Source organism: Gastrolobium bilobum, unplaced genomic scaffold (genome assembly GCF_033153095.1).
Source record: "Gastrolobium bilobum isolate Gb01-03AN ecotype WA unplaced genomic scaffold, APGP_CSIRO_Gbil_v1 utg909, whole genome shotgun sequence".
Lineage (NCBI taxonomy): Eukaryota > Viridiplantae > Streptophyta > Magnoliopsida > Fabales > Fabaceae > Gastrolobium > Gastrolobium bilobum.
In genome coordinates, this window is record NW_026895707.1 from 600866 (window position 1) to 745044 (window position 144179).

General features: G+C 33.1%; 7 protein-coding genes and 1 pseudogene across 10 annotated transcripts in view; 5 read left to right on the forward strand and 3 right to left on the reverse strand.

The window, feature by feature from the left end:
* Window positions 1–46196: 46196 nt before the first annotated feature.
* Window positions 46197–48859, forward strand: LOC133293111 (KH domain-containing protein SPIN1-like). Its single transcript, XM_061491649.1, has 6 exons — window positions 46197–46543; window positions 46652–46740; window positions 47464–47582; window positions 47679–47795; window positions 47959–48102; window positions 48597–48859. Exons 1-6 carry the CDS (start codon window positions 46452–46454, stop codon window positions 48741–48743), a joined length of 708 nt encoding a protein of 235 aa, XP_061347633.1. The 5' UTR covers window positions 46197–46451; the 3' UTR covers window positions 48744–48859.
* Window positions 48860–50536: 1677 nt separating this feature from the next.
* On the forward strand, window positions 50537–51128 carry LOC133292353 (uncharacterized). The gene is made up of 2 exons (XM_061490763.1): window positions 50537–50648; window positions 50741–51128. Exons 1-2 carry the CDS (start codon window positions 50630–50632, stop codon window positions 51088–51090), a joined length of 369 nt encoding a protein of 122 aa, XP_061346747.1. The 5' UTR covers window positions 50537–50629; the 3' UTR covers window positions 51091–51128.
* Window positions 51129–63036: 11908 nt separating this feature from the next.
* Window positions 63037–65523, forward strand: LOC133293210 (cytochrome b-c1 complex subunit 8). The gene is made up of 2 exons (XM_061491750.1): window positions 63037–63305; window positions 65429–65523. Exons 1-2 carry the CDS (start codon window positions 63136–63138, stop codon window positions 65475–65477), a joined length of 219 nt encoding a protein of 72 aa, XP_061347734.1. The 5' UTR covers window positions 63037–63135; the 3' UTR covers window positions 65478–65523.
* A 12313-nt stretch (window positions 65524–77836) lies between these two features.
* LOC133292769 (protein FAR1-RELATED SEQUENCE 5-like) lies at window positions 77837–80075 on the forward strand. The gene is made up of 2 exons (XM_061491229.1): window positions 77837–78934; window positions 79176–80075. The coding sequence occupies exons 1-2, from the start codon at window positions 77837–77839 to the stop codon at window positions 80073–80075; spliced, it is 1998 nt and encodes a 665-aa protein (XP_061347213.1).
* Window positions 80076–80831: 756 nt separating this feature from the next.
* LOC133293531 (putative E3 ubiquitin-protein ligase LIN) lies at window positions 80832–82320 on the reverse strand. 2 transcript variants are annotated; one of them, XM_061492113.1, is made up of 5 exons: window positions 81981–82320; window positions 81549–81662; window positions 81281–81391; window positions 81142–81208; window positions 80832–81069 (listed from the first exon to the last, which is right to left on the reverse strand). In XM_061492113.1, the coding sequence occupies exons 1-5, from the start codon at window positions 81981–81983 to the stop codon at window positions 81065–81067; spliced, it is 300 nt and encodes a 99-aa protein (XP_061348097.1). In that variant the 5' UTR covers window positions 81984–82320; the 3' UTR covers window positions 80832–81064. The 2 variants fall into 2 exon arrangements, with proteins under 2 accessions (XP_061348097.1, XP_061348089.1); XM_061492105.1 differs by having other exon boundaries at window positions 80832–81208.
* Window positions 82321–82634: 314 nt separating this feature from the next.
* LOC133292778 (putative B3 domain-containing protein At5g58280) lies at window positions 82635–90055 on the forward strand (annotated as a pseudogene).
* A 9636-nt stretch (window positions 90056–99691) lies between these two features.
* On the reverse strand, window positions 99692–114446 carry LOC133292368 (probable LRR receptor-like serine/threonine-protein kinase At1g06840). 2 transcript variants are annotated; one of them, XM_061490785.1, is made up of 21 exons: window positions 114326–114446; window positions 114050–114215; window positions 113504–113654; window positions 112802–112873; window positions 112537–112608; window positions 112114–112257; window positions 111898–111969; window positions 111700–111771; window positions 109222–109296; window positions 108532–108600; window positions 108289–108357; window positions 108010–108081; window positions 107717–107800; window positions 107364–107432; window positions 106674–107158; window positions 105815–105973; window positions 104790–105073; window positions 103604–103655; window positions 103119–103369; window positions 100398–100532; window positions 99692–100195 (listed from the first exon to the last, which is right to left on the reverse strand). In XM_061490785.1, exons 2-21 carry the CDS (start codon window positions 114144–114146, stop codon window positions 99851–99853), a joined length of 2829 nt encoding a protein of 942 aa, XP_061346769.1. In that variant the 5' UTR covers window positions 114147–114215; window positions 114326–114446; the 3' UTR covers window positions 99692–99850. The 2 variants fall into 2 exon arrangements, with proteins under 2 accessions (XP_061346769.1, XP_061346762.1); XM_061490778.1 differs by having other exon boundaries at window positions 107322–107432.
* Window positions 114447–131344: 16898 nt separating this feature from the next.
* Window positions 131345–144179, reverse strand: part of LOC133292553 (kinesin-like protein KIN-UB) — a 22771-nt gene continuing 9936 nt past the window's right edge. The window contains exons 11-19 of one of the 2 annotated variants that reach the window (XM_061490976.1): window positions 143975–144109; window positions 143754–143885; window positions 135152–135290; window positions 134993–135085; window positions 134504–134629; window positions 134217–134342; window positions 132339–132482; window positions 131935–132063; window positions 131345–131853 (exon numbers count right to left, since the gene is read on the reverse strand). In XM_061490976.1, coding sequence (XP_061346960.1) covers window positions 131693–131853; window positions 131935–132063; window positions 132339–132482; window positions 134217–134342; window positions 134504–134629; window positions 134993–135085; window positions 135152–135290; window positions 143754–143885; window positions 143975–144109 — 1185 coding nt within the window. In that variant the 3' untranslated portion in view covers window positions 131345–131692. Of the gene's footprint in view, window positions 131854–131934; window positions 132064–132338; window positions 132483–134216; window positions 134343–134503; window positions 134630–134992; window positions 135086–135151; window positions 135291–143753; window positions 143886–143974; window positions 144125–144179 lie in introns of both variants that reach the window. The other variant, XM_061490982.1, reaches the window with a different exon arrangement.

Below are 144179 nucleotides of genomic sequence, written 5' to 3' on the forward strand. Positions count from 1 at the left end.
TCTACCCTTGGCTCAAATCGCTAAGGGATTGTCGACTTCTTCCTCATCGTCAAATGCTTATTAAGATTCCATCTCATCTTTGGTTTGAACCGGCAAATGCGATCTCCCAAATTGTTGTTCAAGTTCCTCGACTCATCGTCATAGCTCTTTGTCTTTTATGTCGTGTAGGTCTCTTTGTACAGTTGTTCATCTTCAATCTCTAGGAAAATTCCATGTCCTTTGCCACCGCAAACCCACCATTGACGACAACCATAATATTTTCAGCCATTAGTGAAAGCCAACCAAGCTCTGATTACTAATTAATGTCGAAACATATAGAAAAGAGGTTAAATAAACGAATTTGGGATCGATAAGGAGAGAACCCTTGTTCTTAAAAATGATCATCTTTATTCAAAATTCAACAAATTTCAAATGGAATATTGTTAACTCTCCCATTGAGAGTTAATTTTGTCTTACTTTTGATGATTTGGTGCCTATTATTGTTGGTCTTACTTTTGATGATTTGGTGCTTACTATTGTACATAATTCCCTTAGACTATTGATAGTTGCATTAATCTTGTCTTTTTATATTTTGAATGAGAAATATGCTAAGTGTTTACATTTGAGTTATTTCGAGTACTAAAGTTATTCACTGTCTTTGAAGTTTCTTTTTGCATATCAGAGTCCCAACAAAGCTATAGCAATCGTGCGTTTAACGAAATAATGCATTCAAGGCCATAACATAATAGATAAGAGGTTAAGCATTTGAATTCGAAATTCAAACATGAAGATAAGACGCTACAACACTGGATAAGGATAAGAAGGCTGCGAAAATTTAGGTATAAGTATATATCCTATCAAATCCTAAAATTCAGTTATCAAGAGGAGAAATCTAAGCTTAATGATAAATCCTAGTTATATTAGGATGCTACTCTTGAGGGAATTTGATTCAAAAGATACTTGGCACCCAAATTAGTATTTTTCTATAAATAAATAGGCTCATTCACAATCAAATGAATGTTTGGAGGACACAATTGATTGAAGACTTTGAAGACCTTAGTTGAGAGGAATCCAACGGGTCAATGGGTGAAGCTAGGGTCCAATAGAGGAATTATTGGATCAAGATGATCCCTACACCTCTCTAGAAGCTTAGAGATGGTGGAGAGTGGCAGCATGTGAAGTTGTTGCAGGAGTAGAGCTATAAAAATGCTACTATTTATTTTATCTTAGTTCTATGTAGTTTTCTTCTTTCTTCTGTGAGTATTGTAACACCCCGTATATATCCGGTAATATTATCATACTATCGTATTAAGCTGCGCTTAATTAAAGATGTGAAATATCTTTTTCTTTTCAATTATGATGTCATTATCATTACCAGCTTACTTATTGAATTGATTAATAAAATATTGCCTGTATGTAGATTGCAAAAGACAGCTAACTGAAATACCTCATAACATAAATAATATAAGTATGTCTCTAGACACGGAACTACAACACGTAGACCGGTCCAACTAGCAGTTTATACAACTCCAACTATAAGTACTAACATCAGTGACATGGACAATCCCCATGCTCACACAAATAAGGCAACGAAGCCCACATCGCCTCAACAACAGCAACATAATAAAAGTAAGCTAATACATCAAATCAGCAGATATAACCAGCATCCAACATGTCAGCATAAATAACAGCAATATCATCAACTAAGCTCTGGCCTTCTGTCGCTAGAGACATCATCCCCCAAATTACCTGAACCTGAAATAAGCGCCCCAAACGTGGGGTGAGATCTCTAAACAAGAAATCTCAGTAAGACAAAGGGTTCTCAAGGATCTTCCACCCCAAGCTCACTTACATGTGCAATATAAGTTCAAAAGCAGTTCATCAATATCATTTCTAAAACAGTGCAATGCAGCAGATAATCATGTCATGTGTGTCAATACTATTATACTGGCCAGAGAAATGCAGGATTTATATACGCCAAATACCCACACATAGTGCAAGACGCCACTTGCATCCACCCCGGATCACCGTTTTGTATGGCGCCACATACTCAAGCTTACCGTTAAGATGGAACAACACATGCATATTAAAAGCCATTACACATAAAGCTCAACAACATTCCAAATATATCAAAGCATGTAACACAACATGCATATAACCATTCTCCCATGAGGCACGGTGGAACTACTCAATGGCTAAACCGAGGACACGAAACCTTACCTTGCAAGCTAACACTCCAAGCCAAGAGTCCAACCAATCCTCAAAGTCTAAACACAACAGAATCACAATCTGATATGGACCAATAATAAATCAATAAACATGCACTACAAGCATACATCATAAAGACAACACCTTTCTTATACGTTTTACGTCTTGAGGCTTCACTCAAAGTCATAAGCCCTTAATCACTTGATTCTGACGTAGTCCAATTAATACAGAAGTTCAACTTCCTCAATCTAGGGTCCACAAACCCCCAAACATCAGTTCAGGATGAACAGTAAGCTACTGTTCCTCGCAAACCCAGAATATCCGGATATATGTCGGGGGCATATCCGGATATCAATATTCGGATATCTCACTGGCAATATCCGGATATCCAGATCCCCATATCCGGATATCCATATCCGGATATCCATATCCGGATATTTCACGATCAAATATCCGAATATTTCGCGACAGAATGCAGTTTCTGCATTTCACGAAAATATCCTTCCAAGGTTCCATTTTTACTGATTACAGAAGCCTAAACATGCATTTCTAGGTGTGTTTAACCTTACCCACCCTTAAGTTGTCAACTTAGCTCATTACATGCATCAAGGTTCCATTTTTAAGCATTAAACTCATGATCAAAGGTTGGTACACATACCCAAGCTTCAAACTCAGAACAAAAGGCTCTTGGAGCTCACTTAACACTCCCAAGGTTCAGACTTCCACTGCACACGAAAATGCTACCAAAGCTTGGCCCTTTCCTCACAAAGGAAGCTTCTTGGAGCCTCCACACACAAGACAAAGGCCCCAACCTCACAACTCAGAAGACTCAACACCTTAACCTCACAAGACATCTCACTCTACTCAGAAAAGAAGGCTTAACATTCACCCCAAGACTCAACCACACTCAACCAAGGTGTTTAGATGAAGAAATCATGAAGAAAGGTGATGTCTTTGGAGGTTTCTAAGTAAAAACGAAAATGTCCAAGAGAGGGGAAGGTGGCAGCAGCCAACTCACGCATACAAGGCTGGAGGATCATCCTAGGGTTGTGTGCAACCCTCTATATATAGCCACTTAAGCAATAAACACACAATTTTAACATTAATAGCTACGCTTAGCATTTTAATTCCAAACTCAGGATCCTTAACCTACTCAATTTTACAAGAATTAACATTGTTTTCTTATATTTTTCGGAGCACCTTTTCGGTACGCGCTTTTCCATAGCCAGTATTAATTCTGGCACCAGTTCTTATTATTTTAACTTGAAACTCGTTTTACAAGTCCTATATATTATTCTAAGAATATTCATGTACTTATTATAATTTTCCGAGATACTGTGCCGATACGCACTTATACTGACTAGCAGAACCGGTATTTGCACTTTTCGTCAGAAAAACGACTTTCAGCATCATTACTCACTTACTATAATTATTAGAGCCTCATAATAATTATTATGGTCAATTATGGAATTATCTCATTAAACTCATAATTAACTGATTAATTTCCTTAATTAACGGTGTGGGTTCTTACAAGTATGAGCTAAATAGTTTAAGAATGGGTGATAGAGTACCTGTATTATGATATAACCATGGTTGCCTAAACTTTGCTATGTTATTTTCCTATTAGTTGTTTAATGAAGTATTTCATTCTTAATCTTATCGACTTATTGGGAAGGAGCTGAAAGTATTTTAGGATTTGGGCTATAGGAATATAGGTGAACCCGAAATCTTATTAAACAATCTAGATAAATTATGTTAATTAAATCTAGTTAAGTTGTGGGTATAAGGATGGTTCATACCATATAGCCATAGAGAACTTGATCTTAATGAATTCAATAATTAGTTTTGCATAGGGATATATGAATCAGTTATTGGGTATATATGTAAGGTTGGTAGAAGCTCCTATATACAAGCACGTGTTTTGGTTACTGTAAGAACCCGCACCGTTAATTAAGGAAATTAATTAATTAATTATGCAAAATTAGGAAATAATTCCATAATTGACCCTAATAATTATTATGAGGCTCTAATAATTATAGTAAGTGAGTAAGAATGCTGAAAGTCGCTTTTCGGAAGAAAAGTGCAGATACCGATTCTGCTAGTCGGTATAAAAGTGTACCAAAAAAGTATTCCGGAAAATTATAATAAGTGCATGATAATTACTATAATAATATGTAGGACTTGTAAAACGAGTTTCAAGTCAAAATAATGAGAACTGGTGCCAGAAACTGGTACTGGCTATGAAAAGCATGTACCGGAAAGGTGCTCCGAAAATTATAAGAAAAATATGATAATTCTTGTAAAATTGAGTAGGTTAAGAATTCAAAGTTTGGGATTAAAATGCTAAGTGTAGCAATTAAAGTTAATACTGGGTGTTTATGGCTTAAGTGAGCCTATATAAGGCCATGACACACATTTCTAAGTCAGAAATGGTGCCTCCTACGTGACATTTTGAGAGTTTGGTTGCTGCCACCCTTCTCCTTGGTCACCTTTTCATGAAACACCTTCAAGCCACCCCTTTTCTTGGATTTCTTCACACTTTCTCCTTGTAAACACCTTGGGTGGGTGGGAAATACTATGGTGAGGGTGTTGTGAGCTCCATTTCTGAGTTGGTGGGTTGTCTTGAGTGCTTTTGGTTGCTGACTTGGGAGGTTGAGGTTGTCGAGCCATTGTTGTGGCATTTTGAGCTTCAAGAAGCCTTCTTTGTGAAGAAAGGGCCAAGCTTTGGTAGCATTTTCGTGCACCCTTGAAGTCAGTACCTTGGAGCTGTTGTGTGAGCTCCAAGAGCAGCCCTTTGCCTCTGTTTTGAACCTTGGTGAGTTGTACCAACCTTGGTCTTGAGTTTTGTGCTTAAAGATGAAGTCTTGGCATGTTAAAGAGTTAAATAAGTAACCAACTGTCATATGAACCTCAATGAACCTTAAGATGCATGTTTAAGCTTCTGGAAGTGTTAAAAATGGAACCTATGAAGAATATCTTTGCGAAATGCAGAAACTGCATTCTGTCGCGAAATATCCGGATATTCGCCGTGGAATATCCAGATATTGATATCCGGATATGGGAATCTGGGTATCCGGATATTGCCATAGTGATATCCGAATATTGGATATCCGGATATCGCCTGTGAAATATCCGGATATTGCATATCCGGATATGTCCCTGAGGAATATCCGGATATTCTGGGTTTGCGAGGAACAGTAGCGTACTGTTCATCCAGAACTGATCTATGGGTTTGTGGACCCTAGTTTGAGGAAGTTGAACTTCTGTAATTAATTAATGTAAGTCAGAATCATGTGATTAAGGGCTTATGGCTTGTGTGAAGCCTTAAGACGAAAAACGTAATGGAAAGGCGTTGTCTTAATATTGTATGCTTGCGGTGCATGTTTATTGATATATTATTGGTCCATAACAGATTGTGAATCTGCTGTGTTTGGACTTTGAGCTGTGGACTCTTGGCTTTGGGTGTTAGCTTGCAAGGTAAGCTTTCGTGTCCTCGGTTTAGCCATGGTGTGGTTCCACCATGTCCCATGGGGGTATGGTTATATGCATGCTGTGTTACATGTTTTGGATATTTTGAAATGCTTTTGAGCTGGTATGTGTTAATGGCTTTTAATATGCATGTGTTGTTCCATCTTGACGGAAAGCCTGAGTATGTGGCGTCATACAAGATGGTGATCTAGGGTGGATGCAAGTAGCATCTTGCACTATGTGTGGGTATTTGGCGTATATAAATCCTGCATTTCTCTGGCCAGTAGAATAGAATTGACACACATGACATGATTATCTGCTGCATTGCACTATTTTAAAACTGATGATGATAAACTGCTTTTAAACTTATATTGCACATGTAAGTGAGCTTGGGGTGGAAGATCCTTGAGGACCCCTTGTCTTACTGAGATTTTTTGTTTAGAGATCTCACCCCACGTTTGGGGAATGCTTATTTCAGGTTCAGGTAGTAAGGTGACTGATGCCTCTGGCGGCAGGAGGCCAGAGCCCAGCTGATTATGATATTTATGTTGTATTGCTGCCATGACTGGACTGAATGCTGTTTATGTTTTCCGCATTATTATTATGTTGTTGATGTTGAGACTTATGTTGGGCATTGTTGCCTTATTTGGGTGAGCATGGGAGTTGTCCATGCCACTATGTTGTTAGTACTTTTGAGTCGAGTTGTATAAACTGTTAGTTGGTCCGGTCTACGTTGTAGTTCCGTGACTAGAGCCATACATTATGTTATTTTATATCATGAGGTATTTCAGTTAGTTGTCTTATTGCAATTGCATACAGTCTATGTTTTATTAATTGATTAATAAGCAAGTTGGTAATGATAATGACTTCATAATTGAAAAGAAAAATACATTCCGCAATTTTAATTAAGCGCAGCTTAATATGATAGTATGATAACATTTCTAGATATATATGGGGTGTTACAGTTACTAGTGGAGGATTTCTATAGTATTATTCTAGCAATCTTGTGAAGTTACAATATTAGGAAAATTGATCAAAATTTACCTTTTAATAGTTGAAACTTAATCTTTTTACTGCGTTCTTATGCTTAGTTAGTAGCCTTAGGTTAGTTTATTAAGTGGTTATTAGTTTAATTAATTTATATCTTAGTTTAGTTCTTAATCATTATTATTGTCACTCTTATTGCTTCTCTTAGGCCATAGCTTTATAATAATCTCCGTGAGAACGATATTAGAACTTGCACATCCTATATTACTTGTTGACAACGTACACTTACGTTACTATATGATTATTATTTTAAGATTGAAAAATACAAAACAAATATCAAATACTCTTTTATAAGATTTCAAATAACCCTAACATGTAATTAAATACGCATAAAAATGAAAGTTCAAATATAGTTGATTATTATTCAATCAACACTACAAACATAAAATTAGAACAAATTAGTATTTAACCAAGATTTCTGTGGAACCATTGCAGAAAATAAAGATTCTAGGATTTTGATGATAATAAACAAAGCATGAAAGGAAGGCTACAAGTTACAACAATAAAAAAGAAACAAACAATCAACATTCATCAAGTCCTTCAAGATTCAAACTTCAAAAGAAGAATCTAAGTCCAAGAAATCTCAAGTAATATTCTTTAGGACTTAGAAATTAATTGTGAGGGCAATTGTCTTCTTGCATGAGTAAGCTCAAACATACTTCTGTTCAAATACATGCATTAAATCATCATTTGATTACACAAAGGATTTATAACATCATGTATTTATAAAAACATGTTTTCAAGATTCAATCAAGCAATTAAACATGTTTGAAAGGGATTTAAAATAAAAAAGAATGCTTATAAACGTATTTCTTACCTTTCCAAAAGGTAGGGAATCGATTCCTTATCAGCAGGAATCGATTCTCACTCTCTGGAAAAGTTGGGAATCGATTCTCACTCATTGGAAATCGATTCCCTCTTGTACCATAGGACGAAAATAACGGCTATAAATGGCTAGTTTTGCGAAAATGGCTGTATAAAGGCTCATGGGGGCCCTCTATAAATAGAGACTATTGTTCCATTGATTGGACAACTCTTCTTGATTATAATTCTTGATTTAATTCATATCATTTGCTTATTTTCAATCATCTTGATCATAAATACTCTTTGAGCTTTATTTTTATGAGAGTGTCAACACTCATAGTTCTTCAACTTGTATAATTTGTACTTTGAGAGTACTTAGCCATTGTTAAATACCTCCATTCGATTTCTTGAATAATTAGGAGAGTGAACCCTTTACACTTGAGAGGTCACCAAATTCCTAAGAAAATTTGGAATGAAATATTGTAAGGCATCAAGAGCCCGAAGTCTTGAAAAGTTGTAGTGGTTTGTCAAGCATCCTCAAGCTTGATAATTAGTGAAAAAGATTGATCGAGCAGCTTCAGTCAGGACGTAGGTCATAGTGGAGGTGACCGAACCAGGATACATCTAGTTTGCAATTTCTCTAATCTTAAAGTTCTTATTTTAGTATTGAAATTGCATTTTTAGGTTACGTTATCTATTTGCTTGCTTACTTTATTGATCACACATTTAGATTTTTTCTTGTTAAATTATTTTATTGAAGAAACACTCTCTAAAATATCAAAGGAGACACTTTGCGAAATTTTTTTGTAAAGCTCAATTCACTCTCCCTCTTAAGTATTGAAGCCATTTGTCCAACAATTTCAAACTTTCAATACTTTTGTTTCACAATGACTTATCCAAATTTAGCACACTTCGTTATAGTAAAGCCCATAGAGACTAGAGGTGGTAATTCAAATTGGTGGGTTGTGTTTAGTTCATTACAAAATTGACATGAACATGAGTACCTTAAGCCCAAACACAACACGAATATTTATTTGTGTCAAAACCCTCAACACTAATATGTCTAATTTACTACATGAGATGACACATCAAAACACAAATAGCTTAACAATTTTACTTTTTGAATGAAAGCACATAAATAACCCCAAATTAATAAACGAGTACGGGGTAGGTGGGGGTAAATATATAATTATATATCTACTTAACTTAAATGAGTCAATTGTAGGTCGACAAGAATAGGAGTATCATCGACACAAACACGATACAATTTTTAATTATTATATTATAATTGGGTTCGTTTTTTCTGCAGTTACTGCAGATAAGTTATCTGCAGTAAGTCAATACGACGTCGTTGGGGACAAAAATCATGGTGTTTTTGTAATTTTAATTTATTTTAGGGTTATAATAGTCTTTATATTTATAATTTTTTAAGATTTCAATACCAAAACGACGTCGTTTTGGGAATAAATGCAGATAACTTCTCTGCATTAACTGCGAAAATATTTTTCCCATTATAATTTGTGTAGATTAATCTAGTAGTTTTGTCGTATCGATAAGGACACCAACAAACTCATTATGATTATGCGAAATGCGGGTAACCTTTTACATATAACCTAATTTGGAACATTTTGAAATTTTTAAATGAATAATTTATTTCTTAAATAGTTATAAAATTTACGTTTCGCGTTACATTGAACCTATCCCGATAATCATATCTGGCATTTCATTTTAAATTCTGAGAAATCACTCTTTTTTGTTCCATCACTGAGAAATTTTAGGTTAAAATGTGGTAAATTTACATTACTTTGAGCCACAAAAATTGAGTATTGAAAGATTTTGTGCATTCGGAAGAAGTGGTATCATCTACAATTCTTTTGACTGGTAGATTTGATAAATATTTTACTCTCCTTTACTTAACTTGTTCAACTGTTTATCCAGGTTGATCTTGCGTACTTGTCATGGGTATGTATATCTTCACCAACATCTTTTTAGATTCTTTTTTATTTTTCGCGTGTGCTTCTTTTTGTGTGTAATCTCACAACTTGTAATTTTTAATTAATTGAAAACTACCCTTCCCTCCAAACTTCAATTCACCCTCTCTCTTAAAGTTTCTCTTTTTTAACCTTTTTCTTTGATCTACAAGATCTAATTGTTTTTAACCTCTTCAAAAGAAATTGATTATTTTTATTTTATAGCATCTCGCTTTATTTATTGCAGGGCTTTTTTTTAAAAAAAAAAAATTATGCACTATTTCTTTTGACACTAGACCTTATTGGGTTTAGGGGAAGCCCACCATTAGTACGAGACTTAAGAAATTGTCATTAGGAATCGAAAGAAAGAGAGATGAAAAAAAAAATCTTTAGGGTGTTGAATCGTTTATGAAACTACACAACTCTATTTTATTTGGATGTTTTTCTTCCATTTTTTTTTTTGTTTTTTTTTTAAATCTATTCATTTTTATGATTTCATTTGATATTTTAAGGGAATATTTTTCTTATGTTGTAGGAAAATAGTTACATCATGTTGTAGAAATAAAATTACAAGTGGGACCCACAAGTAAGAGGAGAGAAAAAAAATGGTGGGATCCAACTCTTTTTTGTGTCTGTAGGAAATTTATTTATCTCATGTAAAATAAGATAAACATAACTTATATTTTAAAAGTGGTTTAGAAGTTAATGTTTCTTTGTTAGAGATATAATATAATTGTATTTGTGTGTTTTCATCTAATAGATTAAATTTTTGAGAGAGTTGGCTTATTATATGTTATCAAAGCCTTTATGATCAAGTGGTGCAGAGTGTGCATTGTTCATACTTCAAATTCAAAAAATTCTCGTATGAAGGAACATATTAAAAATGAAGAGAAGCGATAGAGATTTAATATAAAATCATTTCTCTGGCTCCACTTAATAAATTAAATTTTTAGGAAAGTTGATTCGTAACAGTTCTATTATTGAAAATTTTGATTGTAAATTTTTCTCTGTTTGAATTTGAGTCCCCCTTTCCCTAACTTTTTTTAAAAATTTAATTCAATTAAATTTTTATCCTTCTCTTTTTTTATAAACAAAATGAAAATAATTACTTTATTTAGCATTTTTACATTTTTAGAAAATGTTTCCGTTTATTTTTCAATTTTTTCTATGCATTTTAAAGTTTATACGAAATAAATCAAATATAATATTAATAAATTAAAGGTAATACTTTTTTCTATTTTAAAAGGTAGATTTCAGTGTTTTAAAACTCCACTCCGCCTCCGAGTTGACCCGGGTCAACCCTGACCCCTCCCCTCTGAGGGTTGAGGTCACAAGTTGGATCCTATATGCACATCGACCCCTTCGACCCCAAAACCCGGCCGGATTTCAGTGACTCCCGGGTCAGAAGGGTCAAAGGGGGTCACTACATGTTTTTTTTCTAAAGAAAATTTCATAAAACAACGTCGTTTTATTAAAAAAAATAAAATAAAAATACTTGCAAACCTAAATCTAATCGTTCTCTTCTCTCCCAGCGACCTAGACTCGTGGTATCTTGATACTTTGGTATCATTAGAATATGAGTTTTGTAGTTTGGTATCTTTATACTTTAATTAGGTTGTGTAATATTGACTTGTGGTTGTAATTGGTGAATTATAATAACTATATTTTGAATCTTTGATGATTCGTGATTTCTTTTTTAATATTTTCATATAAGATATATATATTTATATTTTTTTAATATATAAAACTGGATCAGCGTAGTGACCTCGTAACCCCTAACCTCGGCCGGGTTGATGACTGGGCCGGGTTGATGACTGAGCCGGGTTTTTAAACACCGGTAGATTTTGGTCTTTATAATTGTTTCCGATTTGAGTTTTGGTTTATAAATTTTTTAGTGTTGATTTTATTGTTTCAAATAATTAAGGTTTTGGTTACTCATAATTTTTTTTAAAAAAATTTGTAGGGACCAAAACTCAAATTAATAAGAATTTTGAGAGTACAATTTATTTTAAACTTTGCAAAATATGTGTGTTTCTATCTTAGCCTTTTATATTAGCTATAGCAGCGTGTGTAAATTCATATGCACATGTATAGTAGTGAATCTTGGTGTAAATTGATTATTATCATGATCCAAGTATAATTTTGAGCATATTTTTATGCATTATTTTACAATGTAATAAATGAAATATTTACATTAAGCTAAAGTGACATTTCTTTTAATCTAATGATAGATTTAGAATGATAATACTGAAGTTGTTAATTAAGGCATGTCTTGATATGCATATATATATATATATATATATATATATATATATATATACATACAGGGTCTGGAAGGAAAAGAAAAAATGTGTTTCAAGATGAATCACAGCAGACAGAGAGGAGGAGGAGTAGCAGAATCCTTGCTTTGGAAGAAAAAAGAGAAAGCGAAAAGGAAAAGGAAAGGAAGAACGAGTTAGCCAATGATCATGACAATACAGACAAAGGAAAAGGAAAGGAAATCACCCTTTTATGTGATCATTTCATATCTGATTATGAGCAAAATTCTCCAACCAACAACAAGGGAAAGTGCGAAGCAGTTGGTCAACTGATCCCTTCAACTCAGGTTTTATGTTTCTCATTCTTGGCATGCTCTTAGGAAAAAAAAAACAAAAAACAACTTTAGTACTCTCAGCTACGTTAACCAAAAAAGGAAACAAAAGCAGGTCATTATTGGCTGGTTACGTATCTACATAATGATATATGTCACTTGTTGTGTGTCAAACATATATATGTATTATTCTTTAATTATACTGATTCTTTCATTGAATTTCTCTAGCATTTAGTATATCCATTGTTCTTTTCTAACAAATATTAGTTCAATATTTTTCACTCTTTAATTTTCCTAACACATGCATGTTGAAATATTGAGCTTAAGATCGCTGAAGTTAAAAATTTAGTACTATCTACTAAAACAAAGAAGAAGAAAAATTAGTACTGCGGTTGCACCCTTCTCATGACAAGCTTGGAGTCTTAATTATATCTGTTTTACTAGTGAATAATGGGTACAAATACAACCACTTGCTCTCTGTATTTTATTTGTTTATTCACTTGCTATTCCATTTCAAAGCCTGTACAGGAAGGACAACTCCCTGAGAATGGAAGTAGTTCAAAAACAAACGGTAAGCTTGTTAATTACCTCACACTTGTAGAATCCGTTCCCTGCCATTTCTTCTGGTTAGCCATATTATAGGACATTTTCCCTAACTAGTTACTAATTTATATAACTATATTAATTTTGTACCGTTCAGGTTCATCTCTTAATGGTATGCCACAAAAAGGAGTACTTGAGTTTGTCCTTGATGTCCTGCAGAGGTGAAAATGGGTTATTTTATCATTTGACAACATTTAAACCTCGAAGGATATATTCTTCCCATAAATGATTAGTAAGTGGTTTAAATGTGCAGGAACGACCCGGAGGAGTTATTTGCGGAGCCAGTTAATCCTAATGTGGTTTGATTTTGCCATTTGAAGATCCATGTTATTTCTTGTTATTTGATTATTATATATTAAGCTTTATGCTAAAGTTGGATTAATTGTTGGTTTTAAAGGTAGGGGATTACTATAGAATTGTCAAGCAGCCAATGGATTTTGGTACCATGAGGGCCAAACTTCAGGAGGGCATGTATACAAGCTTGGAACAGTTCAAGGTTTAAAAATCATCATATTTAATTTGCAATTCCATCCCCTTCCCTTTCCTATTTCTTTCCCCTTTCTTCTTCATACGTACTTATAAATGTTTTAGGAAAAATATTATTGTGCATCTTATTATTATTCCAATAATAAGATGGACAATATTCTTAGCTCAGTCAGGCTAGAGATTCAATACTATTCAGGAATAACGTTGAATTTATACCAAATAAGAGATCATCTGAGTCTTTCAATTGAGAAAGCTTATCAATTAGGTTTTGTTGTGTTTTCTTTTTCTATGAAGAAAGGAGTGATGTACAGTCAGAGGCACAACTTTTGCAATTTACTTATTTTATTTATCTTAGGTCAGGCTATCGTATTAATATTGCTGTGATATCAGATTCTTGGGTACTATCCTGACTAAGAAGCTCTCAACAATTTGAACTGGAGTATTATATTTTGGAAAAAAGAAAACAAATCTATTATTCTGGCTCTCATGATTTTTCTTTTGTCATTATTTAAAAGCAGCTGTATATATCATTAGTTATTTTCTTTTTCTCACATAATTGGAAACATTATCTATATTCAGTTTCATGCACCCTTATCAAAAACTTCTTAATAAACTCATTGTATATAATAAGTTTTACCCATTCCGATAGATTGTGTTTCTGTCGTGGTTGACGAAAAAATGATACAAAAATGATAAAATTTGAATTTTCAAGACTTTAAATGATTTATAAGAGTGAATAATTTATTCAGGCACATTAATCAGGGAGGTTTTAGTTATCTGAGAAAAAGGGGAGATTTTTTATTTTATTTTATTTTACTTTGAAAATGTTTCTGTATTGTTTGGACTTTGTTGCTCCTCATCACTTACACATTCTAATACATTTCAAATTCATTTGGACATTTCTGATAATATGTTTTACCTATTTATTTAATATAATTTGTGAAACACTTCCAACTGATATATATTTCATCTATTTCAATGATCTACAGCGGGACGTGTATCTAATGTGCATCAATGCTATGAATATTAATCCCGCAAACTCAAGACGTTACCTAGTGGTATGACAAAATGAATTAGCAAGCCTTACTCTGAGAATTGTAGTTTGCTGTCTAACTAATTAAGCTATAGAATAATATTGTATACTTGTATTAAGTTTCTAAATATAAGTTTTGTTCAACATAATTTCTTGCAGGCCGAAAGCATACTTGGTCTTGCCAAAAAGGTTATTGAGGACATAAGTGGTGTTGACCCTAAACATTTTGTGGTGCAATCTTCCACCAACAAGAATCCCCCAGCAGTCTCAGGTGGAAAGCCAAGAGGTGGACTACCCAAAACCACAGGGCATGCAAGATTTCGTCTTAATTCTGCCGGTAAGGAACATTGCTCCTCACTTATTCATGTTGTGTGGCTCCATCTTGTAATAAAAAAATACTTACTGAATTGATAACAGAGTTGCTTGTTCTAGAAAGAAATACAAAAGGTCCTCCTTTTACTAGAGAATATGATATTGGACATATTTTATGGGAGGAGAATTCAGTGGTACCAATTTCCAATTGGCAGCATTTTATACTGTTAAATTATCATTGAAGCAAAATTTCATAGTCAATAATGTAAAGAATCAATTTAACCCAATGATGCTTCCAGAAAAAGTAGGAGATAATGAGGATCAAACTCGTGACACCTAAGCTCTGATACCATATAAAGAATCAATTCAATCCAGAAAACTTAAGCCGGTAGATAAAGACTTTTTATTGGTTTATATTATTCTCTAACAAGTAATTTAAGAGAAGTACCTTAAGGAGGGGTACCATAAAAATCATCTAATTAATTGCAACTTATTATGTCAATGCTATAATGCATACATTAATTGTTGAGGGCGATTGCGTATAGTATATATATGACTCGTTGTTGTTTATAGTCTTGGAGTTGGATGGTTCTTGAGCCCGGTGAAGACTGTTAAGAGAAAAGGAAAAAGTATCTCTTAAAAACCAACCATTGAAATCTATTTAAAGGGTCGACATTGTATAGTACATATCTATGACAACCAATCAATGATACATCGCCTACATTGTTGAGGGCGATTGTTCTTAAGTCAGGTCAAGACAAGACATAAATAAATTAGATCATACTCCTTTACGTGAGAAGAAAAAAGAGCCTCTCTAGAACAACCAACCATTGAAATCCATGTAAAAAGACATGTGTTGGAACACAAATTAACAAGGAAACTTAACCAGACTTGACCTACTAATTGAAACTCTTTATTCAAGACCTTGTAGTGTTTGCTGCACTCATTTTGCTCTTACAGTTCTTGCTAAATTCTAACAATTTCTTATTGATTAAAGCAAAACTTGCAGGAGTATACAGTTAATCGAAACCCGTTTTAATTAAACAGTTGTCGTTTTGATTGGATGTTCAAGTTGGAGCAATTAATTGTATTTTTCATCCTTCCTTGACACAGGGAGAAACGTTGATACTCATTGTAAGGCACTTGAAATAGAGAAGAGGGACAAGTATTGGCCTCCAAATGACAAGTCACTGTGTTCAGAAGTCCTACATGCTCTCGAACCAAACCTTCAAGTAAGTTTTTTCTTCTTCTTTTTTCCCTCCCAAACAACATTCAAGCGCGTCATCTATATATGTATGTTGAGATATATGTGTGAATGTTTTTGGACCACTCAAATCTGTATGTAGTACACCAAATTGAAAACTTGTTACAATTCTATTGAAATTGGCGCGACAAATTTGTGAAAACATCATTCCTACTCACAAACCTCACTGTGCTACCCACATTTTGAGAGGGATATTTAAAGAAGAAAAAAATCCCTTCATCCCATACACAAGCTTACTACTACGTAAGTCTAGTTTTCACCTCCCCATGGCACTTCCACTAAATATTATATCCATGTAATTGCGTGTTATATATATTTCTTTACCATTTTACTAAAATCCCATTTTCAGATTTTTAACTATAAAGACCAGACCACCATCACTCTTCCTTACATGGGGTGTGTTGGCTTTGCAGTTGAACAAAAACGCTGGCAACTACAGAGAGAGCCTTCTGCGCTACACTGAAGGTCTTGGACCAACGGCTCAAGCCGTAGCAGCCAAAAAACTAGAAGAACTCAAATTTAAACAACTTCTCAACTTGTCAAACCTTGGCAATGTCGTAGACACTCAGACAACTGAAGCAAAAGCTGAAAAAGAAGCAGCCAAAAGGCTAGAAGCTGTAAACTTGTTTAAGCAAAATTTGAATTATGAAAGTCCAACGCTTAACCTCTTAGGAAATGTTTCAGAAGCACAGATCAGTCCACAAGTGGAAGCAAGAGCTCTAACTGCAGAGGCAGCGAGATCAAGACTGGAAAATGAACAATATGCGCTGCTGTTGAACAGTACTGCAAGTACTCAAGCGCCAAACCACCTCCTTCACAAAAATATTAATGGTTTTGGTGGTTCAACTTCAAAGGTGAAAGTGCGGCCAACGCAGGTTATCTCACCGGAGCGGAAGCCTTACATTCCTCCCATGTTTGAGCGATTAATTTGGCCACAGACGAATCCCTCCATGTACTCAACCATTCCTATTTTGCAGTCCAGAATGAGAAACAACCTCTCATCCTTATCCTCAGCCTCAGCCTCAGCCTCAGCCTCAGCCTCAGGGATATCTGTTTCGCCTTCACAAGTTGCAAACTTTTCCAGATGGGCTAATCCAAACAACACATGTTTGTATCAGGGTGGGGACATGCAAAACTTGTTGCGTCCAACAACTCACTTCAACCCTTCACACATGGCCCCAATATTTCCTCAGCAAGAACCAAGTTCTTCATCATTATTATTTCCTCAGCAAGAACAAGAACCAAGTTCTTCATCATTATTATTTCCTCAGCAAGGACCAAGGTCTTCATCATTATTATTTCCTCAGCAAGAACCAAGGCGGTCATCATTATTATTTCCTCAGCAAGAAGCAAAGCCATCACCAATATTTCCTCAGCAAGAAGCAAGGCCATCATCATCGGCTCTTCAACTGATGCCCTTAGGCAGTGAACTTTCCAAGTGGGAGGAAAGACAGCAACACCAGCCACAACACAAACAGCAACTTCTGCCGGAAGATGAAGATGAAGATGATAAAGAGCTAAATTTGGCTCTTCAACTCTGACTTAATTTGCTACATGACTCCCCTATTGATATTTGATTAATGGCACCCTCAAACTCTAATGACTTTTATTAAACTTGTTTTTGCATTTCATCATACAGTCCGTTAATTTAAGCTGGAAATATTCCTGTTTACCCTTGTTAAATTTTGATCTCTCTCTTTTTGTTAGATAAACTTTGATCCCCTCTTTAAAGTGATAATTTTTTATACAATTCAATCAAATGTTAGTTTATTATTCAAAAAGAGTTAAACCTTTTAAACTTGTATAATTAATTTCATGATATAATAACACGTTTTTGATAAATAAATAAAAATATCAAATACTGTTGGGAAGAAGCAATAATAGATTTATATCTTTTTTTAAGGAATAGGTTATTCTTCCTACCATTTGTTCTGACTACCTTTGCCTACCACTCTAAAACACCATTAAATCATAATCTTAACTAACATTTATCTTTCTCTCTCTTCTTAAGATTCTGATCTAACATTGTTGGAGGGTGGTAGACAAAGGTAGGTAGAAAAAATGGTAGGTAGAATAACTTATCCCATTTTTTAATTCAAGATGTACCCAACATCTTAATCACGCTAAAATTTTTCAAACATACTTTTACTTGTTTACTTTAAAAATAATCTCACTTTAGAAGAATGTGTTGTATTTAATCATCATAATTTTGAATAGGCACAACTAATAGTAACATGGAAAATAATTCTCGGCTTTATGAATGCACACAACCCCCGGTGAACGATTTAAGCTGTTCCAAACTAATCCAATCCCAGATTCTACCCCTTGATTATTTAAGTTCCCATAATAAAACCGATGACTTTTTATTGGTGGATAATCAACGAAGAAAGCGCCATTAAGATGTTAGGATGCACACCAGACAGAAAGTATAATAGTTCCACGATAAAATCAAAAGCGATGTTCCATTTGTATATAACACTTATATAAGGGAAAATGATGTATAATATCACTGTATATAAAATTTGGTGTGATCAAAAAATTATAATTATATATTATGGATAATACATAATATATTTCATAAATTAACTATATATTGGATAATACATGATTTTTTTTCTCTCTTAAAAAATCATATACTACCCATAATACAAAGTTAATTTTTGAAATACACTATATATTACCCGTAGTACATAGTATAACTCAATCCTTACGTAAGTCACTGTTCATCCGCTATACCTATATATAAATGATCCATTTATGTATAATAGTTAACATATAAAATATAAGAAAAATGTGTATCATTTTAAAAGATACAAAGGTTATATCATTTTAAGTGAAAGAAATAGATAAATCATGAAAGACAGAGTAAGAAATTTTTGTTTAAAAATGTGAATCTCACCTCTTTGTACGAATGAAAAAATATAAAAATGTCATTTAAAATAACACAATTTTTTCCCATAAAATATAACAAACACCCTGTAAATGTATAATTAATTACTGTATCCCTCTTTTAATGATATCTACATATCACTGATTGCCCAACTAGCCATCCCATTCACATGGACCACACTGCCATAGTACCACAGGTAAAACCCAGCACTTTTGTATTTAATGTAGTGCACTTCGACTTAGTCCAAGTCACCATCCTCCAAGTTTCTTAGTGAAAAAAGAGATCCGGACCATTTTAGATTCATGGCAAAGACAAATTAAATCTTCAGAAAACAAGATGTTGAAAGATTATTATCAGTAAATATGTATGAATGATCAGGCAGAAAACATGTGACTCGAGAGAAAGAGAACAAGTAGTTTTTTCTTTAACTCATTCTGACTAGCACTGTAAACCCTGTGCTAATAACGAGAGAATGGTTCCAATGAAGTGTTTGACTAAAGGACAAAACACAAGCACGCACACATGGATAATCACTTAAAAGGGAGGAGAGGTGAGATCATATGCAGTGTCATTTTCTAAATCTAACAGTTATACAGCTCAACAGTTGTGTTACCAAGCTCTCCATTGGCTAGACTCCTTACAAACCCACAAGAGCTCAATTGGCAGCAACAAAAGTCGCTACTGTCCAAGGCACGTGCAGTGTCCTCCATAATGAACTTTCTTTTTTAATTATTTGTTACTCTATATTATTAATTGCTTCCATTTGTCCTTGTTCCCAGAGTGCTTACCCTACGAAATGCAACACCATCCACCAACCTTGTTGAATCGTCCTTCAAATTCAGCTTTCTCAGATAAATCTAAGTTATTGCAATAACTTTGAGACCAACTCCAGTACACCCCACTTGCATATGTAGCAGCAACATTATTTCGTCATCTCTCTTTCAGAAATTCAGCATGCCCATACCACCATGCATATGTATGTCAAGATTCAGCACCCGAATGTATAATTTTACATTCACTTTGGACCATCATTGACGAAGAGCTGAGCAGATTTAATATATACACAAGCCATACTACAGTTAAAGTCTATAAAAAAAAGTGTCATTTTTGCATTAACATCAAAATTCAAAGCAAACTTCTTCCAAGAAAATGATTTTGCAAATAGTTTTTCAACACGTGCCATGCAGTGAATTATAAAAATGAAAAATTAAATACGGAACCAAAAGGGTTAGTGGTCCTACATTAGAATACCATTAACATTGAATAATATAACTTAAATAATAATAATACCAGGTTCTAGTAGACTGAGAGAAATCCACTTCAGATTTACGAGAACTTTATGATTTTATACATACAAGGCCTAATCACATGCTCATTTGTCGAAATATACAGTATTAAATAAGTAGATAAAAAGTGATATCTAGTATTAATTAAATAGATAAAAAGTGAGAGATCAATTTCAACTGTACTTGCATCTTGAACTCCTCAAGTAACTGGCCTAGTTTTAGTTCAGTCACACACATGCAAACGTATATCGTATATTATAATAATAGCATGCCCTTTTGGAAGTATAAAGAAAGATGATAACGCTCTCACCATAGACTTCCACAAACCCATAAATTGTCATAAGGTGATATGGAACTCCAACATATGCAGGGGTTCAATTATGATCACATGATATTATGCATTACATATCTTCAAAAAAATCTAAACTAACAAAAAATATGAAAATGCAACACTGATTAATGCACATAAAATTAACTTAGAAATGTGCATATATTGTGCACACATACATTATATACATACGAATGTACATGCACACATACATTATATGCATACAAATGTACATGCATACATAACATACATCATATATGCATCGCCTACATCATATATGTACATGTATTTTTTTTTGTCAACAAAAAATCAATTTCAAAGTTTTATATTTTTATTATAATTCCATTTACTTTTGTTTTAATTGTGTTTGGCATTAATAACGTATTGGACAATATTATATAAGAATATCACTAGCCCAAATTGTTTAAATATTTTAAAAAATAAGTTCAAAATAACAGTTGAATATTACTCGAGATTTTAAGGAGAAAATGGAAGAATAAAAGTATATAATAATAAATTAATAATAAATGTCACAAACGTCAAATAAACTATAACGTTATAGCTCCAAGTTCCAACATCTAGCTAGACCCAGCATAGTGATGCACAAAAGGAAGTGGTACCAATTTCACGGCAAATATTTAATTGGATGGTCAGAGTCCAGAAGATTGATCAGCTATGTAATAATTACAACATCGTCACTTCAAGAAAAAAAATAAGAACATGACACAAATGACAATTGCCAGTCTACAAACAGCTATTCCTATTCCTCTTTATCTCACACAGCCCGATTCACAAGTATTCCAATAAAAATATAATAATAATTTAAATTACCATATATTATTATCCATAGCTCAGTGTTTCAAAAGCTGTTTTTCCTTCATCTCTTCTGATATTACTCTGGCAGCAATACATACCTGAGACGTGTTGCAATCACCATTCACTAGCCAACATGACGATATTTGTATCTGGTTAAGCTATTCCTCTGTCTAAGAAGATGTGTGTGCACTGGTGCTTGTATCTGACCACAGTTTGTTTTATTTTGTTATGAAACAAAGTGACCGACGCACACTACAATCAATCTTGGCATATATCAAAGGTAACTACGAATTCAGAGGCAGCAAGACACCCAATATGAATACCTCATAGGAGCGCTTCTAAAACTATGTCCAACTCATGTATGTTAGTTTATAATTGTCTCTTATTTAATTATATTTTTAATACTATAAGCAAAGTGGTACACATTAAATGATATGAAAAAAATCTGCAAAAACACCAAGGATTTTGTCTAACTCATAGAATATATATAGCATGCCAAAAATAAAATAAAAAAAGAGTGAGTACAATGTTAAGATGTTTCAAAAGCAAAAAAATAATTTCCCAATGAACATTATCCCATACCACCTTGTATACCATCCGAAATGAATTCCTCAGACCAATACCACATGAATAAGTTTTAACTAACTTATCAAAGAGGTCAATTTAGCAAATACTCACATGAATTCCCCGTACATGTAAAAGTACATCATTTAACCAGACAAATAGGTCTACTTTTACCATTACAAGTAAAAGAATATTTTTCACACCCAAAATCCACATGATAGACACACTAGCCAGAGATATACCCCACATGAACACAAAGGTTTGGTAAAATCTCAAAATAGAACACTGGTTGTTATTCCCAAATTTTCTGACTCAACAAGGCAAAACTACGTTTGCTAGATTTTTGGGTATCGTTCTGTCAGTTTAAAAATTATATCTAACTAGTTACCCCTGCCAGAAAAATGAGCATTGAATTTGCAAGTACCCATACCAAATTGCAATTTGTACTAACCATACCAAAAACAAACTCAGTCAGAAGAATCATAAATATGACCACCAAAATCATTGTCAAACTGGCATTCCATCAACACGAGAAGATGACAATGATCGGGCAAAAACATCACTAATTTTTTCAATGTTAGACTATTACACTTTTAGCTAATGCTTAGGGGGAACCTGTACAAATTGTGGGGATCTAACTCAAATAGACAACTCAAAACAAAGAAGCTATGACATTTGGGACAATGATAAATTCATCAAATGCATGCATTGAGACAAACAAAAAACACATTACAAAATTAGCTCTCCACCAATAATTTGCTGGAAAAGATAAGACTATGTAAAATCACATAACAACTAAATGATTATTCTGGTAAACCATTAGGTTCAGAATGAAATTGAATAGTACTTCCAGAGCAAAAAGCAGGTAGGTTAAATGGAGAATTCACTGAAATGAAGGTATGTTGATCAAAAATTTCAGCATGAAGGTAAAAAAGAAAAAGAGTAACCAGAATAAGGTAAGAAGATAATATTATAAACTGTAAAAGGGAGCTCCCTTCAGTCCAAGCACAGACAAGAAAAGGAAGAAATTTACCTCCCGCATCATTCACACATTCACAATATAGCATATCATGATGCCTGATCTATTGTGTTTGAATGAATGAGTCAGCAGCTAATTCAAACCCTTACCCCACCAATGAGTGGACTGAAGGAAGCTCTCTTAAACTATTCCTGACAATACATCCTAAACATTAATCGAAACCCAAAATTCTTGCATCGCATTGGAAAGGAACTTTGATAACAAGAACATTATAATATTTCAACAGATCTAAGATCTAACAAAAAAAAATCAAAATGAGACAATATTCAAAGATAATAGCAAAATATATTTAGACTTCAAAAAACCAAGGATACTGTGTCTGGATATTTAATAAGTAAAATTACTCAAAATTCCTACCCATGCAAAATAGAATTAGACTTTAAAACATTAAGAACAGTGTTTTTGAAAAAATTAATAACTGTCTCCCAAAAAAAAAAAAAAACTAAGAGAATTTCCTGATAATTGCCGCAAGTAATTGGTTTAACTAAATAAAATTTTCTCATCAGTAAGTACTACGTACATGGAATCTTTACACAACTCATGCTTCAAGATAGCTTCCCATTCATATTACTACTAATATACGGGGAACAATTCAGATATATTTCAATTGTAGTTCTGGCATGTGAAACTTATTCTCCGGTAAGACCAAACTTAATTACAGCGGAGAAGGAATTATATTTTGCAATGAATTGAAAACCTTCCCATTTTAAAAATCATTGATAAATTAGGATTTACAAGTTTACTGCACTCTAGTATGCCAAGGAAAGTAATATGTTTTGGCCAAAATGGTATCAATTCTTTAACTACAATGTAATTGGCTTTCCAAATATTGGAAAAGTATTCTAAAAAGAACCCTAACTAACAACCCTAAGACTTAACTACAAAAGAACACAATTGGAGGTAAGACTAGATTTTCTCAGGAATATTTTCCTTCATAAGAGTAAAATGGTGTGCCCTTGTTTCTAACCCTCTGGTCGTCATGCGCAATTGATAAACAATGCATACATCTATTCCCTGCATATTATGAACGTGACTAAGCCAAAACCAGAGATGCTTTCTGCTATTTGAAGATGCGTGCAATGCGACATTTAGTCACTCATGTGATATATATAATGCAAATAACAAGCATATAAATCAAATTAACTACATCTTAAAGTTACAGGTTTACCATTCTCATAAAGTCACATCCCGAATCCGAAGCTTCGACTAAAGGACGAGATCAGAAGCAGTGCTGAGAGAAATGAGAACCAATATAGACAAAGAAAGGGGTGAAGAAAATATGAAAAAGATCGAAGACCGAATGACTTGGATAAGTAAATATGTTAAATGAAAGAAGTAACAGTCAAAAAATCATGAATTAGATAAATGGAAAGGAAATGAAGAGAGTTCAAGGGTCAGAGGCAGAAATCAGGGAAGAGAAGAAGTGTTAAAAGTTAAAACAGTGGCAGAGGGAGAGGGAGAGAAAGAGAAAGAGAGATAGAAAGAAAGAATGGAAGTGTCACTGTCTTCGTAAGAGTCAGAGAAAGGAAAGCGATTGAAGATCTCATAACCACACAAATCTGGCAAAGCACTGTTTCCAAAAGAAATCAAAAACAAAGGTAAGCCAAGATCATCTTTTTCATTTACCAGCAAGGGAATTCTTTAGGAGGAGACTTTTGCAACTTATAATAATAAGATATGGAGAAGCAAAACTAGAGTGTGTTTTTCTTTCTTGTTTCTTCTTCCATTGGATAACAACGCCATCAACCTCCTCCTTTCTCCCTTGCACACGCTCTCTCTTCTCTCCCTGGAACTCATGAAAGAGACCCATGACACCACACCCACATAAAATCCAACCTACCTGCACTGTTTAAGTACTGTAAAGAAAGAGAGAGAAAAGAGAGAGAGAGGAGAGTGGTATGAATATGAAAGGTGGGGTTCTCTCCTTGCCCCTTTAATTCATTCTCTCTCATCTTTTGTGCCAGTTGCTTCACTCAACTGTAGTACACTATTTTCTATTAAACTCTACAGTCACTACCTGTCAGTGTCTATATTGGGTTTTCTATTTATTAATACGTTGATATTTTATTATAAAAAAGTACAAAATATATATTTATTTATTTTTTGGATCCAAAATATATTTAACGAACACTACACAAACGATGATAAAACTTATTATATATTTTTCTTTTATTTCATATCTCTCCTTTTATAGTCTACTGCAATTATTTTCGGTCTCAAATCTTTATACATACAAAGTGTTTGTACGTACAAAGTGCTGCACATTGGTGCCTGTAGCCGTACATATAGGGTTTGAGGTCACTGATTAGTCTAGCGGAGAAAATCATGGACCAGGGTACTTGTAATTACACAATTTAAAAGAAGATGATTCTTCCACCAATATGGGAATAAATATTTTCATATTAAAAACTTATTAACAAAATTATATAAAAAATTTCCATCCATTTAAAATTTAAACATGAAAGAAATCTTTCTTCCTTTGCCACTGTATATGTACTCTTCCCCTTGCCAAACAACACTTCTCAATAAGAAAGGCAAGCTTTTCTTCAGATTTTCAAGGATTAAATTTATACTACAGTCAGAATTATAGGTTATTTGACCATTTTGTCTCTTATTAATTAATTAATAATCATTTTGTTCCTGATTTAAAATTATCTATAAATCTGCCCTTCTTTAATCGACTAAATGGTTGTTGGGAGATTTAATCGACTAAATCTCCCTACTTAATCGATTACAAATTATACTGACTTGCATGTCTGTTGGGAGGTTTAATCGATTAAATAGGGAGATTTAGTCGATTAAATCTTCCAACAGTAATTTTTGTCTGTTTTGATCATTTAATCGACTAAAAATGCAAGGTTGTTAATTAAATAGGGACGGATTGGTAGATAGTTTCGAATCAAGAGCAAAATAATTATTAATTAATTAATAAGGAGCAAAAATGATGAAAAAGCCCAGAATTCTAATTGTAATATAATTCACCTGTAGTTTTTCATTCAGATTGATCTTCTTTAGGTGGGTTTCATTTTATCTAAGTTTTAGAAAGATATATTATATATTTCAAGATTATATTATTAATGACTAAATTCTCAATTTGGCTTTTAAAAAAAACTTTTGAAAATGTAATAATCTAACTCTTGTATTAAATCTCGTGTCATAATTGATTTATAGTACATTTCAATTATTTATTTTAAATTTTTTTGCCATAATTTAAGAAAAATTATTAAAATAATTTGTTCTCAAACATCCACAATGTATTGCAATGAAAATACAATACAATTTGTTCATTTAATTTTATTTCTCTTATTGAAGAATAAATTCCCATAATATTTTTTAACACGGATTTTAAACAGATTTCCGTTCATCTAAATTATAATAATTTTAAAACTATGTATAAATATGTCGTTTCATTCTTTTACTTTTAAAAAATTAGCTAATAAGAGAAAATTCTCATCACATTTTTCTTCACTTTTTTTATTTTTCCCTTAAGTCCTTGATTTGTTGTACATTTGTGTAAAACTTTAAAAATAAAAATAAAAATCTTCCTGCTCTTCTTATGATTTCTCCTTCAGTTATTTTCTCCTTTCACTTATCTTTTTAAAATAAGTTTTAAATTCTTTGTATTACACAAATATGTGTTTTTGTTTTTTTTTTTTTTTTTTTCATAACTAAAAAACCTATTTGAAACTTCAATATAAGTTCCTTCCAAGGGTTGGGCTGTTCGCCCATTAAAGCGGTACGTGAGCTGGGTTCAGAACGTCGTGAGATGAGTTCAGTAAGCATGCTTTGAAAAAAAGTAATTGACTTTTAATTTTAATTGAAAGAATATCTTTTTTGAAGCTATTATGTATTTTATAATTCTTATAATATTTACATCCAGTTTTTTGTCAGTTTTAAAAAAATGGACGCTTGAGTTTTCGATTTAAGGATTGACTTGGTTTTAGCCATATGTTGTTTTCAATAAATTTTAAATCTCGAGACTGTCAAGAATACTTTTTTTCCCCTATTTGATGCAAAATTCAGTTTTTTTATTGAATTAATATAAACTTTAAACTAAATTTTTTTATCAAAAATAATGAAGCGAAATTCATAGGGGTTACATGTGTTCAAAATACACATGGAAGATGTGTTCAAATTGCATATAAATGAATTAGCAAATGAGTGTGCGTGTTTAAGTTACGCATGTAATGAAATGAGTGTCTGTTTAAATTACGTATGTAATGAATATGCAATTTAAACTATTTAAACATTCATTGCAGTACACGTTATGTGACAAACATTCATTCACCCATTCATAAATCATACATACTCCCATATGCAACTTGAACATGCATGTCCATTTTTTATTTTATTTTTATTTTATATTAATTCGATAAAAAAAAATCGTATTATTATGATCAAAAGCCCCTAAATATTAAATAAAATAATTATTAAAAAAATTACTAGATTTTAGTGTCATTCAAAAAAAAAAATATTATTTTTGTCTTTTGGCTTTGTTCTTATTTAAGGGTAAATCAAATATAATGTTACATGATGTAACATAATATTCATACACACACAATTGTACTTGGGTTCTATCTCCTGTATTTTTCTCTTTTCTCTCCTCTCTTTTCTCAATTACGTGTATTAGAATATCACGTTACATCATATAACATAATACTTGATTTACCCCTTATTTTAACCTAGAAACTGAAGAAGACTTTTTCAAATTCTCGGATTGTGTTTTTTGTTTTTAAAGGTAGTGTTTGGTAGGAGATATCTGAGGAGATGGATAGGCATTTGAGTTTGGAAATCTAGTTATACCATATTTGGTTAGGGAGATTATACTATTTTTCTTTCAATGTTATTCCCCCATCCATCCATGTTTGCATATAAAATTGCAACAATTAGACTCCCCCACAATACCACTTTGGACGTCGTATTTCAACTTATCCGGCTAAATGCCACAAAAAGCAACAACTTGCTGACGATGGTACCCTTGTAACATAAAGCAACAATTCAAATTCAAAAAATTTATAAGAGTTGTTTTGGTAATTATAACTCATTTTCCAATCAATATTTTACTTCAACCAAACATAGATTTGTAAAATTTTATCCAATCTTTCTGGTAAATTTTTTCCAACCAAATAACATTTTTTACATTTCCCTACCAAACTTACTTTCCCACCATATCCTTAGTAATTATATTTTCCTAGTATTCAAAAATTTTCTCTTCAACCGAACGTCCCCTAAAAGAAATTTCCGTTTTTCCACTTGGGATTTCCTTTATATATAGGATTAATATTTAAAAATGTCTACCTGTTGTTCTCTTTGTATGTATTTAATATTTCTAGTTCTTACTTTTATAATTTAGGTTAACTGATATTATGGATTTAATTTGTGTAATGTGATTTTATTAATAATTATAATTTTAGCTTGTGAAAGATAGTTATATAAAGTGTTTTTTAATTCTATTGAAAATAATTAATTACTGTTTATTTTTACCTTTTTATATGTGTTATAATATTTTTGAAAAATTAAAATCATACTTTTTATAGTTTTCATTTCTCTTTTTATTGTTCGAGATTGATTATATAATTATTTTTATTTTTTTAGATTATTTCACTCGACTAATTTAGTCGAGTTAGGCAAGATCACAAAAACACATTTAATACAACTATAAAAAGCACATTTAGATGATTTCTGATTAAGTTTTTAATACAACTATACACTTAAGATTTGAACTCAAAACCATTATTTAAACTAAAATAACTCGTGTTAGGTGATCCACATGATTGGTGGTTATTATTTTTACCTTAAGCTTGACCATAAGATGTTTTTTGTATTAATAACTCATTTGAATTATAATTTTTTTTTTCCATATTTTTAGTTCTTTTCAAATAAGATGTTTTATGATAAATTTCGTTGTATACTTAAGTATTACAAAACACAAATAATCTAAAGTTCTTGAAAATTAAGCCGTATGAAATCTTCATAATCTAAAATATAGTATCGTATAGAAAAGTATAAATAGTAATATTGTTTAATTTTTAATGGTTAGATTAAGAACTATATATGTTAAACGCCACTTCAAGTGTGGATATGGCATGTGCTTATTTTTGGTCTACCTTATGTTGTAGAGGCCTATTTTTTTGTTTATCTTGTACTTTTCTTAATTTCATCTGAAAGTTAAAGACTATAATGATCGAACTCATGACCATTTGGTCATTCTAACCTACTTCAATAAAAAATCTTAAGGCATTAGACAAGGTAGTTAAAAATGATATTTTATGCAAAAATAGAAGGGAGATAAAAAATCGTAAAATGTAAAATCATAACGTAAAATAAATCATAAAAATGATTGGAATATTGATAAAAATATTTTGATAGTAAAATATTGTAAAAACATAAAAAATGCAATGATAAATAAAGACTTTAACTATCATAACATTAGATGAAGATATATTAATTATTTTGTATATTTTGTATCTCTGTAACAATATACACCTCCTTACGGTTTCCAAAATTGCAAGATGCTATTCCATTTTAGTGTACGTCTACCCGTTCACTTACAAATAATTATGACTTTTAAAATTTTAATTATACTTGGGAAAAACATGTGAAAATGTCTGTGTCTACTGGTGACTGGTCATTGTTTTACCCGGAATAAATTCATTCAGAATATGTAAGCTGATAGAGGTGGGAAGAAGCCAGCAATTATTTTATGCAGAAAAAAAACCAAATAATGCAACTGGAAGGGGAAAAGGTTTGTTGCTTTCAAGTAATATTTTTATTTCAGAATAATTGTTGTTTTAAATTAACTATTCTATAACTAAGAAAAAAGTTAAATATGTTAAATTTAAAAAAAATAATTATTTTATAAATTTTCAAGTAATAAATAAAAGCAAGTAAAGTTTCAACTCATGATTAATATTTTAAAATGGATAAAGAAATTTTAATATTATTTTTCAAATCATTTCATATTAAATTACTAAATTCTGATCGAATGATTATATTTTTAGAAAATAAATAGTGAATTACCCGTGCGATACTCGGCGAAAAAAGAAAGAAATCGTTGTCGCCGTCGTTGGTTAATCATCGCACCGATAAATCAACACCTTCATCTTGTTATCAAGCTCTGAACGATACTATGGTGGAGGTATAAACATGAAGGAACAACAAATAAAAAAGCAAACTAGTTATCTTGCTATTTTGTGCTATTTTTGAACTTTAAAAGGCTACATCATTCACACGGAACTTATAAATATCAACCACAAACAAATCTGAAACTCATGGACATTGATTGTTATGTAAAACAAATATAGTTATGTACTCAATAATTCATTCTTTAAATATAACCACTAATGAACCTTCTCCTTTGTATTATTATTCAATATGATCCCGTCTTATTGTTTCAACCATACACAAAAATTGCTACAAAATGAAATCAATTAATATACATGAAGAAGAAAAAAAATTAAATTGTATGTTGATTGTTCATTTTGTTTAGATGCACTTTTATTTATCACAATATGATTGTTCATTTTATTTAGATGTTTGTTTCTGAAATATTTACAGCAGTAAATCTAATTATCTTAACCATACAAAGACGGGTTTGTTAGACAGTAGATATAAGGGGGAAAACGTGTTCGCGCGCGGGGTGGTCTGGCCCTTCAGGCCGAGCTCATTTTGCCACCTCTAATTGTCAACATTTTCTATCAACTTATAATAGGTTTTCGTATTTATCCATATAAAAAAATTCTTATACTTATGTCTAGATTACTATGTATCTATTTTTCTGAAGTTGTACCATATTTATTAGATGAAAAGTTCAAAAATATTTGAGTTAGTACGTTTAATATTATAGCAAACATTTTATAGTTGAAGTTAAATGTGGTAATATCAAAAGACCATTAATTTTCTTAATTACATAAGTATGAATAATTGTTCACAATATATATATATATATAGGAAATATATTTCTGCAGTTAATGCAGATAAGTTATCTGCATTTATTACCAAAATGACGTTATTTTGGTATTGAAATCTTAAAAAATTATAAATATAAGACTATTATAACCCTGAAATAAATTAAAATTATAAAAATACCATGATTTTCATCTTAAAACGACGTCGTATTTGGCTTACTGCAGATAACTTATCTGCAGTAACTGCAGAAAAAACGAACCCTATATATATATATATATATATATATATATATAAACATATATTTAATGCATCATATTTAATTTGAATAGGGTTAGTTTAGATGTTTGTTTTTGAAATATTTACAACAATAAATCCAATGATCAGCCACCAAAAAATAGATTTGTTAGACAGTAAATATAAAAAAAAAGTGTTGATGGACGAACTCTACTATTTGGCGGGCAGGGTGGGCTGGCCCTCCAGGTCCCATTTTACTATCTCTAATTATCAACATTTTATATCAGCATGTAATAGACTTTTATATTTAAAAATAATAAGCTATGTCCAATTTATATTTTAAAGTCACATATAATTTAAAAAATAAAATAAAGATAAGTGTAATTTTACTTTGATTTTAAGTATATATATATATATATATATATATATATATATATATATATATATTCAATTCATTTGTTTTACTTTCCAAAGAATTGGTTGGTATTACTCTACAATTCAATATCATGACTAATTTTGTTGATTGTAAGTTTAATAATAACATCGGCTAAAAACAAAACTTCTTCCATTTGTTTTGGACAAAAATTAAAATAATCATTAAATATTTTTAATTTTTAAAAAACATCAATAGTACAAAAATTAAAAAAAGGAATATAAATTTAATTATAAAAGAGGAAGGGAGAAATTTTAATTTAATTATAAAAAAAAAGTTGGCAGGCCGGTCCTCTAGACTGAATTCAGTTTGCAACCTCTAATTGTCAGCATTATATACCAGCAAGTAATAAGTTTTATATTTATCCACATAAAAAAATTCTTATAGTTGCATCAAAGTTTTTATATTTTATCTCAGAGATGGATATTCATTTATAACAATCAGAATTACAATTTAAAGTTTAAATTTGAAATGGTTTGAGTCAAATTTATATGAAATGTTTTAGTTGATAAATAAGTTTGCTGAAAATGTAGTGAAGAAAAAGGATGTGAAATAAGTTTGACTCACTATAAATTGTTAACATTAGGTCTTTCCAAAAAAATGTGGTATAAGTTGTTAAGAATTATATGGCTATATTTTCTGACAATGATTTATTTTTTTCTTTGCCATAATGAGGAAGATAATCTATAGTGAGTCAAATTTAAAGTTTAAATTAGTTAGTTTTTGTTTGAGTTAAATTTAGAATTTAAATTTTAAAAATACAAATCAAGCATTCAAAAAATAGTAAATTTTTTGTTTTTAAATTAGACGCTCGAAATCCTTTTATCTTTTTTAAACAGATACTAAAATTTAAAGTTTAAATTAGTTCGTTTTTGTTTGAGTCAAATTTAGAATTTAAAAAAAAAATTGGAGATAAAAAAAAATTTAATTCTAAGTTTGATTCAAACAAAAACTAACTAATACGTATTTAAATTTAGAATTTAAATTTGAATAATACAAACCAAGCATACAAAACAGATTAGAAATTTGAATAATACTAACTAATGTGTTTTTGTTCAATGCATTATAATGCGTATTTTTTTTTATAAATTGATAATATTAGGTCTTTCGAATTTTGAGATGCATCAACAGATTAGAAATTCTTTTACCCTTTTGTATTATTATTATGTTTTTCAAAAAAAATTTAAAAAAAATTCTGGAATATTCACTTTTTTTGAAGGATATTGATTTATAGGCTAATTATGATAAGTTTAATTAGAAGATAAAAAGCTTCATATGCCTATATTGTATTTTGAAATTGAAGAGATATCAATTTCTCTTCTAGTTCATATTCTCAACATGAGCATACAAAACAGAGCTTTTCAATGCCTAATTAAATTGAATTAAGCTAGGCACTTATACAATAGGCACAAACAAAATTAAAAAAAGTAGAAGGATAAATTAATAGTGATAATTAAAGCAAAAATTTCCTTAAAGAAAAATTGCTTTGAAACTATATTGCTGGATTGCACTGGTCTAGCATCTGACACATTTCAACATTCTTTGAAGAAATAGAAAATGGGTCAAAGTAGTATCATTCTTATCCAACTCATCACTCCCATCGTCACGGTAAGCATATCTGTCAAGAACAGACATAAATTAAAAAACATCAACAACAATGCGAAACAAATTATGTATGGAGAGGAAGAATAGATGGGAAGGCTCATCTTGCTCTTGCAGACATTAAAGATAGAAAATAGAAGAACTTTAAGATAAAGGAAATTTTTTTACCGTGTTGAATTTTGAGATGGTGCTCAAAAAGCACAAATAACACACATAAGAGAAAAAGACAGAACTTGTCAAAAAGCTGGGATGATCCACGCATTATGCCATTGCTCGTTGTATACTTTAAAGTTAAGACATTTTATTATATAATTTCATTCATTCATGATATTAGATTATGGAGAAAATACTTGTAGAAGAAAAGCAAATAGAGAAGAATGTCATGCCTTCCTCTGAGGAAGTACAAAAGCAATATTCCAGTGATTCCAAATCATTCCGTCAGTTTTGTTCTACAACAAAGCTACAAAAAAAAAAGCAAAAATATTACATGTTCATGTGATAGAACAACAATCTAAGAAGATGAAGAAGATAAACACATAGATAAGAGAAGACATATATGCACAGAAGTTAATTATCAAATGAAAAAACCAATAACACATATCCTATTTATACACAAAATATTTTCATTTTTTTAATGATTATTTTTAACAAAAAAGTAATGGGATAATAAATGAGCTGTCTGCCACCAACAATTGTTCAAATGTTTTCCCACCCTTTAAAATTCAAATTCAAAATTAAAAATTCAAATTAAAAATTGAAAATCAAGATTTCAGAAAGTAGTGGAACATTAAATGAGTTGTCTGCCACCAACAATTGTTAACATATTTTTTCAATTGAATTTAAATACAAATTCAATTTTATTTAATATATTTTTATTTTTATTCTTTTTTACCAAAGAAGGAAAGGTTTTAAATATTTTGTAGTGTGAACACAAAGCTGAAAGTGAAGGATAAACCGACACGTCAGCAAACTGGCCAAAGAATGAGTTTCCTTTAGAATATTAGATTGGTAGTATTTGTATTGTTAAGTTTTTTATTGAATGTATATGAAAGATTGTGAATCTTTCATTCTTAAAAGGAAAAAATAAAACCCGGGAGAGTTAAAATAAGTCACTTAATAAATATTTTAATTTTAGTTTATTAGACAATAATTCTTAGAAAATATATTAATAATGTACACATATCATTTCAAGAATTAATAAAATATAATGTTTATAAATATAGAAGTAATAATATATAAATAAATTTCATGTGATAGTTATTATTTCAGTTTTACTTTTATTCATTTTGTGGAGATGACCAGATTAGAATTGATCTTTTAATGAATTCACTGATTTTTTATTTTACTTTTTTTGGTTAATCCATTGCGAAAGGGGACCTATAGAGAAAAATACATAGAGGAAGAAAATAGATTAAAAAGGGGGTAAACTGATATGTTAATTTGAACTTGACTGCTTTTGTATTGCTCTAGTAATTAAATTGTCTGAAAGTTTAAGTCTCTTTAATTTCTATATATTAAAGTCCAATAACACCAATACGTGTTCCCTCATTCAATGTCATTCACTACTAAAAAATGCAATTATTTCGACCAAAAAATTTCATCAAAACTGGTGAAAATTTCATCGAAAATGGAATTATCGACGAAATTCAAATCAATGAATATCTCTTCGCTGGAAATTTCTTTTTTTAACGAAATTAGATTTTCCGTTGAAAATTTTGATGGAATTATTTTTTCATCAAAAAGTTTCACAAAAATAATTTCTTTAACAAATTATTTTTTTCAAAAGTTTTCGACGAATCTCTTTTTCTGTTGAAGATTATTGACAAAATATATTTTTCATCGAAGATTTTCGACAGAATCTATTTTCCGTAGAAAATTTCACAAAAAGGATTTTTTTAACAATTTATTTTTTCAAAAGTTTTCGACATAATACTTTTTTTTTTTAAGAATATATTTTTTGTCGAAAATATTTGACACAATTCTTTTTTTTCTTTGTCGAAGATTTTAACGAAATCTATTTTTCTTCAAAAAATTCGTCTCTATTTTTGACGAAATTTATTTCCGTTTTTATTTTCGACGGAATATGTTTTGGATTAAAAATTCCATCAATAATTTTGACGGAATTTTTTTCATCGATAAATTTCATCAATAATTGAGACTTTTCTAGTAGTGATTGTAAAGACTAGGGATTGCATCTTTCAAGGGTATACATGTTGTTACCATTTGTCCTTGGCAAGATTGAGAATGGAAGAACTTTTTTTATCATTCCAAGAGGTCCGTTATATTATTTATGTAAAGAAATATATATAAGACGAAAAGTTGATGAATATACATCCAAAACAGGCCAACGATAATTTCAGAAAATGAAATCCAGTGGCATAGATAGTTCAATTAATTTATAAGCATCTGAACTCATGGCTAGAGAAACTTTTCCTTGAAAAGAGATATGCATAGTCAGTCTTTGTGACATACTCATTCAATTGTCCCAAAACTTTGCAATACTTGTGCTTTTAATTAAAGATTTATTTGTCTATGCCTTTTTCTTTTTCAACTTTAGCAAACTCAAAAGTGTATGGGAGCCTGGGAAACCTCCTTCCTGGATTCCTTATCCATGCATGTGATTGTATAGTATATTGGTTCATGAACCTTGCCAATCATTTTTTTCTAAAGAGCAACACATCATGTGTCTCATTGTCGTTCTGTGGTTACACTTGCACATGCCAACAACACAAGTCCATGTTTGTTCAAATTACGAATAATTAATTTAAGGGAGTATATATTCCTTATGGGAAACTCACAAAAAATGGTTATTATATGTTAACCATTTTATTTTTTTTACCAGTACTATATCAGACCACAACTGACTATGGCCAAAGTTACCTTCATTACAAATTTACAATATGTCACCGTCCGTAGCGCTATACATGGCAGGAAACATATTTTGACAAGTTGTTCTAAACAAAAACAGATACGTTCTTGAATATTTATGGGTCACTGATTAACTACTCTCAAATGTTTATTATGAATAAAACATTATTTTAATAGTTAATAAATGAATCACAATTTTGTATAGTTTAAAACAAAATCTACACTTGGTTCCTTAAGTATGTTGACAAGAATTTGATCTATGGATGTGTATGGAAAAAGTTTTATTGAGAGAGATTTATCCATTTAATGTCATCTCTCTCCTTTAAAGGATTAATCTTCGACTATCGGCCGGAGGATACTTAGGAAAAAAAATAAAAATTTACTACTTATAAATTCTATTATTTATAGTTTTTAGAGTAAAGTTTAAGGGGGGGAAATATCTAATGTTACTTTAGACAATTTTGTCTAATGTTCACCAAAATGACGTCGTTTTGAGGTTGAAAAATTAAAAAATTAGAATAATAAAGATTATTATAACCCTGAAATAAATTAAAATTACAAATACACCATTATTTTCGTCCCAAAATGACGTCGTTTCAACGAACGTTAAATAAAGTTGTTAAAGTAACTTTAGAAAAAACGAACTCAAAATTTAAATATTCTTTGTGTTCTATTATAAAATCACTTATGTCTTATTTTTTTATCACTTGCTTTTGATGAAAAAAAAATTGTATCTAAATTCTGATTTATAAATTAGAATATATTAAAAGTATCATTCGATCTTAGCATATAATTCAACTATTTTTGGAAAGGCGATAAAATGAATAATTTATACAATTGTACATGGCATTAAACTTGATTTGAACGGAATAAAATTACACAAAAATTAAATAATAAAAAAATTAGGAAAATAAATAGTTTCAGAATAAACCCAATGTATATTGAAACGTTATCCTAATTTTTTAAAGGGTTCAAGTCTCTCCTGACAAGAGAGACTTTGGGTCTCCAACAGAAAAAAATTGTGGGGCTATTATTTAAAAAAAAAAAAAATAATCCGTTTACAAATTTATGATTGGTTATACATTCTTGATTAAAGTATGACTGATCATACTTAATGTAGTTTGTTAGAGTTTGTAAACAAAAAAATTTATAAATATAATCTTCTCCTTAAAAAAAACTAATATTGTTTTTGATGTGTGTAGAGATCTAGAAGACAATTAATTTCTCCGAGAAACTAATTGCCCTTTGTTAAATTATATTTTTATATATCTTTTTAGACATGATTATAAGCAGTTATTTTTTATCTGTAAATGATTGAAATTCTTAATAAATATATCAATAAAATGTACATGCACAAGAACCATTAACTTTTAAAATATTTAGGATCCTTTTTTTTTCATGTTACACCAATTTTTATAATCATTTTTAACTATATATTCCTGAAAGTACATAATTAAAAAAAAATCAGCAACAATTTTTTAACTATGTATTTCTGAGAGTACATAATTAAAAAAAACTATATACTCCCAAAAGTACATAATTAAAAAATTATTATTAATTTTCTTTTAATTATGTACTTCGAAAGTATATTGTTAAAAAATAATTGTAGAAATTCCTGGATAAACACATTTTCCGATGATTTAACGTGTTATTGTTTTTATTTATGTGTGATTATTGTTAAGTAGCGAGATTAGGGGTTGGTGGCTGCTAGTGCCGTGAGAGGTGACCGTACGGGTTGGCTTGTCGGGAAAGGAGGTTGGCAACGCCGACTATATCTACCTACAAGGCAACAACTACTTTTTTTTTTTTTTTTTGGGTACAATTACCAACAACCACTTTCATTTTGGGATTTTGCACATAAAGGTAGTGTAGACACAATCTCATATATTTGTACTGAAATGCTGTTCGGCTGTTGTCGGCGGGTTGTGTTTTGCCATTTGATGTGGGGTTTCAAGTTGATAACAAAAAAGGAACATAGTTGAATGGTCAATTAGCCTTTATAATCAAGTAGATAGATTTTAAGCTTTGGAGCATGTTGATTACTGATGATGTCCGTTTGAATATTTGAATTGTGTTGAGCAGAAAGCTATGAAAAATAAAAACAAAAGAGAGAGAAGGAGATGGCATAAAGGGACGTTGAATTGAAGTATAAAGAAACCAGAGCTCGAGAAGGAAGCGGACAAGGGCAAAAAAAAAGTAGTGAAGAATACAAGCCAGTCATTTTAGTTTTTATTTGTTAAACTTCAATTTCTAAGAGACTAAAATTTATAGAGATCAAAGTCTTATTTGAATATTTTTAAATACATAATATATTTTGTGGGTGAATATAATTATAATTTTATACTACGTACATATCATTTTTAAGAAAGTACAATCACGATAACTTTTTGTGCATTTTGGTTTTTGCCTCTATATATAGTTTATTTTTGAAATATTGATCGTTATGTTTTCTCTCATTTCGGTGTTGATTCTTATTAATGAGGTATTATTGTATTAGTTTTTATAATTTCAACTCATTAAAGTTTTAACTCAATTTATGTAACATGTTGGTATCAAAAGGACCAAAGTTTAAATGAGTGAAATTAGAAAGCATATTATCCAAAAAACTAAATCATAAGGACCAAAATTTAAATTGTAAAAATTATATGCACCAAAATCTTACTTAAATCTATCTCACCTAAATAATACATTTTTTGGATTGTGGGTGAATATATATAATCATAATTTTTTACTACTATATAATTTTTGAAAAAAATACGATCTCAATTTATAATTTTACTAGCTTAGTTACACTCTTTTTTTTTGTATAAGAGCTTAATTACACTCTAATTAATCGCATGTAATATTTTGCGTAAACATAATTTTTTGTTCATTGTCAACCTCAAATTCTTCCCTTATTGAAGTTTTTTATACTTTCGTTATTAACTTACGTCATATCTGTCTTTACTATATAGTTTTGCAATTATTAATTTATTTGATTCGGAATTAGCTTAAGTAAGATAAAATATTCTGGAATATTGTAAAATACAATTTTTCACTTCTATATTTAACTTATATCAAACTCACATTAAAAGAATGCAATGAAGAAAATGTCTTCAAATAATACTTCTGTCTGTATTTGTCTTCTGATAACTTGTGTGTGTATTTGTCTTCTGATATGCTATTTTTCCTTTGTGATGGCTGTTAGCTATAAATTATGATTATTTTAATGGCTTTATTTTTACAATATTTGAGTTGAAGGCTGGATATAAGTGCATGGTAATGGGCCAAATGAGTACCAAACAACCCAATAAGGTAAAAGAGAGAGAAAGAGATAATTTGATAATTTACTATTCTCTTTTACTATTTTTACTGCAGTTAGAGAGCCATATGATCAACTCTTTGAAAGTGAGATCAAATCTGAACCATTGGATGGACAAAAATATGGATGGACAGCAATGCAATTTCTTGGAGCTCTTTAGTTTCTAGCTAAATAGGAGTCTGAGTCATGAGGGCCACATATAGAGAACTTTCGTTTTTTTTAGTTTTCAGTTTTATGTTTTGAATCTTTTGTAATCTTTTTCTTTGAATCTGAGTGTTGAGAAATTCCTTGAAAGCTGAATGCTTGTTCTTCAATTCTTGTACTCGAAGTGCATTGACAACGCACCTTCAAGGAAAGGAATCACGGATCTGCATGCGAGCTATTGTTTTCATACTACTGCAAGTTTTCTTCCTAGCTCTAGTTTAGGAACTTTGACTCTTGAAGAACCGGTTTGTAAACTTTTACTTTGAGTTTTCTTTACTGAATATTTTGTAATGCATGTTTCTTTACTTTTTAGATTTGCAATATTTCTGAATATGATATTTTAAGTTTCTTTTTCTGGATTTCACGATGATTGGGTGATCTTTAATTTTCTGAATACTGTGATGGTTTGCTTTAGTTTCATTTGATTAACAAGATTTTGATTTTAAGTCCAAGAACACCATGGGAATGGGTCTTGAATAATTTTAGCATATCTATGATTGGGAAATCAGGTTATGTCCCTTGTTAATTGAACCCTTGAGGTTATGGATAACCCAAGGAGGTCTTTGATACAATTTTTGAAGATTTAGAAGACTTTGGGAAAAGATCCTTCTAAAGATTAAAATCTGGAACTGGGAAGTTTCAGATAAAATAGCCATAGTAATTCGAATTCTGATACTAAAGTGCCGTAGCAGTTATAAAACGCAGGAATGCGAAATTTCTCCTTCATCCATGATTCAAAGAATTCCAGAACCTTATAATTGATACATTTGTGAATAGATATTCCTCTGTTAAATTTTGTTTAATGCAAGTCTGATAAACACCTCGTTTCATTTAGAATTTTCTTAGTTTTAAAAGATTGATTACTTAATTTCAAGAAATTAGAAATTGGAATTAAAAAGGAAAACTAAACAACATGTTCCCTGAGAACGATAACTCTTTTTCTTTCGAAAAATTACTACCCAACAATGGCACCTACAGTTTTTTTTTTTTTTGGGGGGTGGGGTTTAAATTGAAATGAAAGATCACACAATTCACCAAGAAAAGATTGAAAGAAAATATGTCGTAAGAAAAAGAAAAGGTGAAATGGCAATAAAGTTTACGAATGATCGACTGTTCAGAATATTTATCTAGACGTATTCATTTTCCTTGAAGAAGACAATTTGAGAGTTAACAATAACAATCCTTGTCTTTAGCTATCAACTCTTTTAAGAAGAACGTACAAATTTGAAAGATGAGCTGAACTTCAGGCATATTTGATATCGGTAGTCCATTTCATATAATCAATGAATCATATTCTACATTATTATGAATCAATTGATCTTTCAAAAAAAAAAAAATGAATCAATAATTGAGAATGAGATCACCTAACGTCATATCGTGCTCTGATTTCATTATGTTAATTTCGATAATAGAATCTTCTGGTGAAACAATTAATATTTGTCCTTCCGGAACTTAATGTTTGCTATTGACATTTTAACTGCTATTCTTAGAATACTATATCTTTTCTATCATTAAAAAAAAAAAATTTGATTTCATGTTCTTCAACATCAATTTCATCGTACTTTGGTTTCTTTTGAACAGGCCATCAAAACTGGTCAAATTTATCCGGCTTGACCTGTTTAATTATATTATAATTTATCACAAAAATATTATCTGTATTTACTCTCAAAATAACGTCGTTTTGGGATTGAAATATTAAAAATTTATAATTATAAAGACTATGATAACTCAAAAATAAATTAAAATTATAAAAACACCATAATTTCCGTCCCAAAATAACGTCATATTGAACTTAGTGCAAATAACTTATATGAAATAACACCAGGAAAAACGAACCTAGTTATAATTACGAATATATGTATCTTAGTTGAATTTGAAAACTTCTAGATTTTATCTGTCTTATTGAGAAAAACACACTTTTTGTAATACAAATAAAAACAAGTTTGGCTAGTGCCTACTTTGACATACAAGTCATTAGAGCTGAATTTGAAAATAAGAAGAAAAAAAAAACATCGTGGGCTGTCCGTTTAGGCCCGCGAGGTAATATTATACGACTCCAGTTGGTTTTTTGGAAATTTATTTAAATGCAATATTAGATTTGTTCTCACCACATAACAAAAATTAACTAGCAGTTTTTATCATCAATAGTTTGAGTATTAGCCTTGCCAATTTCAAGGGAGATGAGATGGAATAACGATTCAGCTTGGTTGATGTCCATTTCTAATATTTCAAAGAGAAATACGTTATAGGTAATTCAACAAATTTTCTCTTAATTTACAAAAAGTAATATTTCAATCCTGGTTAGACATTTTTGTTGAATGAGAAACTAATCTTTAATTTGTTTGTTTTGGGCCAAATGTTTACTCATATACTATGCGTCTTGTTAACTTACACTACCTTTGGTGGAGTGGGGTTGAAGGTCATTGAGCTCTTGGCTAGCAGGCCGGAATCCGGAGAAGTGCCGTTGGGTTGGTTGGTCGGGCTTCCACTGGGAATGACCAATAGAGCATGCCTGGCCCAGAAAGTAAAAATAGATATCATAATTGATTTGCATTTCTTAAGGGTTGGTGTGGATGGTTCCGTATCAGAGGGAAGAGATGGGACATAGGAGACATCAAGATTATGTACCAACAATTTTTTTCTTTTAAATTTTAAATATAAAATCAAGGCATATCCTTCAAAAAGAAATAAAAAAATCAAACCAACAATTCAATTAAATTTGACCACTTTTTTTCTTTCTCTAAATAAAATGAGATGATCTAATTATTTTAGCTTAATTTTCATCTAGTGTCGTTAAGGAATTATTTCATGACCTGTTTTTTTGTTTGTTGGATATGGTATATCCTGGTTAGTTATTAAGCATATGCTATGAACTTTAGATATTTTACTGTACTAAATAATCCTTAATAAACGTTTCCCAAATCATCAAAAGTGTATGCTTATATTAACTACGAAAAAATAGTACATGAATGAGTAGTGCTGAACGGGTTTGAACAATTTGGATGAAGTAATAAATTCGAAGTTCAGTGGTACCATTATATATATATATATATATATATATATATATATATATATATATATATATATATATATATATATATATATATATATAATTATATATATATAATTGAGAAAAATATTGTCAAAATATTTCAATTTTAGGTGCAAATAAATTTAATAATTTAACTTTGGATTTGATGTTTGTCATTTTAAATGACATAAATTATGTCATTTTAAGAGAGAGATAGACACAAGGAATGAAAATCATGGGGGAGAAAGTGAGTAGCTTTTTTTTAATTTAAATTTTAAATATATAAAAAATTGTGTCTATCTCTCTCTTAAAATGTCATAACTTTATGTCATTTAAAATGACAAACACTTTTCCCTTTAACTTTTGATTGTTCTAATTATGGATCTTAATATGTTTAATTCAATTTACAATATTTAGTTGTGATCGGAGAATGGCAAGTAAACACTAGGAAACAATGACAAAATTAATGAAGGATTATTATATTTTAAATATTTATAAATATTTAATTCAAATTAAGACAATATTCTTTAAAATAATTTTATAATCTAAATAAAAATTTAAAGAATTTATTTATACTAATTATTATTTGAAAATTCCAATTATAAAATAGGAATGGATGTTAACTATTCTCACATTTGAATGCAACACAATTAGGGATGTAAATAAATTCGACCAAGTGAGACTTCAACCTAAATGGGCCTATGTAAATTATTTTAAGACTTACTAGATTTGTTAGTATGATACAAGCTAAATGACTCGACTTTTTTAAAAATTACAAGGCTTGACTCGACCTATCATGTCTTCAAAAACGACATATTGCTCTCCGTAAAATATAGATTATGATTATTTTGTTCATTTTGTATATTTAATTTGATAAAAAGTCAAAATAGTACAATAATTGAAGTCACACCTGACACCACAACCTTGAAAATTGACAATTTAACTATGTTGCTGGAAATAAAAAATAAAAAATGGCAAGGATGTAAAATGCTTAATTATTTAAAAAAATAAATATATCCACTCACTCATGTATTATATAATTTCACTCAACAAAAAGAAAAATCGTGATTATTACAAAAGCCAAAAGTTAAAACAATAAATCGTTTAACAACATCATCAAAACTTCATTAAGAAATTTAGGTGGATGGATAATTTAAAAGGGATGAGAAGTTGAGAAGGGAGCAAAAGAGTAGCAAAATTTGACGGAGTAGAGAAAATCAACAGCAGCAAAGAAATTTAGGATTAAGAAAATATGTGTTTGGCAAGTGAGAAGAGAGAAAATTGCGAAAAACTAAAAAATTGTAAGATATTATTTATTGAAAAATAACAAGATAGATAATAATATACTATTTTATCAAAAAATAGCAAGACACTATTTTATTTAAAATAAAATAGAATATTATTTCTGCTAAACTAGCCTTGTGACTTGATTTACGAAGAACTTTTTAACGAGTACAAGTATATATTATTATTAAAATAGGTCAAGTCAAACCAAATCAAAACAGATCAAATTGTAAACCCTTAACAGTCTGGCAGATTTATACTCTTAAATACAATCTTATTTCAGCGGGTCATAGGTTATTTTATTATTTTTCCCACTATATCCCTCCCTATACATGAACCCAGCACCTTAATATCTACTCCGGTAATGCACCCGTCGTATGGTCCGCCGAAAACGATGCTACCATGAACATGGATCTGGCCCAGATTCTCATGCTTCTTCTACATCCTTGTTAAACTCTCAATTTCTTGAGCGTCTCTGTTGCGTTGTCGTTTTTGTCATTAGAACTACAACCACACCCAAATTAAGTGGGGTTCTTTGCAGGGTTTAGACTGGACGAGGTGGGTGATATTTTCACAAGTCCTAGTCCTAATACTCTTTCTCTCACACACACAAATACACAAGGAGTTCTCTAAATATACTTTTCTATTGTATTGCTGATTCTGTCAAGCCACTTTACGAGAGTTACAACGTGCTTTTTATAAACAACAACAAATGATTAAGTATAATAATGACTAACATAAGAAATCTAAACATATTAATTATCCACTGCCTAGGGACACACCATAAACCAAAACAAAACCCTTCATATTTCTATTTTCTTTTATTTAAATTAAAGATTAATTTAACAGTGGCCAGTATCATTTCAATCTTTTATCACGCAATGGATAATATAATTATTAAATTGAAGCCTTGGTCCTTGTCAAGAAGATTCAATTTTTGATCAGCAAAACAGGAATTGTGGTAAGATATTTGATGGGGTTACGTCTATCACTACTTAAAACCTAACAATAATCACCATGCTTCTTAAAACCTAACAATTACTGCAATTCGCCATATTGTGGTTATGCATGCACAGTCATCACTACAAGCAATAAGGCATGTGTTAGAGGAATAATATGAGAAGTTATGATGTTGAACCAGGGATTTTGACCACTATGCCCTTTATTAATTATCAAATAACCAATTTACCCCTAGTTCAAACCATTTCACTCTTTTGCCCCAGTTTAATCGATTACAACAAGTACATAATCGATTACACGTTCAAAACCAACGTTGACTGTTGACCCATGATGTAATCGATTACATCACGACTTGTAATCAATTACAAAATTTAAAAATATTGACGTTAACCACGTGATGTAACCGATTACATCATGCATTGTAATCGATTACATCGATTATTCTTACACCAATGTAAGAATATCTTGTCCATATATATATATATATATATATATATATATATATATATATATATATATATATATATATATATATTTCGAGAGAGAATATATCTTTAGCAAGCACAAAAATAAGTGTGGGACCCACGTGAAAGATAAAAGAGAAAAAAACACATATGTCTCACACCTATTTTTGTGTTTGCTTGTTATATATATTCTTTCTTTTGTAAAAGGAGAAAAAGATATTTATTCTTAAAGTAATATATATATATATATATATATATATATATATAAATATAATCTTAGGCTGATTTCCTGGTAATGAAGTCTACAAATTTGAATAAAAAAGAATTGTATTGATAGGCCATGAGAATATCTTCGGTGCATCTTCTACTCAAAATGTAATATGTGTTTTATTTTTGTCAAATTATTAATAAATAATTTATTTTAAAAATTAGATGATAGAATAATTTGATAAAAAATAATATACATATCAAATTATGAGTAAAAAATACACTTAAAACTCAGTACATACCTACCACGAAATAAATTTTCCATTAGGTTGATTTGAGTAAGACAAGCATGGGGTGACAGGTGGTATAAAAAACAAATGGCATAACATTAATAGGTGCAATATTTCAAGCAAATGGAAGCAAGTTGATTTTAGTGATCAATAATAGCGGCCATTAAGCTGTGATGATTAATAGTAATCCAAGTAACCATAACTTACTTTTTCCTCCCTTTTATTTGATATTTTTGATTTGCTACGGACACAGGAGGGGATTAAGCTGGAGTTAGCTTGTTGGGAAGATATTTTCTTGCTTGCTGGTTGTTGTAAATTACATTGAGAGAGATGAAGAGAAGGGATTTGATTTAAATTCATCATTTATGCTATATTATGTACTTGAATTTTAATTACCATTCATGATTGCTTTAGCATTTTAATTACCATTCTCTAGCTGAGAAGTCTCATAGTCACATCGCTGAAGGAGAGGCCTCTTTACCTTCTGCTCTTGAATTGAAATGAAGATTTGAAGAGCTTTCTTTTCTTTCTTTTACTACCCTCTGCCCTCTCTCTCTCTCTAATACATAGTACATTGGAAAATTATTTATTGAAAAAAAAAAAAAAAAAAAAACTATCCATAGAGACATCTGTTTGTTAAGGAAAAGACACATGCAAATATGCAATGATACAACCTGCATAAGCAACAGAAGTCAACAAACCAACAACTGAGAGAGATAGGTACATAGAGTGACACCCTTTAAGGCTTGCCTTTACTCCTGAGCTACACAGGATGGTCCTCCATCCATTTTCAAGTTTTGTACCTTTCCTTCCTTCCCTACCATATTCTCTTTTTTTCTTGCAAACATAGATATGAGGTGATTCTGTGTTTTTTTAAGGATCTTTGAGGCCAGACCCCATCTCAAGCAACCATTTCTTCTCTCTTACTCCCTTTGAATTTTCTCGTGTTTCTGGGTAACCCTTATTCTTCTAGAATTGATGTCTGGTTTGTACAATCAGATTTCCTCACCTGCAACAGCAAGGGCCAATTCACCAAATATAAACATGAGAAGCAGTTTTCATATTGATAGGTACATGTGGGGTGATTCTTCTTCTGCTATTTATGTGTATACGTATATGTATGGCGTCAGGACTTCAATTAACTTCAAGGTGCATATTATTATTTATGTTTCTTATAGTCAGTACTTAACGGAGCTGCTGGCAGAACATCAGAAGCTTGGACCTTTCATGCAAGTCCTACCCTTGTGTACCAGGCTCTTAAATCAAGGTCGGTTATTCTAAATCTTTATATTCAAGGTTTCTGTTGTTGAGGATTCCCTCCTTTTATTTTTCTATTCGATTCAACTGATCTCACTTCTCATTTCACATGAATTGGACTTGGTCATAAACTCAGTTTTCTGGTTACTTGGACTAGTATCTCATTAGGATTATTATCTCCTTTAAAATGCACTGAATTGTCAAGTTATGTCTTCTCGCCGGGTTGAAATATAGTAGGATTTCATTTCAGTTTACTGGTTAATGCATAACTCCGTCATCGCTACAATTGCTAAAGGAATTAGAAATCTATATTGCTAAATAAAATACTAAGTGACCGGATTAGTCTCCTATATACGTGGCAAAAGCAAACTTCCACATGTTTCTCCACCACTCTCCAATAGCTAGTTCCTTCTTTTTCTTGTTTTAATGTTGATCTATAAACCATTCATGTATTGACGTAAAAAATGTGATTCTTAGCCCATCAAGTTCAGCTGTTCGGGCACTTTGATTATCTGTTTTCCACTGTGTCAAGGGCGGCAATCTTGTCTATATTTGTGAAATTTGCATCGGCTCCCTTAGTATGTTTATTTTGAACCAGCGCATACAACTTGATTTCTTTCTACCATATATACCAGTATTTGTCATTTATTTCTTTTTCATATTTTCACTTCTTTTCTCTGTTTATCCGTTAGTCATTTCATTTGCTAAGAGGCTATGACCAATTTTACATCAGAGGATAGCTGGAGTACAGGGACTAAACGTGGATTGGCAAACAGCACCAGTAGTCTCAGGTTCTCTCACATTGTGAAGAGGATATTGCGTTTGGATATTCCTAATGATAGCTGTCCAAATGTAAGATATGTGAAATATTTCAATGCATTTTGCTGTAACTTATATAATTTTATGTTGTACTGACCTTTGAGTCACTAATTTGATCTCAAATTTCAGTTCAATTTTGTTGGACTGCTTCTTGGCCCTAGGGGTAATTCACTAAAGCGAGTGGAGGCTACCACTGGTTGCCGTGTATATGTCAGAGGGAATGGTTCAATAAAAGACCTAGATAAGGTATCATCTCTTCCTCAGTGTATTATCTTGCAACTCCTATGAACCTAATTTAATGTCATAGTTGCTCTTCCTTTCAATTTATTGACGCAGTTTTTTTTTTTCCACAACATATATTGTTTGTAATTGTAACTGTTAACTTTTTTCTCCCTTTTATATTATCAAGGAAGAGTTGTTAAGGGGAAGGCCGGGCTATGAGTACCTGAATGAACCGCTGCACGTTTTGATTGAGGCTGAGCTACCTGTCAATGTTGTTGATATAAGGCTGAGGCAAGCACAAGAAATCATAGAACAGCTAATTAAACCCGTGGTATCTCTTTTTAACTCTGTTTCTGATCTCTGACTCAGAATATTACCATAGAGATTTTTTGTTCCTTTTTTCCCTTGACACATGGCCTTTTAATATATAGCATTTTATGCAAAGTGTTGTCAATTGTTTTCCTTTTCTTAAGTTAACAGGAATCCTATTACCGTAAAACTCCCAACTGTTTTGGTATTCTGGCAAGTACCCGAGTTAAAAAAAAAAGAAAAAAAGTCAGTTTATGAGCATAACTTATTTTTTCCCCACTCTTCTGGTGTTTCCTTACTATTCTGTTCAGTATATCACTTAAGGTAATTAATCCACTATTTAGTATTTACTTTCTTCAACATTATAGGAAATAGCTGCACCTCAACAGAGAGACGTGTAGAAAGCAAGTTTTCTTTTAAGCCAAATGTTCCATAAGTGCTTGGCAAAACAATATTGAAGGTAAATTCTTGTGTTGTATAGAAATACTTTTGATTTTCCTCCATTTTCATGTGCAGGATGAATCACAGGACGTCTACAAAAGGCAACAACTAAGAGAACTTGCCATGCTCAATTCCAGTTTTAGAGAAGAGAGCCCTCAACTGAGCGGTAGTCTCTCTCCATTCACCTCTAATGAAATAAAACGGGCCAAAACTGACCAATAGTGTACCTATATCCAGTATTGTTGCATTTGATGTTATTTCCGGTTGATCAGTATTTGTATAACTGTAATGTGAATAAATATGACACTGCTGGGGCCTTGAAACTGTTTATTGATGATTCATGATAGTATGGAAAAGATATATTTCATATCAGATATTGTACTTTACTGAGCACACTAACATCATGCTTTATTATGATTTATGATGCCCATGTCTCAGGGTAGGCTTTTTGACCCTTATAATCCTTAATTAATAACTAATTACCAAATTGCCCTTCATTCAAAACTATTTTGAAAATTTACCCTCCCCAACAAACATAACACCAATCTGCCCCTGTTTGACCGTTGACCACGAAGCCTACCCGGGTACACCATTACCTACCCGGGTAAATTTTGAAACTTTTTATCTACCCGAGTATGTAGGGGTGTACCCGGGTAGAGTTCTTGAATCTGGGAAAATGTTTGAATTATTTACCCGGGTAAGGAGCAGTGTACCCGGGTAAACATCGACGGTAGGGTTTTAAAATACCCCAGCAGCCCCATTTCGAAAACCCACAAAAGGGGTACCCGAGTAGAGCTGCTGGAGGAGTGTCTTCTTGAGCGATTTCAGGCATAATCTTGCACCAATTCGTCTTGTTTCTGATCATCATTCGCGGACCTTGCAACCTCTCTGCCTTCTACCGATTGAAATCGATCAAAGGTGCATTTTTTTTTCAGTTTTTTCAATTATGTTATGATTCCTGTTCTGATTCATTGTATTTTCGTTTATATCATTTGATTCTGTCCGAATTATTTTATCAATTTGTATGTCATACGCTTACCCTAACCCTAACCCTAACCCTGAATCTAACCCTAACCCTAACCCTAACATGTATCTAATTTCTGATTTTGGTTATTTTTTCAGTTTAATAGCGTGACACAATGACCTCTCGACGCGTTTCAAAGCTGCCAGTGACACATTCCGAGAGAAGAACCAAGAGTCGTCACGATGGGTCGTCATCCTCTCAGCCCCAGGCTGCTTCGAGTCAGGCTCCAGACTTGACGTTCGGATATTTGTTTGAGGATGACATACCTTCACACGAGAAGTTCGTGAAGTTTTTCATGACCCGGAAGATCTGCGAACCGAAATCACTGGATTCGGCATTCTTCAACCTAGAGCGTTTTGACATTGTGCCGCTTCTTGAGCAGACACATTTACTTCACCTGGCGGAGATGCGGTGCCCATACTCGGAGGTTATGGTAAGAGCCTTCTACCAGAACCTTGGCTACTCGCAAGGCGAGCTGACTTCCCGTGTCTGCGGGATTGATGTCATCATGACTGCTCCTATCTGGACGGAGCTACTGGGGTTCGATTTTGATGGTGTCACAGGAGCAGCACTATATGATGGAGACAGCCATCATATATTTGGTGATTATAACCGGGAGACCATTGTTACAGAGACTAGGAGGGCAGACGCTGAGCCCGGTCATTTTGCTCATTATCCTGTTAGCAACTTGTCAGTTTCTGCTCGCATTCTTCATTATGTGGTGACACATATTATTTTCCAGCGCCCGCATAATCACTCAAAGGTGCTGGAAGGGGACTTTGTCATCCTGTGGGCCCTCCTTCACAGTCAGCAGGTGAACTGGAGGCATTACATATGCATACTGATGTGGAAGGCAGCCAAGTCAAAGAAGGCTGAATTGCCTTTTGCATTTCTGGTGCAGAAGATTCTGCATAGATTTGGAGTGCCTATGGCAACAGAGACCTTGAAGACCGCCAGAGACTGGAATGCTATATTTGGTGAGAGGCTCCTGAAGCAGTGTGGGATCCTACCGAACAGAGCGGGTATCTGGACGTGGAAGAAGGCACCAGAACCACCTGAGATCCCATTCCACCACGATGCTGAGATGGAGGATGCACCTGCAGGTGATGTGTTGGTCTTTATGAGTTTATGCAATTTTGTGTTGTTTAATTTTTAATGTGGTATTGAAGTTTGTTTTTCATGGTTTATGATGTAGGCCTTGATGATGATGACGATGATGATGGCGTTGCTGAGGTTGATGTCAGACCGACACGTCCCACCCGCAGTCGGCGACCACCAGCTCCTCCTGAGGGTGGATGGACACTTGATCATGTCATGGCATCCATATATGATCTGACTACTGACTTTAGAGGATATAGACAGAGCACGAGCAAGTGGCGAAACCAGATGGACACAAGGGTTGCACGGTTGGACACAAGGGTTTCACGCTTGGAGGGTTTAATTGGCGAGGGTGCCCATACTCAGGAGGAGGAGGAGGAGGATGATGACAATGGGGATGACACACAATCGGATGAAGAGAATGGGGAGGACACGCCATCGGATTAGTGTGTCCATAGGGTTTCATATCATTGATTTAGTTTGATGTAATGTAGTCATTTTGGTACATTTAGGAACTTTACCTACATTGCATGGATGTTTTTGTACTGGATGTTCAAAATTGGAATGAATGAAATTTTCGTTTTGCGCACGTTCAGACTTGTTGGTTCTATGCATTAGTATGGGACCTTGCATTAATATTGTCATAGTTAATTTGGAAATCAATTCAACCCAAAGTACTTTAATATTCATGTTCAACTTTCATTGGCGCACATCTTGATTACTGCATCCTAGTTCTACGAAATCAATCCACCCCCAAGTCATACCGTATGTAGGTATTGCACAACAATTACCAAAATGCAAAAAAAATTGCCAAAACAGCATCTGCAACAACATCTGCAACTGGTCTACCCGGGTACCACAAACTGGTCTACCCGGGTACCCCCATTATGGGTTTTGGCAGAAAGATAGAGAGGATTGTGGTGGCTGGGGACATGATGGCCCCGTGGTGGAGAAAAGAAATCTAAAATAGCCTTATTTTACACAGACAATCATTAATAAGTCAAGCCAAAAGAAGCTTAGCTTGTCTCAGTAGAGTTACGGATAATGATGCTCTCCGGCAAGTATACCGATCGCACAAGTAATATAATGAGTAAGCGGAGTATCGTCTCCACAGGGATTGTAAATCAAGTACTACAATAACCAGTCCCCTTAAGTTGGAAAACTCGGTTTGTTGTTTGGAAAAATTGCGAAATGATTTTAGTAACAATATGAAATAAAAATAAAGACTTGTTTTTATATTTTTATTTAAGAGAAATAAAACAATAACAATGAGATTTGATTTTAAAGATATGAGAAAAATATTGTAGCTAGAGCGCACTCACCTTATGATTCCCACTTCTTACTTTGGATTGATTCACAATATTTATTCATATAATTACTTGAATAAATTATTATCTAAAAATATTTATTAGTTAACCCTCAATTCCTTGCAAGGTTAACCCTTTAATCCCCAATTGGAACCCCAATTCCTTGCAATGTTCCTCATGGTATTAAGGAATGAACGCAATAATTTAAGCATCCGCAATTAAATACACATCTATTTCTAGCATGCATACCAATTGTTGTTTTACCCCCTTTCAAGATCAAAACCCCAATATTCCTATCTAGGGTTCTAACCCTCAAACTATTCCCAATTATCAGATTGATCAGTTCTAATGAGGAAAATAGAAAATACGCACAAGGTAGAAACAAAGATAATTATATAAATGAATAAAACTAAATCAATCCATCGTAACAAGGGTTCACATATGGCTCGTGACCCTAACTACAATAAAAGAAAACTAGCCAAGCATAATCATGGCTAAAAATAATTCAATATTCAAAAGCATAAAATTACAGAGAAATAGATGAAGAAGAAGAACAGTGGAAGAATCCTTCTGAGCTCTGCCGTCGGCCTCCTCTTGAATGGAATGAGATGATCTAGGTCTAGCACAAGGATCCTATTTATAAACTTATGTTTTCCTTCTTCCAAAAATACCCCCGCGGAAAGACGGTGTTATTTTCTCGCAACCCGGCGCCAGTTGGCGCTGGTTTGGCGCACGTTTGCGCCAACTTGCTGCCTCGAATACGAAAAGTCGGAACCGATTGCGTGGACCGGCGCCACCTCCTTGTTGTTGGGCGCCACTTGGCGCCATTTACTTACTTTTGGGCGCCTAGTGGCGCCATAATGTTGGTGCTTAATATGTGTGGCGCTAGTTTGCGCCAATCGGCGCTAACTAGCGCCAATTCTCTGGTATTTGGCCTGCGCAGCACCCGGGTGAAATTTCCTATGTGTGGAGTCGCGTCAACAGGCTTTTTGTAATTTGTAATTTTCACTCCTCTTTTTCCTGTAAAAACACAACCAAAAGGTAAATATTATTGATATAGAAAGAATCAATATAAATAGCAAATATGCATTTAAATTGCTCTCTTATGACCCAATTCTTATCAATTTTAACATGGAAAAACCACACTTCTTGCCAGAGGCACATCAGACAACAACATCCACCTCTACATTAACCTCAAAGGCCCTACCATTAGAAATTACCCTGAGACATGGGCATCATAAATCATAATAAAGCAGGATGTTAATGTGCTCAGTAAAGTACAATATTTGATATGAAATATATCTTTTCCATACTATCGTAATAGTAAAGTACAATCGTTGATTCGCGAAAATCAAAAATTAAGATATGATTATAAGAGTTTGTAAACTATTTGAGTTGTAAATATAATCCCTCCCATAGTTATTATATTGTTTATTAGGTAGAAAAATATTTAATATTTAAAATTTAAAATTTTCAAATTTAAATTTTGAACTTGATGGGTGGAAAATAGTTCTTCATTTAATGTTTTTGTAGTAAAAATAAGATATATATAATAAATTATACTTAATATAATATTATAAATTAAATGAAAAATATTTAAAATTATAAAATATATGTATAGTTGATAAAAAATAATTTAAATGAAAAAAAAAGAAATGACACATTTATATTTTAAAAGAAACTAAATCAAAAGTTTAACTTAAAAGAATAATACAAAAAGAAAAAAATTAGTACAAGTATTTTTTTTAAACAAAATTTAACATAAAAGTTTTAAATATATATGTATAAGCAATATAAAAAATATAAAAATTATAAATTAAAAGATAAAAATAATTTTTTTTCAAAAAATATGTATAATCAATACAAAAGAGTTTAAATAAGAAAAATGACATCTATCATTTTGTAAAAAATAAATTATAAAGATGAATGACCATTCAGTAACCATCTAACTCTTACATTGTAAAAATTTGTTTCCCCTTAAGTATTTTACATACTATTTTAAATTTTTCCCACTACTTTCTGCGTGACAAATTGTTAAGCCTATTAATAATATTTATTGGGTGGAAAAATATTTAATATTTAAATTTTTTTAATTTGAATTTTGAACTTTAAGGTTGAAAAAATAGTTTAGCATTTAATGTTTCGGTGGAAAAAAAGATATATAATAAATATAAATTAATATGAATTTATAGATTAAACGAAAAATATATTTAAAATTATAAAAATATATGTATAGTTGATAAAAAATAATTTAAATTTGAAATTTAAATGCAAACATATTTATACTTTAAAAGAAAATAAATTAAAATTTTAATTTAAAAAAATAATACAAAAAGAGAACATTTTTTTGTACAAGTATTTTTTTTTAAATTTTTTAACATAAACGTTTTAAATGTACAAGTATTTTTTTAAAATTTTTTTGACATAAACATTTTAAATATATATGAATAATCAATTTAAACAAATATAAAAATTATAAATAAGTATAACCAAAGAAGTGAATATATATACTTATTTTACTTATAATTATATTTAATTTTTTTAAATTATATGTGACTTTAAAATATAAATAAGGCATAGCTTATTATTTTTAAGCGTTCATTTTTTCTGCACTGACTGTAGATAATATATTTGTATTAAGACCAAAATGACGTAATTTTGGACTAGAAATTAAGGTATTTTTGTAATTTTAATTTATTTTAGGGTTATAATAGTCTTTATCATTATAATTTTTTAATCTTTTAAGCTAGAACAATGTCGTGTTGGGAGTGAATGCAGATAACTTATTTACAATCACTATAGCTAAGTGTTTATTAGAATATTAAACGTAATAACTCAAATATTTGTCAACTCTTCATCTAATATATATGTCACAAAGACACACACTTTAGAAAGTCGATTTAGAGACAATTATAGAAAACATAGATAGATAATAATATAGATGCAATTATAAGAACTTTTTTTGTTGATAAATATAAAAACTTATTACATGCTGATATAAAATGCTGACAGTTAGAAATGGCAAAATGGGCTCAACCCAGAGGGCCGAACCACCCCACCCATTTAACACGTTTTTTTTCTTCTTCTTATATTTATTGTCTAACAAACTCGTCCTTGTATGACTAAGATCATTGGATTTAATGTTATAAATATTTCAGAAACAAACATCTAAAAAAATGAACAATTATATTATGATAAATAAAAGTCCATCTCTAAGAAATACTAAAAGAAGTCGAGTCAAACTACGTAATTTTTTAATGACTACGGGACAAGCTAATACAATGGCATTTGCATTTTATATCAAATGATCAAAAAAGATGCATTTGCAAAGTTTGGTGAACCGTAAGTAATCACTAAGCCCACTGTAACGCCCCGTCTGTAGCCGGTTAATTAGCATTCATATGATTTTTATTGCAGCAAATTTTTAACTTAATAAATGTGGAAGCTAATTGGTTAACTATTTCTTTTTCCTTCTTGTATTGCAAATTTTACACATCATTGGCCAAAACGAAACGGACATCATTTCGTCAATTTGCTAATGATCGAGTGACATTGCTTCTTCGGCTTTGTATTTTGGACCTCTGGGATATTACCCATCGTAAAATTTGCACTTGATTAACATGTCAAATAAACCTCAAGCCTAACACAACATAGATAAACATAATGCCCAACTATCCATGGCTTAGACTATCTCATAATCATACTATCCCAAAATAATGTCCATGATGTTACTTATATAATTACATCAAATAAACAAAAGAGATGCAATTAAACAAGTAACATAGACCTGAGCATGCATCACTAACAACACAGACTATCGACATGACATAGACACTCCCTATGCTTTCCAAAAGAATAACATGATATATATATATATATATATATATATATATATATATATATATATCCAAAATAGGACCCTGTCAAGTACATATCAAAATAACAAGCTAATCCTGACTATCAGGTCAGGTAATATCTCTCGTCTGGCCTTTTGCCACCCGATGCCTCAGCATCATAAGCTCCTGTACCTAGAATGGTAATCTCCATAACGCGGGGTGAGATAATATAATTACTTCAGTAAGCTAGGGATCCTTGGAGGGCTCATCCATCCCTAAGCTCACTTATGGTATAACCACAAGTATAAAATTCATGCATGCATCAGAATATGTATGACAATGCAGTGTGCAAATAATCTGGCCAGAAAATATATCAAGTATGCATTAAGTAAGGAAACACCGTCTTGCAATATACCGTATGAGGAAACACCATGTGGCACATAAATATACATACATATAAATGCAACATATAACAACTTACATCCACATACCATATTAAAGAACCACCTTCATTTGGAGTTTGGTGGAATAAATGGGGGATTAACCCCAAGGACCAAAAGCTTACCTGTCAAGCAACATCCTCCAATATACTGCTAGTATCTAAGAAATCACAATACTTTCTCAATATCACAGCTTATTCCAGAAATATGAAGACAATCAATATATAGACTAGTCCATTGCATTCTAAGATTTTACTATATTAAATCATACTTCTCAAACTTTCCAACGACATATTATATGTCTCAATTGGAGTTGTATAAATCACATTATGTCTTTTGCAGCCGACTGATGCAAACTGCATTTTCAAAGACTAGGCAGTGACTTTAAAATTAAACTATGATTGATACACTTTATATATTGGCTCTTAAATTTTATAAGGTGATAGCCTTATGTGTTAGCTTCACATAGGTTCAAACCGAGCTCAATTTGGAGTTTTGTGGCCCAAGATATGGTCATTTTCCTGAACCATGTTTTTCCTCGCGAAAAATATTCAAATACTTTCTGGGCAGAAGCTACAAATACTCTGTTTTATTGCATAATGGGGTACCAAACCTTTCCACAAGTCCATGGCATCACCAAATTGACATTTGTACATATTTCATTTTATTCTTAGCCATGTGTACATATCCTCAACTTATATGTTATTCAAAATCCCAATTTATACACCCCAATCTCATGCATATTCTCCAAAAATACAAGAGGGAAGTTGGGTAATTACCTAGGGAGCTTCAATCAACCAAGTAGAAGACAATCCAAGCCCCTAATCACAAAAATATACTCCCTCCCAAGCTCAGGTTTGAAAATGGTGTTATGTGGTCTTTCTTTCTTTTTTTCAAATCCAACTACCAAGTGGAAGGAACGAGGGAGATGAAATGGAGATGCGTTTTGGGTGTAATGTCCCTTGTTTCTAAAGGATGAAAGTGAAACACAGTGAAAGGAATAAGAGGAAGCACTCCTTTGGCTGAGAGAGATAATGAGAGGAAAAGAAAGTGTTTTGTTGTTTTAAATGAGTTTCACTATTCAAATGGGTATACACTTATCTATCATACTCACTTAACTATCAATCTAATTTAACACTTTAGTTTACACTATTTTTGCAGTAACATTTTCACATTTACTTTTTACTTTCGGGTAACTATGCCTACCCACATTTTTACCCCTTAACTGTCATCTTAACTTCTTTTTCACCAAATGTGATTTTTTTTTTCTTATACTTTTCCCTCTAATTATTCTTCAATATTGTGATAAAGTCATTAATCCATAATTAAATCCACAATTGCATGTGAAGGTTATTATACTCACAGGTATAGAACTTTATATATGGAGTAGGGTTTCGTTTGAACTAACAAAATTTTTTAATTCTTATTGATTACTCAATTAATAATTATGCAATTTAGCTAATGAATAGTATTTTGAATTATCACATTCAACTTCAACTATGAAGTGTTTGTTATAATATTAAACATAATAACTCAAATATTTTCAACTTTAAATGTACAAAACGTTGGAGTTAGGTACCTAATAGTGTTGATTTAAATAAAATGCAGAGATATACTTTTACGATTTGTGTTCACTTTTATGATACAGACAAATCGATTTCTTTTTTCTTTTTTTCGTGCATCGCACGGGTAATAGATTAGATTTTGATTACTAAAATCGACTTGCTTCCATTTGTTTGAAATATCGCACCTATTAATGTTATGCCATTTGTTTTTTATACCACCTGTCACCCGATGCTTGTCTTACTCGAACCAATCTAATGGAAAATTTATTTAGTGCTACGTATGCACCGAGTTTTCAGTGCATTTTTCACTCATAATGTGATACATATCTTACTTTTTATCAAATCACTCTCTCATTTGATTTTAAAATAAATTATTTATTAATAATTTGACAAAAATAAAACACATATTACATTATGAGTGGAAGATACATCAAAGATATTCTCAACCTAATGGCCTATCAATACAATTCTTTTTTGGCTTTAATATTTCTAATGTGAACGTAGATAAGTTATATACATTCGCTCCCAAAACGACGTCGTTTTGCGTTAAAAAATTAAAGAAATTATACCGAAAAAGACTATTATAACCCTGAAATAAATTATAATTACAAAAATACCTTGATTTTCACCTTAAAACTACGTCGTTTTGAGATCAATATAGATAAATTATCTATATTGACTGTAAAAAAAATGAACCCTTCTTTTTTATTGAAATTTGTAGGCTTCGTTATCGGGGAATCGTCATATATATATACAGAGAAAGAAAAATATTTCTCAAGTTGCTTGAGATATATTTATCTCCGGCCAACTCAAAACTACGTCGTTTTGTTTATTTATTTCCTTATATTTATTGATTCACCTTTGAATGGTTATGATTTCCTTTTTCTTTCTCTTTCTTTATCACCATTCATCTATTTTTGTACGGTTATGATTTAGTGGCCGGAGATAAAATTATCTCAAGCAGCTTGAGAAACGGTAAGCCCATATATTCTTTATCACCATTCATCTATTTTTGTACGGTTATGATTTAGTGGCTGGTGATAAAGCTATCTCAAGCAACTTGAGAAACGTTAAACCCATATATATATATGGGCTTACCGTTTCTCAAGCTGCTTGAGATAATTTTATCTCCGGCTACTAAATCATGATCGTACAAAGATGGATCAAAGGTGATAAAGGAAGAGAGAAAAAAAGGGAATCATAACTATTTCAAGGTGAATCAATAAATATAAGAAAATAAATAATCAAAACGACGTAGTTTTGGGGTGGCCGGAGATAAATTTATAATCAAAGGATCCTACCTATATTTAGGGAAAAACATTTCTCAAGCAGCTTGAGATAAGTTTATCTCCGGCCACCCCAAAACTACGTCGTTTTGATTATTTATTTTCTTATATTTATTGATTCACTTTTAAATGGTTATGATTCTCTTTTTCTCTCTCTTCCTTTATCACCATTTATCCATCTTTGTACGGTCATGATTTAGTAGCCGGAGATAAAATTATCTCCGGCAGCTTGAGAAATGATAAGTATATATATATATATATATATATATATATATATATTTATATATTTATATATATATACACTACCTTAATTATAACCTATCCCTGTATATATAGGAATGTCTTTTTCTCCTTCTATAGAAGAAAGAATATATATCAAGCAAACACAAATACATGTGTGAGACCCATATGTGTTTTTTCTCTTTCATCTTACCCGTGGGTTCCACACTTATTTTTGTGCTTGCTAAAGATATATTCTCTCTCTAAATATATATATGAGGTAGGATCCTTTGACACAAATGTCAAATTTGAAATTTGACACCTCATTTGATAGCAGTTAGATCAAAAAAAGATCAACGACTCTGATTTGTAAGCATGTGACACCATTGATCTTTTTTTATCTAACGGCTACCAGATAAGGTGTCAAATTTCAAATTTGACACTGGTGTCAAAGGATTATATATATATATATATATATATATATGAAATATGATATTGTTACTATCAATTAGTGTTATTACCAATGTCACTCTCAGTTTGTTTCACCGTTAATTTTCGCAAATCAATGGTTATCATTTTTTCGCAGAAATCAACCGTTGATTGGCGAAAATCAACGGTGAGGATTTGGTATATATATATATATATATATATATATATATATATATAGGTTTACATTTCTGCAGCTGTTGTACGTGCAGCAATCAAATACTTGCCATATATATGTGAAAGTATTAAATGCGGGTAATAATAATCATACAAAAGACGAAAGCATTAAATGTGGACAATCATAACCATACACCTGTCGTTGCTGTACGTAAAGCGGCTACAGAAATGATTTTACCTATATATATATATATATATATAGGGCTTATCATTTCTCAAGGTGCATGAGATAAAGTTATCTCCGGCTACTAAATCATAACCGTATAAAGATAGATCAATGGTGATAAAGGAAGAGAGAGAAAAAGGGAATCATAAGCATTCAAAGGTGAATCAATTAATATAAGGAAATAAATAAATAAAATGACGTAGTTTTGAAATGGCCGGAGATAAACTTATCTCAAGTTGTCGGAGAAATGTTTTTCCCATATATATATATATATATATATATATATAAGAAATGATATTACAACAACCAATTAGTGTTACTACCAATGTTACAACCGATCAATTTCACCGTTAGATCGATTATGTGGATCAGCGGTTATATTTATTTTCATCTTTTTTTTTTGTAAATATATTTATTTTCATCTTTATAATATTATGATTTTTCATATTTATATTTATTTTCACCTTTGTATGGTTATGATTTTCCATATTTAATGCGTTCACATTAAATATAGGGAATCATAGCCATAAAAAGATGGAAATAAATATAATCGTTGGATCAATATAATTGATCTAGTGGTGAAATTGATTGGTAGTAATATTAATTGGTTGTTACAATATCCTATCCATATATATATATATATATATATATATATATATATATATATATAATTACCAGTAATATAAGTCTCTAATTAATTAATTATTAAGCAGAAGTATAAATATGATAACTCTCATATTAAAACCTACGGTGTTTCGGAAAGTTAAATTCTGGAATCTAATTAAGATGTACTATCAACTCTTTTATTAAATTTTGTCTTTGTTTTATTCATTATACTATGAGCTTGGTGTTTGTCATTTTAAATGACATAAGTTATGTCATTTTAGGAAAGAGATAGACACAGAAAATAAAAATCACAGGAGAAAGAAAATGAGTGTTTTTTTTAAAGTTTAAATAAAAAATTTATTCTGTGTCTATCTCTCTTAAAATGACATAACTTTATGTCATTTAAAATGACAAACACTTTTTCCTTATCCTATTGGTTAATAATCTATTAAAATATTATTAAAAAAATTAACTTATTAAAATTTTTTGCGGACGGTTATACTTACCACCAGGTAAGTTTACCACCTTTACAACGAATCTCATCACCGTTAGATTAGAATTAAATCTAACGGTCTATAATTATCTCATATAATCCTAATTTTTTTTCTCTCAATCCCTATTTGTCTTTCTCTCTCTAGGTTTCCATACCCTCTCTATCTCTATCTCTATCTAAGTTTGGAAATCACCTCTCCCGTCCTCTCTTCAAGCGTTGTGTGCTTTTGACATGGATTCACTGTAACAATTTTGATTTTAACTCGCTCCAGATCGATTTAACCAACCGATAAAATAAAAGACGCTTGTTATTTTCTTCTTCTTTAATTTGGATTTAGAATCAGATTTTATTCAATAACAATCGTGCCTTGTTTTGTTTTCTGTTCAAAAACGAGTGCCTATTCTCAATGGTTTAGTGTATTGCATTACTGTATGTTTAGGTTTGGATTTTGTAGGTGTATCTTCTGAGTTTTCGAAACTCACTGTAAATCGTAACTTTTCATATATTGAACATTGATATTTATATAAGCTAATAAATCGTAATTTAATTTTATTATGAGACCAGGTACACAAAAAACCACTATAGGGTTGAAGGAAAGTTTTGTAAAACTATCTGTCTCATGTGTAATATTATGTGTCAGGTGGTTTAATTAATAAAAATGGCATTATGATAATTTGGCTATTAAAGGAAAGTTACTTAAAACAACTGTTGATAGGCCAGTTATATTAAGTGATATATGGACAGTTTTATGATCATTGGTGTCAGAAACAAATTAACGTCCTTCTGGTCTACCTTGAAGAGTTGTATCATATCCCTGTCAAAGAAGATACAAAAATAGTGAAAGGTTAAGGCTCTGAGAAAGTATTCTACCATCAAAGTTCTTCCGCATTAATGGACAAAGGTATGTCTACGTGAAACTCATGAATTCTAAAGGTCCTCTGTCATGTTCTTGAATGATTATTGTTGAACATGAATTAATGAATTACTGATGAAATGCTTACAAGTTTTACTCCAGTTACGCTCAAAAAATCACTATAGGGTTGAAGCGAGGACGAGAGAGGTGATTCTCAAACTTAGATAGAGATAGAGAGGGTATGAAAACCTAGAGAGAGAAAGACAAATTGGGATTGTGAGAGAAAAAGTTAGGATTATATGAGATAATTATAGACCGTTAGATTTAATTTTAATCTAACGGTGATGAGATTGTTGTAAAAGTGATAAACTTACCTGGTAGTAAGTATAACCGTCCCCAAATTTTTTACCGCTGTCAGAATCCTATCAATAATTTAATGGGGTTTACATTTGTCATTTAACATGACACTACAAATTTTTTTACACACACAACATTTTGTGGGTCCACACTTTTTAAAGAAAAAAAAAAAAAAAGAAATTACGGCACGCAAAACGAATCTCTATAACATTACACAATCACTTTTCCTACAACATAACTCTTATAAAACCTTAATTTAATAATATACAATTCCACGATTTATATAAAAAAGTATACAGTTAGTAAATTAAAATAAAATAATTTCGTTTATTATTTTCATACTTAAAAAAAAAAAAATGTGAAATGGAGCGTTTGGAAACAGATCAATGTCGAGGCAAATACGCAGTCGTATTAGGGATAAAAAGAAGATCCAAATCTAAAACCGGAGGGGGTAAATTAAACATGGATTTTGCGTCTGTCATTTAACATGACCACAACAATTTTTCTACACACAATATTTTGTGAGACCTGCAATTTTTGAAAAAATAAAAAACTCCTACACGCAAATTTCTCTATAACGTAACAGAGTCACTCTCCTTAAGATAACTCTTATAAAACGGATTAAACATTATTAGGGTTTCTTTTCATTTCGCATTTCGCATTTCGCATTTCGCATTCGCATTCGCCTCGGATCGAAGAAGATGGGGAAACAGACGGTGCCGGTAAAATCGGTGGTCTATGCTCTCTCTCCTTTCCAGCAGAAGATAATGACCGGTCTCTGGAAGGATCTTCCAACCAAGATTCACCACAAGGTCTCCGAGAATTGGATCAGCGCCACTCTCTTGCTCGGTCCCCTCGTCGGCACCTACACGTATGTTTCTTCACATTCAACTCTGTTTTAGGGTTTCATGTAATCTCGATCCAGTTTCCCTTTTCGTGCACGTTTTATTTTCTCAATTTTTATGGAGTCTATGATGATCATATGGTTGTGGTTGTAAATTAAATTAGCTTCCGGATTGATATCGCCAAAAGGTGAAAATTGAACCCTGATTTAATTTTACTAGACATGTTATTGTCAATAAATACTAAATTGTCAATATTATGTGGAACGGCTTCTCTGTTGTTGCCTGGCCTCAAGATCTCTGATAAATTTGATACATAACTACTTTTTATGATACTCCTGAGCTTGATAAGCTTTTCCATGGATTGCTGGCCTCTTTTAGGTTTTAGTGGCGTTTTTTTCCCGTGTGTTTTAGTGCGTGGGAGAAAATCTTAGCTCCTTTGCTTTACTCATCTCCATGAATTTCTTACCAAAATCCAAAAATTAAGACGTCGCTAATATGCTCAATGAACTTATAGGCATCTCTTTGAGCACATCATCTTCGACTTTATGTGTTTGTGTGTGTCAATGAGTGTGTGATGGGCTGGTTTGTTGAATGTCCCTGCATCAGCGTATTCACTTGTGCTTCGTTTCTCTCTTCATGTTTTCCTCCCTCTTTTGTTGGTGTCATTCAAGATAGTTGGCTTCGGTTGTTGCAAAATCCATGGTTGAATCCTACATTGTGCCTTGGCATTACAAGGTTGTCAGAATCAAGATCCTATGTAGAATCGGAAAGGGAGGGTCACGGAAAAAGTTAAAACATGTATAGGAAGATTCCGACTAATAATTAAGAAAAATAACTCTAAAATCACAACTAACATTTAATTAAACTCCAATTAAAAATATATAATAAAGTCACAACTCAAAGTTACAATTCATAATGTATAAGATATAACAAGTTATTTACAACACATAAAACTAAAAACAGAGCAAAAACACCCACACAATACAGGCAAGACTTTTTGGGTGCTTTCCATAGGATGAAAGATTGTAATTGTTTAGTCTTAGCCCCAATATGTTATCGGAAAAAAAAAACTTTGTGGGACTACAACAGAGTCACACATCCAACACAGAGCCCCTGCACCACTTGAGTCACAGCACGACAGACATGGTGGGACAGCAACAGAGATTGAATGGAACAAGGTAACAGCAATTCAGAATCTCAGATCAAAGTGGGAGAGAGATGGTGAAGGAGGAGCTGCCAAAAAGAAAGTTGGGGTTGGGGTTCTTTTATTTGCAAGGGTAGGGTTGTGTTGCTGTTATTATTATTATTGAAAAAGTGGTTGCTTATCTCCACCACTTAAATGGTGGCTTGTCCAGTACGCAAAAATTGCCCAATTTCAATGAATTCAGGAGCTTGCCCCATGATCCTACAATGATCTCACCAAACTCGGTGTGTGTAATTGGGATCTAAGCTCTCAAGCAAAAGCATAAGCTTGGGAGATCATACAAGGAAGATTGTGATCTTAACAACATTGGTGCTATATGTCACTATTAAAAAAGCCATTGTGCAAATTTTGCGGTACATCACCCACATGGATTATATTCATAGCAATAGCAATTGAAATCAGCACTTCAGCTATTTGTCTTTGACTTTCTTCTGTTATTTTGGGGGTTAATTTTTCATTTTACTTATAATTGTCTATATTCAAGAGGGTGAGCCTGGAGCAGTGGAAAAACTGTTCCTTTGTGATTGAAAAGTCATAGATTCGAATATGGGAAACAGTCTCTTTGCAAATATGTATGGACAAGGTTGCATATAAGGATTGCCTTCACTCCTACCCTCGCTGGTCGGGGTTTAATGGGGAGTGGTTTGATATTTGTCTATATTCATTTTCACGATTCCAAGCATATACAATTATTATGCCATTTTGGCAGATGTTTTATCTTTCAGTAACCATTGTTCTATTGCATATGCTAAAAGATCAAAGAAAGGTGGAAAAACTAAATTATACTGGATATTTCACTTGGTAATTATTTCCTTGAAACAAATCTGTTAACTCAGCACTGATCATTAAGTAAAATAGGGGGTGTGGTAATGAACTGAAATTAAAATGGCCGTCACTCTCCCGGTGGCTAACTTGTATGTCTAATATGTGTCTCGATGGATGCAGGTATGTTCAGAACTACCTGGAAAAGGAGAAGTTGGCTCACAGGTACTGAGCTCATGCCAGAGTAGATTGGATAATCTTCAAGTTTGTTGTCTTATCTTGTTTAGCCAGCCAATAATGTGATATTTGTTGAAACTTGCTCGTCCTTTTGGTTTCGAGATATCTATGAGTTTGAGCCTTTTCAACTTTGACAGTTTTTATTAACAGTTTTCTTCATTTTAATTATCTATATGCTATGAAAGACAATTGATGTCTTGTCAATAATACCAGAATTAGTTTGTGATAATGAGTTGGTATCACTTTGTTTTATTCAAATAACAATCCTTCACTATCGCCAAAATTTGACTAATTTTATTAAGCTATGTATCTCTACTAAAAAAATAGTATAAAAAAGTTCATGATATTCCTTTTTTGTTTGAAAGGTTAAGCAACTTAATGTTTGGAGTTGTCGAAATTAGTTGTCTCATAAGTAGACCCATTTAATCCTCAAAATGGGATAGGAATAGGATGGTATCACATGTAGGCGTTTAGGTCTAGCTCATCACTTTGGTGAAGGACTTAAGTCCTATTGTTGTTGGCTTATTGGACAATCAAAAATATATTTAATTGATATCTTTATTCAAAATTAGAGAACTACTAATCTTTTTAAGAAAATTTCAAATTTGTTTTTTTTTAGTAACAAATTTCAAATATGTTTTTATTAATGCTAATTAAGGTTTTATTGTAAAATTAGTGAATAATAACAAATTAAAAGTTGTTTTTGAAATCTCTCAAGTTTCTTTTTATTTAATAGGCATATCTTATCCCATGCAAGGCTGTGTTGGTGTAGTTTATCATAACGCATATCAGAAGTGGGTTTTTTAACCTCAATGTTTGAAAGATGAAGAATGATATTAATGTAGTTTTTTTTTTTCTTTCAAAAAATTGATATTAAAATGGAAAAAGTATTACTCCTTTAATAGGAGAGGTAAAGTTATTTTCAATAATTTCAAAGCAATATCGTTTTCAGTTTAGGGAAAAAAATAAAGAATATTTTAAAAAATTTACTATCATAAATTTTATTAAAATATCTTGTATATTTTTTTCTTCAAATTATAAAATGACATTGTTTCAGTGTGTGGCAAGAGATAATTTTAAGAGTAAACACCTTTTTTGGTCCCTGGTAATATCTACGAAATCCTTTTTAGTCTCTGGCAATAAAAAGGGACCAAATTGGTCCTTAAAATTATGAAAAAAAGGGCCACATTAGTCCTTATGTCAACTCCTCCGTCACTAACGTGACCTTTTTCTCATACTGTTAGGGACCAATTTGGTCTTTTTTTATTGCCAGGGACTAAAAAGAATTTCGTAGATATTGCCAGAGATCAAAAATGGTGTTTACTCTAATTTTAAACGTTAATCTCACCTTAGAAAGTTGGCATCAATTTAGTAGCTAACGGAAAATGACTTAGGTTTCAAAAGAATGATTTGCATATCAATTTTTATAATTAAGATATTAATATTACTAGTTTATTCTCGATATTATTGGGAGTTGATCTTTTCACGTTAAAATTTTACATGATTTGATCATGTAAAATTTTTGTGTGTATCTCTTTCTTCATATATATTTAATAGGTAGGATCTAATTATCATTAATGAAAAAAGACATTGATACTAAAATTTCATATAATCAAGTCATGTGAAATTCTAATACCAGTGAATCCATTTTCAAATTTATTTTACTTTACTTTTTTTTTTTTTTTTGATAACATTAAGGGGCGAAGCCCCAAACAAAAACAAACAAACAACCAGAAACAAAAAATAACTATCCAGGGTTTATATCCCTACAAGAGGAGATTTCCTGAAGATCGTGATCAAATAACTGAGCAAGGTGAAACGGCATAACTCTATGACTCCAGAATCCAGTATCTTTGTGAAGAGCAGACTTGGCTAACCAATCAACACAGGAATGAGCTTCTCTTGGAATATGAGAAAGCGTTACCTCCCAATCCTGACCGATGAGTGCTTGTATCTTAGCCACTATACGAGGCTGACAAGCTGCATTGCAATCAGCAAGCAAAGAGAATACTTCAGAAGCATCTCCTTCTAGTTCCACCTTCTTAAATCCCAGTTGCCAAACCAATTCCAGACCTTTTAGAGTTCCCCAAAGCTCCGCTATTAAAGGAGTGCAAGCACCAATATGATACTCAAAGCCTCCCAACCAAGAGCCATCATCAGATCTGATAATCCCTCCACAAGCAGCCACCTCAGTATTCCTTTCAACTGCCCCATCAATATTAATCTTCACCCAATTTAGCCTTGGAGGTTTCCATAAACTCATACGAGTTGGATGAATGCTAGTAGTAGCCATAGCCTTCCTACCCATGCAGTTACGAACTTCCTCTATATACATAGCAATTATGTGCGTTCCATGGGTTGGATGCTTGAAGTTAGTATCATGGACACTTTTGTTCCTCCATCCCCAAATGAACCAACAAGAGATAAAAAAGACATCATGCCAATCATCTGAACTACTTTGATTCCAAGCTTTTGAGATATTATTTTCAACCCAATCTCTAAGATCCAAGCTGTAGAATAAGCTTTGCCGATTAGCTGAAACCATAGAATTCCAAACACTTCTAGCATGCTTACAATCTCTTAGAACATGGAGATTTGTTTCCAACTCACCAGGACACATTTTACAATGACCAGATTCCCCACTCCATCTAGATGTGCGGTCTTTAGTAAGAAGGCGGCCATGCATTATGATCCACATACAAGATTTAACACGTTGAGGCCCATGCCATTTCCATATGGTAGTCCAAGAATTTTTCAACGGCATGAGAGGGAAACCAAGCATGTTATAATACGCGGTTTTAACTAAAGAGCAGCCAACCTTTTGATTTCTCCAAATAATGCGGTTATTTCCATCCGATGCGCTAGGAATGAGAGCAACTTGGATCCTTGCAACAGCTTGATCATTGAGATATTGACGAATATAGGGAAAGTTCCATTGACCAGTATTGCTGTTCACGAAGGAGATATTTTACTTTACTTCAATCCTTCACTTAGAGGAGAAATTTTTTTTGTCTTGGGAATCATGGTGGGAAAGTGAATTTCCCGAATGTTACCAAAAATCTATTTTGTAAGTCAAAATATTACCAAAAATGTTGGCTCAAGTTTTATGATTCCATGTTTGGTTAATTATCAAATATTGCTAAGAATGTGGGCTAATATTCCAAAAGTAACATTACCATCATTTTATTCAAAACTTATTGAATTTAAAATTAAAATTCCAAATGTGGTTCTTGATGGGGATGGGGCCTTTGCTCCTTGTGGGGGATTGTGAACTAGATGGTGTTGATGGAGATTGTGAGCTATCAACGCCAGGGAAAAGGATGAGTTTGGTGATGGAGAATGGAGATGTTGTAGGATTTGGTGGTGATGGTTTTCACGAGGTCGACGTCGGTAGGGGCATTGATTACAGCAGAGTTGAAGGCAATATCCCATCACTGACTTGTGCAACCTTAATGAAGCCTTGCTGGTTGGTGGCGAGGCCTGAAGCCTAATAAAGGGTTGGTTGCTACCCTGAGCTTCCATCAGCTTCTTCTCATCAAAATAACCGAGGATGACATAAGTGCTGATGATGGCCTGAGGGTATTTTGTCTGAAAAATTTGAGAATATTTTCCTACCGTGTGGAATTTTCAGAATACCACATGTGAGGTGGTATTATTGATTGGGATTTTGCTGAACATTTTAAAATCTTGGTAATGTAACTTTTTCAGGAAAAATTTCACACTTCCTTATACCAAACGTGGGAAATAAGATTCTCCATGTCAATTTTTCAGGAAACCAAAATTTACCCACATACCAAACACCTCCATAGGATTTCTTTCAATAAATAAAGGATTTTATAATTCTCATTTAACATGAGACTTGAAATCGTTCTACATACCCTTCAATTTCTGTACTGACGTAGGTCCTACACATAATTTTTTTTAACATGGTGGTCCCACATATTTTTTTCTCTACAACATAAATTTTAATTCTCATGTAACTTGAGAATTATAAAATTCATAAATAAAAAATCAGTAGATAATTATATGCTTACGGGAATCCCATTCTCTTACATAAGCCTATAAATGCTGGAAAGATAAAGCGACCATTCTGTTAACATATTATCAGAAAATTTCAAACCAAAAAATAGTATTGTTGACATAGAAAGGGCAACCATGCTGTTGACATATTATGCTTTCACTGATGGTTTAAGATGGCAAGCGCTTTGATCATCTTGGATTTTTAATAAATATTATTGGGCTCAATTTAATTCTTTAGAGAAAAAAAGTGGACTCGTGTTTCCTATAAAATTCAAAATAGATTCATGTCAGTTCTTTAGAAGGACTAACGTGTATCTTCTTCGAATTGCAGAGGGACCATAATTACGACTAACTGAGTCTATTTTAAATTTCAGATGAACCACAAGCTGACTTTTTTTTTAAAGGATTAAAATTGGTCCCGTAATTTTTGTTGAGAACCTAAAAATACTTCACTTTACTTTCTTTTTTTTTTATACACAATCTTCTTCTTTTTTAAGTACAACACTTCGATAATTGTCAAACTTACAGTAGTCTTTATTATTTACTTAACCAGCAAGTAATTTGTATATCATATGAATTTTTTAAATTTATGTAAAACATAAAAATATAGATTAAAAGAAAAATTAAAATTATAAAAAAAATACGTATGATTCATTTAAGAAAGTTTAAATCTAAAATTTATATATAAAAAAAACACATGTCATTCTTTGAAAGAATATACGTGAAAGAGATTAAAGTCATTCTCAATAAAATAGAGACTATTTTAATAAACTTTATACGTTTATAATAAGATTAGGATGACAATTTGAATCGACATGATATGAATTTGACACAAATACATTTAATACAAATTTAAAATTGGGTTAAATTTTTTGACACAAACACAACTCATTTATTATGCGGGTTGACACGATTAATCCGCAAACTTATAGTGTGTAGCTTATTATGAAGGGTGATACGACACAACATGAATAACTTGTAAGAAAATTAATTTGGATCAATTTTGAGCTTGCGAGTTGACAGGTGACATGACAACAATTATTTCGAGTCAGTTTTTGTCTACATGACACAATACAATTTTAAAAATGGGTGACCCGGACACGAATATTTTGTGTCATGTTCGTAACGTGTGAGCAGGTCGTGTTGAAAAATTTCATCCTAAATAAGATTGAGAATTTTACATAGAAAAATTGATATAATATTGACAAGGACACATGTATTTAAGTAGAAAAAATGTTGCAGAGGTTAATCCTTCAATTTTTATTTGTATTTTTTCAATGCCTCTGAGAATTACCAAGTTAACACTTAACACCATTGTATTTAAGAAAATTACATTTGGCCCCATTAAAATTCATGGTTAGCCGAAGTTAATCCTAAATGCTGGTTTGGATTAGAGGTGTTTGCGGTATGGATTGCATTGATTTTGAAATAAAAATCATCTAATTCAATTTCTTCGGTTTGGATTTTTTTTTCAAATACGATCAAATCCAATCCAGTTTTCTCCGGTTTGGATTAGATCGGTTTACTGTTTTTTGAAAAGTCTAAAATTTCAGCCATACAAATAACTAGCTATATCATAATGAAGCCATACAAAGTTACAAATCACTGAAAAATAAGAGATTAAGAGAGGGTTCAAGCAACAACAAATTTAAAATAAATAAATACATGAACAATTAAAATTAAAAAATAGCAACTTACATAATCAACTTTTAATCAGAATCTGTACCAAAATTATCATCAACTTCTGTATTTGGAGAAATGTCCAAAATAACTATAATAAAATATTGTTAGTGACTTATGTATTTGAATCAGTTTGGATTAGATCGATTTTCACTAATCAAACTGAAAATCGATCCAATCCAATGAAAATATGTAGTCTTTTTTGTTTTTGATTTTTTGATTTTCGATTGTCGATTTTTCAGTTCAATCATTAGGGTTTGAATCGGTTGATGAACACCCCTAATTTAGATGGCATATGTTGAAGATTTGTACGATAATTACGGAGATGATTGTGGGAAATCAATCAACTTAAATGCTGAAATCAATCTTGGTAATATTAATGTAAAGAAAATATTGTATTCCCATGATTATGGGCCTGATAATCAAGTTAGTTTATGTACCTATTGCTATTAAAAAGGAATAGAACCCACCTGTAAAAATTATCATTGAGAGGGGGAGAAAGTTATTAGTGTGGATGTAGGCCTATGGAAACCACGATAATTGATGTGTCTTCTTTTTCTACTAATATGGTATCCGAGCTGGTTTCTTTTTAGGCTTTCTTTCACACAAAAATTCAATTATACTCATAAACATGTCTATGTAATTGAGGCTTTAAAGCTGTTGAAATATATAGTCCCACATTGGTTGTATGTGCAACTAATGTAGAGTTTATAAGGTCTTGGGCACTCCCACCCTTTGAGCTAGCTTTTGGGGTGGTGTATCCCAAGGTTCTTTACATGGTATCAGAGCGTTCGAAATCTCACCGCCTCCCACTTTCTTTGTAGTGGAATTTCCACACGTAGGTGGACTTGTATGTTGTCCACCCTTCAAGCCCAATAGGCTCTTGTGTGAGGGGGCGTGTTGAGATATATAGTCTCACGTTGGTTGTATGTGCAACTAATATGGAGTTTATAAGGTCTTGGGCACTCCCACCCTTTGATCTAGCTTTTGGGGTGGTGACCTCAAGGTTCTTAACATGGTATCAGAGCCTCGCCGTCCCCCACTTTCTCTTGTGGAGTTTCTTAGCACAGGTAGGCTGGGCCTGTTGCATTGTCCACGCTTCAAGCCCAAAGGGCTCTCGTGTGAGGGGGCGTGTTGAGATATATAGTCCCACATTGGTTGTATGTGCAACTAATGTAGAGTTTATAAGGTCTTGGGCACTCCCACCCTTTGAGCTAGCTTTTGGGGTGGTGTATCCCAAGGTTCTTTACAAAAGCTTTGATTTTTCCTTTAGCTATGCGCATGAGTATTGTTCATCAACAAATAAACTTGATATTAACACTGATATTCTTTTAGATATGTGCGCTGCCTCTTTTAAATAGGCTAACGTTACAAGACTTGCTGTTACAAAGCAAAGGCTGATAACAGCCAATAACAAAGAAAGCCTTAACTATTGCTAAACTATCGTAACAGTATCACAACAACTAGGAGCTAACAACTAACATACAAATAACAAATCAGAATAAATAATATTTTGTTACACATAAATCTCCAATACTCCCCCTCAAGTTGGAGCATGTAAGGATGAAATGCCCAACTTGGGAAGAAAACCAAGGAGCTCACGTTGTCCCAAGGCTTTAGTGAACAAGTCTGCAAGTTGGGAACGAGACGGTACGTGAGCTGTAGCAATATTATTGGACTGGATTTGTTCGCGTACAAAGTGACAATCTAACTCAATGTGCTTAGTACGCTCGTGAAACACCGGATTTGCTGCAATGTGTAACGCTGCTTGGTTGTCACAAAACAACTCCATAGGACTTGGATGCGTGACACCAAGGGAAGTGAGAAATGTTTTAAGCCATACAATCTCTGCTGTAGCTGCAGCCATTGATCTATACTCTGCTTCTGCTGAGGAGCGTGACACCGTGACTTGTTTCTTAGTCTTCCATGACACTGGTGATGAACCCAACATAACAAAGAAACCAGTGAGGGAACGTCGAGTAAGAGGGCAAGATGCCCAATCTGAATCACAATAGGCATGGATCTTTAGATCACAATCTGCTTTGAGAAGAAGGCCTTGACCAGGATCTCTTTTTATATACCGTAAAACACGAAGGACAGCCTCATAGTGAGCAAGGCGTGGGGAGTGCATGAATTGAGACAAGATATGAACAACATAACTTAGATCAGGTCTTGTGATAGTGAGGTAGATCAACTTACCAATTAACCTTCTATACCGTTCCAGGTTCTCATATTCTGGTCCTTCATCCAATGCAAGATGATGATTTTGTTCTATAGGAGAAATAGCAGGTTTACATCCACTGAGTCCAGAATCAGAAAGAATATCTAGTGCATATTTTCGTTGACACAAAAATATTCCTTTCTTACTGCGAGCAATTTCAATCCCCAAAAAATACTTCAGATTGCCCAGATCTTTTATTTTAAAACACTGGTTCAAATATGCCTTGACTGCAAAACATGCTTGTGAATTATTACCTGTTAAAATGATGTCGTCTACATAGACCAAAAGTGCAAGGAACTCATCACCTTTCTGCATAGTAAAAAGCGTGTAATCAGCTTTTGACTAAATAAATCCATATGCTGTCAATGAGCTACTGAGTTTGGAAAACCAATTCCTTGGCGATTGTCGTAGACCATACAGTGACTTTGTAAGACGACACACTTTATCTTTAGAACCATTACTGAATCCAGGAGGAAAACGCATATAAACTTCCTCACTTATTTCTCCATTTAAAAATGCGTTATGAACGTCAAGTTGGTGCAACTCCCAGTTTCTTGCTGCAGCTACTGCTAATAATGTGCGTACGCTCACCATCTTTGCCACTGGTGCATAAGTCTCACCGTAATCTTCTCCAGCTATCTGATAATTGCCTGCGATCACTAGTCTCGCCTTATACCGTTCTACTGTTCCATCTGAACGATATTTTATTTTAAACACCCATTTACTTGGAAGAACATGCTTTCCTGGAGGCAAGTCCATGATACGCCAAGTATGATTATCTTCTAGAGCTGTAATTTCTGCCCTCATGGCTTCAACCCATCGTGGATCACGTATAGCGTCTTGAAATTTTCTTGGCTCATTGCCTGCATCAATAGCTGCAACAAACTCTTGGTGTTTCTTAGAAAAATTATTAAAACTAATATAATTGCACATAGGATACCGAGTACCTGAGGTGACATTGGTTTGAGTGGAGATAGACGAAGGAGTATGTGTTTCAGCTACTTGGCATGCGTAATCCTTCAAGTAACCTGGAGGCTTTCCGGTGCGCTGTACTCGGACAAGATCATTACCTTGATTATGTTCCTGCTGCTGTTGTGAAGACACACCATCAGTTGAACTTGACGGAAATGAGCGCTGGTCATTTTCCAGCGAAGAGGGCTGCTCGATTTGCGACATAGGAGGACGCTGTTCCAGCATAGGAGTTTGCATCAACGAGGAGTCAAGAGTACTCCCCCTATCGTTCATAATGTCACGTGCATCAGGAGGAGCAGGAACATATTGACCAGGACGCGCACTATGGCCAGATTCATCCACATCGAAGAATTCTTGCATCCCTGGCCTATGAGTAGTTTGTACATGAATCGGCTGAACAAATTTTTCACGAAATGGGAGGATGTTTTCAAAGAATTTTACATCTCTGGACACAAAACTTTGGTGCGCATCTATATCATACAATTTCCAACCTTTCTGCCCTATTGCATAACCAATGAACACACATTTTCTTGAACGAGAGGCAAATTTGTCAGTCGGTTTTGGTCTGGTGTTAGCGAAAGATAGACAACCAAATGTGCGCAAGTATGTATAATCTGGCTTAACTCCAAATAATTCTTCATGTGGTGACCTTCCTTGGAGGATTCTTGTAGGTGTTTTATTAATTACATGAACAGCCGCAAGAATACTTTCTTCCCAAAAATCAATCGGAAGGTTTGCATGGAACATCAAAGCACGCGACACATTAAGGATGTGCCTGTGTCTTCTTTCTACTCTCCCATTCTGTTCGGGCGTATAAACACATGTTGTTTGTTGCAAAATGCCTTTTTCATTCAAAAGCTTCATCATATTATTTGATTTGAATTCCGTCCCATTATCAGACCTTATTATCTTTACGGTCTTACTGAATTGATTAAAAATCATGGCCAGAAATTTGCACATACGATCATAAGTTTCACTTTTATCTGCCAACATATATACCCACACATGCCTACTATAGTCATCGACAATAGTTAAAAAATAACGTGCACCAGAAGAAGAAGAAATTTTATATGGACCCCAAGTATCACAATGGATTAAATCGAAGCACTCTTTGCTACGAGAAAAACTTACAGGAAACAACGATCTAGTTTGCTTGGCACGATGACAAACGTCACATGCCTTACATGCAACTTTATTCTTCAGGACTTTAAATTCTGGAATTAAAGACAAAATATCATAGGATGCATGCCCTAGCCTGTTGTGCCATAATTCGATTGAGTCTTCTGCCTGAGCTGCTGAAGCAGAAATACTTAAAGGCTGAAACACATACACTCCGTCATGAAGTTCACCCAAACCAATCTCCCTCCTCAGCACTGGGTCCTGCAAAATGCAATTTTTATTAGTAAATATGACAATGTTGTTCTTGGAACGGAGCAATTGGGAAACAGAAATGAGATTGCAACGTAAATTGGGAACATATAAAACTTCTGATAATTTGAGATTTGCATCAAACACCAACGAGCCTTGTTTGGTGGCATAAGTAATAGAACCATTTGGTAGAGTCACAGGTAGAGGAGAAAGAGATGTAACCTCAGCTAATAAAGCTAAATTACCCGTCATATGACGTGAGGCCCCACTATCAACAAGCCATTTAGATTGAATACTCTTACCAGATAATTTTTCATGTGCCTGAGGCTGGTCTACCAATGTCAACAACTTGTTCACAATATCCGGAGTCAAGATAGAATGTGCAGCAACTTGAGAACCTGTAGGAGGAAAAAGTGAGTGTAAAAAAGTTAGGGGAATGATTTGTGAATTTTTACAAAATCGTTCAAAACCCTCATTGTTTTTAAAATTAAAGTTTTCTCAATTTAGGAGTTCTAACTCCCAAACAAAGGAAGAGAATATCCTTTATTTTTTTTTCTTCCTTTCCTCTCCCTTGAATTTCTTTTCCTCCCTTCCCCTCCAAACTCCCAAACGAAGCCTAAAGTTTTATGGGATAGGATATTGTGACACCCAAGTGATGTTACACCCATGTGACACCCACTCAATCTCACCGTTAAATTAGGTTTTTGATCTAACGATCCAGATTGAATCCTTATATACACCCTCACTTCCCCTTCTCTCTCCCCTTTCTCTTTGATCATACTCTCTCTTTTCCCTTCTCTCTCATCAAACTCTCTTTCTTCCCTACTCTCTTCACTTTCTCTCTGATCCACCGACGCCGCCGCGCCTCCCCCTCTGATCCACCGCCGCCGCCCATAGCCGCCATTGTCGCGCCGCCCGACTCCACCTCCGTCATCCCGCGCCGTCCACTCCACCGCCTTGCCGCTGCCGTTCCAAACTTGTGGAGCGAATCAGAGATGGTCACGTACAGTTGAATTTTCTCTCCCAAATTTGATGGTCACGTGTGTGTATTAAAACTATTTTGTCTTTACAGGAATGTGATTATCTCAGGGTACCAAAACTGGAAAGGTACATTGACAATTTTATTTTCTTTTGAAATTTCATTTTCTTTTGAAATTTCATTTTGATTGGTCATAACCATCAATATAGGTGATGAGGTCAGGTTAAAGTTTCATTTGCTCACGTGAAGTATTGTCAGATTCACCTTTGAAATTCCTGATTTTAGTTTGTGTAAATTTGATATATAGTACTAAATGCCTTTTAGGAAGAAAGACAAAGCGTATATGCGTAGACAGTAGCTTGATATATAGTACTAAATGCCTTTTATTTTTTGTTTGTGATGTTTAATTCTGTTGGTCTTTGCTGCCTTGCTATTTTGAACTAAAATACGACCTCACTAGTTATACTATTATTCTTGCTATCTAGCTTTATGGTGCATCAACTTTGCCAATAATTTATTTTTGGTTTTCTTACTTTATAAACTTTAATTTCCGCCGCCTAAAGAACATGGGTACAATGCCTTCATTAAAAATATGGAAGAGTAGTAGTGGCATGGAATGTTGAACCCTGTGGTTGTGATCATTATGAGTTATGGTCAACATTATAAAGAATAATAGTTGGAATAGTCAGTGGCTGAGAGGTTGATTCTAACTTCTATTTATTTATGATACCTGTTTCTTGGCTCATTCTTCTTTTCATAGGCATCATTTGCCAAAAGCCATTACTTACAATGCAATAAGGGAAAGAGTTCTCACAATGACAAAATGCAGTAGCGTCAAGTTTTTAAATTTTATTGTTTATGAGCATTGTCACTGACTCAAGTTGTATAGTCAGTAGCTCTTATCTACAAAAGCCATAGCTGAATTTGGTATGTGCTATTTCTATTGAGTAGATATATAAATTCAAGTATTAAGAACTTACTCATTTCTTGAAGCTTTTGTATCACGGGCAAACATTTTGTAGGATAGCAATTTTCCTTCTCATTTTTGCAAAAGCTGGTTTACCTTGCTTACACTGAACACATGATTTCTTGGTTTTAAATTTTTAGGTATATTATGGATGACCATTCGGACTACAATGACTTAAATGATGAAATTAGGAATGACATGCCTGGTGAATTGGGAGATGACTTATTGAATATGGATGATGATCCAATAGATTACATCAACTTCAGTGATGATGAAATTATAGAAGAGATGCCTACTCATTTAGGAGATGACATATCGAATGATTTAATTGATAACATTCCAAATGTCGTTCCCTTGACACCGACAAAGAATTCTAATATTTTTATTGAGGTTGGAATGGAATTTTCCGAACAAAAGGGTGTAGTGGACTTGTATACAGCGTATAACAAGGTAAAAGGTTTCGGAATCCGAATACGAACAAGGAGGGACAACTTCGTCAAGCTAGTTTGTGCTAGACAGGGTCATCCACAAAAAAAAAATGATAAAGATGTTGCTCAAGTTTGTCAGACCAAATTAAAGAAGACATCATCATTACGAATTGGGTGTGAAGCTAGTGTAAATGCTTATAAGAGTGAAAACACAAAAATGTGGAGAATTACACTATTTGACGACAACCATAATCATGGTCTTGTGACTCCAAAGAGTGTTCGTTATCTCAGATCACACAGAAAAATGTCTAATGCTGCAAGATCGTTGGTTGAACACTTTAGTGATGCAAGCTTGCCCACAGGAAAAGTGGCTACCATCTTCAAAGGCGATGAGTTATCATTTGACAGTCGAGATTGTTATAACCATCTAAAAAGTGTGAGGAGAAGAATATATAACACAGGAGATGCACAAGCTGTGTTAAACTATTGTGCTAAACAACAATCATTGAATCCAAATTTCTCTTATTCCATTAAATGTGACGATGAAGATCGCATGGAAAGCTTTTTTTGGATTGATGCAAGGTCCAGGAAAGCTTATGAGCTTTTTGGTGATGTCATCACATTTGACACGACATATAGAACTAATAAGTATTCAATGCCATTTGGACCTTTTGTTGGTGTAAATAATCATTTACAGTCAATCTTGTTCGGATGTGCTTTATTGAAAGACGAAACAGAAGATACTTTTATTTGGCTATTTAAGGAATGGCTTCGAGGAATGAATGGGAAACATCCGGGCGCCATAATTACTGATCAGGTATAATCATTTTAAGTACATAATTTCAATTGTTTCATTTATTAATTATTGTATTCTTACATATGTCATTGAATTTATAGGACATGTCAATTACCAATGCAGTATCCAAAGTTTTCCCAAACAACAAGCATCGATTTTGAATGTGGCACATCACAAAAAAATTTCCAGGAAATTGTCTCATGTCTATCAGCAGCATGCCACATTTAAGAGCGATTTCAATAACTGTATCCATACAAAAAAGAGCACTCAAGATTTTGAAGACAAATGGCAACGTATTCTTGATCACTATGGTCTTCATGAGAATGAGTGGTTGCAGTCACTTTATTCAATTAAAGCGTCTTGGATACCAATCTTTAACAGATCTATTTTCTTTGCTGGTATGAACACCACTCAGCATAGTGAAAGCATCAATTCATTCTTTGATGGTTTTGTTACATCTGGCACAACCTTAAAGGAATTTGTAGAAAAATATAATCAAGCAGTAGATGCTCGTTATGACTCATTCAAAAAACAAGACTTTGAATCTAGGCACAAAGAAAGGCGTTTAACATTGAATATGCCATTGGAAGAACATGCAGCCAAGGTTTACACGCGTGCAATTTTCACAAAGTTTAGTGATGTGCTTTCTCATAATTTTCGTCTGTCTAAGGAGAAAATTGGAGATGATGGTGAGTGGGTTACTTATCGAGTTTTTAATAGGAAAGAGAAGGATTATTCTGCAACTGTGAAGATGAAGTTGGAAAATAAAGAAGCAAGATGTTCTTGTCAGTATTTTGAGTTCATGGGAATCCCATGTGAGCATATTATTTCTATTTTTTTGGTTGAAAATGTTGAGCAGATCCCTGAACATATGATTTTGCGACGCTGGAGCAAAGAAAAAAATGATATAATTAGTACAAATAAATACATTTGTACTTTTGATGGAGAGGGACTCCTTCGCGGCTTTGAAATACGCTCTAGAGTTTCAAAACTTATTGAGCTTGCAGATAGGTCCAATGAAGCAGCTAGATTCGCTTGTGATGGTCTTGATTCTCTCACTGAATCTTTAGAAAAATTTCCAAGACCTGATGATAGTATTGGTCTTGAGGATTTTGATTCACATTACTTGAGTTCTCAAGCTGAAGAGTCATCTATGATGTGATTGAATGATCCTAACATTTCACAAACGAAAGGTCGAAAACGGGAGTCACACAATATCTCACAGGGACGTAGAATTCATAGTGGGATTGAAGAAGCATCAAAGAATACTAATATTTGTGGAAATTGCAAGAAACGAGGACATAATAAGCGTACATGTAGAGAGAAAAATTTACATTGACTTTAGTTGTTGTTTTTTTTTTATTTTGGGTTACATGACATTTGCTACATGATTATCATTTAATTTATTATTTCTTTTAGTTGTTATAAGACATATTGTATCATTGAACAATATGTTTTGTAATTTGGTTTATTCTTGTATTGAGTTTTTTATATTAGTGGCCATGTTTCTTTTTAATAATGTCAATTCACTGTCAAAGTCACCACTCACTCACTATGGAAGGAAGCCTGAGAAAAACCTTGAAATCGAATGATCGTATCCCTGCTCCTAGTATCCTACGATTTCTTTATTAGGTGTAGGTGGCATGTGTACTTGCAGTTTTTATATGGAAACTAAAAGAATAAAAATATGAAAGGAAATAATTATAAAAATATTGCAAGAAGGAGAAAAAGACGCAATTTTCAATACATTGAAACAATGTGTATGATATAAATATTTATATCAGCATCCTTTTCAACCGAATTAAAGTTGCTAACATGGAGAAGGAAGAAAAAATAACTTTAATATTATAAATATGTATTATCCTTAGTACATAATTAAAAATAGTTGCAGCATGTCCTGCACCAGGACATTCCCCTTTACAACAAAAAGTTTCATCAAGCAGGAGGTTCAGTAGTATTTTAACTACTGCACACCAATCATGGTCCACAGAGAACTCCATGGCTTGATTTTTGGTTTTAATTTTTCCATTCCCTTCAATGTCTTGATCAGTATCACTTAATTCTAGTAAAGGCTCAAGTACACAGATTTCAGAGCAAACATCCTCCTCCACAACTATGAAAGGAAAAAAGCTGCTGCTCAAACCCTGGTCCTCAATCTGACATATTTAAGAAAAACACAAAATATAAAGATCAGCTACGTAATGCTATAACTGAATTGATGGGCTTACTTTGCTTCCTCCAACTCCTTGTACGTGCTTTGATTTCTATTTCCCGGTTGTATGGTGTGGAATACTCCTAAAATAAAGCATCATGTCATGCTTGTATTTTATTGGTACCAGAATGCATGTCAAGCAACAAAATACTAACCTGTATGCTTGAATCTGTGCAGCCAATGTATAACTTTCCCTGAGCCACTGCCATGCACTTTGCTTCCTTACCTTTGATAATATCTCCTATCACTCTTGATTCTTTAATTAGCTGCAAATGGTAAAAAATATAAATAATTGTATTGAACTAATCAAAATTGTGGTCAACTTCAGTATAGCTAGATAATAGAGAAGACTTGGTGGTACATATCTGTGTGACTTTGTTTTAAAGTTTCAGTGGTACATGTCACAAATCATTGAAGCATCACCTGGCTTTCAGTAATTGCAAAAATTGTTTCACCATGTGCCCGTAAATGATGAATTGGTTCCTTCAAGACTATTACTTCAACACATTCCATCTTTTTCTGGATCATTTTCCACACCTAGTTTATGTATGTAATTGTAAGATAATCAGTTCATTTTTGCTATTAGAAATATTGTTAGAGAATAGAAAGTGGTGGCCATGGAAGAAGTTTAACCTTACAAGCAAGATGATTTATATATCATCTTCAATGAAAATTTGCAAGTGAAACAAAAACAATTTCTTCAAGTGATCACCAACAAAATGCTATTCATATTTCACAGTATTGATAACCCCTAAATATTTATAGCAACTTTTACAAGAGAAATTTGGCAATGTGGGTCAGATGTTCAAAATATAACGAACTGAAATGGGAAAAAAAAAGGGTTTTGATTTATACCATGTAATGATATAGGGTTTGGGAGAGAAGAGAGTGTGAGGAAAACACTTGTGTTGAGATCGGATCTGGAAATCTCTGATTCGCTCCACAAGTTTGGAACGGCAGCGGCAAGGCGGTGGAGTGGGCGGCGCGGGATGACGGAGGTGGAGTCAGGCGGCGCGACGACGGCGGCTATGGGCGGCGGTGGATCAGAGGGGGAGGCGCGGCGGCGGCGGCGGATCAGAGAGAAAGTGAAGAGAGAAGGGAAGAGAGAGAGTTTGATGAGAGAGAAGGGAAAAGAGAGAGTATGATCAGAGAGAAAGGGGAGAGAGAAGGGGAAGTGAGGGTGTATATAAGGATTAAATCTGGATCGTTAGATCAAAAACCTAATTTAACGGTGAGATTGAGTGGGTGTCATAACATCACTTGGGTGTCACAATATTCTATCCCAAGTTTTATTAGGCTTAAATTCTCTCGTCCATCTTTATTTATTAGGGGATATATTTATGTTTGTCGTGTTAAAACTTCTTTAAACTCGTCATGTATAAACTTAGTTTTGATTTCTTTTTTTCATAAATATTCACAGATCTCTAACTATTTAATATATATAAAAAGAGAAATAAATATAGTTTTTTTTATCATGTGAAATTTTAATGCCTATTTATTTAGAAAATCTTTTTGCATCTGCTTAGGTAAACTGGGCCAACGGTAACAGAGATATTTGAAAATCAGAAATTGCACAGTTCTTTTAGACTCTCCGACAGGCAGGATCGGGAGGGTCACTCTTGTTCAGTCGACGAGGGACACCCACCGCCGCCGCCGCCACCACGAAGAGTTCTTCTTCTTCTTCCTCTCCTTTATCAGTAATATTCATGACCCCTTTTCTCTTCTTTTATTTCTCCAATTCATCTCTGCTGCATTTCTTCAATTTTTCTTAGCTTGGTTTTACTGTCTCATGACCATTAAACCTTAAAAGCTGCATTCTTTCATGTACTGCACAATCTCCAAAGGTATAAAAATTCGATCTTGTCCAACACAGAACATGTAAAAATGAAATGGGAAAAGCATTCAACTTTTTTCTTTTAAGACCTGCCATTGAAAAGCATTTCACAGTATTCATTACTATTGGAAAATAGTTAGTGAGGTATTTGCTATAAATAATCACATTTTGTCTTAAACCTTTGTGTATTCCTCCAAGTATGCATATGCGGGAAACTTAACATCATATCGAAACATACTTGAATCCTTTTAAAGCACGAGCAAGATGAAGGCAAAGGGTTGCACCAACAACACCTACGAAGAGGCTAGAAAACAAAGAGTTGAAGAAAACAAGAAGAGGTTTGAGGTAATCATCATTTTGTTACTGATAATCTTAATTTTCATTCTTTTATCTTTATTGATAACAACTGAAATTTTATGAGTAGCATTTGTGCATGTTTAGAGACTCTCTTGTTGGTTGAAAATTGAAATGCCTAACTTTTTCTCCTATAAATCCTTGGTATATCATGGTTTTCTTTTCTGTTTTGATGATTGTCTAATTTCACTTTTTGCTCTCAAGGATTTGGGAATTTCAAGGATTTCAAAAAATTTGACTGAAATCACGAGTTCTCCTAAGAAGACACTGGTAAACTTGTATTTTCTTTGATTTTGCTCTACAGTCTGCAAAGAACCAGCATTTGATTTGCTCATTTCTCCCCCTTGTCATGTGCAGCGTCATCTTTCTAAACTGAGATCAAAGACTAATGATGTAGTGGAACCTAGGCGCTCTTCTCGTGTGCGAAAGTCAGTTCCCACATACCGTGAAGAAGTAAGTAATATTTTCTTTCAAACAATGAATTAGTGTGTGACTCAAGAAAGGGAAAAATATATACTAGGAGAGATTGCTTGAATTGGTTTGTTCCATATGTCTATTTATAAAAGATATGATGATGAAGCACTCAAGTTTGGCTCTTGAATGTTTCGTGATTTTAAAGAAAAACGTTAATTCTTGTCTCTGAAGACAACTCTCTATTCATTTCCAATATGTTAGTGCAGAGGAAATGTGTTAATGAGAGAGTATATTTCTTTCGATGACAGGTTGGCAGAGACTTTCCAACTTTGCGGAAGAGATCAAGGTCAAATTCATCATCATGGGGAAGGTGGTTTATTATTTACTTAATGACTTTTCTATATTGCTAATAAAATATTAATAACAAGGTTATGGGACTCTCAGTTATGTTGCAAGGCCACTAGAGGAAATAAAAGAAGCTACAGAAGAAGAAAGAATTTGTGCTCTAGAGGCTGCAGAGGCACTCCAAATCAATTTGCAGTCTTCGAATCCATCATTTATCAAGTCAATGGTTCGGTCTCATGTTTATAGCTGCTTTTGGTTGGTAGGTTGCAGTTCAGAAAATCTTTCTATATGGCCTGCACAAATTTACCATGCTGCCTGTTCTTTTTTGTTTAGATTATTAATAAATGTAAAACATGCCGTACTTCCTAATATATTATTTTATATTTATTCTGCTAGGGTCTTCCTTCTAAATTTTGTGAGGAATATCTCCCAAAAACTGTGTATGACATGATTTTAGAGGATGAAAATGGCTCAGAATATGAGGCTGTTTACATTGGCACAAGAAGTGGGCTTAGTGGTGGCTGGAGAGCATTTGCATTGGATCATAAATTGGATGATGGTGATGCACTTGTTTTTGAATTGATTGAACCAGCGAAATTTAAGGTAATCCATGTTACCCGGTTCTCTTGTAACTTTCTTTTAATTTCTGAGGTTGTTATACTTGTCCCATCATCGTTAATTGAACAATAACTAAAAGCAGATTGTTGAAAATGGAAGCTGATGATGAAATAATATATATTTTACTTTGATAAATGTCCATGTTATTATGTTTGAGAAATGCATCATCAAGATTGAGGTTAATGTGAATTAGAAAAAGTAAAATTTAAGTTTCAGTTGTTGGAGGAAGAGGAATACTTTGAAATGGGCTACCACTAATAAACTAAGGAATTCTTAATTTATCATTTATTCCACTCACCTTTGATTTTGAAGTTCTTCTGGACTTCAAGGTTTTTTCACAATATTCTAAAATCTTCAAATTTGAAAGGTTTTCTGAAAATATCCACAACTTGATGTTAAGCCTTAAAAAATTGCCACTTCGCTTCTTTTTTTGCAACATGCTCTTTAATGAAATGATACATTCTTTTTGTGTGCTTACTTCAATCATGATACACATTAGATTATTTGCAAGTACTTGTGCAAACTCATATAGATCTCCATATTCAATACCCTTGGGAAAAAATGATAATTCCCAAGTGGTCTTTTCCGCCATGGCTTGTTTCTCGTCTTGTTTTTTATAGCTTCACCTTCATCAAGTTTCAAAGGTTCACCATTTAGAGGTTTCATCCCATGCTATATCTACATTCTCAAGATTCAAAAAGTTCAACATTGCTCAATTTTCTTTATTTCACATGACCTCCTTCTGGGTAAGTATGAGTAGGTGAAGTTGTCACATTGGGGTATTAGATATGTTGCCCACCCTTACTTACATGCTTTCACTTCACAACTTGAAGTGGTTTCTTCATCGAACTCAAATCCTCACCACACAACAATCTTGCCATTGCTTGGGGTTTTACCACTTGTAGCTTTTTGAATTTGAATCACAGCAAAACAAAAAAACATGGCACTTTGTTCATTAATCATGAGTTTCTATTGGGTACATGGCATATATGTTTATGCTTACTTTGCAAATAATCAACACTAGGTTTCATTCCACTCCAAGCTTCTTAAGGAGTTTGGTCTTTGATATTCTTTGTTGGAGACTTATTGGACAAGTAAAGCATGCATATATTCTCATGAATGTTTGTGTAATGATGATGCTTGTGAATACTTACTCAACCATTTCAAACATTTAGATGTCTCATGGAATTCTCACCAAATATCCTATACTATTGCCCTAATGGGTGCTGAATCCAAAAATCAACTTTTCATTGAGACCACTCGGTAACTCTTGCTTAGAGCCTGTTTGTTTGGCTTTTTAAAAAATGTCTTGCTTATTTTAGAAGTGCTTTTTACAAAAGTTAAAGCTATTTAGATTTTTAAAAAATATATAGTTTTCGAAAAAAATATTTAGCTTTTGACTTCTGCTTTTTTTTAGAAGTTAAATATTTTAGCTTGAAAAAAAAAAAAAACAGGTTTTTGACTTTTTTGTGACTTTTACTTTTTTTAAAGCAGACTTCCAAACGAACTTATACTGATAAGTGTTTTTTTTTTTTTTTAAAGCAGCTTTTGGAGAAAAAAAAGCCCATCAAAACGGGTACTTAATGGACATATCCCTTTCTTTTTTGGCGCGATGTTTATTCTTATTGTTTGGTACCTCATTAATCAGATGTCATTCTCTTCCTTTGATATCCAAGTACCTCATTGTGTGTTATTTTTCTATTAGTCCTTGCATACTTTGGCACTCCGTGTGTCTTCAGGTTTATCTATTTCATTCACACTCTCAATTTTGGCCTTAACAAACTTTTGTCTGAGTCCCTCGAGTGTGTCTTGCTTGGTGACAACCGATTTTGAAAGGGTTGTTGTTATTACTCATCTACTCTTTGTAGATACCTAGTCGTGATTGATATTACTTTTTTAAGTATTCCTTTCTTTGGGTTTCCTTCTTGAGTTCACTCCTCATTCCATCTTTATAGTCTCATTGCTTTCTCTTTCTTTGGTCTCTATCAAGTTCACCTCATTAAAGATGCCTTATGTCCAGGATGCACCGATCCTTATTCGTTTTTCCCAAGTCTATGATGTTGGTAGTATCCGCCTCCACCACCTAAGCCTATTCCTCCTGCTGTAACTAATGAACTCACTGTAGACTATCCTCTGATACTAGCTCCTCAACTTGTTTTGGCACTGCTTCCGGAACCTAACCTTCCTATTTCTCTGTGAAAATTATAACGTGTTCTTTTAACTCTTCTCCTCACTATGTTAATTTGAGTTATCATCGCCCTTGTTCTTCGTATTTTGCTTGTCTTTCTCCCTTGTCCTTTATATCTATTCCTAATATTGCAGGTGATACTTTATCTCATCCTAGATGGTGTCAAGCTATAGTTGATGAAATGTGTGCACTTCTAAACAATTGTAATTATGATTGACTTCCTTTCCCTCTTGGAAATTTATTGGCATTTGTTGGTCGATCTTTGTAGATAAGGTTGACTTAGATAGCAAATTGATTGTCTTAAAGCTCGACTAGTGACCAAAGGTTTCCTTGGATTATGGAGACATCTTTTCCAAAAATGGCTTTTGTTTGCCTATTTTTGTCCATAGCTACTATTTGACATCGACCTCTTTATCAACTAGATATCAAGAATGATTTTCTCCTTGGTTATCTCACTAAGGGGTTTATGTGGAGCAACTTCCTGGGCTTGTTGCTTAAAGGGAGTCTTCTGGACTTGCTTGTTGTCTCCACAAATACCTATATGGCCTTAAACAATCCCGTAGGACTTGTTTGACAGATTTAACACTGGTTCAATAATTTGGTATGACACAGAGCGAGGCTAACTGTTCGTTTTTTATCGTCATTCAACTCAAGAGTACATACAGTAATCATCATGACCTATTTCATGTAAAACAGCATCTTTGTTATTACTTCCAGACAAATGATCTAGGAAAAATTTGACACTTCGAGGATAACTTGATATCCTAGAAAACTAAGAAACATAGTGTATTCGCAAGGTCAAATATTAAAGCATAATATCGAGCCATAGCATTGTTACTTATGAACTCATTTGACTCAAACAATTACTTCAAGAGCTTAGATTTGGGGAGGTTATGCAGATGATACTTATTTGTGGTAATTAAGTTGCACTATATATCGCCTCAAATCCAGTGTTTTATATGAGGACCATATACATTGACATAAAATTGCCATTTCATTAGAAAGAAGATCTTATCTATATATATATATATATATATATCACCACTCACTTCGTTAATCAAATGATTGGATGACAAATGTTTTCAAAGTCTTTGAGAGGTTTTAGGATAAGTTACATATGTAATAGGCTTAGTGTGTATGGAACTCATTTGTGATAATCAAGTTGCACTACATATCGCCTTGAATCCCGTATTTCATGAGAGAACTAACCACATTAAGATAGATTGTCATTTCATTAGAGAGAAAATCTTATCTGGATACATCATCTCTCACTTTGTTTATTCTAATGACCAGGCGACAAATATTTCACTAAGTGTCTTTAAGAGGTTTTAGGATAAGTTACAGATGTAACAAGCCCATGCTCGAGCAAGATCATTAAGTTTAATTAGAGAATATCACATGTTAAGCCTTTTTTTGCAAGTATATATATCATTTTAAGCATAAATTACGCATATTCTTGTGTCAGCTTATAGGTTTAAAATTTAATTGAGTTCCGAGATTGTTTTGGGACAAATTATGCTTAATTGACTCCCTTAATGGGTCAAGAAGGAAGGTCAAAATTTTAGCATTTAAGTTTGATAAATGAGAATGAATTGCTGATTATTTCTCGGTCAACTTAGGTGGACGAAAATCCACGTAAATTCATGCTTTTAATTTCCTTAATAAATAGGGAGCACTTGTAACCCAAAACATCAGATTTGATGAGTGTAATTATCGTGTTTGCAAGTTGTTTCAAGACTTGTTTTGAAATCTTGTTATCTTTATCTAACCTTTGGTTAGTGATGAGGCAAGTGGGTTCTTTATCAATTGGAACGGTGGCCTATCCTTTAATCTCAATTTTGGTGGACTCTTTTTTGATTTGAGTGGTGTATATCACTGATCTCACGTCAGCAGTGGCATACCCTTTATGTCAAATTATATCCTTCTTCATTTATTTAATTCTCTCATTCCTTGTATCTGTCTCACATCATAAGCTTGGTGCATATAATCTATATGCTCCAACTTTTTTTGTTTTTGTTTTGTGGGGGGTGGTCTGAAAGTATCTAAATAGTGTCTAGATCCCATTGTGTAGGCTAACCAAAGGGGTGAGTCTGAAAGTATCTAAATAGTGTCTAGATCCCATTGCATAGGCTAACCAAATTATGTACTTTCGCTAATTAGAAAATATGTTATCTTTGTAATTATTACTGTTTTGGGCTATATAATTTAGTCTCCATTATTAGTTGAGACACAAATTTTGTCATATGTCTCTCGATTTCTTTTCCTTTAACACGTGTTATTTATTTGGTAAATATGCGAAGTATATGATAAGAACTTAAATGTGATGCCGTCCCTCTACTTGTTTTTTATATAAGACAATATTATTAGAAAAAAATAGTGAATCTAACATGCGTATTATTGCAGATTTATATTGTTAGAGCATTTCCAGATTCAGTTGAAGAAGATGGAAAGGATATTTTGGAGGAAGAAGGAAATGCACGTGCAACCAAAGCATCAAAAGCACCAAAAGCTGCCAGTAATCGTAAACTAGAATCAAACAAGGCAAAAAAGCGAAAACAGGCGGTTGTATATGAAAAAATAGAATCAGAGAGTTCTCAAGAGCAGCTGGCAGAAAATAGCATTGACAACGAAGTCAAACCGCAGGGGGTAAATCGAACTAAGAAAACTATATTTTCTCAGGAAAAGATACAGAAGAAATCGGGCAGCTATAAAGCTACTAAAGGGGAAGCACAAATTGAAATTGTTAATCCAAAGGCAAAAAGTTGCAAACCGCCTGCTACTGCTGTGTCTAAAGGGGAAGCGCAAATTGGAACTGTGAAACCGAAGGCAAAGGAATGCAAAAGACAAAAATGTGAATCACCTGCTACTGCTGAGTCTAAAGGGGAAACACAACTTGAAACTGTGAAACCTAAGGCAGCTATAAAGCTATCAAACAAGAAAAGGAAGTCAAAAGAAGGTACTGTACGTGAAATTGGTGTTTCAGGCAATACCGAGCAGCTTCCTTCAGAAAATAATCTTGTCAAACCACGAGGGGCTAACCCTGGCAAGAAGAATGGATTTGTTCAGGATGCTGATAGTGAGTTCAAGAAAGTTGAACCAGTTGAAGAAGCAAGCAAATGTGTTTCACAAAACCCTAGAAAAAAACCAGCTCCAAAGTTTTTCAGAAAGAGAGCATAGTCTTGGTGCTAATGACTGGTAAAAGTAATTGTTATGAAATGCAGATATGTATGAAATAGACAATATTTTCTGTTGGCTAATATAATGTTGTACTGTACTTGTGTATCTGTAAGGGGGATTAATGGATCTTTTTAGTTATATATAATACATCAAAAGTAATGTATGAACTTTTTATATATTCCTCGTTAGGGAGTATTGCTCTTTGATATTTATCAGTGGGTATGGTTGTTATATTACATAAAAAGTAATGTGTCTTGTTAAGGTGGTAATCGCTATGCCTTCTAGCTAGTATAAATACTGCAAGTTGATTGAATTTAGATAATGGTTTTACTGTTTTCTGTACAAATACAAAAAGCAAGTTGGTGGAATCATCAGTGGTCGAAATCCTCTGGAAGATTTTGGCGAGCATTATCGAATAACCATGAATGGTTATCGTGGGAGATATTAGGAATTACTGTACCGTGGCTGAGTGAGTAATGTGCCCAGAATACGTGAGAAAAAGCAACGGATTATGCAAATAAAATTCTGAATAAATTTTCTTAACTAGACACATTTAATTGTGTTGTTTGAGAAATAACCTCTTTCAAATGTATATATATATGACCATTGGTTCGAACCAATCACCGCCTTACGCACGTAAGAGTTAGACAATTCTGGTTCATCCACTTGCAGTTCATGTTTATTGTGTGAATATGTGAGTTCAGATTTTTGTACTGTACGTCGTCAATCATTTTTGCATAGAAATTCATAATGACTAACTCGTTTGTTTGAAGAGGCAATGTGGCAGTGTTTCAAAGCTTGACGCCTGCTTTCGAGCCAACCAAGTCCCATCATCACAATGTAACATGGTTGATTTTTCTACCTTACAATTCAAAGAAGCAACAATAACCATGTGTGTCCTTTCTGACTGAGTTGTCCTCCCCAAACGGGAAATCTTATGTCAATAATCATAATCAATCTGCTTCTGCTTCCTGGAATAATATGATTAAAGATGCCTTATGCAGCACGTAACAAGTAGCAATATTACCGAATGAAATGTTCAAACATATTGAAGCAACATGTACGTTCCCTGTTCAAAATGAATACCTCATTTGACAATTCTAATTTGAGACTAAGGTCCTCCCACCACGTCTCTCTCTCTCTCTCTCTCTCTCTCTCTCTCTCTCTCTCTCTCTCTCTATATATATATATATATATATAGGATCCTTTGACACCAAAGTCAAATTTGAAATTTGACACCTCATCTGAGAGTCGTTCGATCAAAAAAGATACTTCAAACCGGATGAACCAATGGCTCTCAGATGAAGTGTCAAACCGGTGTCAAAAGATACTGCCTTTATATATATATATATATATATATATATATATATATATATATATATATATGCATGTTAATTCACCAATCACCACCACAAACAACTGCATATCCTCTTGAACAACCCTGCACACAGCGAGATAACAGAGTAACAGCTAGCTAGCGGGGACGACCTGCAGAACACAGAAGAAGAAGAAGAAGTAAGAAGATGAGTTTGAATTTGATAGGGTGCTCCATTGTTGTATTGGCTTTCATAATCAGTGCGACCGAAGCAACAGAGTATAACGTGGGTGATAGCTTCGGATGGAACATACCCACCAACGAGACCTTGTATTCAGAGTGGGCTAGCACCAAGAAATTCTACGTTGGTGACAAATTGAGTAAGTTTATTATATAATACATTGAAATATTGAATGAATGATGTCTGCCTCACTGTCATGTCAAGATGGAAGTTTAATTTTTTAATATTTCATAATATATATATATATATATATATATATATATACGAGGAATGATCCGTTTACAAATTTTTATAAATTACACTATCTTCTTCTAGGGAAAGATAGTGTAACTAGTGTTCTCGCGGAGGAAGACAGTGTAGTTGGTAAGAGTTTGTAAACAAAAACTTTGTAAATATAACCTGCCATCTATATATATATATATATCATCAGTTTTCAGGTGGTCGGGAAGGCATACGGTGGGTGATGTATCAAAGGATGATTATGATAACTGCAACAATGCGGCAAGCGCATTCGGAGGCAGTGAGAACGGGACGGTGTTTCGGGTTAATCTTATAACATCAGGGCCTCGCTACTTCATCTGCACCGTTGCCAACCACTGTGTAAGAGGCCAAAAGTTCAGCATCGACGTTGAGTCTCCCAACTCGGATGCACCTACGACTCAACCAACACCTCATTCCGCTGCTCCAACTCACTCTTTCGGAATCTTATCTGCCTTTCTCACCAGCTTGGCTGTGTCTGTGTATTTCTTCACCCGCCGCACCTATTAACAAACTTTGTTATATTTATCTTATCGACCAATGTAATAAACGGAAAAAATGTTTGTCAATTTTAAATAATATAAGGTTACGTCACGTCACGTCACGTCACGATAGACAGACACAAAAAAATATTTTTTTATTTAAAATTTAAATTAAAAAAGAAATCATTCACTTTTTTTTCATGATTTTCATTCCATGTGTCTATTTCTCTCTTAAAATGACATAACTTGTGTCATTTAAAATGACAAACACCAAACCCATAATAAATATGAGAAATGATATTGTAACAACCAAGTTGTGTTACTACCAATCAATCTCACCGTTAGATCGATTATGTGTTGATCCAATCGTTATTTTTATTTCCATTTTTGTATGGTTATGATTCCCCATATTTAAAATGAAAGCATTAAATATGGGAAATCATAACCATACAAAGGTAAAAATAAATATAAAGTATTAAATTTGTGAAATCATGACTATACAAAGATGAAAATAAATATAACTGTTGGATAAACATAATCGATCAAACGGTGAGATTGATTGGTAGTAACACAACTTGGTTGTTACAATATCCTTTCCCAATAAATATACTCTATGATACACCGACACTGACACGGGATACGAGATACGACACGCTGACACGTTAATTCTAAAAAATGTTAAATTTCGACACGTTTTGATGTTAAGTAATATTTTTAATATATATAATATATTTTACATTTATATATACAACTAGTATATGACCCGTGCGATGCACGAAGGAAAAAAATCGGTCGGTTGTCGAAATAAAATAAAATAGAGAAGCGATTGTGTAGCATTATACTCTAAAAAATATGTTTATCAGAGTGTGCCGAAGTCATTCATCCTTTCACAATGAAAAATCAATTATTTAGATGTAATTTATTTTCATATTTATACACACAAAAAAGGGTTCTTATACTTCATTCTATATTACTTTTTTTATGTGTGTGTGACATATATTAGATGACGATTTGAAAAAGATTTGAGATAAAACATTTAATGTGATAAGAAATGTTTATTAGCTTAATTGCGTACATATCTATGATACATATATTTAATACATCATATTTAATCTCAATAACATTAGTCTATATGCTTGTTTATTTTTTTTTATTCCAACAGAAAATCCATAGACCAGCAACACCAGACCGTAAAAAAAAATGTTGGCGGGAGGTGTTGTTGGCTGTTGTTGGTTCATCATAGCACCAGTAATTATCCATATCACCTGAAACAGACATAAATAATTTTGTTTAAACGTGTTTCGTGGCTTAGTGTGCCAGCGTACAAAACATAGTTCGAGTAAACAAAAAGAAATATTCATAAAATACTCTGCATTAAAAATGAACAGTAGGATAATATCAAAAAACTGCAGAACATTCTTGGGTAACTTTTGTTGTTAAAATGTCTTAGGCAGCCATTGCTCGAAGCATGTACACAGTCACAAAGATGCTAGGAATGTGGCTTCCATACTCAAGAGGGGGTGAATTGAGTATTACAAGATTTTCGCAAAAGTCTCGTTCTAGTTTCTAAATGATTATTTCAAGCAAACTTTGATATGTGGAAAGCTAATCAATACATTCAAACAATCTACAATATATAATATGTCACAATTATAGAACTTATTCTAGCACATACAAGATATTAAAGAAGCAATTAAAGTGCTAGAAATAAAGAGTTTAGAGTTTAGAGAATTGCAAACACAATATATCCTGATTCAGTCACCACCACTTGTGACCTACGTCCAGACAGAAGCCGCTCGATCAACTCTTTCACTAATGGTCAAGCTTCACGGGTGCTTGACAAACCTTTACAATCTTCCAAGAATTCGGGTTCTTGGATACCTTTCAATCTCCAAGTTTATGGGTGCTTGGTAAGCTTACAATTCACTCCAAATTTACTTAGGTATTTGGTCACCTCTCAAACAATAGGTCTCACAGCCCTTTCAACTCAAGAATACAAGGAAAGAAATATTTAGAAATGAATATACACTCTCAAAGTGTGGATATACAACTTGAAGCACTATGGGTATATGAATTTTCAAGATATGAGCTCAAATATGTTTGATCTTTGAAAGATATGAAAGAATGTGAAAATGATAGAGTAAAAGCTCTCAAAGTATGCTTAATATGTGTAGGAATGATGCCTCAATGTTTTTTGAGTCATTGAGAATGCATATATAGTGTTTCCAAAAACTAGCCGTTGGAAAAAATTAGCCGTTTATGGCTGTTGGGAAACTAGCCGTTTATAGCCGTTGGGAAACTAGCCGTTTATAGCCGTTGGGATTTCATTTGAAAAACTAGCCATTTTATAGCCGTTGGGATCTGTTGCAGTGGTAATCGATTCCCAACTTGACAGCAAGAACACTGTTTCATATTTTGGCTATAATTTGAGTTATACTGCTTGGATTGATGTGATCTTGATCTCTTTGGAAAGATAAAAGAGAGATCTACAACTTTTATGAAGAACACAAGATCCAAATCAATCATATTAGATACGAAAAAGTGTATGGAAGGAAGCAGCGAAATTAAGCAATAAATTTTAAGTTCAAATGTGTTATAGCTTGCTTCCAACTACTTTTTGTGAAAGATATTGACTTGATAAATATGTTTTGAAGTTATAAAATATGTCAAGAATATTTTTCATGGATTTTTCAAATTTCTTTCAAGTATATAAAAGTTATGATTATGCAATTTGAAAAACATGTTTACTTTGAGAAAAAACTTTGAGCTCATGCAATGCAATCTATCATATACCCTCACATATATTTTAAGTCATAGAGATATATTCTAAATATGATTTTAGACTTAGCTTTATGTCTTGTGTCTTGGATCTTTACTTGAACTTGATGCTTTGACTTGTTGGATATGACAATGCTTGACACTTTGTTGGTTTTGACCATTTTTCACCATGGTTATGATATTGAGCTTCTCTTAGATGATGTCCATGGTTAGTTGTCTTTGATCTTGGTGTTGCTCTTCTAATTATTCCTTGTTGCTCTTGATCCAATGATCTTGCCACTTTGATATGATATCACTCTTCTTGTGTGGCTGCATCATACATCTTCAATATCCACATATGATTGATGTTTTTTTTCTTGATCAAAGCTCTTCTTTTTTTGTTGTTGCCACTTTGTTATCAATAAAACATACCTTGTATCTACAAAAGATAGTTTGTAGTGCTATATTTAACAGGAACAAGAAGTTCCAGAATTCAAATTGTTATTGTTATGTCATAATTCACCATATCTCATTACGATGCAACACAAAACAACACGGCAAATATTACTGACAGACAGAAAATATAATATTTCTTAATCCAACAAATGACTGATTACAATATTCACTTAATCCATTTAATGTCCAATTAATATAACAATCGATTACAAATTTGTTTAATCAATTAAATTTGTGACTTGTTTATCTGCTTGTTTTCTTTGCAGCGTTGTCCTTATATGAAACAAAAAATAAGCAAGAGTTGTGAAAAAGTTGAAATAAGAACATTAGCTGATAAAAATATAATTAGAACAAAAAAAAAAACAAAGCAACTCAAACACGATTTTTATTAAAAGTTTTTTTTTACTTCTCAAACCTAGTACACTTCACACGTAGATTTTTTTCAATATAGCAATTAATGCTTTATTAAAACGTGTACGTTTCTGATATGACTAAAGATAAAAAAAAAGCAAATTTTGCAGCTTTTAAAAAATGAAAAGAAGCGACAGGTTTCATAGACACATTAAAAAGGCTTTATAACAGTTTACCAAAAAAAAAAAAAAAAGCTTTATAACAAAGATGAGGGAGAATGGTGAAAAATGAAAAAAAAAAAAAAGGGAACGATGAAAAAAAGGGTGGAGTGATGGACCAGATTTTATGAGAAGAGCTTTTTTATTTTCTGCCATTGACGAATACATGGTTCGGGGTGCTTCCATTGGAAGTTTTATAAGGAGAATAGATCAAAAATATTATTTGTGACGAAATTTGATTATTTATGTCAAAAATTATCATTTGTGATAAAATTTATGACAAAAATTTTTCGTCACAAATAAACTTTTTTCTTGTAGTAAAGGGGAGGAAGCTGCAAGAAGAAACTAGAGAACCATTTTTTTCTGGGAAAACAACCACCACTGTCTCCATCCCACCCCACCTCCAACTGCAAGTCTCGCCATTTTCTCTCCGTTTTTTTGACTTCATTGCATATCCAAGCCATCTACAATGGCAGAAGCGTGTTCTGATTTTTTTTTTTTTACTTTTATATTTATTTTAGAATTATTTTAATTTTATAAAATTTTACATTTTTACCTTTTGACCATATCCGATACGGTCAAACTTGCGTGTCGAGATAGTCAAATAGTCAACGTATCTTAAAATATTGACATGTGTCGAACGCGTGTCAAAACATGTGTGCGTCGGTGTCCGACGTATTTTTCTAAAAAAATCATGTGTCCATGTATCCTAGAATATACCGTGTGTATTCGTTTGAACATTCACTGTCCTTAATTAGGTCTTGTAGGCTTGGGGTGTATTCGTTTTAATAAATGTTGTACCACTAACAACATATAGTGACTTTAAATTTAAATAAAGCAATTATCCAAATTAATCTTCCACTATTCCTTCTTCTTCTTCTTCTTTTCTATTTTTAGTTGTATGTATGCTCCCCTTCGCTTGTCACGGATTAATTCATCTCTAAAATTTGAATGCCCCAATAAATTGACCTTTTTTTTTTATTTGGTTGGATTCAAGCCGTTAATAACGTGTAAAACTTTTGACAAAAATTACGCAACTTCTGAAATATTTAATGATTTAATTAAAATATGAATTGGTTTTTTTAAAAAGTATTATATGGGTGTATTTTATTTATTCATTATCAGCATTAGACTTTTTAATTAATACTATCATATTATTGACCCATATAAAATAGTTTGCCTTTTCATCAGTGGAAGAGCCAGTATGGCATATTAGCAAGTGCCGAAAAATACTATTGCCCAAATAGCCACAGTTCTATGGTTACAACTAAAACGTGACTAATTTTCAAAAAAATTGAAAGAGAATTTGCTACATTTCAAGTAGCTAAATGAACGTAGCTAAATAAGCCAGTGCCAAGACAACCGCTGGCTTCAACGTGGCTCTGCCACTGCTTTTCAGGTTATTATTTATTATAATTAAGTTTTTTAATAATGATAATAGGGGAAGGGGAAGGATATTGTGACAACCAAGTTGTGTTACTACCAAGTGACTACCAATCAATCTCACCATTAGATCGATTATGTTGATCCAACGATTATATTTATTTCCATCTTTGTATGGTCATGATTCCCCATATTTAAAGTGAAAGCATTAAATATGGAAAATCATAATCATACAAAGGTGAAAATAAATATAAAGTATTAAATTTGAGAAATCATGACCATACAAAGATGGAAATAAATATAACCGTTGGATCAACATAATCGATCTAACGGTAAGATTGATTGGTAGTCACTTGGTAGTAACACAACTTGGTTGTCACAATATCCTTCCCCATGATAATAATATAATATAAAGTTATTCTAATAATAAAGGGGAAGGATATTGTGACAACCAAGTTGTATTACTACCAAGTGACTACCAATTAATCTTACCGTTAGATCGATTATGTGGATCCAACGGTTATATTTATTTCCATCTTTGTATGGTCACGATTTCTCAAATTTAATACTTTATATTTATTTTCACCTTTGTATGGTTATGATTTCTCATATTTAATGTTTTCACTTTAAATATGGCGAATCATGACCATACAAAGATGGAAATAAATATAACCATTGGATCAACATAATCAATCTAACGGTGAGATTGATTGGTAGTCACTTGGTAGTAACACAACTTGGTTGTCACAATATCCTTCCCCAATAATAAATCAACTTTAATTTCATTATAATTTGTAAATGACTTATAAATATAAATCCTTAAGATTATGTAAATTAATTATACATGTATAATCAAGTTTAAAACGTAATGTCACGTGGCTTCCTTACGTAGTCATATTTTTTTTTATCATTTATGTAAGATCAAATGATTAAAATTATTTTTGTGTGTCAACGTGTACATAACAAATGCACTTGTTAACCTAGCAATAAATATTTAAGATGACGGATAAAGCTCATCTAAATGAGCATGTCTTCAAAGTCAACAAATAAGGATATATTCACCTTTCATTTAATTTATATTATATCATGATCTTAACTTCCTAAAATTTTAGAGGATGCATATTTAACTATTTTAAAAATAGGGTTAAGTGTTTTTTTTTTAAAAGATATAAGTTATATTTTTTTAGTTTTTAACACTATCTTTTACTAGTAAGATTATAATAAGTTATTCTTTTTTTCTCTCCACATTAACTGAAGTGACTGAGTAGAAAAAAAAAATATTATAATTATGTCTTACCGTAAGACATAGTGTTAAATACTAAAAAAACATAAGGTTGTGTGCTTTTAAAAGCACAAACATTTCTCCCTTAAAAATAATATCATTATAGATAATAAAAAAAATTCAAGATGAAGTGGTCCTTCTTCGGAATTCCATGGGGTTAATTGGATTCCGTTTTGCATGTGTCGTCAAACACGATGTGGGGACAACGTTGATTGATAGCAACACCTAGTTAACCACATGTATTTTGGCCTCAAATATGAAATGCCATGTTTGTTAATTATTTAAGCAGACCGGGAGTTATCCACCCCCACTACTGCACAAACAACTTGTAAGATTACAGCAAGCCCTGATTGCTACTTCATTTGAATACTCAAATTGATGATCACTGGTGAAGAGGCCACATGACAATTAACAGGTTATAAATACTTGTTTGAGATATGAGAATGAGGGAGAAGAAAATGTGACTAAGTTGCAGTGGAGGGTTTGCACTTTGTTCTCACAAGTTGCATTAGTATAGAATTTGCAATTTTCTGATGCTCAAAAGCCGCACTGGAGGATTGGATTTCAACTTTGTCCATGTAAAAGTTGCGTTGGTTAAGGGTTTACAGCTTTTCATCCGTGCCTAAGTTGTGGTGTAAGGGGAATTATAGCATTATCCATGGCAAAAATATTGTAATGTTAATCATAATAAATTCAATATAATTCATCCGTGGATGTAGGTATGTTAGACAGAACTATGTTAAACTTATATATGTTTGTGATATTTTTCCCCATAAATATTTATCAAGGAAATGTAGATGGCCATAGGGTATGCATGCACTTGGTACTTGCAAAAGTTGCTCTGTCAGCTTGAAGTATAATGGGTGTACAAAATCGATATATTAACATAACAGCCTGTGTTCTGTCAATTTATCTCACAACAGGTTGTACAAAAAGAATTAACAAAAAGAACAAATGAAAAATAGTAAATACGGTTTCATTGTTCATTTCACAGGGTATTGACATTCGCAGATTATATAATCATATTTGCTAAAGTTGATCTTTTGGAACTTCTATCTTGGCTTGATGCTTGGTATATCTCCACTAACAAGGTCACTACCCGACACATCTCCTGAAATTAAATGAGTCTTTAGAGTAGATGATGAATGTGGTGAACTGAATATTGTTCCAGAATCACTTGCCACATATTCAACTCCCTTGGCATCGGACTCAGATATCATAGACCAGATGTTTTCAAGCTCCCTAACCACTTCTGCCATTTTTGGCCGTTCATCTGGTGCATTTTCGCAACACTTTAAGGCCAAAGTCAAAAATTTCCCCAAACACTCAGAAGGATAAGACCCCATACGTTTATCAACAACCGAAAAGATTCCACCAGATTGGAACGCCACAGTAACCTGGAAAATAAAATAAAATAAGAAGTGTCTATTATCTTCATATGAATTTGACAAGCGGTACAAATTACTTGGACATTATATAATTTGACTAAACCTATGCCAGATACTTAGTGCTGTCTAGACCAAAACCTTTGATTAATAGGATAAAGGTTGAACATTAAAGCTGCAATCACAATTGTCAGGAACAGAAGCCCAGCAATACCTGTCTAATAATATTTTCACCATGAAATATTGGTGGCCTCCCTGTCACAAGTTCCAGAAATACAACACCAAGACTATAAACATCACTCTTATCAGTCAACTTGTGAGTTAAGAAGTACTCTGGATCAAGGTAACCCTGCTTGGACAAACAATTGAGAGAGTAAATCATTGAACAGATAAAATCAACCTTGCCAATGTATAAAAATATATCAAGAACTGTAAAGAACCTTGGGATACACCACCCCAAAAGCTAGCTCAAAGGGTGAGAGTGCCCAAGACCTTATAAACTCCACATTAGTTGCACATACAACCAATGTGGGACTATATATCTCAACACGCCCCCTCACACGAGAGCCCACTGGGCTTGAAGGGTGGACAATGCACAGGCCCAATTTTTGGTGTACCTTTTGTGCTTTTTTATTTTAATTCCACTTTAAAGTGGGAGGCGGTGAGGATCAAGCTCTGATACCATGTAAAGAACCTTGGGATACACCACCCCAAAAGCTAGCTCAAAGGGTGAGAGTGCCCAAGACCTTATAAACTCCACATTAGTTGCACATACAACCAATGTGGGACTATATATCTCAACAAGAACTACTAAAAAGTACATGACTAAATCAAAGAATACTACTAGACTGGTAATAAACAGAAAGAAGATGAAATTCATTGGTTGCTAACTTGCTATAAATTTCTGAAACTACATTATCAGTTACTAAACAATTCAACAAAAAATTTCCATGAGGAACTTACGCCCTAAAATCTAGTCATACAAACCCTTTGTCTTTCAGTCTTTAGGTTTGTTCAAGAAATAGATAGCTAAAGGTAAAAGATAAAATCTTGATCAGGTGAAATTGTTTTGCAATCACAATTAATTTGATTATCAAACTCATATCTTCAGTGGACCATTCTTTAGGCTGCTTAAAAAGTTACACCAAAAAATTTAAGCCTTGCACATAACCACTAATTGGCCTACCAATAACTAGCTCGGAGCTTAGGTTTAAAGTTTAAGTGCCAGTCAAAATACATGAAATATGTTTTTCAAGTTCATATCTCTTCTGGCGTGGAAGGATGAATTCAACAATGTCACATCATCTCTGATGGACTCAAGAGGCACAACTCAACAAGATATCTCTCTTGTAAATGCAAAGGCCAAAGCTCTTAAGCATGCATCTCTACAATTCACATATTTCATCTCATTCACTTATTGACATAAGTGTCGAAGTCAATTATTTCACCTCATTCTCTTCTTCACAATTCAAGTGTACTACCACTTCTTACCCACCGGAATGCATGGAGGAGCCACCATCAGCCATCACCAAACAAAAGTGATATTTCAAGTCAACCAGTGTAATACAGACTGAACACTTCTAATGTTTCAGATATGTTGATGGTATACCTAAGCATGGATAGAAGAAACACCCACTACCGTGGGAGAGAAGGAACTTAAATTTAGGAAAAGGAAAGTATTTGTCAAGTATGGGAAATGAGGTTGGTTTGAGAAATCCATACCCAGCATTGACGATTGTTTACGGGCATAAAATTTTCTAAAGGGAAAAGTTTATAAACCCCCCGTGGTTTACTCTTTTATCACTTACACCTCTATGCCTTTTTTCTTATCAAAAACCCCTTGTGGTTTTATTCCATCCAAGCCCACCTTTAACACCGTTAGTAATTGAACTAACTTTCCTATTTTACCCTTCTAATGTCCATATAATCGTTTACGCACGTTTGCCACTTCATGTGTCTACATTATGAGAGGCTACTTCTGGATGCCATTGAAGGAGAAAGAAGACTCTTCATACGTAGTGATGAAGTGGATGCTTGGTCACTCTTTACACCTGTTTTGAGTGAGCTACAAGAGAAAAAGATAATTTCAGAGTACTATCCTTACGGTAGTAGGGGTCCTGTTGGTGCTCACTATCTTGCAGCGAGATACAACGTACGGTAGGGTGACCTTATATATGTTAACCAATAACCCTCACATTTTGTTGCAGCTGTGATTAGCCTCATATGTTAGCTAACATGCATGTTGATTTGAGGTTTCTTGTTGAAGTGCACTTTTTTTTTTTCCTCATATTATTGGCACGTTTACTTCCCTAGTTGAAGACAGGTGCTAGGCATTATTTGAGTAAAATTGGCAAGTTAGTTCAATTACTAATGATCTTAAAGGTGGATTTGGATAGAATAAAACCATAGGGGGTAATTGATAGGAAAAAAAGCATAGGGGTGTAAGTGATATATATATATATATATATATATATATATATATATATGTATAAAATTTACATAAAAAAAAGGTTAGAGTGCAAGAGTATGAGATTTATCTGAACCTTCTCAAAACATTAATACTGATGCTTTACGATTAATAACATTTTTCCAAATGATGCCATCCTAATAATTCTTTTCCTATTATTCAATAGTAAAAGTATAATAGTTCCAACTGCACCATATACCTGCCCTTCTAAGTTTCAATGCCCCTTATTCTCTCCAAAAGAAACATCCAAACAATGCCCAAGGTTAGCCCAGTGTCAATGACAAAATTAGCAGTAGAATGAGAAAATGATCAATTCCATCATTGTATCTAAAATGGAATCATTGACAGAGCTTGGATAGATTGGGCAACCTTCTTAAATTAATGAATTGTTCTACATTTGCTTTTTGTAATTTTGTAGAAGGATGTCTTATCCACTAGCAAAAGTAAATCCAGTTATAAAAGCCTTACCGGGGTCCCCTTTACCACTGTAGATACATGACCAGGAAGATTTCCTTCAATATCTGGAACCGGGGCAAGCCGTGAAAGTCCAAAATCAGCAACTTTTGCTGTGAACTTAGAGTCCAACAATATATTGCTCGCCTTGACATCCCGGTGGAATATTGGAGGATCAGCTTCTGTGTGTAGATACAGAAGACCTTTAGCTGACCCTATAGCCATCTTCAATCTCATGGGAAAACTAAGAGGTTCTTTTGAATGAACTGTCATAAAACATTAAGTACACAGTTAGAGACAAAATAGAAGGGCATGCCTTTTCTATAAAATAAATTATCCAAACCTCTTTGTACTTCAAATCGGAACCAGAAAGAGAAAGGAAAACTTATACAGGCAAAACAATATCAGTTCTTTTATCATTCATGACATAGTCAATGGTATGGACACCGGTAATTTAATAGACAATAAAGCAAATTAGATAATAAGAGCATAAGATGTACCAGAAAGATGATCCCTCAGCGTTCCATTGGGCATGTATTCATAAACCAGCATCTGCAAGCACAAAGCAACAAACCAAACGAAAAAAAAAAGTAGTCAGAAGGAAAGACGATTGAAGGGAGAATCAGAACCAAAATGTTTTGAAAGGGAAGATAATAAGAAAAAGAATATGAATTTGGATTTTACCTAACTTCCATTGGTTCTAGCTTACGCAAATTTATGTCATATCAAAATATCCCTTGTTTCAAGAATGACTCATAAAGAGCAGAAACTCAAGAACACCTTGCCATGTTTTGCAACCATGAATTCCTTCCTTTTATATAAAGTTATTCAGGCGAAGCTGTTTTATGCACTTACCTCCTCTTTTCAATGAAATGTTTTCAATTTTGATTTTAATCAGCATCCTATTTTTAGTACAAGCATATTCTCAAGGAGTCAACATGTGACGGCAAGCTAGTGGGACTAGTGGAAATTAAAACTTCCAAAAACAAATCAAGAGTTGAATGAAGAAATACACAAATAATGAATATTATTTTCCTCAATGATACTATACATGGGTTCAGTTTATTATATAAACCTAATTAAATATTTACATACCTAAAATAATGACTAGTCTATGAAAACATAATTTTTACAATAATTACAATGAATACAGTGAATATTATGCAGTAAGGAATAGTAAAAGATGTGGGATTGTTACAATACTCTCCCTCAAGCTGAAGAATAGATATCTATTATTCCCAGCTTTCCAGTAAGATCCAGAAACCTCTCCGAGGGAAGCCTTTTAGTAAACACATTTGCTAGTTGCACCCCTAAAGCAATGTATGTGCTGTTAACTAATTTAGGATCTTAGAGGCAAGCTGGGAATTATAGATATTTATTTACTAGCTTGAGGAGGAGTGTTGTAATAGTCCTACATCTTTTCCCATTCCTTAATGCATAATATTCATTATACATCATTGTAATTATTTTAAATATTCTGTTTCTATAGATTATTCATTATTTTAGGCAAGTAATTATTTTGTTGGGTTTATTATAATGATATATAGGGATAATACAATGAATATTATGTAGTAAGTAACAGTAAAAGATGCGTGACTATTAACACCAAGAATCAAAGACAACTAAATATTTTTACTAAAACCATTCGATTGAGTTTAGATTTCTAAAGTTTAAAACAGAAGTTACCTGTTCACCCTTTTCATCACAGTATCCAATCAGAGACACAAGGTTGCGATGATGTACCCTTGATAGCAAATGTATTTCTGTACGGAACTCCATCTCACCTTGCAGTGATCCCTCCTGTGCACGTTTTATGGCAACAAGAGTGCCATCAGAAAGAATACCTTTATAAACCTTTCCATACCCCCCTTGTCCAACTTCTGCGGAGTCACTAAAATTGTTTGTAGCCAAGGCCATTTCTTCATAATCAAATGATCTTACACCATCAAATTTCATTGAGATCCTAGATGCTGTGAAAAAATAGAAAACTATGTTTAAGATATATTTTAATCAACTTATACCAATCTGATATGGTTAGTATCAGTAAATTCCCAGTTCCTTATTTCTTTTAACATTACAACCTCCAAGTACCCCCACCCCCTTCTTAATTCGTCCGGGACCAACAATTTCAACTTGAGTTACTATTTTTGATATGCAGAGAGACCAGGAAGCCTTGCCTAGGTTTTTTCTTGTTACTTGTTGTAACTAGAATTTTGAGCCTTGGATATACTTGTACTTTCCCCCTTTTATCTCTAATAAAGTATCCTTCTATCAAAAACAAGGGGGGAACGAGACCAAAGGGGTATAAAATCAGTGAAATAATAATTTTCAGTGGAAAATGAGGCTCAACATGGATCGTACAATTCTTTCAGGAAATCAATTTATTATGAAAGCATTCTTGAGAACATCCCAATCCATGCCAACAGGCACTGTCCCAAAAGGTTAATGTGAAAACATTAACACTATTCTGAATGATGTAAAAGATAATTAGCTTTAGAGTATGCCAACAGGGACAATCCCAAAAGGTTAATGTGAAAACATTACGACTGTTCTGAATGGTGATAAAAGGTAATTAGATTTAGAATATGGTTCAGTCAAAATAACATTATGTCCAATAACATCTAGACTTCTGATTGTGAAAGAGCCAGAGCATTGAAGACAAGACAGAGAAAATTAATAATAAGCTAGCTTATTCATTATAAGGTACTTACCATTACGCCGTCTGGAAAGCACACGGTAATCTCTCAAGCGTATTCTCAATATTAGAATGGAAACAATTGCAGATAATGTGACTGCACCTGCAATTGCACCTAAAACTATTCCAGCCAGTGCACCCTTGCTTATCCCTGAACTTGGAGAAGTGATAATCACTGTCGCAATAATAAGCAATAGTATGAGAACAACCATAAAACAGTTTGCAAATATGATATTCCATATATGGATCAAATAATGCAGCAGCTTATTCATTGATGAGTTCTAGTGACATTAAGTTTCCAAATTTAACTGGTTTTGTTTAAAGTTTCTCTTAACTTGACAGCAACATGCAACATGTACAATATAATACGGAACAGAGCACTGCATCTCCATCGTGCAATTCTGTGAATTATCACAACACAGACGTTTCATTTTTGTCATGACATCTCTAAAGAATTAGAATGAGCAAATCAAAATATGCTTTGAATTTGAGGAGTAATCGACAGATGTCAACTCATCCAGAATATCATAGCTAAATAAAGGTCGACAAAATGCAACTGCACCACAGCTTCGGAGCAGTCACATACTAAATGGCAATATAAGTAAAGGAAAATTTTAGTTAGACTATCTTCGCAAACTTTGACATGCGAAGCATGAGTTATACTATAGAAAGATGATTCATTTACAGAAACTGGAGAACCACTAGCTCAACATGCAGAAAAAAATTATACCAACAATCCATCAATAGGCCTGAGAGTGAAATTTATACAGTAATACTGTTCAACAACCTAAAGATAATTCAAATGCAAATTTGCTGTTAATAGTGTCCAAGTTCCACCAAACACTAGCAGATCATAACAAGTTTCTGTGACTTACCATCCCTGTAAGGATCCAGGAGAATGAAGTCTATAAGTTCATAAGGCCCGAACAAGTCACTGTCTTGAATAGTCCACTCTCTGAACAAGTTTCTGATTCGAAAAACCTCACTTGTATTGAAAATATGAGAGCTTCTATTGTCAACATATATAGGAAAAAGCTTCAAGTACATTCTCAACCGAGGCCCTTCTTCCCATGCAAAACTATTAATGAATAGCTGATTAATATGTATGTTAAGACTATCTGTCAGGAAGCTCTCAAATGCATCCACGTAAGTACGGAAATCTGAAAATCCTGGACTTTTCAACCGATAATCAATGATCAATGGGGCTGCACAGAAACACTCCACATTGTATTCATAAGGAGGAGGGCATGCCTGACTAGGACAGCTGACACTGGAGCTACTGTTCACGCCATTGTCACTTCCAGCTCCACAGAACTGAACTAAGGTGTTATTATTTGAGCATAGAGGATTTCCCTCAAGCCTGAAAAATCATAATTTTCAAATTATAATGTGACAAGCTATCCAAAAAAGATGGAATATATGTTGAATGCAATGTTCAACAATTTTCGACCTTCACCATAAGGATACTAATCATACTAATATTTTGAATATGCATAACAAGGAGAAACTCCAGTCCTCACTACCCTGATTTCAGTATAGACTGCAATATAAGTTTAGAAGCATACAAGACTGTGACATTTGGAGGAAGATTTGTACTGCCTGATATGCTTGTAAGTTGATTATTTTGCATGTCCCTGCAAGATCACAAGTCAAGCCCAAGCTGAGGTTCAGTAGCATCTATGCAAAAGGAAATACAAAAGCATAACACAACACACATAAGAATGTAAGATGCCTCAAAAAATATACAGAAATCTGCATGTTGACACACATACTATCAGCTAATGCACCCCCCCCCCCCCCCCCCAACCCCACCCCAAACCACCATCTTTTCTAGATGAAACCGAAGAGTGCACACCCACACACTCCCAAATACAGATATACGTGAGAAAAAATGTGCAATTATCATTTCAGGTCTTACAGGAGAAGCATTTCTGTTGCATTAGTCTTGTTCTGCCAAATGTTAGAAGGAATATTGCCACTCAATGAATTGTTTGCAAGTGACCTGTCATAGGGAAAGATATGTCTTGAAAAGCCATTGATTTTATAGAGTGATATATAAAATTAAAAATTAAAAAAAATAGAATCTTGACTTATAAATTCAACAAAATATGATTTGTAAGATAAGTTGATGGACAGTTAACGCTATTTGGTTTATAGTTTGCAGTACAGCTTGATGTAGAAGAAGAAAGGATGAAAGAATTAACAACTTACAATTTCTGAAGATGTGGCAGACCAGAAAAGTAGGATGGAATAGTTCCAGTAAGCTTGTTGTTTGATAAATCACTGCACATGTATCCAAAAAATAAATAAATCACTGCGCACATTCCCAGAGATCAAACAATAAAATTATATGAAATCCATGTAATCATATTCTGAAGATTTCTCCAGACCACTTAACATATGAGGAAAATATCCACATTGGGAATCCAAATAGTGAATGGAATGCAAGACCTATAGATGACATATTGTTCAAGCAATAGAGGATCTTACATGGTAGTGATATTTTCAGAAAGCTTCTTAGAAAGAATTGATTCATTCAACTGATTGAAACTGAGGTCGCTGGAATATACAGAAAAAACAGTCAGTAGAAATAGTTACAAACAGTCTTAGACTGTCTTTTAAACATGCATATCTTACTATCCTCTTTGTCATGTGCAGCCACTTCTCTTAATACAGAATCCTATAAATCAATACATAAAATGAGTTGAACAAAATTTAGATAACTGAACTTACAGATAACCAAGGTCTGGTATCCTGCTTAAATCAGGAATCGGTCCTTGCAAGTTGCAGTTCCTAAGGCTCCTGATAAAACCAAGTAACATATAGATGGTCAATCTTACACACACAACATTTCTCTTTCTCCTGACTAAACTAAAAATTTGTGACAAAAAATTTTATTAAGCAGAACGAAGTAGGAATATAAGGAGAGACAATGTGGTATCCTGACTATCCTCCAAATAAAGAAAAAAGAAAATAGACCAAATAATTCCAAAGCAACTCGGACATCAGACAAATGCATCAGCGACAGAACATTATTCCCAATGATTCGTTACTCATTGAATGTTATAAGATACTCGTTTAAAGAAAGAAAGATGATAAGACCACGTTATACTAATTGATTCAAACAACTATATGTATGTTTATGACATTCTTTTTCATTTATGGTGCAAGTGATCAACTGTCTAAATATCATTTCCAGAAGCAATATTGATGATTGTATTTTTTTTAATTGTTTGACCTTTACTTTTAAACTCCTTGCCAATGTTTTTCTCTAATTGAAAGTTCCATATGCAAGAAATTACGGTATAGTATGTCAAATTGGTAATTCACAACAAAACATTAAAAGCTCTAGCACCTCAGCTCCCCCTGGTCTCCTTGTACTGGTAACTTATTTATAGATACGGGATCACAAAATGCACTTACAATTTCAACAATTTTGACATGTTGACATAAGAATCTGGAATGCTGTTTCCACCAAAATTATTGTTGTCAAGTTGACTGCAAGAACAAGAAGATCCAAGAAATGCTTTAAAAATATAATTATCAAGCAAGGAATATTCATAAAATCAGTCAATATTTTAAAAGCAACATAAAACAAAAAAAAGGATCTAAAATCTCTACAATGACAAAAATAGCAACTTTCCAGTATTGTAGTCCAAATTGTAAACATTTATTATAGGGCCTGGCTGTAATACTTATTTTATCACATGTTTATTACCTGCATATGGATAATAACTGTCAGAATATTCTACGCTAGACTTCAGGACAATGACTCCTGTAATCTCTCCTGCAATGTAAGGCATTTGAACTCTGCCTAGTTAATGAGAAAGGGCCACAGAGAGCCGATCAGCTTTTTGCAAAAAGATCTCTTGATATTTGATGTCGTATCTCTTGATATTTGACACAAATTATGATATATGACACCATTGGCGAAGCATTCACTCCTTAGTTCTTAACTTAACCCTAGAATTTCAATTCTTGCAACTGGAGATTGATTTGTATTATATATAAAGAACCATTTCAATGCAAAAGCTTAAGCTGTTAGGTGAGGCTACATTCATAGTTTTATATTATATTTCTCTAATAATTTTGCAGTATTGCCTAGGCTTGTACCATTCCATAGAATTACCATACTTAAACTGTAATGATTTACCCTTAGATAAATCCATAGTTTCCTTCTTCTTCTTCTTTTTATTTGGTAGGTGGTCTAAATCCTGGTGGGAAGGGGGAGGGCTAGCTAAAGTGGAAGCAAAGCAACCTAAGTGCAAATTGATCCCAGTATCAAGTAGTTCCAAATGGGACCTTATGCCACTTGTGCTAAGGCTCTAGGGCCATGATATCCTTCTTTAAATAAAGCAACTCCTTGAATAGAGTATAGATATGATGTCATAAGAACATTATAGTACTCTAGTGATTCAACCAAATATTACATTTGTTGCCTCCCATTCTTCATGGTTAACACCTAGTAGAAGACATCTCTGTGTCAACAAAAAGACTTCTGCAGTAAGAAATAATAAGGAAAATCCTAAATTGATCCTTTGGCGTCCAGCTCTCCAGCAATTCAGTTAAACCTTTTACAGAGTCCATCCTTTTAGTTCTCCAGGTTTTTCCAGTCAACTTGTATAACATGTTGGGAATATTTCATTCTCTGATTTGGTTTGAAGGATTCTCATCAAGATCCTTTTCTCTATGTTTTTAGAACTACTCTCCATTCGATTGTCTTCTTTGTTTTTCATATGAATGAATAGGAACAGTTTTTGCTCTCTGTTAAATTCATTATAAATAGCATGCAACATGAAGCAGTGGAATGCATGCTTAACATCACCTTGAAGTTGACACGATATTAATTTAGTTTTATTATTGTGGCCGCTATGTTGAAAGGACAATTATTGGTTTAGCAGCCCTGTGACACTGCTATGCAGAATTAAGCATGAAGCACTATTGTGCCACTTGAACATCTAATGTTCTATTATAGCTAATGAAGCACGCCATGAAGACAAATATTCTCTTTTTTTAAGCAAATGAAACATTATAGAGTGATTGCCACTTTGTTAACGTTTTTCAATTCTTCTTCAATTTTTCGTCCTTTTATAAATCACCGGGTAATATATCACACGAATCATACATTATCAATGCTTCTCACTATTTAAAAATCTCTCAGTAAAACTGTTCTACTTAAGTTGAAGTACACTTCATGAAAATGACCAATGGCTAAACTGTTTATGGATGCAGAGGTGCATCATAACATAAATTTGTCGTTTTCTAAATAGTGCATTTGGTAAAAACTTCCATGACAAAGTAATGCTGAAGAATAAATTGAAAAGAAAATAATCAATTCTAAAGGTACCTTATATTTGAAATAAGAATGATATGTAATTTATAGAGCCTAACGTGCTAACTAATAAGGTACTTTAATCACATATGAAAGAATCTCCGATATAAGGGAAAGGAAAGGATAAAAAGAAAGGCATATTCCGATGCATAAGGCTCCAAGGGAAACAAAAAAGAGCCAATTACTATGTTATGATATATAAATGGATTGTCTCATGTGAGTTTTTCACTTGATAGGTCATGTTAAAAGAGATAGAAATAACGACCCTAAATAGTACCCCCCATAAATTTCTTTTGGCCCTCTTTGTCTACCTCCCTCTTCAAATGACCCTTTCATATGAAAACTCAAATGAGAGGTTTCATACCCTATATTTTATTATTTAACAGTCCAAATCATATACGTTATAAGAAAAATGGAACAGTCAATGGAGATTTGAACCCAGTGGAGGAGGAGTGAAATGTTCCCAAATCCATAAAGAATACGTGCTCTATTCATCCCGAACAAAATGGAAAGTAAATGAGCGTACAGGAATTAAACACATATACAGCACAAATAATAACAAATCATACAGTATCTTTAAGCTTGGCATCTCAGAGAGCTCCGAGGGGAGATATCCTGATAACTTGTTGTTGTCAAGAAGACTGCACGTCCAGAGATACATATTGTCAATAAGATAGACATAACAATGAAGGATTAAATAAAACCAGAAAATATGTTAAAGACTGCAATTATGTCACCCATATCTGATTATCTGAACACAAACTTACAGGTGAAGTAGGCTTCCTAAGCGAGAAAGCTTTGGTGGGATTTGTCCACTGAGTGAATTATTGTTCATGTGACTGCTCAATTAGGGGGAAAGATGAAGCGATATTTTCATTCATTTTTTCAGTAAGAATAGCAAACGTAGATAAATAAAAGAATTCAAGTAAATTAACAAGATTGGTAATTTTTCAAACTGTATTAATCATCATAGAGAACATTACAAGTGCTGTGTGCTGTTCAGGTTTGCAAATGATGAAGGAATAGATCCTGTAATATTGTTCTGATCGATTTGCATTCTGTCCAGGACTGGAAGATAGCCAAGCTCTTCTGGCAACAGACCTCTTAAATGATTTCCACTCAGGAGCCTACAAAAACTTTACTTAATAAGAAAGAAAGCAGAAACGATGTAGCTCGTCATGTCAATATATCAACAATTTGAATTTATTTTTTTATACTATAGAAACTAGTATTTAACTTCAATTTATATAGAAAACACTATTATGATTGATCCAATAACAAGTTTGTTCATGTATTCATGTATTAATATGTGTGAAATGACTCAGAATTACCAAGGTTGCAAAACAACTAGATTATTTAATCATATGATGGCCAGCATATTGTCCTAGATGGACGATTCAACTTACAAGAGTTTCAAAGTTTTGATATTGCCAATTTCCTTCGGTATACTCCCACTTATGTTGTTCCACATAAAGTCCCTTCCAAGAATACAAATAAAAGAATATATCAAAGGAAGAATATGTGATTGCAAGCTGCTACACGATGGAAATATTGATATGAATCAAATCTACTATATTCTTGAGCAAAAGTGGAATCTAGCCATTGCAATATTGAAAAAATTTCATATTTAACAGGGTTGCATTCCAAATATCAATGCAGCTACAGTCTTACATTATCTCCAGATAAGATAAGCGCCCAATCTCTGGGGCCAAAGTTCCAGACAAGTTCAAGTTCGGTAGTTGCCTACAGACAAAGATAAAAGGTTATTAAACAAATGTGTCAAAAGAAGTAGTAGCAAAGAGAAGGTTTTCAAAAAACTGTGTCAAAATGTAATTAATAGAAGACTCATCCAAAGTTTACTTGTCTTTTTACATGAGAACTTGAGATTGGATTATCATGCTATGCATTGAGTAGGGTTAGGATTGATTCTAGAAGTAAAAGAAAGTTGATGAATAAGATAGATAGCTTGTTAAACAGAGATTATGCTTCAAGATATCTGAATTCATCAAATTACATTGAAAATATCATCATATAGAATTGTGCACTTATATTGTAGACAACAGCCCTCACAGAGATTATGCTTCAAGATATCTGAATTCATCAAATTGCATTGAAAATATCATCATATAGAATTGTGCACTTATATTGTAGACAACAGCCCTTATCGTAGTCAGTTGATTACACTAACTTCTCCAATCTAATTACTGTGGATTAAGAAAGTTTGGACTCACAACAACTATTGTGAATCTATTTGCACCTTAACAGACAAGAGGGAGAAAGATAAATAAAATATGGACCAAGAAAATGGAATCTTACCCAAGTTAACATGGGTTATGCAGAAAAGAAACGTAAAGTGGAAGATTAAAGACATACAATTGTTGAACATGTAGATAGCCATCGACTAATGTCGTACTGGAGCACAAAACCCCTGTCCAATTAGATGTACATGGGTCTCCGTTACTCCAGCTGCTCAAATTTCCATTAACATCAATCAAACTTTCCTTTATGGTTCTCAATGCGTCAACTGCAAATTAGAGCAAATCAAATCATCACATTATCAATAGAACCGATGAAAACAACATCACGCATTATAAGCATATTATTTTGGCAGAAATGAATATTTTTAATGAATCTGAAAATTATTATTTTAAGGGAGACATGAATATCATATTTATGGATTTGGCTAGTAGCTTTAGAGATGATGTTTTACATCATTAATACACATAGAAGTAAATAAATATTGATAAAATCTATTTGGTCCTTCTCAAGATAACATTAAAAAAATTCCATTTGGATACATATGCGATGAGATCCCAATAGAGTAGCTACAACTTCCAGAAACGCTTGTGAATCATAAAAGAGGTGCAAAGCATGGAATGCCAATCGAAGAAAAAAAAAAGAAAATGAAATAAAATATACCTTCAGTGGGGTCAGTCTGACCAACAGCGAGAAGCAAATAGCAACAGAACCACAAGCAGAGAACAACTTCACACCTACAACCCTTTGAAAGATACATCTCCGGAAGGTGGATATCACCAGACCTCTTGAATACCTCTCCTGAACTAAGCACAGTGCTTTTTTTGCCCTGATAACAACAAAAACCAGTAAGAAACATTCATGGTTGTGCATTAAAAAACAACCCCGTATGCTTCCAAGTCCAAAAGCTCAGCAGCTATAAAACTAAAGTAGAATAACCTTTTCAAAAGCAACCCGATGTATGCATATCTAGGTGCAAAAAAACCCAGCAGCTATCAAACAATACAAGAATACCCTTTAACGGGAAAAAAAAAAAGAACCCAAAATGCTAAAAGATTTTAACTTGCAAGCAAATATCATGAGAGAAGCAAAGATAACACGTAGGTTATAACCAGAGTACCAAAATATCAGCATTGAAAACTTCGTAGGCAGTGGCAAAGATAAGGTAAAACTTGTGACCTGGTCGCAAATGCAGCGGGGCAGTTGATGACGAAGGCCATCACTTTCATCACTGAAGGTGAATCAGTGCATGCGTAAACAGCAATAACCAATTAGAAAAAACAGTGTTCTCTAACGGAGTTAGTCGTTTTGACTTTGTGGAATCAAATAAGAAGAGGATTAATGCCTGAACGAGACAACCACAGAAGCAATAAAAAATGAACAGAAATTGACACCTCTTCATGTTTATGTGAGAGAGGGCTTTCCTAGTTCAAAGTTCAAAGTTCAAACATCAAACTTCCTACGTTATATAGGGAAATATTTTTAATAATACGTATGAGAAAAGTTTGAACGGAAAGGAATATAAAAAAAAAAAAAAAAAAAATCAAATAAAATAAATTAAGAGATTAAAATGAAAAAAAAAAAATTATCCATTTTTTAAAGTGTTTTATTAATCTCATGTTAAAGGAGATAAGTTATCTTCATGTCATAGAGATAAATTTGTGAGCTCTACCACCTAAAAAATAAAAATAAATAAAAAATATGATACATTCATCGAAGAGTGTGTAGAAAAAAAGTCATCACAAATAACATAAGAGTAGTTTTTTCCTTTTTTTTAAATGGGTGTACCGAACCAAAGATTTGCTCGATATATAGCTCATGTCTCGTCATTTATCAACGAATCCCCCGCACGTTGCAAAATTTTAATCAGTTTTATACAATCCTAGATTTGTTTTATCCTTAATTTAGCTTCTTCTCTACTTATGATGAGAAATTTTAGTTAAATATTTCTTTTACAAAAGCTTTTTGGAATTTTTATATTTAGTTTTTAGTTTTTCTTTTCTTTACAAATTTTATCATTCACCCTAAAAATTTACCCTATAAATAAATTAATTTACCCTATAAATAAATTAATTCATCTCCCCTTTTAAAATTGTAAAAATATTTTTATATAATTACCAAATAATTTTTAACTTTATTTTTAAGTTTTTTTAACGGTAATTTAAAAATAACTTTTAGCTTTAAAAAAAGGATTCGTTTTTTCTGCCGTAAATCTAATACGACGTCGTTTTGGGACGAAAATCATGGTATTTTTGTAATTTTAATTTATTTCAGGGTTATAATAATCTTTATATTTATAATTTTTTAAGATTTCAATACCAAAATGACGTCGTTTTTGAAATAAATACAGATAACTTATCTGCATTAACTGCAGAAATATTTTTCCCTTAAAAAAAATGTCTCAAACATACTCTTTATTCTCTTTCTCTTAAAAAAAAGTTACTTGTTATCAAAAAAAAAAAAAAAAAATTACTTATTTTTTGTATTTAAGTTTCAAATTCAATAATAAAAAAGGAGGGAAAAAAGGGTTTCAAAGTAGGCAGTATATTTTTGTTAGACTTAAATTCTGTTTTATTTAAGTATCAAAAAGGGTTTCAAATTCTATAATATTTAAGTATCTTTTCTGTTTTATACGAATAAATAATTACACATTTTTGTTTAAAAAAATTATACACTTGTTTTTGGATTAAAAAACTTAGGAGAGTATGTACCCAAAAAAAAAAAAACTTAGGAGAGAAATGCTGCCTTATTTTAAGGTAAGAGGCACAACACAAGTTTAAAGAGTATAAAATGATACTTGCAGATTATATATAAATAAAGAATTCATAATAAATATTCAATTCAAAACTTTTTTCATAATTGAATGAAAATTTTTAGAATGTGAATAAAGTAATTAATGACAAAATTTCAGCCACTTATTTTGCTGTTTATGAATGTTATGTGAGAAAAATGTTTGTGCATATATAATTAGGGGTTTGATTTTCTCATGTTAAATGAGAATTCAATTCTCATGTTGTAGAGATAAAAAGTATGTGGGACCCAGGTGTTAGAAAAAATTATATGTAAGACCCATGTCAGCACGGAAATCGAAGGGTGTGTAGGAAAATTTAAATTCTCATGTTAAATGAGAATTATAAAACCCATATAATTATTATTGACCATTTAACAGATTCATTTAAATATTTATAAAATATGATAATGATCCGTGTACACATCAACAAAAATGAACCTACATTCTTTGATTCTATCGATTAAGAGCACGTGTGGATAGGTTATTTTCCAATAAGTTTTTTTAAATAAAAAAAGCTTTGATATTAAGTTTGTATTTAATTAGATGTAACTTTTTCATAAAAAAAGAAGAAGCTAAAATGGTTTTTTTTTAGTCAAGATTTTTACTTCTGACAAAAATACTAATTTATACTTAAAACTACTTGTTAGATATTGATACAAATGCATAATAGCTATGTCTTTTGAAAAAAAAAAAACTTTTTACAAAATAATGCACAAATTTAATTTATTTTATTTTTTTAAAAAAAAACTCATCTAAACGGTTCAAATTATCGTTTTTTTAGCCAACTCTCACTAGCCACTAACATGTAAATCAAAATGAATATTTTGAATTTGTGTGAAAAAAAAAATATCAATTATAGCTGAGTTTGAAAAATGGGAACAAGTCGTTTTTTGGTTATTATTTTCTTTTTTATTACCAAGTCAAATGGTCCAGTTTAAAGGACAAGATTAAGCTTCCTATTTTGATTTAATTTGTCAAGGGTATTGGTTTGATTTAGCTTGATTTATTATGTGTGTTTTAAGCAGTTTGACTGGGCTTTAGTTTGACTGGCTATATATGCCAAAATATATATATAACGTATCAAATGAATTGAGCTTGAGCCATCTAGAAATCAAACTAATTCTTTTACGCAAATTCTCACAAAGAGTAAAATAAGAATAAATATTTTGGGGTCCTCAACAAAAAAAAGACTAATATATATTCATTTTCTTTCTAAAAGATTCAAAAAAGATTCATATTAATCTCTCAAAAAAAATTAATATAAATATTTTTTATTTCTAAGAAATTAAAATGAATTTTATATTTTTTTTTGTTAAGAATCCAAAAAGAGTATTTACTCGCAAAATAATTAGCCCCGGTTGCACAGTTCTGGCCTATGGGGTAAGTTATATTACTGTCCTGAGTATTATAAAATGATAAGAGCTTATTCTGGTCTTAACTTGATCTTAGCTAGGCATAGCCCTGTTATATAGTTAACTAACTATTGTTAGTGAACAACATCAATAAACTTTCAAAAACTAATTGCGAGACTTGAAAGGTCAAGACCAGCAATTAACTGTTTAACTTTTGAGATGATGAAAAAATATTTCTATTTTCCAAATTGAAGATGCGAATTTATTTTGTTTTCCTTTTTAATATTGGACGTCTCCTAACTCCTATATAAATCCTTGCACTTTTTAAGATTGAGAAAGTTATACTGACTGTGAGTAGTAACTATTAATAAAACTCACGGGAAATTGAACCTGACAATTTTAAGTCAAGTTAGATACTAGATCGTTAAACGACAATAGCATTAACTTTCTTTTGTCATGCACATATCTATACTATATAAAAATTCAGAATTAGTCTGTAAAAAAATTTGTCACGTGTAATTCATATAATGACTTAGATTCTTTTAAAAAATATAAATTTTTCATCTTAAAAAAAATTTAAATTATATGGGTACGTTACTCACAAATTAATAAAATTAATATTAATTTTGAATTTTGAATTTCAAATTTAAAATTTGAATTTAAATATAATCATGAAATTTAAAACCAATTAATTAGATTGGTTAGCTAAAATTAAGGAAACAAATCAATTGAATAAAAAAAGAAAATTACCTAATATGATTGGGAAGTAATGGGGCGCTAATAATGGGGATTGATTAGCTATCATATTTAGTTTTTCTTTTTCCTTAATTAAATGAGACATTTTTTTTATTTTGCTCCATCCAAAACCTTAGTCGAAAATTACTTATTACCAATAATTACCTTGAGGCAGGTAGAACCATGGTAGTTAAAATCTTGATTTAAATATTAAAATCTTGATTTTAACGATTTATTTTTGCTAAAACGATTTAGATTTCACTTAAAATCCTTTCCAATATAAAATCTCGATTTAGACATTTATTAAGTCCCAATTTTAAGATTCAAATCTCGATTTTAACTATTAGAATGATGTTAAGCAAGTTAGAAAAATTGTTGAATATAACATTGCTGATGTTTCATCCGAAGATGAATGGATTGTGGAAAATGAAGGAACTTTATCTCATGATGAAAGTTTAGATGAAGACAATTTTGAATTATGTAGTTGAAGATCACGTGGAACAGAATGTCTTCGATGATAATAACTTAAATGATTTATTAGCTTAGACCCTCAGAGTGTGACAATTGTTGGGTTTGCTCTTTTACTAAAGCCCAAATGGGTTATTAGTATGAGAAGAGCCCAAGGAACCTAGAGCCCAATGAGCTAGGGTTTCTTGGAACCCATATAAATAGTACCTCTTAAGTCATCAGCCTCCAAGGTCCTTTTTGTGAGAAAGAGGCAAGCTCTGAATCTAATCAGTGCCCACACACTTCCCCTTCCTCCTCGAGAGATAGTTTGGAAGATCTGCCACAGTCCAGCTTCAAGGAGGTTGTTCGTGCTGCGGCGCTGAGGTGAGCTGTTCGTGAAGAGGAATCCTACAAGGGAAGATTCTACACGAGACCTGCGCACCGAGAGGTAATTGTGAAACAAGGATGATTCGGTAAGCATACCAATGTACTAGGTCCTAAACCGCTTCCGCATAAATCTAAGATTTCCTACAATTGGTATCAGAGCCTTGGCTGTACATTGGTATGTGAATCTAGTTTCACTATTCATTAATTAGTTTTGCTTCTTGAAATGTGGCACCTAGGGTTCTAGGATTATGGTATGAATCTAGCATGTGCATTTTATAATTCATTTTCATAAAAGTTTAAATTTTAATCGGTAAAAATGCTTTAATCCATGGTTAGGGTCTCTCGTGTATTTCTCGATTTGTAACAAGGAGGCTAATCCCATATGATTAGGTTTCCTCCTTGCTGTTTTTATTTATTTTCGAAATTTCTGTGTATTTTTCCAATATTTTGTAAAAGTTCAAGATCGAGAAACCGCGAGTAAGATGCGCAGTCAGTACTGTCGAAGACTTTTCGAGGTCTTCCCGATCTCGGAATCAGGAGATCTATATATGGTTGGAAAGAGGACGGAAATACGAACACAACGGTGGGTGGATCACCACCATCGGAGACTCCACGCTCCACCACGCGCCTCCACAAGAGGCTGAGAGTGGCCGCCACTCTCCAGAAAATAATGGGAGAGTGAGGGAGCGTCCGGCCACCTTTTTGGGTGGTTCCGGCGGCGGTGCACTCGTCTCTACGTGGCGGTCCTTCCCCTGGAGTTTCAGCCTGATTTGACTTCGGGTGACGGCGCGGCAGACCTGACGGCTAGGGTTCCTCTTTCGCGTCCTAGGGTTTCTCGCCAAAGGATTGGGTCTTTGGGCTTTTGGGCCCATGAAACCCTAAAGGGGCTTGAGACAGATACTATGGGCTAGGCGAAAGTCGAATTCCAAAGTTGTATTATTTAATTTTATTTTATTTTATTTTCTTTAAAATAGGAAGGTCATGGATTAAAGTAATTATGATTTATGATTTAATGCTTTTATTGATTGGTATAAATTATATGATTGATAACATGCTTTATTGCGATAACATGCCATATAGAATAGGTGGTGCCATATTGTTGCATAACTTGTATTGATTGCATGAGCATAATAGCTATTATGTCTTCAGCGACTAGTATGATAGTTATTATGGGATTATTTTGATTTTAAATCATCCTAGGAAATTAATTAATAATTATTATGATTTTTATTAAAAATCTAGATTAATAATTGAATTAATTAATTTTGGATAATTAACATCAAGACAAATAATCGTTATGGAAATTATTTTGATTTCAAATTATCCTCATAAATGATAATTATTATGATTGTTGCAATCTAGATTAATAATTAAGTCAGCTATTTGGATGATTTAAATCTAGAAAAATAATTAGAGAAAATTTCCTAAGAGAGTTCTTTTATTTTGCGAGTAATTTGTGGGTTTTTTCTGAAATGGTCATGGAATAACACACGCTGCATACAACATTCATGTATCATGATTGTTTGGAGCACACGCTGACGTAAAGTGACCGGATTTCAGGACCTTAATGCTTTCAAAATTATGTTAAGCTTAGTGCACGTTTATCGGTGCTCTTACTTATATAGTTTTTGAAATCGAACAAAGGATACTCTCAATTAAATAATTCTTGGAAATTAGAAAATGTTGCTTATGTTGAATGGAAGGAGATTTAAATTAAGAGATTAATTTAACCTTCAAGCGCATTATAGGACCATTAATAAAATAATCATGTGAAGTCCCATCGAATAAGCATGATTAGATTTTATTAGATTGGACTTAAATATCTATGGGAGGAGATTTAAATTAAGAAATTAATTTAACCTCCAGGCGCATTGTGGGCCTATCAATAAAATAATCATGTGAGGCCCCAACGGATAAGCATGATTGGATTTTATTGGGCCTTAATAATTTCAAAATTTTAATAAAGTATTGTACGTCCCATCGTCGATAATACTAAGTTATTAAAGATAATTTTGAAATTAAACAATGAATTCGACTGGGCTTATGAAAATTCTCAAACAAAAATGTTGAATGGGTGAAGGTTTTAAAAATTAATTAATTTTAAAACCTGCGGGCTCCATTTGTGGGTTTATTAGTGAAATGGTTATCGCTGAAGCCCCATCGGATAAGGATAATCAGATTTCACTAGATTAAATCTTAATAATTTCAAAATTTTAGTAAAGTATTGTACGGCCCATCGTCGGCAATGCTTAGACACTAAGGATAATTTTGAAATTAAACAATGGTTAATTACATTCAACTTTGGTAAAATTGTTAACCCTCCCATCGAGGCTCTGGCAATGGCACTGAAGGCCCAAATAACAATTTTGGTTTTTACAAGTGACTTGCCCATCGTAAGCCTTGTAAAGATAAACTGAAGGATTGTTAACAATAAACAAGAGTAGTTATGAGAATCTACTTGCACTTCGTTTGTTTATTGCATTATTTGTTTGTAATTGTGTGCTTTATATGTTTTTCAGAAAATATCTTAGAAATGATTTTGAGTCGAAAACCTCTAGATGGTACCAACTATGAATAAGTGAAAAGCAAATTTTTTGATATTGTTCTAAAACATGGAAGCTAAAATTTGTTCTGACAATGCGAGGGCCATAGCAACCTGCAGAGGATGCGTCTTAGGAAACTAAGATGCATTTCTCAGATTGGGAAAGGGCAGATATGGTAGTTCGCTGCTATGTTCTTGTCAGTCTTTCCAAATACTTGCAGAAGCAAGTGTACATGATTAAGAGTGGAGTAGAAATGCTTCAGGCTCTTAATGACATGTTTGCTGCGTCTAGCAGTTCTGCTAGACAGAATGCAGTCGGTGCAGGCTTTGCTAAGAGTCTTGTTAAATCCAAAGGGAAACCCAAGGGTGGTAACAAGAACAAAATAACTTGGTTATCAGTTGTCAAACCAGTTGCTATGAAGAAGCCGCAAGGCAAGTTCTTCAAGTGCAGACTGAAGGGACACTGAAAGAAAAATTGCCCAGAGGTGATGAAAAGAACCAGACATGGGTATATTGAGGCCTGATCAGTGAATGAATTATTGATTCAGGAATCACTGATTATGTTTGTTACTCTTTGTAGTAGTTCAAACATGGCATACCTGTCAGCAATGGACATAGATATTTTAAGCTTGAAAATGGGAACTTGTGTCTGCATTTGCAGTAGGACAAGTTATTTATAAGACTATGGTTTTGGGTGACTGTTTATTTGTTCCAGATTTCAAGAGGAATTCAATTTTTGTTAGTTGTTTTGGTTAAAACATGGGTTGACAATGCAATTGATTCCTCAGTTACATTTCGAAGTTCATCTTCGTCTTGTTTTTTCTGGTACATTGTTTAAATAGTCTTTATTACATATGTCCTATACCCTTTTTTAAATTTGTTATGTTGAATGGAAAAGGTGATGAACAAGAACATTCACCAAAGAAATAAAAGTTTCAAATGAAACATAACTTTGGCCTTTGTGATTGAGTCACATTATCTCAAGTAGGAAACATGTTTTAGTTAAAAGAGGGACTGAAAGTTCAAGAATCTTTTAACTAACAGCTACATGTTAGTCTTATTTGGAAGGTAAAATGGCCAAGCAATCCTACAAGGGCCAAAAAGGTTTGCGCAACTATTCAACTGGAACTGGTACATACTAATGTATGTGGACCAATTAGCGTTCAGACCAGAAGAGGTGATGAGTACTTCATTATATGAATGTTTACTCTGGATTTGGACAGATGAACCAAGTGCGTCGTAAGTCTAAAGTTTTTGGAAATTTCCAAGAGGTTTAGTCTGAGGCAGAAAAGCATGTAGGTGTTCAAATCAAAAACACTTTGGTCTGACTAAAGTGTTGGCTGCTTATCTGGTAAGTTCAGGTCTTACTTGATTTAAGAGGGGATAATTTTCGTAACTGTCAACTCTAAGAACGCGTTAGTTGAATGAAGTTGCAGTATGCAAAAATCAAACATTTCTAGACTTGGTGAAGATCATGTTCAGTTATTCATCTTTGTCAATGTTGTTCAAGGGAGATGCCTAAGAGAAGGAAATGTACCTTCTTAACTTGGTTCCGTCAAAGTTTGTTGTAAAGACACCTAAAGAATTATGGAAAGGGTGCAAGCCCAGATCAAACCATATTCGGATTTAGGGTGCTACGACACACGTCCTACAACAGCAGTCAAATGAGATGGAATCTTGTATGGAAGAGTGCATATCTTTTGGCTACCCTAAGAGAACTAGGGATGATTTCTTATTTAGTCTTAAGGACAAGATAATCTAAGTGAGCTCTCACATGATTTTCTTAAAGGAGGACTAGATAAGAAATTATAAGCTCTTAAGTTAAGTTATTCTTGATGAGATTTATCTCAGATCAAGAATTTCAAGAATCTCTAGAAGCTTCATCCACTGTTCCCTTGATTGTTCAAGAGGGGATAAATATATCTCTAAGTGAACAAACAAGAGAACCATGATTGGAAATTCAACATGATAATATATAAGTGAAACTAGTAGAAATATTAGTATCACATGTAAAGGAACAATATCAAGTATAAGCGGATCCTCAAGAAATTGAAGATCCATCATTTGACCCACTCTTTGTTTTACCTATAAATACACAAGGTCTAGTGCAGTACATTCGTAGTGGGAGAGAACCTTGTTAACTCTCAAGTTGTCTATTGTTGAGTGACATTGATCCTACTAGTTACGATAATGCACTAGAAAATGTTGTTGATCAAGTGTTGCTCAAGCTATGAACAATGAGATGAAATACTTGTACTTCAACTCCGTTCGGTCCTAGTAAAAACACCAAGAGGGGTAAAACCAACAAGGTGCATGTGGACATAAAAGGCAAAGAGAGGATGGACAGGAAGGTGAAAAACTTCAAAGCTAGCTTGGAGGCATTTTTTGCCAGACGCCATGCTTGAGTCTATCCAGATTCTCTTGGTTGCTATAAGTCTCAATTATGAGATTTAATTTTGGGAGTTGGATGTCAGGATATCTGCATACTACAACCAAAAAGGGTTTATAGCAAATGGGTAGAAACACACGGTATGCAAGTTGTGAAAGTCTATTTCATAGTCTTAAGCAAGCATCCAGGTCTTGGAACATCAGTTTTGATCAGGTTATCAAAATTTTGATTTTGAGAGAACCTTGATGAATGATGTGTATTTGTATGTAAAGGATTCAACGGAAGACAGTAGTTTTTCTGGTACTTTATGTAGATGATATGCTCCTTATTGGAAACAACGTGGAGGTAATATCAAGCATAAAGAGTTGGCTAAGTTAGTGTTTTGGTATGGAAGTACTGGGGAAGCCAATTATATTCTTGGTATAAAACTCTTATGAGGCCGGAAGAATAAGTTGTTGGCATCACCTCAGGCTACTTACATTGACAAAACTCTTGCCAAAATTCAACATGAGAATTCTAATAGAAGAATTATAATTCTCAGATGTGGAATTCATCTTCCTAAGGAGTAACCAAAGACTTCTAAGAAGAAAGAATGCATGAGTAGGATATCTTATGCTTTGGCAAAGGTAGACTCATGCATATCATGTTGGGCATTAAACCAGACATCTGTCACGCAGTGGGAGTAGTGAGATAGTACCATTTTGAACCTAGGGGAATACTAGATTATTGTTAAGCATGTACTCAAGTATCTTTGGAGAACGAGAGATTATATGCTGGTTGGGAGTCTTGAAAAGCTGAGTTTTCAAAAATTCAGTTATTTCAAGTGGATATTGACTCAAGAAAATCAACCTCGAGCTATGAATTTTTCACTAAACTCAGATAGCATTAGAGGTGGATCTTGCAGACCCAGTTACTAAGAGTTTGCCTGAACTTGTGTTCGAGAGGCATGTTACTTCTTTGGGTCTTAGGAGGATCCGACTTGCATTAAGCAAGTGGGAGTTATTGGTTTCATTGCGCTCTTGGAGTAAGACAATGAAACAATAAAATAATTTTCTGAATTTCATAAATAAGGTTTTATTTATTTATTTTGCGCACTATTTACAAACATAAAGGTCCGGATCAAATTGTGGAGTATATGATCATATGGATACGTTCATAGAGGACATGATCATAGGTTCTCACAATTGATGAATGGATTCACAGCTGTTAAATAAAGTTGGGCACTTTATTTAGGCTGCAATATTTTATGAAATGGTTTTGTCTGAATCATTGTAAAATATTGGTGTGAGTTAACATTCACATTGAAAGGATCAAGGAGAGATTTGATTAAGGTTGTTTTTCTGTCATAAGGTATCAAATCTCTAGTTAACTATAGTTATGTAATTGCTCTTAATCCTGAGTTTATGATAAATAGGTAATCAAATAGTTTTCATTCTTTGATTTACCAACGGGTGAGGTTCGATCTATTGACGGCCAATAACTCGGTATTTTGGGAGTGAGATTATTTGATTATCGGTATTTATGAGATAAACAACATGGAATTTGTAGGATATGTCCCCTTGATATGTTTCGGTACTTGGATATTAAAGACACTGGCCAGTGCATGTAATCCATTAAAGAAACTATCATAGTCAAGGGAATAAATAATTGATTGAGTTACAGAAAACTTGTCAATCAATTATAGACATTCTACAAAGGGGCGATGCATATTCATGTTATAAGTGTTGTTAATCTTGGAGTTCAAGTTCGGGCTTTTAGTGGAGTAGCACCGAATTAGATAATCATTCGTTGATTATCAGGAGCCTTGATTAATAACAGATGGTAGATCCCCAAGCTAGCTTGAGACAAGGGATGGGGTATTTTTCGGATAGATGATGACTTATGGGTTACATGATCTTGGGTTTTTACGACTCAAGTTTGTATCCAAAAGAGCAAGTGGGAGATTGTTGGGTTTGCTCTTTTACTAAAGCCCAAATGGGTTATTAGTATGAGAAGAGCCCAAGGAACCTAGAGCCCAATGAGCTAGGGTTTCTTGGAACCCATATAAATAGTACCTCTTAAGTCATCAGCCTCCAAGGTCCTTTTTGTGAGAAAGAGGCAAGCTCTGAATCTAATCAGTGCCCACACACTTCCCCTTCCTCCTCGAGAGATAGTTTGGAAGATCTGCCACAGTCCAGCTTCAAGGAGGTTGTTCGTGCTGCAGCGCTGAGGTGAGCTGTTCGTGAAGAGGAATCCTACAAGGGAAGATTCTACACGAGACCTGCGCACCGAGAGGTAATTGTGAAACAAGGATGATTCGGTAAGCATACCAATGTACTAGGTCCTAAACCGCTTCCGCATAAATCTAAGATTTCCTACAGATTTGACATTGGAGGTTGTGGTTGAAATTTTAATTATTTCGAGCCCCCCCTAAAATTTTGAAGTTCCGCCGGCTGAGGATTTGGTACCTAACCCATCATTCAATGGTTTTCTTTTCATATAATTTTTTTAAGGTTATAGTATGCGTCATTCAGGTTATAGTATGCGTCATTCAACTTAACTTAGGATAGTGTGTGATTTTATTTAATATACTTTCAGTTTATGAAAATGAACCTCCAAGTCTGTAATATTGGGCCTTTTTACAGATACAATGCAAAAATAAAAATAGACACATCATCGGTTTAATCTTTGGGTTTTCGTTTTATCCTTTAACATAACACAACAAACTTTCCTACACTCACAACATTTTGTGGGGCCCACACTTTTTAAAACAAAAAAATAAATAAAAAATTAAAGCACGCAAAACGAATCTCTATAACATTACACAATCTCTTTTCCTACAACATAACTCTTATAAAACCCTTAATCTTTTTAGCAAATTATTTATTCATCGATTTAATTTTTTTGACAAATTATTTATCCATTTAAAGGAGAATGTGCACGTTTAAATCACGCATCACCACCATACACAATTTGTGTAAAATTTACGTAATACAAGATGCCAAGATGCACATCTAAATAAAGCATGTTCAAGTCGCATATGCTGCCCATGTGCATCTTGCAAAATGCAACACATGGCAGGTGTATTTTTGCTTTTTCACAAGTGGCATATGTAGATAATGTGTTATTTGAATGCACACACTCCCCTTGTACATTTCACTCATTATATTCATAGATAATTTGGCAAAAAAATTAAACCAATAATATGTTTGTTTTTTTGCATTGCATTGATAAAAAAAAACTGTAATATTGTGTAAATTGTACACCCATTAATTAAACTTTTGTTGGACATTAGTCTTTTTAGGACCGATGAGAGATTTGAAAGTTTCATTAAAGTATTTATGATATTCCATTAAATCTTTAATGAATCACTTGCTACATCACGAAGGGTAGGATTCCTAAGGCATATCTTCTCTCCATTTAGGTCAGATCCAAAATTAGTTTTTTTTTTTTAAAAAAAAAACCTTCATCCCGTTCCTTGTATTGAAGTTTGTAGTCCTTTTCGTGTATGTAGAGGTAGTCTCCTAGCAATACTTATGAAATATTCTAAAAAATGAAATATACAGTGTGTTACCAAAGTTGCAGCATTTAGGGTGTCGGCAGTTTGGATTGGATCGATTTTGAAGCAAAAAATTATCTGATCCAATCCTTTCAATTTAATCATTTAATCGTCCATTCAGTTTGCATTTTTTTTCAAATCCGACCCAATTTTATTCGATTTGGATTGCGTCGGTTTTTGATTTTTTAAAAAGTCTAAAATTAAAACTTATGAGAATTATTTTTACCAAAAATGAGCATTATTTATCATGGATCCTTTGTATTGGTACCAGCAGAAAATTCTGGCAATACCAGAGTAATAAGTTTTCCAAAATCACTAACAAAAAAAAAATTTGATCACTCTTCTACTAAAAAAAATACTTGATCGCAAATTGAATAAATATCCTAGAAAGAAATTCCATAACATAACGAAAGTAAACTTAAAACATTAAGCTGAATTCTTTCGATCCACGTTTGGGAATAGGCCTAAGAAAGCAGAAAGTAATTTTGGCTTGAATCGATTTTTATCGACCAAAATGAAAAAAATTCGATTGCGATTTTTTTTTCTGTTTTCAAATTTTTGGTTAATTCAATTATCAGTTTTTTGGTTCGATCACTGCAATTTGAATTGGTTTGGATCGGTTGATGAACACGCTCATAGCAATTTGAACCCTCTTCTTAGTAATGCATACCATCAGCAAATCTTCTTCTTATTGTAACCTAACTGACTTACTATAATATCCTCCTTCCATCACTAGATTTATAACCGCTAATAATACCATGGAAATTAAAATACCCCATGTTAATGAAGAACCACCCCCATTCAAGCTAACTAATTTATAACCACCCACTCAAAATTATTTGGTTGTAGAGACTTTAAAACCATATTATAAACCAACTCTTTCAAAAGTTTATGTGAAAATATATGAATAATTTTATATTACATTTATCCATAATTATCACTAATGAGGGAGGCTCACAGAGATAAGAGAGAGTTTTAGGTTTTTTTTTTTCTGTTGGAGAGAGAAGAGGGAGTGATAGCCACGTGAGAGGGGAAAAAAGAGCTAGGTGGATCTCGAGCTTATCCTTTGTTCTTTTGGTATATGCTAGGTTCATTGTATCACTTCCTCTTGAATAGGAAGGTTATGACAAGTGCGTATCTAAGCGAATGGTACAAAAAGATAAGCGAGTCTATCCAATATGAGAAGATGAGACAAGTTCAGACAGCGTGTAACCTAAACCTTGAAGATTTTGGATGTGCCAATTTATGGCCATCTCGTGTTATGCTTATATGCCAAAGGTAAAGAACTAATTTTACTTTTATACTAAATAGTTAAATCATTAAAAAAAAAAAAACTTTAAAGGAAGATTTTGAACACTGATGATTGTGATATCACCAACCTTCATTCCCTCCGCTGCATGGGTTGAGAAATATAAGAATCAAAACAAAACTATAAGTTGGAAGTTTGATATAGAGAGGATATGAGGATCCAAAACTTGATGCAATATGTTGGTACCATTCTTTGTCGTCAAGTGTGATATTTAGTTAAATTCAAAGCTGAACTTTGATTGTGGAACTAAACACTTGAGTGGTTACTTGAATTATTAATTATGATGGAATTAAGACAAAAGTTGAAGATGTAAATATAAAGAGAAGCAAACATGAGAGTTCAAAATGAGGGAGGAGATTCAAATTATGAGATGAGATATAAACAGAAACACAAAAGAAAGTGGAGAAATAAAAGAAAAAAAATTCAAGAAGGGAACATTAAAATCAATTGGGAGGGAGTGAATCGGTTGAAAGTAATGGCTATACTGTGAATTACACAATCTCCTTCGAAAATATCTAATTCTCACATTTTCAGACAATGAACAGTAACTTCATCCATTAGGCATCGTATTAGTAGCTGTGTGATGGTTTCCTTGTGGGGCTGGCTGTTATCAGCCATCTCATACATGCATTCCAAACTAAAGATGGGTTCTGTTCTGCAATTATTCTTATCTTACGTGTTAAAAAATTTAGAAAATTTTAAGTTTGGGCTTATATTGATTGGTATATTAGATTTTATAAAATGGTCCGAATGAATAATCTGCTACTTTCCCTAAAAGCCCATATAATTATGTGATTTATTATGGGTTCAGGAAACATCATGTACTTATAATTATGGGGTTTATACTTCTCCTTTCAAAGGAGAATAACCTTCTCATGTTATAGATACATTAATGGTGGAGCCCACTTCAATTTTTTTTCTCTCACTTCTTTCCCTTCTCTCTCTCTTAATTATTGTGTCAGCTGCAAAATAACAACTTCTCCACCAACATGAGAAGTTGTTATCCCTATAATTATTGGGTTTAAGCTCTATTTGTCAGTATGCTGATTTATTATGGGATAGGTAATCTAGAGTCTATAATGAATAGAAACTAGAAAAGCTGTTATATTTTTGTAAGGTTAAGATCCCCTCTCACTATTAACACTCTAGATGTGTATTTTTTCCATCAATCTTATTAAATCCAACCCGATTATTGATTCGGGTGTAATATTGGATCATGGATTCAACCGCCCGCATGACCCGGTAAATATATATAAATTTATAATTTATATTAAAAAACTATAAATATACTTAAATGCCTTTAAAAAATGATACTTATTTCAAATATTTTAACATGAAAAATAATAAATTATATATCATTATCCAACAAAAGATCAATCAAACATTAATACTTGTGATACTGGTATTTTAGGTTCAGTAGACGATATCTTTAACTATAAATCAAATCAAAATTTCCTGCATATTACATAACCAATATAATATTAGTTTTGTAGGTACATAATCTATGTAAGTTAATAAGTTATAGATCACTCAAATATTTCAAAAGAAAACAAACTATTTGTGTGAGAGTGAAAAAAAGAAAAGCCTCAATTGATGAGAACAAACCAATTTTTTTTTATGAACCGGGACAGGTCAGCAGTTGAGTTAATCGAGTTACCGATTTTTACAAAAACCCACCAAGTAACACCGGGTCACATCGGTTTTATAATATGACCGATTCAATATGAAAATCGGATAAATTACATAATCAATTCACCGGTTTCCGAATCAACTCAATCCAAATTTTATAATATTGGTTTATAAAGAGGAAATTGATTTATTTACTAGAGTGCATACTTTTGCTTAACATCCTTTTCATAATTATTGCGGTTGAAGCCTTTGAGGGGTTGATTCAGACGCCAAATAATTATAATTTTTTTTTTAATACAATAATTATAAATTTATTCTCTGTCAAAAGACATAAATATGGGTTTGTACTTTGTAGAGAGTAGAGACATAGGTTCTGCACTATCAATGACTGAAGTTTTAATTTCCTACATCTTTAATTTGCTAAAAGGCCAATTCACGTGCCTGGTGTTTTTTTATTCATTTGAACTCTTGATCCTATATTAATTACCTAATTCCCATTAGTACCAAAAAAGTTTGTAACCTTAAATTTTTAACGTTATTATTGCTGCTTATACACCAATACATATCGAAGTAGACTTACTAGAAAGTAGAAACTACGATATTACTCATTTTTAATTATCAGTGTTATTTCTATTCTCCATTCCTAATCAATAAATCTTATGGGATTTATAATCAAAACTTAAAACTTATGGGGTAATAGAGTTATTTTTTATTTCTATTCTCCAAATTTTTCAATGCTTTTCTTAAAACAAAAAAAATTTACGCTGTAAAAAATATCATTTTAAAAGTTATAATGCTAACACTCTTCAGCCGTTTACTATTAAAAAAATAATGATTTTCATTACTTACGTAAATCAAATTATACAATATTGGGCAGTTTCATGTAGTTTGGGGCAGTCAGAGTTTGACTACACCTTGTTTAACTGAAAATATCAACATCATCTCTCCCCTACCCAAAACCTCCTTTTTCTTCATCCCTTTCCTTCCTCCTATCTACACATCAAGTCAGTGATGACTAGAAACCACAAAGTACCTACTAAACCCTGCTTCCCTTATACAAAAATAGCAAGGTATAGAACAACTTACCAACTGCCCCATTCAGAAGATTTCTGCAGTACTATCAGTAGATCAGTGTCATCAGCAGTGGAACAAAAACAAATATGAAGAATCCCATGTAAGATCTGCAATCAATAGTCTATACGTAATCGCCTCAATTCAGATTTGAATGTCGGGATAGAACTGAGAGTCCTACGAGCAAGGTTCCTTATGTCCTCTCGCGTACAATCCCTTGAAATCCGAACAAGCTCCCAAAGGGCACCTCCACTGATCATGTCTTTTGCATTCACTTCTGCAATGTTTATAACCTCAATTGAGTTTTTGCAAAAATGTACTTTTGAAAAACTAGAAACACCAGAAGAAGTTCCATTACCATGCCGTGCCAAGTGGCAGAGTGCAAGTTCAATGTGACGCCTGATTGGCGCAGCTTCATTATTAGCATTTTGTACCATCCATGGAAGTGCTCCATCTTCTATCAAAAAAGATTTGCCACTTTTTATCCCTGTGAACGCAAGATACAATTACCAGACTATAAACAAAAAACTTATATATCGTAAATTTCTTTTTGGTGCTAGAAATATGGCAGCACCAGAAGTGGGAAGCAGCAGAGTGGGGGAAATTGGTGGCAATGACATGTTTAGAAACATAAAGTTAATCTAAAAGTAAGTCACTGACCCTGATATTTTCATTGCAGCTGTTACGTAACAACTTTGTTCATTTTCAATATAATTTAACATACCCTCATATAGCATTTTCAACCTTGACAAGAAAACAAACCTTCATTTGAAGCCCGAGACTCGCATTTAGCATAGTTGGCAATTCCTCGTGCAACTTGTGAAAGAACATCAGGATGTCCACATCTTACAATTCCCAGTAAAGCCTTAATACCTCCCTGGGATCTCAGCTTCATCAATATTTTATCTGGATGAAGAACACAATATTTCATCAATGATTAATGATTAATATCTAGTAAAGGAAATAAGAAGAATAATCATGACTTCAAATGTAAAATCTACAAATGAAAGCGTAATCTTTCCATAAACCTTGTTGGTATAGTAGCAATATATTTGCACTTATGACTATTTATTGTACATTCACGAAAATAAGGATTCTCACTTCTCACTGTACTCATTTTCTCTCTACAAAACACATTTTAATTAAAAGAAACACCAGAATGCAGAACAATGACATGAAGCTAGCGCCAAGGTTTTACTATTGCATGATGAGTTCCTAATACGTTTCATAAAGTAAAAACAGTACTCTTGAAACCTCTAAAATAGAAAGCCACATCTACTGAAAAAAAAAAAAAAATAGAAAGCCACAACACGTTAACTTCATTTGAGATATTTTGTAACGTTACGCAAATTCTTCTTCACAAGGAGCCTATCAAACTAAAGGAAAATTCTACCAGACAGATTATGATAGTGAATGTTGGACCGTAAAGTGCCAACAAGAGCAAAAAAATAAGTTTAAGCATAGATGAGAATATTGAGGTAGATGAGTAGACTTGCAAGAAAAAATGTGAGAAGACTAATAGAGGCTCAAGTGAAAAAAGTGAGTCAAATGGTAGATAGTTTGATTATGAGCCCGTTTGGATGGGTGTTGTAAATATAGAAAATATCCATAATTACTTGTTTCCTTTATTAATCAGATTAGTGTTACCTTTTTTGTTGGGTTTATTCCTTTAGGCTCATTAGTCTCTCTCTATATATATTGTACTCCTTTGTACATGTACTCTTGAAAATCAATAATAATTTTCAATTTTCTCCTTTCAAGTATGGGCTTTTGAAAACAGGACTTTTTATGGCTTGCTTTTTTCAGAAGGACTTTTTTTTTTCAAAATTAAAGTTATTTTGCACTTGAATGTAATAAATGAAAAGCAATCTTAACTAAAAAAATTGTTGGGATGTTAAAATTAAAAAGCAGTTTTTATGTATAAAATTATCAAAAATGACGATGGTGGTGGTAGTGGTGCTGGTGGTGGGGTTAGTTGAGGGTGGGGGCTGGGGCAAATTTAAATTTGAAAAAATTATTTGGCTTTCGATTTCTGCTTTTTTTAAAAGTCAGAAATTCTAACTTCAATAAAAGCAAGATCTTGACTTTTTTGTGACTTCTACTTTTTTTAAAAATTCACATCCAAACACTCATTTTTAGTGAGAACAACTTTTTTTTTTAAAAAAACATCCAAACAGGCTTGAAGATAGAGATGAAAATCTGAGGAGAAATTATTAAAATAGACCTTGATCTAAATGGATTTATTGAAAATTTGGCCCATGATAGAGCTCAATGGCATTTGATCCATGTAGCCAAATCCACCTGTACCTAGTGGGATAAAGCTTGATATGTATACATGTATGCAAATTAAATCTCTCTGGACAAACAGATTACATGATGCAGCATCCACGTAAGTTTGATTCTGCTAGTATGAATGTGAATTAGTAAGAAAATCACAAAGATGACTAAGCATTGACAGATTATGGAAAATATCAATCATTCAGCTTTAGGAGGCAATCATGGCATCATAATTGGACTAATTATTAGCTCATCACCAACGTGATGTGTCTTCAAGTATTTATTCTTATATTTTCATTTGGTAGCTAAATGTATATTTTGGACATTTGGCAACATGAATGACTAAAAAATAAGTAAACGTACCATTTCCACATAGGTTAGCAATAGCCCCAGCAACCATTCGAAGAGTTTGTGGTTCTTCAGCATCAGATGCAGTCATCGATAACAGAGTGATTCCCCCTTCAGCCATTATAAGTTCTTGATTGGCTTCTGAATTGCCATGAAAGAAAGCAAAGTAATATCAAAACTAGTTCAATGCACAAAACCACTAATAACTAGTAATAGTAAGTAGTAACAACCGACGAAGTACATTCCCGTTAACTCAAAACACTTATATATACATATATATAAAACTGTTAATCAACAATCACCATTCATGGCAAGATTGGCAATTGCCCCAGCTGCTACTCTGCGAACAGTTTCATCCTCGTATCTTCTAAGAAGCATCAGCAAGGAAGAAAGACCACCGGCTTCAACAATACTTTTTTGATTTTCCTCTGCATATTATATTGAGACAAATTACTAAACAAAATCTTAAAGCTATAATTGTTCTGAACAAAACAATTTCAATGAAAGGATGACTATTCTGACTGCTGTATGAATTTCAGCTCTTGTCAGAGTTCGTATAATATGATGCAATGACACATGCAACAAAAACAAGAATAAAAAATCAGGAAAATACTATCCAGAATCCACTACCACCTATTACAAAATTATCAGTATTTCCATCACCATAATGTACTTCGTTTTGAAGATTTTGCTAGCCAAACATCAAGAGACAACTAGAAAGTGGAAGATCAAGAGACAAGTAATAGAAAGTGGAAGATCAAATAACAGCCTTAAGAAGCGATAGCAACAACCTTCAGCAGCTAGGTTGGCCACCACTTTTACAGCATGAATTCGAACATTTGCATCATCTGACTCCAGCAACGACAATATCTTTTGCAATCCAACTGTTAAAATTACGTTAGTCATATACACAAGTGATGACAAATTTCAATTACAACTCAAACATGTACCTTGCTCAAAGAGTGCAGCAACAGATGACTTCTGACCATTCCCAGCTTCTTTCAGTTGAGAATGCCTAACTTGAGACATGGAAGAATCCACGGCAGGGAATGCATTTACAGAGCTTTCACTTTCTAAACACCTTCTCATCTATGGCCAGAACAATAATTTATATTCACATAAATAAATTAAATAACACTACGTCAAAGTCATGATAAAAGAACAAGGTATAGACTTGGAAAGAGAAAACTGAAAAAAGGGGTACAATATATATAAAGAGAGACTAAAGGACCTAATGGGCTGAAAAAAGAATAAACACAAATCCTAAAAATAAGAAAACACTAATCTGACTAATAAAGGAAATATAAAATTACAAATATTTTCTATATTTACAACATTCCTCCTCAAGTTGAAGAATGGATATTTATCATTCCCAACTTTTAGTAAATTCTTGATACCAACTTGAAAAGAGAAAACTGAAATATCATTGCTTTCTCTAGAGAACATGTACAAAAGGGGTACAATATATATAATAGAGAGACTATTGGGTCTAATGGGCTGAAGAACGAATAAACCCAAATCCTAAAAATAAGGAAATAATAATCTGGCTAATAAAGGAAATAAATAAGTACATATGTTTTCCTTATTTACAACATATAGAGAGACAAGAAAACTTTATGTCACAACGATTATTGCAGTTTTAATGTGCTAACCAATCTTTCCAACTTGATTAAGTACTTTACATTGTACATATTTGTCACAATATCACTAAGAAACTAGCTCCTGGTGGCCTATATTTTGTGTTCCAGTAGTTCTAAAATATGAAACTCGTAATAATTCCTGTAGTCTGAACCATCATGCAGTTCATTGGGGTATTCGGTTAAAGAGAAATGCACAAATTTCAAGGACGTCTCATTTCCTTTAATTTTTAGGATAGGATTGTGATGAAATATAAGACAGAAATGTTTTTCATATATTGATTGACACCCAAAGGGTTCTATATATACAGATTACAAGGTAGTTAAGGAGTTGAAGTAATAAATAAAAATAAATAAAAGTACACAACAAACGAAGAGGCATCACACTAATCAAAGAGACTAGACTCTAAAAAAGACTCTGGAATATTCTACACTCCCCCTCAAGTTGGGAGATATATATTGATCATCCCCAACTTGCTAATTAAATCCTCAAAGATGGGTTTGTGTAACCCTTTGGTGAGAATGTCGGCTGTTTGCTCCTTGGTAGGTATATATGACAAACATACACTACCCTCCTCCAATTTTTCTTTGATAAAGTGACGATCAACCTCCACATGTTTGGTTCTATCATGATAAACAGGATTTTGAGCAATACTGACAGCAGCCTTATTATCACAATAGAGTCTGACAGGTAGAGAATAAGATATCTTTAATTCTTCAAGGAGTCTTCTTAACCAGATTCCTTCACAAATGCCATGGGCTAGTACCCGAAATTCTGCTTCTGGCAACAACAGTTTGTTTCTTACTTCTCCAGGTCACAAGATTTCCCCAGACATAGGTACAATATCCTGAAGTGGATCTTCGGTCCATTGCAGAGCCAGCCCAATCAGCATCTGTATAGATTTCTATCATCCTCTTGTGTCCTCTTTTAAAGAGCATTCCCCGACCAGGGGTGTTTTTGAGGTACTTGAGGATTCTATAAACCGCACTAAGGTGTTTTTCCTTAAGAGAATGCATGAATTGGCTAACCATGCTAACTGCAAATGCAATATCAGGCCGAGTGTGAGATAAGTAGGTCAGCTTTCCTACCAACCTTTGGTACAGCTCCCTGTCAACATCTTCTCCATCTTCAATTCCCAATTTAATATTGGGTTCAAATGGAGTTTCTGCAGGCTTGCACCCAAGCATACCTATTTCTTGTAGCAGGTCTAGGATATATTTCTTCTGAGATAAGAAGATTCCTGCCTTGCTACGAGCAACTTCCATTCCAAGGAAATATTTGAGTGATCCAAGGTCCTTCAGTTCAAACTGATTAGCTAAACCCCCCTTTAAAGATTTTATTTCCTCCCAGTCATCACCTGTGACAATTATGTCATCAACATAAACAATGAGGATAGCAATTTTACCACTATCGGAGTGTTTAAAAAATAAAGTGTGATCAGTCTGAGCTTGGATAAATCCTCTTCCTTTAACAGCACGAGTAAACTTGTCAAACCACTCTCTAGGGGATTGTTTAAGTCCATAAAGAGACTTCTTCAACATGCATACTGAACCATCTCCCTCCTCAAAACCAGGTGGTGGATCCATATAAACTTCCTCATGTAAGTCCCCATTTAAGAAGCCATTCTTTACATCCAATTGATGCAAGGGCCAATCAAGGTTGGCAGCAAGTGACAGTAGGACTCGAATAGAGTTAAGTTTGGCAACGGGAGCAAACGTCTCCTGATAGTCTATCCATAAGTCTGAGTAAATCCTTTGGCAACCAATCTGGCCTTATATTTGTTGATGTTGTTATCTGCATTAAATTTTATTGTGAACACCCATTTGCAACCTACAGTTTTCTTTCCTCTGGGAAGTGCCACGGACTCCCAAGTTCCATTTTTTCTGAGTGCATCCATTTCTTCAAAGACTGCATCCCTCCATTTAGGGTCATTAAGTGCCTCTTGGATATTTTTTGGTATTTTTGTACCGTCTAATATAGTGTTGAAAGCACGAAAACCTGGAGATAACTTTTCATATGAAATGTGATGAGAAATAGGATGAGCAGTGCAAGATCTAGTACCTTTTCGAAGAGCAATAGGCATATCTAGGTTAGTTGTACCAGTGTTCTCAAGTGGATTGCTGGAACTAGGACTCGGGTCAGAATCCTGGCAGTCTAGAGGATCTTGAGGAGATTTACGCCTGCTGTAGAATTTTCCCCATTTACCGGGAGGATCTCCAGTCTCTGGTACAGTTGCTGTCCTTGTCTCCTGTACATTAACTCCCCCTGTCTCCAAAGGTAGAGGAACAACAGATGTTTCCAAGGGTAAAGGTAAGACAGTAGAATTATTTGGAATCCAAGACATGTCTTCATTTACACCAATAGACTCCCCCTGAAGAGAAGTCGAGGAAAAAAATGATTGTGTTTCATAAAAAGTAACATCCATAGAAACAAAGACCTTTCGAAGAGAAGGTGAGTAGCACTTGTAACCTTTTTGATTAGGAGGATATCCTATGAAGACACATCTAACAGACTTAGGATCAAGTTTGGACCTTTGATGTGGAGGAATATGAACAAAAACCACACAGCCAAACAATTTTGGAGGAAGGTAAGATAGAGCCCGAAAGGAGGGAAAAGAGCGGGTAAGGCAAGATATGGGAGAATGAAAATTCAGGACACGAGAGGGCATTCGATTGATGAGATATGAGGCAGTCAAGACAGCCTCCCCCCACAGGTATTTAGGGACATGCATTGTAAACAAGAGGGCTCTAGCAACTTCAATGAGATGTCTATTTTTTCTTTCAGCCACCCCATTTTGTTGAGGGGTGTTAGGACAAGAACTTTGATGGATAATACCTTGCTTGGTTAGGTAATCACCAAGAACAGAATTGAAATATTCAGTACCGTTGTCAGTTCGCAGGATTTGGATAGAAGTCTGGAATTGAGTTTGTACCATAGCATGAAAGTTGTTAAAAGTGGTTGCAGCTTCAGACTTATCCTTTAGAAGATATACCCAGCATACTCTGGAATGATCATCAATGAAGGTAATAAACCAACGAGCTCCAGATATATTTTTTTCACGAGTTGGTCCCCAAATATCACTATGAATCAATGTAAATGGAGACGAAACATGATAATCTCTGGGGGAATAAGAAACACGAGAGTGTTTTGCAAATTGACAATCATCACAACAAAAGGAACTTGGTTTTTTATTGATAAATAAGTTTGGAAACAACTTTTGAAGATAAAATAAATTTGGGTGTCCTAAACGACGATGCCACAACAAAACATCATTACAATCATCTGATAAACACAAAGAGTGATTTGCAAAAAATCTCTTTTCATGAGAATCTTCTTCAAAATAGTAAAGCCCTTCTTCCTCTCTAGCACTGCCAATCATCAGCCCCGAATCCTGTTCCTGAAAAACACAGGTTTTGGCAGAGAATTTAGAACCACAACGCAATTCAGAGGAAAGCTTACTAATAGAAATAAGGTTACAAGTAAGAGAAGGGACATGAAGGACAGAATTCAGAGTAATATGTTCAGAGAGCTTAATGGATCCCTTTCCCGCAATATTAGAGAAACTACCATCAGCAGTCCTTATTCGTGACTGGTGATAATAAGGGGTATAAGAACAGAACAAGGTTGCATTACCTGTCATATGATCAGAAGCTCCGGAATCAAGAATCCAACGACTACTACGATCAACATGGAATGGCATACCTTGTTGAGCAACATGGCTAGTTGCCTCAGCAGATTGAGACATCACCTTCTGAAATTGCTCATACTGAGCTTTAGGGATGAATACACCATCGGAATTTGGAGAGGCACGAGACTCCTCACCCTTATCATCAGAAGAGATTTGATAAGCACGACTCTTGTTCAGCCCCTTTGTTTTCCAGTTTGGTGGTTTTCCATGAATTTCCCAACATTTTTCGCGAGTGTGACCACTCTTATTGCAATGAGAACACCATCGGTCAGAACGTTTTCTATCACTAGGGGGACGAGGATTATGTTTTGCTACTAAGGCAGATACATCGGAGGATTTAGAGTTCTTGTCTCCCAACATTACCTTTCGGCGAAGTTCCTCCCGTCGTACCATAGAAAAAGCAGCTGCAATGGAAGGTAATGGGTTCAGACCCAATATCCTACCACGAACATCATCAAGATCATGATTAAGGCCAACAAGAAAATCATAGAGACGTCTTTTCTCTAAGTAACTCTTAAACCTTGCATTAGTTTCTAAACCTTGAAGATCTGCTGCATCATAAAGATCCAACTCCTGCCACAGAGTTTTTAAAGCAAGAAAGTATTCAGTAACAGACATCCCCTCTTGATGTAACTCTCTTACCTTGGTGTTGAGTTCAAAAGCCTGAGAAGCATTGCCCAGGTCAGAATAATATTCTTTAACGGCATCCCAAATTTCCTGAGCCGTATCAAGAAACAAATAAGTTTGACTGATATCAGGATCCATGGAGTTAGTCAACCAGGTCATGACCAAGGCATTTTCAGTCATCCATTTATCATAATCAGGTTCATCAGCTTCGGGTTTTTCCTTTTTTCCATCAAGATACCCCATTTTCCCTTTTGCTTGGATAAACGGCTTGACAGATTGATGTCATTGCACATAATTCTTACCGATTAAACGGTGGTTTGTAATCTGTATAGCTGGGTTGTCTCCGGAAGACGAAAAATAGGGAGGAGGAGAGACACCGGAAACTCCACCGGGTGATTTGTCATAATGCTTATTCTCAGCCTCATTATTTTCATCTTCCATTGTTAAAAAAAAAAAAAAAAAAAACGTTCAGAACAAAGCTTGATGAAGAGGAAACAACAAGACCCAGCAAAAAAAGGTGCTCCAATCGTGATTTAAACCCTCTTGAACAGGAAGAGGGAGGCCAGGCGAGCTGTTCTGTGAAAGCCGCGTGTCAAACGGAGACCGACAGGGCGGCGCGTGGCTGACTTTCCAGCGATGGGGCTGACGTGGGTCGACTCGGAAATGGCTTCTGAGTCCAGTGGTGGCCTTGGTTTCGTGATTGGAGCGGTCCAGATATGAGATCTGGGTTATAGAAGACGAAAAGTGAAAAGAAAAAAAGGAAAAAAAGACGTGGAGGTTTACAAGATGACCACAGGATAACCTGCTCTGATACCATGATGAAATATAAGACAGAAATGTTTTTCATATATTGATTGACACCCAAAGGGTTCTATATATACAGATTACAAGGTAGTTAAGGAGTTGAAGTAATAAATAAAAATAAATAAAAGTACACAACAAACGAAGAGGCATCACACTAATCAAAGAGACTAGACTCTAAAAAAGACTCTAGAATATTCTACAGATTATGTTTATGACCTCCATTTGCTGCTCTGCTCATTGTTGTTTCACGGGAGTTTCCATAAATGGGATGCAATGATATTGGTGAGCTTTGTCCATTTTTGAACCACTCCCTTGTTTTCAATATAGATGGATTTCTTATCCTCCCCCATTAGTACTCTCACTCTCACTCCTTTCTTTTTAAACTTTTTTCTTGCATTAAAAAAGAAAAATATATCCTTAAATCATTTAGGCTCTTTGAATTACAATGTATTCAAATATATGTGGACTTATAATTTTTTAATAGCACAGGAAAAATAGTAATAATAATAATAAATAAATAAATAAATTAATAATAGTATATACCCTTATGTATATCATAAAATTTAATACAAGGGATATTTAATGAGTCAGCAATGGTTCTCTTCCTACTATTATCTTATCACAATCACACACAAACAAGGAAAATTTATATCTTATCATCAACCACATATTTGGAAAATTTCCTCAAAGAGTTTTCATAATTTCCACATCAATTATCCAAGAGTGTAATTTCCAAATCAATTATCCAACAGTATAATTAAATCAATTATCATAATTTCCCATATCAAATACCCAAATCAATTATCATAATTTCCCATATCAAATACCCAAATCAATTATCATAATTTCCCAAATCAAATACCCAAATATAAATAATTATATAATTAATTCTAATATTTTCTAGAGGATAAAATTCCCAACAATATAATTAACCAAAAAAATTCAACCCAATAATGTTCCCAATAACATTCATATAATTAACCTATATCGAGGGACTAGGATTACATGTAACTTAATTTAAAGGTCAAGATTACATCAAACAAAAATTCATATAAAGCTAACCCTTGACTCTCTAGGTGTTAGGATTACCTGGACTCCGTGTTTAATGACTTCCTATGGAAAAGAGGAATTAGAGAGGGGAAGCGTGGTTGGTAGATGATGAGACCTTGGGATGCACCACCCAAAAGCTAGCTCAAAAGGTGGGAGTGCCCAAAGCCTTATAAAGCCCACATTAGTTGCCCATACAATCAATGTGGGACTCCAAGTCCCATACCTTGCAAATGGAATCCCAACATTCCACCATGCATCCCTAGTGCGTGCCCCCACGCACAACTCCACGTGATGGATGCTTTGATACCATTTGATGAGACCTTGGGATGCACCACCCAAAAGCTAGCTCAAAAGGTGGGAGTGCCCAAGGCCTTATAAAGTCCACATTAGTTACTCATACAATCAATGTGGGACTCCAAGTCCCATACCTTGCAAATGGAACCCCAACAGTAAACAAAGAAAAATAATAACTACAGAAATTTTAATAAAAAAATTGGAAATAAGGAGAAAGAGGAGAAGGGAAACGGAGAGGTGATGAGGATTGGAAGTGATTTGGTTTGGTTTGGTTAGATTAAGCCCCTATTTATAGCTGAAGTTTTAAGCTCATGAATGGGCTTTGTAGATTTTGTTTTCATATAGAATTTGTTTCCTTTTCTTCTGTAATTATTTGTTTCCTTTTTTTCGTAGGATTATTTGTTTCCTTTTCTTCTTAGGATTTCTTTCCTTTTAGTTCTCTCATGGGCTCATGATATTATATCCTCTTGCTTGTATTATTTATAGGATATTGCTGACTCATTAAAAAAGATATTGCTAACTCAAGGCTGACTCATTAAATATCCTATGTATTAAATTTTATGATACAATAAGAGTATATACTATTAATAATTTATTTCTTTATTATTATCATATTATTATTATTATGGATTTTATTATTACTATTTTTCCTGGGGTATTACATAATTGCTAATTTATGAAGCACTAAAATATTAAACATCACTACAAATAGGAGTGTAAATGGGTCACACGGCCTATCAGGGGCTTATAGTCTGGCCTATCTTAGGCCTGACCTGGCCTAGGTTTAGGCTTTTAGAAAAATCCATTTAAAATTAGGCCATAGACTCATTTTAAAAAACCTGGTCTAAAAACCTGCAGGCTAGCCTTTTTAATTTATTTAATAATATAATATATTTATGATATATATTGTTCACTTAAAGACATATTCTGAGATCAAACACTAATTTTCAAATTAATAGGATTAATGTAATTTTAATAAATAATAAATATTTATTTAAATTTAAATTTAAAATATAATATTAAATTAAATTAGTAAAGAAAGTGCAAATTATATGTATATATATATATGAAATTTTTATGTGATATTTATGAACATTATTTCAAGTGTTGTTAATGAAAATATTATTTCATGAGTTGTTAATGAAAATATTATTTCATGTGATCTTTGTGAATAAGAAATTTTATATTTTATATTTCAGTTTGGTCTGGGCCTATAAACCTTAGTTTGCAACTTAGTAAGCCTTACAAGTCGTGTTAGGCTTTAGTTTTTTTTATAATAGATCAAGCCAGACCTATAAATCAAATAGGCTAATAGGCTAGTATAGGCTCTAAATATTTCATATAGGCTTAGGCTATCGAAGTTAAAGTCTGGTCTAACCTGGCCCATTTACACCGCTAACTGCAAAGATAAATTGTATAGACTCCTGCATACTGAGTCAGTAACACTATACCTGGTCAGCTTCAAAGTTCAATTGCAATAATTGACTTCTTAATATTATTATTTCTTCTTCAAGTTTCTTTTTCTGATTAGCCTCATCCTCCAGGATGCTGCGAAGCTTTATAATCTCTGCATCACCTCCTGCCTAGTACACAAAAAAGTTTCCAATATACAAGAAATCAATGCTTGAAAAATATGCAGCCAGAGAAGTTTGTAATTTTAACTGAAATATACCTCTGCTTGTGTATTTCTTCCCAGCTGACTTTTTAGATATTCTACCTCTGCTTCAGCTGCCTTTCTCCTATCGCTTTCATTTTCAAACAGCTTTTTGACCTCAGCAATTTCATCTGCAGAAGATAGTGTAGGCCCCTGCGCCAACACAAACTAAATAATTAAATAAGCAAGTAAGAGAAAATAAAATTTGTAGATTGGATATCAT

Bases quoted from the DNA above. Each gene is read 5' to 3' on its own strand.
- LOC133293111 (XM_061491649.1), top strand. From the start codon at position 46,452: ATGTCTGGTTTGTACAATCAGATTTCCTCACCTGCAACAGCAAGGGCC. The intron at 47,583-47,678 runs GTAAGATATGTG...CTCAAATTTCAG, and splicing joins CTAATGATAGCTGTCCAAAT to TTCAATTTTGTTGGACTGCT. The intron at 48,103-48,596 runs GTATCTCTTTTT...TTTCATGTGCAG, and splicing joins AACAGCTAATTAAACCCGTG to GATGAATCACAGGACGTCTA.
- LOC133293210 (XM_061491750.1), top strand. From the start codon at position 63,136: ATGGGGAAACAGACGGTGCCGGTAAAATCGGTGGTCTATGCTCTCTCT. The intron at 63,306-65,428 runs GTATGTTTCTTC...CGATGGATGCAG, and splicing joins CCCCTCGTCGGCACCTACAC to GTATGTTCAGAACTACCTGG.
- LOC133292769 (XM_061491229.1), top strand. From the start codon at position 77,837: ATGGATGACCATTCGGACTACAATGACTTAAATGATGAAATTAGGAAT. The intron at 78,935-79,175 runs GTATAATCATTT...CATACAAAAAAG, and splicing joins GCGCCATAATTACTGATCAG to AGCACTCAAGATTTTGAAGA.
- LOC133293531 (XM_061492105.1), bottom strand. The intron at 81,392-81,548 runs GTGATGCTTCAA...TACCATTTGCAG, and splicing joins TTGCAATTACTGAAAGCCAG to CTAATTAAAGAATCAAGAGT. The intron at 81,209-81,280 runs GTTAGTATTTTG...GCTTTATTTTAG, and splicing joins GCACAGATTCAAGCATACAG to GAGTATTCCACACCATACAA.
- LOC133292368 (XM_061490778.1), bottom strand. From the start codon at position 114,146: ATGTATCTTTCAAAGGGTTGTAGGTGTGAAGTTGTTCTCTGCTTGTGG. The intron at 112,258-112,536 runs GTAAGTTGAATC...AAGTTTTTGTAG, and splicing joins ATCAAAACTTTGAAACTCTT to GCTCCTGAGTGGAAATCATT. The intron at 103,656-104,789 runs GTAACTTCTGTT...TTGTGCTTGCAG, and splicing joins GTGATGAAAAGGGTGAACAG to ATGCTGGTTTATGAATACAT.